Source organism: Anolis sagrei, chromosome 2 (assembly GCF_037176765.1).
Source record: "Anolis sagrei isolate rAnoSag1 chromosome 2, rAnoSag1.mat, whole genome shotgun sequence".
NCBI lineage: Eukaryota > Metazoa > Chordata > Lepidosauria > Squamata > Dactyloidae > Anolis > Anolis sagrei.
In genome coordinates this window covers 5,050,333-5,193,898 of record NC_090022.1, presented here as the reverse complement: position 1 = coordinate 5,193,898, position 143,566 = coordinate 5,050,333, and the positions used below count along the sequence as shown (strand labels likewise).

The following is a 143,566-nucleotide window of genomic DNA, read 5'->3' as shown; positions in this document are numbered from 1 at the left end:
TGGGGGCTCAGTGTGCCAATTTGGCCTTGATTGGTCATTGGATGAGGGTCGCAGTGGTTTCAGTAAATTGGTGAAGGTACTGCAAGTCCCATCATCCATGGTCCATCCCCCTTAGAACTGCATCAGAATGTAGAGTGGGTCATTAATCATTTCTCCTGATTGCCCAGTGGAAATGCATAGGTTCCTTTTTTTGGGCAGAGGCAAGAGTGCATTGGTGAGGAAGTAGCCATGCACAGTTACATAATTCAGTCTGTGCAATACTCAAAAGGGGAAATAAGACTCTCAGACCAGAAGTATTTCTCCTCTTCTTCTGTGACCCATGTTATCCCTATAGATGTGCTAAACTTTTTGGGAGAGACAATAATGAAGAAGCAAACATTCTAGCATTTGACTGGTACTCTTTATTCCTTGTGTAGGGGCAGTCAGAGAAATATAATATTAATTTTACAATGCAATTCAGAATTAGAATTAAAATATAAAGATTTAACATATCTGATTTCTCCTGAAAGTTTTCACAAAACGTTTTTATTGATTTCTCCCCTTGATACAAAAGCTGTGTTTAAACTGCTGGATCTAATTATATGGGTACATTTCCACATTCTTTTATTTTCTCCCATCAGAGGCTCGCCTGGTGAATGGCCCAAATCCCTGCTCTGGGCGGGTAGAGCTCTTGCACAACCAAGATTGGGGAACCGTGTGTGATACCAGCTGGGACATAAATGATGCTCAGGTTGTATGCAGAGAGCTGGGCTGTGGCAATGCCCTCAAAGCATTCAGAGGAGCTCATCATGGCCAAGGATCTGGTCCCATCTGGCTGGAGGGACTGAACTGTACGGGGAAAGAAGTATCCCTGAGGGAGTGTCCCCGAAGCCCATGGGGAGAGCACCACTGCAACCACAGCCAGGATGCCAGCGTGGAGTGCACAGGTAGGTTTCTGGCAAAGGAGGCAGGAGAAGAGGACATGAAAAGAGACAATGGCAGAGGCAGGGTGCCAAGGGGTTTTGCAGCACTTTGGATTGGCTAGAGCAGAGAAGGAGGAGCCAAGTCTAAGGGAGGGAAAAGTTTTCAGCTTCTGAGGAGAAGAGATTTAGGAGCTGGTGGGAGAAGAAGTGTTTTTGAAACTGGGATTTCAGAGAGAGAGCGCGTCTGTGTCAGGCAGGGCTGATTAGCTGACAGGAAAGGTTAGGCAGCAATGTGATTACTTGTGGGAGACAGCACAAGGCATTAGCTCTCTAGTCTAAGTTAGTTAGCTGAAAGAACTCTGGGAAGAGTTAGCTGATAACTCAGGGGACTGCCTAGGATAGGTTAGTCAGTAACTCATTACTATTTCACAGATGTAGAGTGAGGGATTTTTGTAACGAGCAGCTATATCTGTTTGATTAGCTCTGTTTGTAACTAAGTGAAGAAACTCTTTTCAAGCAACCATCAAGATATTGTGCTTTAGTAACAAGTCAAGTGTTTTGCGCCTCTCAGAAGAAGAAATTGGTTGTCTGTTTTTATAAATAAATCTTTTCTCTATTTAACTTTCAAGAAGTCTCTATCATTCCTCATTCTATCAGTAATCCTTGGGTATAATTCCAGTCAGTTCAACTTCCTGATATCACAGAAAGATCTCTTACCCAGACAATCATTTTTGGGAGTTAAGGGAGAGCAGTGTTGGCAGAAGGTGAAAGGTTTACTTCAGAAAGTCATTTTAAAAATCCTAAGTCAGCTTGGGTTGGTGGCAGCATTTATCCAAAAGAAGACTAAAAGACAAGCAGTATATATTCTATGATTACACATACTATCTAACATCATCTTGCTACATACTAGTGTCTAGTGGTGTGATATTACAAACAGTCCTTCACAGTGGTGTTCAGCTGTGGGATATATTATAGCAACTACTCTATACTGATGGGATGATATATTAAGATTCCTTTATACTGGTGGCAGCTGCAGGATGATATCGTAGATTTCTTTATAACATACAAGACAGATAGGGAGATGGGACTTTGGAAACCTAGATGCCAAATCTGCCCACTCAGGAAATGACATCATAGGACCTGATCACATCACCCACAATTTTGAAAGAGCTCTCATTTATAGAATCATAGAATCATAGAGTCGGAAGAGACCTTGTGGTCCATCCAGTACAAGCCCTTTCTGCCAAGAAGCAGGAAAATCACATTCAAAGCACCCCTGATAAATGGCCATGCAGCCTCTGCTTAAAAGACTCCAAAGAAGGAGCCTCCACCACTTGCCTTTTAATTCTACTGTAGAGTTCAGGGTTATTCTTAGTAATTCAGATATCTTCTCCATCAGGTAGGAAAGCATAGTTCTTTTTAATGTGCCAAATCAGTAAAAGAGTAAGACCTTCAAGTACAGAATACCTTCAAGTACAGAAAACACACGGCAACACCTGGCAAGAATACTTCAATACATGGTTGTTTACAAACATTTAAAGAACAATCCACTCAAAATGTTAATCTGTATAAATGATTCTTATCTTCAACCAGATATGAAGAATGATAATCCTCCATATTTTTATATCCAGGTACACATCAGGAACAATAAGTAAGTTTTTCTTCCTACAACTTTCAGGCATTCGGCAACTTTCTTCTACAAAGAAAGGGAACTACACAGCCTTTCTACAAAAGCTGCATAACTTTCCCAGAAAACCATCTAATTTTCTGTAAACCATTGCTCTTCAGAAAATCCTCACTGTTGTGATTCAGTCTGAGCCTGAATCTGTCTTCATAGGAGCTGTCTTCATAGACTTGTCAGCAGCCTATGATACTGTGAACCACCGCCTCCTCCTGAGAAAAATGTATAATATCACAAAGGACGACCACCTCACCCGCCTCATAGGAAACCTGCTACAAAACAGGAGCTTCTTTGCTGAGTTCCAGGGCCAGAGAAGCAGATGGCGGAAACAGAAGAACGGCCTGCCTCAGGGGAGCGTGCTTCCTCCATCCATGTTCAACATCTATACAAATGACCAGCCACTGCCAGAAGGGACAGAGAGTTTCATCTATGCTGATGATCGTGCCATTACCACTCAAGCAGGGAGCTTTGAGATGGTAGAATAGAAGCTCTCCGAAGCTCTAGGTGCTCTTACTGCCTATTACAGGGAAAACCAACTGATCCTTAATCCATCTAAAACACAGACATGTGCCTTTCACCTTAAGAACAGACAAGCATCCCGAGTTCTGAGGATTACCTGGGAAGGAATCCCACTGGAGCATTGCAACACACCCAAATACCTGGGAGTCACTTTGGACCGTGCTCTGACCTACAAGAAGCACTGCCTGAACATCAAGCAAAATGTGGGCGCTAGAAACAACATCATACGAAAGCTGACTGGCACAACTTGGGGATCACAACCAGACACAGTGAAGACATCTGCCCTTGTGCTATGCTACTCTGCTGCTGAGTATGCATGCCCAGTGTGGAACACATCTCACCACACTAAAACAGTAGATGTGGCTCTTAATGAGACATGTCGCATTAGCACAGGGTGTCTGCGCCCCACACCACTGGAAAAATTACACTGCTTAGCCGGTATTGCACCACCTGACATCCACCGGGAAGTAGCAGCCAATAGTGAAAGGACCGAGGCAGAGACATCTTCAGCTCGTCCCGTTTGGGTATCAGCCAGCATGTCAACAACTTAAATCAAGACATAGTTTTCTTAGATCTACAGAGACACTCGCTGGAACACCCCAGCAAGCGAGAGTCCAAAAGTGGCAGGCCCAAACCCAGCACCTCAATCCATGGCTGATACCAGATGAGATTCCCCCCTGGGCACACAGAAGACTGGGCGACTTGGAAGGCACTGAACAGACTGTGCTCTGGCACCACGAGATGCAGAGCCAATCTTAAGAAATGGGGCTACAGGGTGGAATCCTCGGCATGCGAGTGCGGAAAAGAACAAACCACTGACCACCTACTGCAATGCACTCTGAGCCCTGCCACATGCACAATGGAGGACCTTCTTGCGGCAACACCAGAGGCACTCAAAGTGGCCAGATACTGGTCAAAGGACATTTAACCTACTACCAAGTTTGCAAAATCTGTGTGTGTGTTTTTTTTTCTTTTTAATCAGTGTGTTTGTTTTGCTCTGTTAGAATTGTAATACAATGGTATGGTTGCTGATGACACGATAAATAAATAAATAAATAGCCTGAATCTGAGACTGAACTGTCTGGGCCATCTGGGCCTGAATAGTCTTCTGAGCCTGTCTTTCTGCAGGATGATGAGGAGGCTGATGTGTTACAGATTTCTGTACATGTTTCAGACGGGGCTGATAGTGTGGCTTCTGAAGGAGAAACAGCAAGCCTGTTCCCCGGAGAAAGGAATGTGCCTTTAGATAAAGATAGTGAAACAACTCCGCAAGTGCAGGTGGATCCTTTCGGTTCCCAGACTGATGAGGCCCAGATGGGCCAAGGTAATGAGTTGTTTAGCCTTGAAGATAATACTGAATTAATGACTAGACAGGATTGTTTACAATTAAGAGTTAGCAGAAGCTCATGCCTTGCCAGCAAGCGTGAAGCCAAAGGTCAACGCAATGCTTTCATGTCAGGGAAACTTATTTGATGAAGTAGCTGACAGGCATTTCCTGTCAGTCCAACGTTGCTCTTCCCATGTTAACTTCTGTGGATTTACCTTGGTTTCTGCAGCACGCTTTTGGCTTCTTGAGACCTGGATTTTGGTTCTGTTTTACCTGTCTACCATGGACTCTTGTTTGACCATTGCTAAGGGGTAATGCTTCATGGTTTTGCCTTTGGATCTTGGGAACTTTGTCTTTACATTTAAAACTCTGTTTTGCCTATAGAACTTTTGCATTTCTATTTCTCTGTTTTGATTTTGCTTTTTCTCAATAAACTACAAAACCTACAGCCTTGGTGTGTGGTGGTGTCTTGAGCAAGTTGAAAACTACCCTGAGTTGCAACACTCACTTCTAGCCTAGAAACATCTGCTACTTTCCCTGAGCTTTCCCAGTTGCCAGGTGAGCATCCGCACCCGAAAACACCCTGCCTATATTTTCTATTTTTTTTTGTTTATTTAGAGAATTTTTACCCCACTTTTCAACCACAAAGGCACTCATAGCAGCTTACCATCTACATAAGATAAATTAGATGTAATACATAAGACGTAGTCCTGCTTGTCTGCATTAGAGATGGGGAAAGGCAGGGGGAAGCCAGCTGAGGGAAGGAGGGAAAACCAGCTGAAAATGGATGATACATGATGCTTGAGAAGAACATTAGGGTGCCCTGGGAGGATGTTGATCTGCTAACTCTAGATTTCACTTTTCTTCTTCTTATTGCTGGAATGACTCCCTATTACTACATTTGCCCCTCAGCCTACCATATGCCACAACTTGTGTTTGGTGCATGTACTGCTGCTGTAGGGCTTTAGCAGGGGACACTACCCACTTCTCCTGAATGTCCCTGTGTGACAAATAGTTCTCTGGGAGGGGAAGAAATAATATTGGTTTTTCCCTTTTCAGGCTGGATCAGGTTGACCAACGGTTCAAGCCACTGTTCTGGGACAGTCGAGGTGCTCCACAAGCAGCAATGGAAAGCCATATGTGATAAAAACTGGGGTCCGTATGAAAACCAAGTTGTCTGCAGGGAAATGGGCTGTAGAGCGATCTCATGGGACCGAATAAGATATCCATTTAACAATCCAGACAGTAACAAGAGTCTGTCTATAGACTCCTGTAAATGGACAGCAAATGACCTTTCTGAATGTGGCCTGACAGATTTCAAAGAGGAAAACTGCAGTCATGGAGGAGCTGCTCCTGTTAGATGTTCAGGTAATGGTTGGTGAACTAGTTGGAGATTAAGACTAGGATGGGAGGGGACCAGGGTTCAAATACTTGCTTGGTGATCTTGCAGAAGGAAAATTCTTTAAGTCTTAAACGAAAGAAATGGCAAACTCCTTCTGAACAAATGTCGTGTAGAAAACACCTGGTCTGTATTTCTGTCTTCCAGTCACCTGTCAATTTATGGCCACCTCATGAATGTCATAGGTCTCTCTAAGGCAAAGAGGACAAATTGCCTATTTTTTCCTGTGAAATATATCTGGCAATTGTTGATAGTTTCCCATTCAAGTACCAACCAGGATGGACACTGCTGAGCCACAAAAAATTAAATGGTACTTTCTGCTTAGGTTTTGCTCAGCTGTGTTTATCAGTTCATAGAATCATAGAATCCTTGCGAGCCATCCACTCCAACCCTTGCCAAGAAGCAGGAAGCAGTTCAGTTCTATCTAGCTGGAGGGTTTTTTATTATGATTATTATCTTATATTCCAAGCTGGTTGTTATCATTGGAGAATCTTGCCTATGGAAATGGAAAGGAAGTTGAAGGAGAACAGAGATTCCTCTGCGATTCTCAATTCTAAAATCCAGTCCCACTCTAAACTGTAACTCAGTTTCCCTCAGTTCACTGAAAGACAAAAGACAGAACTCTACAAAAGGGAGGGAGAGGTCTCCAAATGAATATGTGGACTATTGGCTATGAATGGGGAGTGTCCAACAAAGGAGTATTCCTGGGAGATAGGAGTTCTGCTGCAGGCCTTTGCGACACTCTTGCATTGATATCACAATTGCCAGCTTTTCTCTCACTAAGAGAGGTCATATAACCAGAAAAGTATGCAAGAGAAATCATGTATTTGACCTTCAAAGCAATGAAAGCACCTTTTGTTCTTCCAAAACCAATAGGAACCAGATTGGTGAATGGCACAAACCGTTGCTCTGGCAGAGTTGAAGTGTTTTTCACTTTGAACTGGTGGTCAGTGTGTGATAGCATATGGGACCTGCGTGCTGCTCAAGTCGTGTGCAGAGAACTTGGCTGTGGAGCTGCCGTGTCAGCCCCAGGAGGATCTCTTTTTGGGACTGGAGAGTATGTCAGTAACTTCCCTTATAAACATAAATGTTTGGGAACAGAAGTTGCCTTTGACCAATGTATATTTGATTCAAGAAATATCTGTGCCTCAGATGAATCGGCTGGTGTTGTGTGCTCAGGTAACTGTTGAAAATTAAAGTAAAGATTGATTATTCACTCTGGACTTTTACATTTTACAGCAGAAGAGTCTAAAATTAACCAGTCTTAACATATTTATTGGGTACTTCCTGTGGGAGTGTAAGGTTGTCCTCACCTGAAATACAATTGTAGACAGCTTGGGATCATGTTTATACATAGGTGTTTTTAATTGCCCATGTTGTGATCACACTCAGTGTTGTCTCAAAGAGAGAATAATTTCACCCAATCTCCTTTTATGCCTGAGTTCTTGCTATGGCTTGGGCCATGAAATAACTGCTTTGAGCATCCCCGGAGCACATACATATCCCATGTTTTGACCTATGCATATCCCATGATATGCATAGGACAAAACCTGGGGACTTTTAGCTGCCATGCAGACATCCAGTCCAATGATTCCTTCTAGTACAAAGGATCCTGTAATAATAATCATACTAAATTCTATTTTACCAATTGGATCAAAAGTGGCAAGAACAATGGCAAGAATTCCTGCTAGTTTCTCCCAACTTATTTATTTATTTATTTATTTGCGGCGCTTATATGCCGCCCTTCTCACCCCGAAGGGGACTCAGAGCGGCTTACAATATATATTTTCATACAATATATTATATTATTAGCAAAGTACAATATCAGTATATATTACTATATTGCACTATACCATTATATTGTAATATTATTAGTAATATTACATGTAATTAAATATATAATTATAATTATAATATTGAATTATTATTACTAGTATTATATTGTATTACATTATAATATTATAAATATTATACGTATATACAATATACTATATTATATTATTAGTAAAGACAAGATGGCAGTGTCTTCTGCTCCCTTCTGTTTTCCCTCTGGCCAGAGCAGTCGTTGGTGCCAGAAGGGGGAGGGGCCTCTGAAGTGATGGTATAGGCAGAAGACAAGATGGCAGTGTCTTCTGCTCCTCTCTGTCTTCCCTCTGGCCAGAGCAGTCGTTGGTGCCAGAAGGGGGAGGGGCCTCTGAAGTGATGGTATAGGCAGAAGACAAGATGGCAGTGTCTTCTGCTCCTCTCTGTCTTCCCTCTGGCCAGAGCAGTCGTTGGTGCCAGAAGGGGGAGGGGCCTCTGAAGTGATGGTATAGGCAGAAGACAAGAAGACAACTTGAGTATCTCTCTCTCTCTCTCTCTCTCTAACTGTCTCTCTCTCTCTCTCTGTGTGTGTGTGTGTGTTAAATTAATTGCCATTAATCTTTTACTATATTTAATTTTTTTTAAAGATCTCCGTTTAAGGAATGACTCAAGTCCCTGCTCTGGGAGGGTTGAAGTCTTTCACAATGACACATGGGGGACCATTTGTGATGCTGGCTGGGATTTACAAGATGCCCAAGTAGTCTGCAGGCAGCTGGGCTCTGGCAATGCCTCCAAAGCATTGGGCGGAGCACACTATGGCCAAGGATCGGGCCCCATTTGGCTGGAGAGCATCAACTGTACAGGAGAAGAAGAATACCTGAAGGAGTGCCAAAAAGGAAGCTGGGGAGAGCACAGTTGCAGCCACAGCCAGGATGCCAGTGTGGAGTGTTCAGGTACATGTCTTTCACAAGTTGTACTTACTGAAGACTTACTAAAATTGTTTTTATTATTGTGATGGTACTAAAGGTGCTTGCTTTGAAGCCGCCCTGAGTCCCCCTTCGGGAGTGAGAAGGGCAGGGTACAAGTATATGAAATGAATGAATGAATAAATAAATTTTAGCTCCAGGGCCAGCAATGGAACATTGAAGCATGTATGTGAGTTAAGTGCTGAATAAGTAATGTCATGATAGTGTCGTTGAATTTAGAGCTAGGATCACAGGTAAGAGGATCCAAGCCTGGCGAGCTTTTAAGCTAAACTGAATGAACCAGGACAGAGTAACCACTCACCAGGATGAAGATAAGCTATAGTTATATTTTGACATGAATCCCATATACTATATACACACATAGGGATAGAAAGAATATTAAAAGGTACAAGGTAGATAGAAAGTTGAAATGAAATAATACATTTTATTAAAGAGTTGAAACAATATAGTCTGTGTGGGGAGTCGCTGCCATTGATCCATTCTTGGTATCCTTATTGACTGCAATTGTGAAAGTCCGGAAGAGAATCAGAAAAAGAAATAAAAATTATATTTTTATTCCGATGCCCTTGAAAAAACTGTAAATTGTTGGGGAATATTGTATTAAATAACAATAGGAATATACTATACTGTGTTAATTATCTGTGAAAAGGACAAGGGACGAAGCGGGCTGGAGATCGGGGGAAACAATAAGGCGGGGGAGGAGGAGAAAGGGAACGGAAGAACATGGCAAAGTAAGACTCCAACAAACCAAACAACCAACAATGAATGACAAATTAAGGTTATGGATTTGGAATGCGGCATGGAGGAGGGGAGGTGTTCCACTAGCCAAGGAGTCCCCATAGAAGTGGTGGTGGGGAAGGGGAGATGCGGGAAAAGGAGACCATTAATTCGGCCTAGGGATCGTATAACTACACTTGTAATTCCAAATCGGTCTCCTGATATGGTAAATTGGTGTAACCAGGATGGCGGTCCCTCTGGATTGAAGGTGGTGCTGTTGAATGCCAGATCTGTCAATGGAAAAACAACTTTCATCCAGGATTTAATCTTGGATGAACGGGCAGATCTGGCGTGCATCACGGAGACCTGGTTGGACGAAGCTGGAGGCGTGAATTTGACCCAGCTTTGCCCACCAGGTTATTCCGTGCAGCATCAGCCGAGATCCAGAGGGCGGGGAAGCGGGGTTGCAGTGGTCTATAGAGACTCTATCCCTCTGACCAAGGACCCCATCCTGCAGTCAACAAATTTTGAATGCGTCCACCTGAGGGTGGGTGACCGGGACAGAATAGGGATTCTGCTAGTGTACCATCCACCTCACTGCACTACAGTCTCCCTACCTGAGCTAGCGGGGGTGGTCTCGAGCCTGGCATTGGAGTCTCAACGGCTGCTTGTGCTGGGAGACTTCAATGTCCATGCCGAGGCGGCCCTCTCAGGAGCGGCTCAGGACTTCATGTCTGCCATGGCAACCATGAGGCTGTCCAACAAGTATCTGGCCCCACCCACTGTGCTGGACATACATTGGACTTGGTTTTCTGCCAGGGATGGGAGGAAGGTGGCGGTGTTGAGGAGCTGACCATCTCTCCGTTGCCATGGACCGACCACTTCCTGGTCAGATTTAGGCTCACTGCACCCCCCAACCTCTGCAGAGGTGGAGGACCCATTAAGTTGGTCCGCCCCAGGATACTTATGGATCCAGATGGATTCCTGACGGCTCTTGGGGAGTTTCCTGCCACCTCGGTTGGTGACCCTGTTGATGCCCTGGTCGCTCTCTGGAATGGGGAGATGACTAGGGCAATTGACACGATCGCTCCGGAACGTCCCCTCTCAAGTAGCCGACCTAAACCAGCCCCTTGGTTTACTGAGGAGCTGGCAGCGATGAAGCGAAGGAAGAGGGAACTAGAGAGCGTGTGGCGTTTGGATCAGAGCGAGCCAAATCAAACACGGTTTGTGTCCTTTTTAAGGGCATATGCCGCGGCAATAAAAGCCGCTAAGAAGGCTTCCTTTAACGCCACTATTGCGTCTGCAAAGAACCGTCTGGCTGAGTTGTTCCGGATTGTCAGAGGCCTTTTAAATCCCGTCACCCTAGGCGGGAACCCTGACAATTTGGCTTCTCGCTGTGAAGCATTTGCTCAGTTCTTTGCAGACAAAGTCGCTTTGATCCGTTCTGGCCTGGACACCATATTAAGGGCAGTCTCTGAGGATGTAACACGAGCACTTGCTTGTCCTATTTTGATGGATTCATTTCAATTGGTGAAACCCGAGGATGTGGACAAGTTACTTGGAGGAATGAGGCCTACCACGTCCATCCTAGACCCCTGCCCATCCTGGCTTCTAAAGGAGGCCAGAGGGGGATTGGCTGAGTGGGTTGAGGTGGTGGTTAATACCTCCCTTCAGGAAGGCAAGATTCCAGCGAGCTTAAAACAAGCTATAATAAAACCGCTGTTGAAAAAACCATCACTAGACCCCACTAAATTTGACAACTTCCGGCCAGTTTCCAATCTCCCCTTTTTGGGCAAAGTCCTGGAACGTGTGGTGGCTTCACAACTCCAGGTATTCTTGGGAGACACGGATTATCTGGATCTGGCACAGTCTGGTTTCAGACCGGGACATGGAACTGAGACAGTCTTGGTCACCTTAGTGAATGATCTGTGCCGGGAGCTCGACAGGGGGAGTGTGTCCCTGTTGGTGCTGCTGGACCTCTCAGTGGCCTTCAACACTGTCGACCACGGTATCCTTCTGGAACGCCTCGCAGGAATGGGTCTCGGGGGCACTGTTTTACAGTGGCTCCGGTCATTCCTGGAGGGCCGTTCCCAGAAGGTGTTATTGGGGGACTCCTGTTCAACCCCACAACCTTTGTCTTGTGGGGTTCCTCAGGGCTCAATACTGTCTCCCATGTTGTTTAACATCTACATGAAGCCGCTGGGAGAGATCATCCGGAGTTTCGGGGTACGGTGTCATCTGTACGCAGATGATGTCCAACTCAGTCACTCCTTTCCACCTGCTACTAAGGAGGCTGTCGAAGTCCTGAACCGGTGCCTGGCCGCTGTAACGGTCTGGATGAGGGCGAACAAATTGAAATTGAATCCAGACAAGACAGAGGTACTCCTGGTCAGTCGCAAGGCTGAACAGGGCATAGGGTTACAGCCTGTGCTGGATGGGGTCGCACTCCCCTTGAAGGCGCAGGTTCGCAGCTTGGGTGTGATCCTGGACTCGTCACTGAGCCTGGAGCCCCAGGTCTCGGCGGTGACCAGGGGAGCATTCGCACAGCTAAAACTCGTGCGCCAGCTGCGCCCGTACCTTGGGAAGTCTGACTTGGCCACGGTAGTCCACGCTCTGGTTACATCCCGTTTAGACTACTGCAATGCTCTCTACGTGGGGTTGCCTTTGAAGACGGCCCGGAAGCTTCAATTGGTTCAACGTGCGGCAGCCATGATACTAACAGGAGCGGGACGCAGGGAGCATACAACCGCCTTGCTGTACCAGCTCCACTGTCTGCCAATTTGCTACCGGGCTCAATTCAAGGTGCTGGCGTTGGCCTATAAAGCCCTATAACCTATAAAGCCCTAAACAGTTCCAGCCCAAGCCGACTGCATCTCAACCTACGAGCCCACCAGGACTTTGAGATCTTCCGGGGAGGCCCTGCTCTCGATCCCGCCTGCTTCACAAGCATGGCTGGCGGGGACGAGAGATAGGGCCTTCTCGGTGGTGGCTCCTCGGCTGTGGAACACCCTTCCCGTGGACATTAGACTGGCTCCTTCCCTGATGATATTCCGTAGAAAATTAAAGACTTGGTTGTTCAAGAAGGCGTTCGAACAAGAAGTGCAATGATTGGTAATGATGATAGGAAATGGAACTACGGAAAATGATACTGGATTGTGATTAGGAGGATGAGACGACCTTGAATGGTTTCGTAGTAATGACGATGTTTTGTATAATGCTGGACTGTGAATTGTATTTTATACTGTGTTTTGAATTGTTTTTTTTTTCTATGTTGTACACTGCTGTGAGTCGCCCCCGGGCTGAGAACAGCGGTATAGAAGCAAAGTAAATAAATAAATAAATAAATAAATAAATAAATAGCTTATGTATTAATGCCCTTAGACAATGAAATACTTTGACCAGAGTTTTCCAAACTGTGTGTCCTGACACATTCATTTGCCAGCTGCAGTATGTAGGTGTGGACTATTGGAATTTGAGGGAAGGCAGGTGAATTCAATGACAACTAATGAGTATTACTAAGAGATAGGATGAACTGCACAACAAAGCCTTGTTTCTATATTGATTCCACAATAGCCAGCTAACTTCCTACTTGTGCACACTTACTATGAATGTCCCCATGACTAGGAAGATATGATGGAGAAAATGAGGAAGTGAACTATAGATCAATAAAGCATTTTTCATTCTTCCAACATCAATAGAAACCAGATTGGTGAACGGTCCGAACCATTGCTCTGGGAGAGTCGAAGTGTTCCGCAATGGGACCTGGGGAACAGTGTGTGATGATGGATGGGACCTGAGAGATGCTCAAGTCGTGTGCAGAGAACTCGGCTGTGGGGAAGCTGTGTCCGCTCCTGAAGAAGCCCACTTTGGAAAAGGAAAAGATCCCATCTGGATAAATGAAGTTCAGTGCAATGGGACAGAGGTTTCCCTGTACAACTGCATTTACAAAATGCACACATTATACGAGTGTCGACATGAAGAAGATGCCAGTGTTGTGTGCTCAGGTAACTGATGCAAATAAAGACATGTTGATAATTCAAAAAATTTCCACACTTCCCCCAAAAGAATCAAAACCTGGGGAAGAAATGGTGGTGAAATGTGTAAGTGCTGTGGTGGTTTGCGAATGGTGTTTCCTTATAAAAATGTAAGACAGTGAAGAGGACAATGAGTTCCTATTTTATATTCCATTCTTCCAAATCCCCACTGATGTTTAAAATGCCAAGTCCTCAGCATTATTGCTATAACTTACTGTTAGACCCCAAAGGGTTATAACTAAGGGGGAAATACTGTTTCTACACTAATTTCAACTGAAATCAAAATATTTCTAGGAACCAGAAAATAAAAAGAAAGCAACACAAACATTGGATGTATCCAAATAAATTCTGTAGATGTGTATGACTCTTCTATATTAAATACTAGCTTGGGTACCCAGCATTGTCTTGGTTATTAGAAGAAGTCATTTTTTTAATTTTACAAAAAGCATAAGGTTGTGGGTCTACTGCAACTCACATCGTGCCAGGTTAACCCTCTGAAGCTCTGTCAATATTTAAAGTTTGTCACGTTGGGTAAATGTGCTCTAGATACATCATCAGTGAGGTTCAGTATGCTCTCCAGCTGCAGGATGAATTACAACTCCCACCATGGTGGGCCAGTCCCATCAAATCCCTCCAATACATTCAGTTGGTCATGGGGGTTCTGTGCGCCAAGTTAGGTCCAGGTCCATCATCGGTGGGGTTTGGAGTGCTCTTTGATTGCAGGTGAACTATAAATCCCAGTATCTACAGCTAATAAATGTCAAGACCAATTCCACCCCAAATCCAACATCATTCAACTTGGGGCATGTTGGACAAATGCCAAATTTGGTGCAGATCCATTTTTGTTTGCATTCGCAGTGCTCTCTGGATGTAGGGGAACTGTAATTCCTAGAAATCAAGGTGAATTTTCTCCAAAGCCCTCCTGCATTTTTTGTTGGTCATTGGGGTTCTGTTTGCAAAGTTAGGTGCAAGGCCATCATTGGTGGGGTTCAGAGTCTCTTTGATTGCAGGTGAACTATACATCCCAGTACCTACAATGGCTATAAATCAAGGTGAATCCCCCCCCCCCCCACAAACCTCTCCAGTATTTTTCTTTGGTCATGGGGTTCTGTGTGTACCAAATGTGGTCCAGGTCCATTGTCAATGGGGGTCGCAGTGCTCTGAGTTGATGCAGGGTGAACTACAACTTTGATCATGTAGAGTCAATCCTCCAAACTCTAGTATGCTTAGTTGCTGCTCAGTTCTGCTCTGTTTGTTATGCACACAGAGTTGAAAAGAGTAGAAAAATGTGTTTTTCTTATTGTATTTTTAATTGAATTTTATAATCATAACAATGATACTTCCTTTTCTTTAACATTTACCTTCCAACTCTTCCTATATTTTCCGCTCCCTTCCCCTCCCTCCCCCCTCAACCACAGTATATTTCTACTAATCTTGCAGATTCATCCACTGGGAAAGTCTTTGCATTTTTTTATGGGATCGTTGGCTCCTCCATTTTTCACCCAGTTGAAGTAGACCTCCCATCTATTTGTAATATCCTTTTGTTTGTTTGTTCTTGTTATTTGCTTAGTCATAATTCCTGTAATGTCTAACAACACTTGATCATACATATAATCATTCTAATTACTTAAAGTCAATTTTGATTTCTCTTTCCATCCTCTAGCGTTTCCTATAAAAAAAAACACATTGCAATGCGATTTCTTTGCTAATTGTACTATTCTTGACCACTTGAGCTTCAAAGCCATCCCGTTTGTATTTTAAAAGCACATTTTCAGCTTGTCACCCATTATCTTTGTTTATTTGTGTCTCCTCATTTGCTATTTTCCCTTCCCTCATAACTGTGGTTAAGGGTTAAGGAAGAGTCAGTGAGAAGGGTTAATGTAAATTCCACACCAATGGAGAAAGAAAGGAACCCTGCGATGGATACCTGTGGTGGAGAAAACACATAAAATCCAGGATGAAATTGTCCCTGAATGAAAGCATTCCTTGGGTGATGGGCCGTAGTATTTGGGGAAGACATTAGCAGGGTTGGGCTACATGTTCATTGCTCTCGCTATAACCTGAAATGTAATTGGATGGAGATCTTTTGGTGACTCCTCAGCACTGTGGGTTATAGCTATTTGTGGAAGTGGGAGCCTGTCTGTGGAAGTGGGCACCCCAGCCACATACACACATACACATTTTCACATTTAATATGTGTATAGACAGATTATCTTAGGTGTACCTGGCATTGCCTGTATATGCATTCTCAAATGCTGTTCATGAGGGAAAAAATCATGGTTAGCCTTATGGTTTTATTAATGGCTTCATTAGAAAATGTATAGCTGTATAATGGGACCTTTTAAAATGGTATATCTATTGGATTCCAATATCTATGAGCCCCAAACTGGTGAATCTGAAACTCACGTACGAGATAGAACTGGCTGGCAGAAAAAGCCACCAGGATCAGATCTAGCCAGGTGGAATTCCCATCATTCTTAGGTCTGGGTGGGTGCAAATCCCACCAATCTGAGATCTTTCTTTCTGGAAATCCCATCAGCCATATCTGTTTGGGTTGAAACCAGCATTGACACAGTTCTTTGGATTTAGGTGGACTCCAGCTTCCATCATCCTTTTTCTTGCCTCCCTCCCTTGCCAAATCCTATCATTATAGTAAATTGAATAACAAAGGGTCCTTGTACCAGGTTTGGTCTAGATGCACACATGGATTACAACTTCTATCATCCTTTATCAACCCCCTTAAACTCCACCGGTGTTTTAAGATGGTCTGATGAGGATGTTTACGAAGATTAGTTCGTAATTATTATGGGTGCCTAGGATTAACATGACACTCCAGATATGGGTGGGCCATAACCCTCAACATCCTCTGTCATTGTCCTTAAACCCTACAACTATTTTAAGTTGGTCATGATAGATAAGTGTACCAGGTTTGGTTGAGAGCAGACCTCAGTTCCAATTATCCCATTGAGTACAGTAGAAACAAGAAGCTAAGTTAGGGTGACAATGTCTGAGACCAAGGCGTTCTCATACTAAATTCTTTTATTTTACCAATTTGATTCAAAGTCATCAAAATGACTGGCATTCTGCTGGTTATTTCCAGCTAGAGTAGATCCATTCATTGGTTGAATGATGAATCAACATATAGGTAATTAATGGATTCAGTGTTTATTGTCTAATGAATTCTAACAACAAAACTTTTGCTTATAACTCTATCATCACCATTCATCTCATACTACGTTTTGCTCTTTTCTTCTAAAGATCTCCGTTTGAATGGCACAAGTCCCTGCTCTGGGCGGGTTGAAGTCTTTCACAATGACGCATGGGGGAGCGTTTGTGATGCTGGCTGGGATTTACAAGATGCCCAAGTGGTCTGCAGGCAGCTGGGCTGTGGCAATGCCTCCAAAGCATTGGGTGGAGCACACTATGGCCAAGGGTCGGGTCCCATTTGGCTGGAGAGCATCAACTGCACAGGAGAAGAAGCGTCCCTGAAGGAGTGCCAAAAAGGAAGCTGGGGAGAGCAGAGTTGTAATCACAGCCAGGATGCCAGCGTGGAGTGTTCAGGTACATGCCTTTCCCAGTTTTCCTTACTACAGCCTGCATTAGGTTCATCTCTCCTCAAATCTGGCATGATCAGGATGAGAGTCTTTCTTTTCTATCACCACCGGCAGTTCTGTTTAATAAAAAGTTTTGAGTGCAATCTAGATGACTGAATTTCTCTGGAAATATTTTAAAAGATTGTAATCCACTCTTAATGCCAGAATAAATATTATATGTATATACAATATATTATATTACATTACATTACATTATATTATTTTGCAGTTGTTGAATCCTCCCTTGAGATCAGCATTCACCTGGGCGTGGCTGCCTTGGTCTTCCTTGCCTTGGTGGGGATTGTGGCTGAGGCTGGATTCAGGAGAAGGAGGAAGACCATCAGGAGGAGGAGGAGAGAGCAGCAGCCTTGAGCAGTCCTCTTCACTGCCAGTTCCAGGGACCAAGGTTTGCCTGCCATTACGGTGGAGCCAGAGGCAGATGGAATGCCATGTGCAGTTAGAGCCCATGGAAATTTATTAGTATAAGAATATACAGCTAATACCGTATACCATTGTATATGCTACTTTTTCAAAATTGATACATGTCTTGTTTGTTACATATATTACTTTCTTAGGAATTTATAGAAGCTTCTGTCTTCAGAAATGTTAATCAATTAAATAAATCTTACATTTTTGTCTTTCTAAGCATATGGGTGATTGACGTGGTGGGAATGAACCGCCTTGTACTCTCATTCCACTGCCGTCAATTTCTTATTACTAATTAATATGCATTTGCCATTTATGGAGAAGTCAGAGTCAGATTTGTACAGTGGAAAAATGGAAGTGTTAGAGCTAGAATAAAGGGATAATTTCGAGCTCTGTATGGGATATATACTCTGATTGGCTACAATGGATTTTCTGACTTATTTCAAGATATGCTGGTGAGCTTTTTAATGTACTGTTTTGGGCTTAATTGATGCACTCTTCCGGCAGGCCTACCAAGTCAATTTAATATTACGAATGTTTAATGTAGATTCTACTAGTATTGTATTTTAATCCTTGTACTATGCTTTTTATTACATATTTATTTTATGATAATTTTTAAATATTTGTATTTTATGGGATGTATTTTATAATACAATGCTTTAATTGTGTTCTACACCACTGGAAGCCATGAGGGAAACAAATGAGGAGGAGGAGGAGGAGGAGGAGGAGGAGGAGGAGGAGGAGGAGGAGGAGGAGAAGGAGAGGACCATGACCAGGGCTCCATTTGGCCATGGACACCCACTGGGTGCTTCGGATGAATCCCCAATTCTCTGCCCCAGAAGGAAACTCCATGATGGGTTCACCTGACCCTAACCATAAATTAGAACTTTCTTAAAGGCACACAATGAAAACAACTCCTGTAATCACTGAAAATCACATAACTCTTATTTCTTTAATGTTGGGAAGCCTGACTTGGCCACGGTAGTCCACGCTCTGGTTACATCCCGTCTTGACTACTGCAACGCTTTCTACGTGGGGTTGCCTTTGAAGACGGCTCGGAAGCTCCAATTAGTCCAACGGGCGGCAGCCATGATTCTAACTGGAGCGGAGCGCAGGGAGCACACAACTCCTCTGCTGCACCAGCTCCACTGGCTGCCGATCTGCTACCGGGCCCAATTCAAGGTGCTGGCGTTGGCCTTTAAAGCCCTAAACGGTTCTGGCCCAACTTACCTATCCGAATGTATCTCGGCCTATCAGCCCACCAGGACCCTAAGATCTTCTGGGGAGGCTCTGCTCTCCATCCCGCCTGCTTCACAGGTGCGGCTTGCGGGAACGAGAGACAGGGCCTTTTCTGTGGTGGCCCCTCGGCTTTGGAACGCCCTCCCCATAGAGGTAAGATCAGCCCCCTCGCTGATGGTGTTTCGGAAAAGATTGAAGACATGGATGTTCAAACAAGCATTCGGTTAATCCGGTACAAGGAATTTGATGATTAAGGACTGGTAATCATGGACGATGAAATTGGACTTCGATTCTAGTTAAGAGATGCATTGGATTATTGGTGGCCCAATATTATGTATTGTATGTCTGTTTTTATGCTTTTTAAACTGAATATTGTTGATCGTTTGTAGAGTTGTAAACCGTGTTGAGTCGCCAATTTAGGCTGAGAAACGGCGGTATACAAGCGCAGTAATAAATAAATAAATAAATAATGTTCCTGAATTGAATATTTTATATCAATAAATCATTTACCGAATCTTAATTAGCTGTGTGGATCTGGGTTCTTTATTCCTACTTCTACATTTCCCACTCAGGAGCACTTTGAAAACCCTAATTAGTGAGCCCCATTAATCTAGTGACAGTTCATGTGTGAGTGTGTTATAAAAGTTGTCACAAATACACAGTTTGTGTCCTTTCTTTGTAGAAGAGGAGAAACTGGATAATCTGCACACTTGAGACTATATAGCTCTGGAGAATATACCAGTGACACCAGATCTGGGTTTAAACACTAAGCATGTGACTTTTATTCAGCATTTAAAATCATACATTTTCCTGGCACCAAGCGAACCCACACTCACACACATTCACTCACACTCACCAATCTTCTCACAAAGGACTGATCAGTTTCCTTTGCAGAAGTGATGGGACGCTGATGCAGTGCTTCATTTGACAACAACAGCCAGATCAGAAGAAGCTCTCCTTTTATATTATTTAGGAGCAAGTTTAGTCTATGACTTCTATGGCAATAAACATTGCGTTCCATTTCATGTAATCTAATCGTTCCTTCCATATCTTGGTTCTGGTATCAGAAGTTATTCCTCAACGTAGTCCATGTTTAACTCTTTGCACCACTGGGGGCTCCAGCGTAGTCCACAACTTACTTCTTAACTTAGTCTACACTTGATCAGTCATGTTGAAGGAAAAATCTCTCATGTCCTCCTCCCACTCAGTTCATGTTCAGTCCATCATGATGTTGCAGAATTTCATTTGGATGCGGGTGAAGAAAGCAGACTGACAGCACAAGTTGTCTTCAAGATAGTTTACTTTTGGCCAAGAGCAGGTGACAGTTAGCTAATGCCTGGAAAATGCACTGCCACACCTTTCCTGTAGTGGCTTTCCAATTAGAGAGTTTTACACAAGCATGCGCAGAGAGCTAACAATGGAACTTGGTGATTATTACAATCCTTTTGGACATCCGTAGTTGTCTTGTAAAGTTATATAAGTTATTATTCATAATGTCAGGTGAAGTGTCCATAGTTTGTTCCATGTATGCACTATCCTCAGGTGACATGTTCATAGTTCATCCCACGTACACATTATCCAGCAAGCCAATTCATTATTGCGGTTTGCATGACCTTATCTTGTGAGCAAATAGCACATGTCAGGCAGAACATGTCCTGTCAACACTTTCACAGAAAAACAAGATTTTGAGAAAGTGTCATATAGGTAAGGGATAAAAAAAATTACAAAATGCAGCCCCCTACAATGACAAAGGGCAATACTCCTTTGACTGTACCAGCCCTTGATGTTCTTCATTCAACAAGTTGGTAAAGTTCGGTTCATGGTTCAAATATTCCTGTCCTGAGTTGCCCTTCAAAAACAGCCTTTAGACAATATTGAAAGTAAAAGAAAAATGCTTTACTCAAGCAAACACAAAGGATTTGCAAAATGGAATTGAAAAGTGCAAAAGAAAACAAGGAAGTCTTAATCCAGACACAAATTCAAGTTTCTTACAAGGTCCTCAAAAGAAACACCAGTCTTCCATCAAACAACAGACAATGAACAAAGTTCTTAGCAGCAGACACAAAGCAGAATTCCACAGGAGTGAAAACAGCACTATCAGGGATGTTGTTACCAGCGGAAGCTGACTAAAACCTGCCTCTGATTTATAACCCTGAATTCCCCAAGCAAGGAGGTACTAGGGCATCTCCTAATTAGCTCAGCATCTTTTAGCAGCTATTCGGGCTGATCTGCGTCTGTGCTCTGTCTCCCTTCGTCTCTCTAAAAAAAGGAGGCACCTGCAATGCCTCATCATCTGACTCTTCCTCTCTCTCCAATTTCTGAGCAGGGGTGGCTCAACCATTACACAAAATAAGCATTTGCGGTATTGTTGGTTTCGCCTAGGGGCGCTCTTGAGGTGCTCTTGGGGGAAAATTGACCTTAGACAGGAAAGAGGGTGTATGGTATAGAGTAGTGTAATACTTCTCATATAGGTATTCTATTTATCCACTTTTCACATAAGTATACTCATAACATATTAAGTGGTATAACTCACATAATTTTACCCCAAAATTGCTAAGATTCTCAAGTATAACTAAGGCTTCAAATTAGGTTAATAATGCATACTTAACATAAAGCTGTACATATAGGTAACCCTTATTCTAACAGTACAATAGTAGTAGTATTGGTTCTGTAATACAAATAAAGTTCAAAAACAGTCTTATTGCCATCTTGAATATATTCTTAAGTCTTCATGGAGTCAACAAACAAATTAATGCACATAGCAAGTTTGGAGTAAAATTATGTGAGTTATACCACTTAATATGTTATGAGTATACTTATGTGAAAAGTGGATAAATAGAATACCTATATGAGAAGTTGAACTGTGATGTTGGAGGAAAGTTCTGAGAGTGCCTTGGACTGCAAGAAGATCCAACCAGTCCATCCTCCAGGAAATAAAGCCCAACTGCTCACTGGAGGGAAGGAGACTAGAGGGAAAGTGGAAGTCCTTTGAATGCCACATCATGAGGAGACAGCCAAACCTGGAGAAGACAATGATGCTGGAGAAAGTGGAAGGCAACAGGAAGAGGGGCCGACCAAGGGCAAGATGGATGGATGGCATCCTTGAAGTGACTGGACTGACCTTGAAGGAGCTGGGAGTGGTGACGGCCGACAGGGAGCTCTGGCATGGGCTGGTCCATGAGGTCACGAAGAGTCGGAGACGACTGAACGAATGAACAACAACAATATGAGAAGTATTACACTACTCTATACCATACCTAAAAGACGGCTTTACACATGGACCTCACCAGACGGTCAACACCGAAATCAGATTGACTACATCCTTTGCAGCCAAAGGTGGCGGACATCCATCCAGTCGGTGAAAACAAGACCTGGGGCTGACTGTAGCTCAGATCACGAACTTCTTATTGCCCAATTTAGAATAAAACTAAAGAGATCAGGGAAAATACACAGACCAGTTAGATATGATCTCACTAACATTCCTAGCAAATATACAGTGGAAGTGAAGAACAGATTTGAAGGACTAGATTTAGTAAACAGAGTCCCAGAAGAACTATGGACAGAAGTCCGCGACATTGTTCAGGAGGCGGCAACAAAGTACGTCCCAAAGAAAAAGAAAACCAAGAAGGCAAAATGGTTGTCTGCTGAGACACTGGAAGTAGCCCAAGAAAGGAGGAAAGCAAAAGGAAACAGGGATAAGGGGAGATATGCCCAGTTAAATGCGCAATTCCAGAGGTTAGCCAGAAGAGATAAGGAACTATTTTTAAATAAGCAATGCATGGAAGTGGAAGAAGACAACAGAATAGGAAGGACACGAGACCTCTTCCAGAAAATTAGAAACATTGGAGGTAAATTTCAGGCAAAAATTGGTATGATAAGAAACAAAGATGGCAGGGACCTAACAGAAGCTGAAGAGATCAAGAGAAGGTGGCGAGACTATACAGAAGATCTGTATAGGAAGGATAATAATATTGAGGATAGTTTTGACGGTGTGGTGAATGAATTAGAACCAGACATCCTGAGGGGTGAGGTTGAATGGGCCTTAAAAAGCATTGCTAACAACAAGGCAGCAGGAGACGACGGGATCCCAGCTGAACTGTTTAAAATCTTAAAAGATGATGCTGTCGAGGTGATGCATGCCATTTGCCAGCAAATATGGAAAACACAAGAATGGCCATCAGACTGGAAAAAATCAACTTATATCCCCATACCAAAAAAGGGAAATGCGAAAGACTGCTCCAACTTCCGTACAGTGGCCCTTATTTCTCATGCCAGTAAGGTAATGCTCAAGATCCTGCAAGGAAGACTCCAGCAATACATGGAGCGAGAGTTGCCAGATGTTCAAGCTGGGTTTAGAAAAGGCAGAGGAACGAGAGACCAGATTGCCAATATCCGCTGGATAATGGAGAAAGGCAGGGAGTTTCAGAAAAACATCTACTTCTGCTTCATTGACTATTCTAAAGCCTTTGACTGTGTGGATCATAATAAATTGTGGCAAGTTCTTACTGGGATGGGCATCCCAAGCCACCTTGTCTCTCTCCTGAGGAATCTGTACAAGGACCAAGTCGCAACAGTCAGAACTGACCACGGAACAACAGACTGGTTCAAGATTGGGAAAGGCGTACGGCAAGGCTGCATCCTCTCACCCAACCTTTTTAACTTGTATGCAGAACACATCATGCGATGTGCGGGGCTTGATGAATTCAAAGCTGGGGTGAAAATTGCTGGAAGAAACATTAACAACCTCAGATATGCAGATGACACCACTCTGATGGCCGAAAGCGAGGAAGAGCTGAGGAGCCTTCTAATCAAGGTGAAAGAAGAAAGCGCAAAAGCCGGGTTGCAGCTAAACGTCAAAAAAACCAAGATTATGGCAACAAGAATGATTGACAACTGGAAAATAGAGGGAGAAACCGTGGAGGCCGTGACAGACTTTGTATTTCTAGGTGCAAAGATTACTGCAGATGCAGACTGTAGCCAGGAAATCAGAAGACGCTTACTTCTTGGGAGGAGAGCAATGTCCAATCTCGATAAAATAGTAAAGAGTAGAGACATCAGACTGGCAACAAAGATCCGCCTAGTCAAAGCCATGGTATTCCCTGTAGTCACCTACGGATGTGAGAGCTGGACCTTAGGGAAGGCTGAGCGAAGGAAGATCGATGCTTTTGAGCTGTGGTGCTGGAGGAAAGTTCTGAGAGTGCCTTGGACTGAGAGAAGATCCAACCAGTCCATCCTCCAGGAAATAAAACCCGACAGCTCACTGGAGGGAAAGATACTAGAGACAAAGTTGAAGTACTTTGGCCACATTATGAGGAGACAGGAAAGCCTAGAGAAGACAATTATGCTGGGGAAAGTGGAAGGCAAAAGGAAGAGGGGCCGACCAAGGGCAAGATGGATGGATGGCATCCTTGAAGTGACTGGACTGACCTTGAGGGAGCTGGGGGTGGTAACGGCCGACAGGGAGCTCTGGCGTGGGCTGGTCCATGAGGTCACGAAGAGTCGGAGACGACTGAACGAATGAACAACAACATACCATACACCCTCTTTCCTGTCTACTGCATATTATAGACATCTCTGTGTTTAGTTAGTTGGAAAATAGACCTTGACATATGCGAGTGGTAGTTACTGGGATGTATAGTTCACCTACAATCAAAGAGCATTCTGAACTCCACCAATGATGGAATTGAACCAAATATGGCACACAGATCTCCCACAATGAACAGAAAATATATGTCAGTGATTGGTTGGGGGGGGGGGGGATACTGTTTGCTTACCATTGAACATTACCTAGGGCCACCTCTGTTTCTGAGCACTTCCCTGCTCCCCTTCCTCCTCCGAACATGAGGAATCCCTAACAATTCCTCACTTTTGGCTGCCAGAACCTGCATGCCATCATGCATTGAGGCTTTTCTCCATTTTGAACTCATTCTTCTGGTCTTCAGCTTCTTATTTTACCTCAAACACATTTGCTACAAAGACATTCTGGATCACTGTAGAAAGTTATTTTTCCAATTAAGACACTCATTCTCACAAAGTTATATTTTAGAAAATATTAAATCATCAGTACAGTTAAACTATTTAAAATTCACTTTAAAGGCAATATCAATCAACAAAATAGCACAGCACATTGTTAAACGGCCAAGCACAGTTGATTCATGAAAGCTCTGGTGGAATAGGAAAATGGGAACTTCCCAGGAGAGGGAGACCAAGAGAGGAGCCATCCCAGAATCTTAGAGAAGGGGTTCTCTACCTGGGAGCAGCCACCGAGCTTCAGGTAGTCCGTTGATCACTCCTCCAACAGCAAAGTAGCTCTTTCCTTTGCCCTTCCTTTTATTTACAGGAGAAGACCAGAAACAAGAGGTCAGATCAGACAATTAGACCTCAGTAAGTCAAGGGAAGCCTAACTGTCTTGGGTCAATGCTTACACAAGGCAGGACTATAGCAAGGATTTATTCTGCACAAAAATATATATGAAAAATTGTATGTTGTGTTGTCCAGTAACCTCTATCATTACTTAGCTACAAAATTACATAAACTTTTCTGCCTGAAATGTTCTCCCAGCTGAGAGCAATGTCCTCTACCCATGCTCCCTTGCCAGCAGCATGGACCTCTTTCTCTCCATGGGCTCCTGCCTCTTAAAGTAGATTGGAAGGGATTACAATTGTGTCACCGTTGTTACTAAGCAGAAGTCGTGACTATGGAACAGTTGTGGATGGATAAAACTAAGGATCCTAAACTAAGTAGCTGATAGAAAACTAGTTTTTGTTTTCTGCTTGATTGACAGAGGTGGCCCTAGGTAATTTTCAATGGTAAGCGAACAGTATTTTGGTGTCCCCCTTCCAACCAATCACTGATATATATTTTCTGTTCGTTGTGGGAGTTCTGTGTGCCCTATTTGGTTCAATTCCATCATTGGTGGAGTTCAGAATGCTTTTTGATTGTAGGTGAACTATACATCCCAGTAACTACAACTCGCATATGTCAAGGTCTATTTTCCCTCAAAAGCGCCTCAAGAGCACGCTGGGCAAAATCAACTATACTGCAAATGCTTACTTTGCGTAATGGGTTGAGCCGCCCCTGTTGATTGATACCAACTTTATTGACAATCCAATCCAATCCAATTTAAATAGAATTTGGGAAAAACCTTTGCATTATGATAATGATTCCAGGAACAGGAAGCCTAGACATCAGGATGTGATTGGTTTTAAAACAAGCCCCAAGTACTTGATACTTTAGGGGTTTCCAGCCACAACTTCTCAGTGTAGTACATATATCTACAAGTGGTGATAAACTGCAACAGCAAACTCACACCATGTCAATTACTGGGTACTCTTCTACCATGAAACATCTGTTGTATAATGTGTGACCATAATAAACAATTGCAGTGAACAGTGCTGCAAGGGCTATACCTTTTCTCCTTCTGTTAGCACAATATATCCCTTGCCCTTTGGTGAATATTCCACCCTTCCTGGGTAGCATGACTTACTCATGCCTATCTCATAATAGCGTGCTGATTGAAGATTCCTCAGAGCAGAGTCTGCAGAAGAAAGGATCTGGGCTGCTCAGCAGGAGGCACTGAGACATTTCATGAGATGTGAGAGATGTGGGAGATATGAGGACATGCAAGCTCATACCATGATCTTAAAAACCACAATGTGGATGAAACAAGGCAAGAGATTTATAGAATGAAACCATGAAACTATTCCACAGCTCACTTGACAGGCAGCAGGGACCAGGAATCTCTCTCACCACCAGTGAACCACCAGCAGTGATCATAGAATCCCACAGCCATGGAGCTATCTAGGAATACACAACTAAAGCACTCCTGAAAGACATCCACCCAACCACAGTTTAGAAACCTCTCAAGAAGTAGAATCCCCTAACCTTTAAGGCGGTTTATTCCACTCTTGAACATCATTTCCAGTAGAGAACTTCATCCTAATCTTTAGGCAAAATCTCTGATAAATTCTCAAGACTCTGCGTTTAGAAAACAAAAACACTCAAGAGCTAAGACTGATGTATTGTCGAAGGCTTTCGTGGCCGGAATCACTGGGTTGTTGTAGGTTTTTTTGGGCTATATGGCCATGGTCTAGAGGCATTCTCTTCTGACATTTCGCCTGCATATATGGCAAGCATCCTCAGAGGTAGTGAGGTAGACAATCATGAGGCACCTCACTATCTCTGAGGATGCTTGCCATAGATGCAGGCAAAACATCAGGAGAGAATGCTCCCGAAAAAACCTACAACAACCCAGCTAAGACTGATGTTTGTTATGTAGACACATATTAAGTAATGTGTCAGGGGGTTGGACTGGATGGGCCATGAGGTCTCTTCCAACTCTATGATTCTATCAAATGGGTTCCTGATTCTACACCAAAATAATGAATGGAGCCCACGGTGGTGCAGTGGGTTAAACCCCTGTGCAGGCAGGACTGAAGGTTCAAATCCGGGGAGAGGCGGATGAGCTCCCTCTATCAGCTCCAGCTCCTCATGCGGGGACATGAGAGAAGCCTCCCACAAGGATGATAAAAACATCAAATCATCCAGGCGTCCCTTGGGCAACGTCCTTGCAGACGGCCAATTCTCTCACACCAGAAGTGACTTGCAGTTTCTCAAGTCGCTCCTGACACGACAAAAAAAAAAAAACAAAAAACAAAAAAAACAAAATAGTATATACCCACAAGTACAACAATATGCACTGGGAAATGGTCACTAAACTGGTATAAAATATAAACTTATATTGAATGAAATACAATAAGTACAGAATTTACAATTGTTGATGCTCTATACGTCAAATCCATTGGTCCATACATAGGGTTGCCGCTTGTGAAATCAATCAATTGAACCGAAGAGCATGTAGAACACATGACCAGTTTCGACTCAGTCTTCCTCAGGTGAATTTATCTGAGAATATTATAATAAATTAATAGGAGCGTATAACAAATCCACATAAATACAGTCATGAATCTGGTATAAGCACTCACTGATGTACACTCTCATGAAAGCACTTTACATTCCTCTCTCAAGTTTGTATTCTTAGATCCTTTTCTAATGGTGGGTTCTAAACAAATGGAACAAACAGTGCCCATAACCCCATCAAAAGTCAGAGGACCAAGAGTTGAAACCGGTCGTGTGTTCTACATGCTCTTCGGTTCAACTGATTGATTTTACAAGTGGCAAAACTATACATAGAGCACGCATTGTTTAGTTATATATTCATTTTGATGTATGGAGCATCAACAATTGTAAATTCTGTACTCATCTATATATATATAAATGCTCTGTGCCTAATGAGTACCTTAAAAGCAAAAGAACCAAGGAACGAAATCACACCAAATTTGGCAACAAAACGTCTCACAACACAAGGAGTGACCATCACTCAAAAAATTATGATTTTGTCATTTGGGAGTTGTAGTTGCTGGGATTTATAGTTCACCTATAGTCAAAGAGCATTCTGAACTTCACCAACAATGGAATTGAACCAAACTTGGCACACGGGACTCCCCTGAACAACAGAAAACACTACAAGGGTTTGGTGGGCATTGACCTTGAGTTTTGGAGTTGTAGTTCACCTACATCTAGAGAGCACTATGGACTCAAACAATGATAGATCTGGCCAAACTTTCCAGGAATACTCAATATGCCCAAAGGTGAACACAGATGGAGTTTGGGGGAAATAGATCTTGACATTTGGGAGTTGTAGTTACTAGGATGTATAGTTCACTTACAATCAAAGAGCATTCTGAACCCCTCCAATGATGGAATTGGGCCAAACATCCCATACAGAACCCCCATGACCAACAGAAAATACGGTGTTTTCTGGTGGTCTTTGATGACCCTTCTGACAACCCCTGGTGACCCCCCCCCCCCCGGGCTCTTGACTTCCCAGGTTGAGAAATGCTGCCTTAAGACCATCCAGTCCAACTCCCTTCACCAGGGCAAGAAAACATAATCAAAGCCCTCCTGACAAAGGGCCATCCAGCCATTCACACACTTATATATGTATATGACAGATGCAGTATCAAAGATTTGAAAGGGACCCCTAAAGAAGGACAATGATATGTTGCATGTTCCAGAGTAGGCAAACCAGACAATCTCCACATCAACACTGGCAAAGAAACAGCAAGAAATACTGTTTACCCACAAGCATAAAGACATGACATATATTAGAAGCCAACACTTTCTCATTACTTTATTTTCCAGATCACCAGACTGAGCCACAGCAAAGCGTGGCAGGGGACTGCTAGTTCAATATAAGTTTGTATTTTATACCAGTTTATTGACCATTTACTTGTGGGTATATATTATTTTGGTGTTATGTAGACTAGACACCCCAACATTGAGAAGGCTTCAGACTGTATTGCTTTTTGTTTTACATTTTAAATGTTGAATTGTTTTTATAATTGTTTTAACTTTATTTTGATATTTGTTATGGCATCGAATCGCTATCGAGTGTGAACCATCTTGAGTCGCCTCTGGCGTTCCTCTAAGAATCATCAGCCCTTTCCAGAACAATTCTGACCTGGGGTTTTTTCCCCATTGCCTTCCTTCAGCTATTTCACTCTTCTCGTGAGACTGTTTTACTCTCTGGGCTTATTTCACAATAACGGCTTTTTTATAAGATCACAATCATCCTATCAGTGTGCATATTCTCCTATCTCCCACATCTCTGCCATTGCTTAGGAACTCTATCAGTGAGCCCACTTGCTTCCTGTCCACAGCTGAGATGATAACTTAGCATTTCCTTTACAAAAACATTTCTGAAGAAAGATTGGTACCTCCAAACTTAGGACGGACATGGCAGTGGCATCACAGGGAGGAGGGGGTCTCTGGACTGAGTGACATTCCCAAACATTGTTCAAAAGTAGCCTCAGATAGAGCATGTTTCAGTAATCCAAATGTCATTGCAGTTGAAAGATGAGCTGGAGACTTGTACCTCTAAAGATTAGACAATCGTGAGGCATATTCTACTTCAGTGTAGTATAAGGGATAGAGATTTGGACTCATTGAGGGAAAAACAAGTCTCACGCTCTTGTCACATCCCGCCTAGACTACTGCAACGCTCTCTACATGGGGCTGCCCTTGAAGACGGCCCGGAAGCTTCAATTGGTCCAACGTGCGGCAGCCATGATTCTAACAGGAGCGGAGCGCAGGGAGCACACAACCCCCCTGTTGCGCCACCTCCACTGGCTGCCAATTTGCTACTGGGCTCAATTCAAGGTGTTGGCATTGGTCTATAAAGCCCTAAACGGTTCCGGCCCAAGATACCTAGCCAACCGCATCTCGGCCTATGAACCCACCAGGACTTTGAGATATTCCGGGGAGGCCCTGCTCTTGATCCCGCCGACTTCCCAAGCACGGTTGGCGGGGACGAGAGATAGGGCCTTCTCGGTGGCATCATTAGACATTAGGATGGCATCATCTCTCATGGCATTCCGAAGAAAGTTGAAGACCTGGATGTTTGTGCAGGCGTTTGAGTAATCTAGTGCAATCTGGTAATTGAACATAGGAATGGAATAATGGACGACGAACCTGGACTTTGCTTGGATGATGAAACGATTGGGTACGGCTGTTTTTGTGATAATTGTGCATTGTAATTGCTTATTGGTTATTAGTGGATAATGTATTAAGTTAATTGTTATATGTTGTATGGAACCACTGCTGTTTCTACTGTTTTTACTGTTTGTGAACCGCTGTGAGTCGCCTTTGGGCTTGAGATACAGCGGTATATAAGCAAAGTAAATAAATAAATAAATAAATATTCTGCTCCTTTCCAATCCCATTGCGAATAACATTGTGTCCAATCCTGGGCCCCACAATTCAGGAAGGACATTGGGAAGTTGGAAGGTATCCAGAGAAGGGTGACCCAAATGGAAGAAAATGAGGAGGAAAAGCCCAATGAGGAGAGGCTGAAGGAGTTGGGTATGTTTAGCCTGAAGCAAAAGAGGCTGAAAGGAGACATAATATAGCTATGCCTAAATATTTAAAGAGGTGTCAGATTGAGCAGGGGACAAGCTGGCTTTCTGCTGCTTCAGAGACTAAGACAAAATGGAGCAATGCATTCAAACTGCAGGAAATGAGATTCCACCAGAACATTAGGAAGAAGTTCCTGATTGTAAGATGAACTGTTCAGCAATGGAACTCTCTGCCTCCGAGTCTGGTGGAAGCTTCTTCTTTGGAAGCTTTTAAACAGAGGGTGGATGGCCCTCTGTCAGGGGTACTTTGTGCTTTTCCTGCATGGCAGGGGGTTGGACTAGTTAGCCATGCAGTCTCTTCCAGATGTATGTGTCAGGACTCGGTTTCCTGGCCTTGGATGTTGGCGCAAAAAACCGGATTCCTGACATGGAGAACTGATAAGGATTTGCAGCTGGTGGCCTTGGGAGGGGCAGTTGGTGGTTTGGCGGGGAATATTGCGCGGGATCTTTGGTTGGCGGGAAGAGGGGATTCGAATGTGGGGGAGGGTATATAAGGGTTGACTTGCGTCTGTGCGCCAATCCTGGCTTTAGTTGTGTATGCATTTCCAGTAGTAAAAGTTCCTGATTGATTACGGATTGGCGTCCTGTGTCTTTTCTGGGAGCGGCTGCTGTGAGCTTACATTAAGCCAGGATTCTTCGGTGCCATCCCACGGCTGTGGTGAGGTACCCCTATGCAACGGGAGGAAGATCCAACGGAGGGGGGAGAACCAGCCTCCCCTTTCGAAAATGCAGAAGAGGAGCTGGAGAGAGTGAATGCCTTGGCTTCATCGACTGCATATGCCCAGCCCAACGGAGTCACACAGAGGCGAGTGAAGGGGGCAGGGGCAGCAACGAGAGAAAGCAGTGGGCTAGAGTTTCCCTCCCCGCAAAGGTTGGATTTCCTGGAGGAAAAGATGGCATCAATGGAGACCACCCTCGCAATGATGTCAAAGGTGATGGAGCGGCTGACCCCCCTGTTAGAGGAACCACCACCCCGAGGGGAATCGATGTGGAGCGCGGGGGAGAGGAGTGACCGGGGACCCGGGGCACGTCCTAAAACACAGACGAGCTGGAGGGCTGCTGCGGAGAGCGATGAGGAGGAGGAACGACCCCGGGGACTGGCGCCCCAGCAGACGTTCCTGGTGCCCCCGGCCGGAACCGGGCGCGGCACAGGGCGTCAGGAATTGCCCCCGGAGCGGCGAGGGCTCCAGGGAGGGCCACCGCGAGCGGAGAACCCGGAGAGGCAGCCCCTTCCCTACCAACCTAGAAGGGAGGAGCTGAGGATCGAATTCGGAGGAGAAGCCGGGAACCTCGCATACTTCTTGACTATGGTGAGGGGATATCTAGAAGATAACGCCCTTACCTTCGGGTCAGAGGCAAGCAGGGTGCGAGCAGTGGGCGCAGCACTGAGAGGGGGAGCAGCGGAGTGGTACGTCCAGCTCCACGCCAGGCACGACCCATGTTTGGGATCTACGAGGCGATTCCTGGCTGCGATGGAGGCACGCTTCAGGGATCCACTCGAGAGGGTCTGGGCGAGGGAAAAGCTGCAGACGATAACCCAAGGACATCGCTCCGTGTCCGAGTACGTGGAGGAATTCCGGTTGAGGGCGGAGAAGGTGCCAGAGTGGTCCAATACCACCAAGGTCCAGATATTCAAAGAGGGCCTGCGGAAAGAAATCTTGACCTGGGCACTTCATCGTGACGATCCAGAGGAGATAGGCGGATGGATTGAGCTGGCCGGCCGCATCGAGACAACCTTGGCACAGGTCAAGAGGCATCAAGGAGCGGTGCCGCAGCAGACGAGAGCGAAGGAGGAGAGTCGGAGGACGGAGAGAGGCACGGTCGGGAAAGCCCCAACCGGAGGGCCCAAGGAGCAGAGGGGTGGCTGTTATGTATGCGGTCGCCTTGGCCATCGGGCTGCCGAATGTCAACAAAGGAAAGGGGGAGAGTCCCATTTCCCAAAGTTCAAACCGGCTGCAGGGAAGAGAGCGGAGGAGAGCCCCCCTTCTAGGGCCCCAGTGGGAGATCTGGTGAGTCACAGCCCAGGAATGCTGGTGTTCCCGATCAGGCTAGAAGGGGAGGGGAAGTGGGCCAGCTGCAAAGCCCTCATGGATTGCGGCTGCTCAAGAAACATTATGACCCCAGAATTAGCGGACGAACTGAAATGTGAGAAAACCCCCTTGCAGAGCCCCATAGCATTCTCGCAGCTAGATGGATCAGTGGCGGCTGGAGCCCTGGCGCGATTTGAAGTGGGAGAAGTGAGATGTAAAGTGGGGAGCTGGGAAGGCAGCATAACCTTTGTAGTATCCCCTATGGCTACTTACAATGTAATACTGGGGATGCCATGGTTAAAAGAAGCTAACCCACAAATTAATTGGAGGGAAGGCAGCATAGCCTTCCAGAGCGAAGAAGGGGGGAAGTGTTGCAAGGGGGAGGAGGCCACGGCAGGCGGAGTGCAGGAAATTCCTCCTGAGTACAGAGACTTCGAGGATGTATTTGATGAAAAGGAAGCAGATCAGCTTCCCCCTCCTAGGAGGGTCGAAGTAAAGATCGAACTCAATGAGGATGCCAAGTTGCCTAGGAGTAAATTGTACCCCATGTCGGTCAAGGAGATGGAGGAACTGAGAAAATATATTGAAAAAAACTTGGCCCGAGGGTTTATAAGGCCATCCGAATCACCCTTGGGAGCCCCAGTGCTATTTAGGCACAAAAAAGACGGTTCGTTGAGACTGTGCGTGGACTATAGGGGGCTGAATGCAGTGAGCACCACCAACAACTACCCCATGCCACTAATCAAGGACTTGCTATCGAGATTGTCAGAAGCAAGGGTGTTCACAAAAATTGACTTGATCGAGGCCTATCACAAATTGCGCATAAGGCCTGAGGACAGGTGGAAAACGGCGTTCGTCTGTGCGCTCGGCCATTTTGAATATTTAATTTGCCCATTCGGGCTCAAAGGCTCTGGATCAGCATTTATGCAGATGATTAATGAGGTGTTACACCCATTATTGTATCGCGGGGTGTTTTGCTTTGTGGATGATGTAATTGTATTTACCCGGGATAGACGATCCCATGTCAAATTGGTGAGAGAGGTGCTCCAAAAATTGAGGGAGGCAAAATTGTTTGCAAAGCTACCAAAATGTGAGTTTAATAAGGAACAGATAGATTTCCTGGGATACCAGATCTCCAAGGGAGGGATAGCAATGGATCCGGCAAAGGTGGAGGATGTCAGGGGGTGGAGCCCTCCCCAAACGCGCAAACAGTTGCAATCATTCCTCGGATTTGCAAATTTCTACCGGGGGTTCATAGAGGACTTTGCGCAGATAACATTGCCCCTAACGGAACTACTCAAAACGAAGGGAAAGGGGGAAACGGTGAAGGTGCGGTCCCCGGGAGCAAAGCTAAATTGGTCAACAGAGTGCCAAAAAGCTTTTGAAGAACTGAAACGCAGATTCACTGAGGAACCAGTATTAATCCACCCCGATTTGACCAAACCATTCGTAATCCATTGTGACGCATCAGATTGGGCTTACGGGGCGGCTCTGATGCAAAGGGACCCAGAAGGGAGGTTGAAACCCTGCGGGTTCATCTCAAAAAAATTCAGCGAAACTGAGCGAAACTGGCCAGTGTGGGAGAAGGAGGCCCTGTCAGTGGTGAGGGCTCTAGAAACGTGGAGGCACCTATTAGAGGGGAGCGGCATCCCCTTTGAAGTGTGAACCGACCATAAAAACTTACAATACCTCACTTCACCCAGGCAATTGTCAGCAAAGCAAATAAGATGGGCCCAGTATTTCAGCAGATTTGATTTTAAGCTGCAGTTCCAAAAGGGGAAACAAAATGTAATCGCAGACACGTTGTCAAGAATGCCAGAGGATGAAGGGAGGGGGCAAGGCCCAAAGGGGAGCGTATTCTCAGAACGGCAGTGGGGCATGGCAGTGCAAACCCGAGCACAAACGGAGCGCAGCCAAAGGCTGGTGGGGGTTGAGAGCAAAGACGGGGGATGGGAGGAGGAGATAAGGCAGGCATGCAGGGAAGATGAGTGGCTGGAAAGAAATAAGGAAAAGGTGGAATGGAAGGATGGGTTGGGATTTGTACATAGGAAATTATACATCCCAGGCAGCCTGAGGGAAAAAATGATGGTCAGATGCCACGGCAACAAGGGAGCGGGACACTGGGGAGTAACGAAAACCCTGAAAATGTTGGCACGTCAGTGTTGGTGGCCCGGGATGAGGGGTGACACCAAAATGTATGTATCCCGATGCAATGCGTGTGCACAGAGTAAGGCAACCACACGAAAGCCAACGGGGTTATTGCAAAAGGTGGCAGAACCATCACAACCATGGAGGGTAATTGCTATGGACTTTGTGGGCGAACTCCCAATTAGCAGAGGGCAACATTACATATGGACGGTGATGGATCTGTTCTCAAAGCAAGCGCATTTCATAGCGCTGCCTAAATTACCATCTGCAGAGAAATTGGCTGAGCTGTTTATCAAACATATCTATCGGTTACATGGTTGTCCAGACCAGGTGATTAGTGACCGAGGGGTGCAATTCACGGCCCGGTTCTGGGAAGGATTCATGCAGTTGATGGGGGTGGAAAGGACCCTGAGTTCAGCATTCCATCCCATGACCAATGGGGGGGTCGAGCGCACACAACAGACATTGGGGCTGTTCCTAAGGACATACACAAACCAATGCCAAACCGATTGGGCCGATTTACTCCCGTTTGCAGAAATCGCGTACAATGGAGCCTGTCACGCATCCACAGGGAAATCCCCCTTTGAGGTAGTATACGGCATGGAAGTAACCCCTTTACCCAAATTACCGAGTTGGGGGGAAGAACTGGAGGGAAAGGAGGGATGGCCAGACAAAATGAAAGCGAACTGGGAGGGAGTGGCAAAATCGCTACGAGAGGCCCAACGAAAATATAAATTGTTTGCAGATCGGCAAAGGAGGGAAGGTGACAGATTGGAAGAAGGGGATTTAGTGTGGCTGAGTACAAAAAACCTCAAGCTAAATACCCCCTCTCGGAAATTGTCTCCCAAATACATTGGTCCCTTCAGGATTTCTGACAAAATAAATGAAGTGACGTATACTTTGAAACTACCTAAGGTGTTGGGGAAGGTACACCCAACATTCCATTGTAGTTTGTTAAAAAGGTACCAAGGCCCGCTAGACAAAGAAGGGACATGATGGTGACGTGTGTTTCCCTTCCAGGAAGAAGAGGAGGTGGAGGGGGACGTTATGTCAGGACTCGGTTTCCTGGCCTTGGATGTTGGCGCAAAAAACCGGATTCCTGACATGGAGAACTGATAAGGATTTGCAGCTGGTGGCCTTGGGAGGGGCAGTTGGTGGTTTGGCGGGGAATATTGCGCGGGATCTTTGGTCGGCGGGAAGAGGGGATTCGAATGTGGGGGAGGGTATATAAGGGTTGACTTGCGTCTGTGCGCCAATCCTGGCTTTCGTTGTGTATGCATTTCCAGTAGTAAAAGTTCCTGATTGATTACGGATTGGCGTCCTGTGTCTTTTCTGGGAGCGGCTGCTGTGAGCTTACAGTATGATTCCATGATTCTATACATGGACCATATAATACAGATTCAAACTGCAGTACATAGCATTGTACATCCAGACACTGCTGATATGTAGACCTCAGGCCCACAAAGTGAATGTTTACCAGTTGCAGCAAGCAATCTACGAAGCATTGCCAATTGTAGTAAACCGTTGCTCTCCTGGGTGAACTGGATATTAAGATACAATTTCTTCATCCTGACTAGAGGTGAGTCCTCCAAAACTGGCCTCCCACGTTGAGCTGAACCTGAAAATTGGAGACCTAGGTCTAGGCCTTGACATCTGGCAACGTTACATGGATGTGTTATGAGACAACTAACAATGCCTTCATAGTAGCACCAAAATTCAAGAATTATGAATGAGTGAGAAAGAACAAAAGGTTCAGGACAGTACAATGACAAAAAGTGATCTTTTGCAAAGGTGTTCTCTGCAGGTTTAGTCATAAGGCAAGTTGTAATTACTTCATCTGTTTGCCAAGATGGACAAGTATCCATCAGAATATAACTAGGACTCTAGAGAGGATCCCATACATTCTTCCCCAAAGGGACCAAACAAAACACTATCCCATTGGTTGTGTTTAGACTACAATAAAGGATGGCTCCTCAATTCAACACTAAAGAGGTCTTCCCAGGTTGAATCAATGCAGTGCTATAGATGAGGACTTGGGCATCTGGTCAATTCATCTAGTTTGCTTTTTGGCTCCAGATTAAAACGGGATGTGGTCTATAGGGTGACACATGATGTGTCCTTTCTCAAAGCAAAGAGAACTGATAAAGGATAGGAGGGTGGAGGAGTGTTCCTGAGCAGCACTGCATTTCCGAAGCTGCAGCCTCCGCTGAGAGCTCCACTTGCGGAGACATAAAGCTTGGACTGCTGAGCAAAGAGCTGAGTGGCCTTTCAGCATGTGGCTCTCTCTCGGCATCGCCTTCCTTGGTGAGTAGCACAGGTTGAAATGGAGTGGGACCAGTGGTGGTGTAATGACAGGGTGGAAAGAGGAGACATGAGATGTCCAAGGGCTGAGAAAAGTGGTATACAAATATAGTAAATAATAATAAATAAACAAACATGTATTTCCCCCCTTGCATTCTCAGGAACTTTCTCATGGGACTAACTGAATTGGCTTCTTTTCTTAGTCTTTCTCCTCTTTCTAAGGTTGGATCTACACTGACGTATAACGCAGTTTCTGAATCCAAATAACCTGTCTTTACTGGATTGTATGAGCCTTGGCTGCCATATAATCCAGCTCAAAACCGATAACTGGGATTCAGAAACTGGATTATATGTTAGTGTAGAGGGGCCTAAAATGGAGCTTTCTGATTGAAGCCCTGAAGATGATTTTCCTAAGAATATGACTAATAATAAATGACATAGTTAGTCTGATGATAATTCTGACCATTTGGATTAGGGATGTTATCCTTATTCAAAAAGGGTTTACTTTTTATATATAAATTATTTGTATTAAGCTATATTTTTCACAAAAAAAGATTTTTTTATGATGTGATTTAATGTGAAGCATTGGTCTATGGTGCTATATTGATTTCGGACCCCAGCCTGTCCTTCATATATGAATTGTAGCCAGTCTGTCAGTTTGTATAGCAGGTATTGAACATATAGCTTTGAGGTGATGAAAGTAGGCTGATTGGGCAGTAGTTTTGTGGGTTGTTTCTCTCACCTTTCTTATAGATTGGAACTATAATGCTCATTTTCCACCCACATGGCATTAGTGCTGTGCTGATTATGCAGGTCAAGAGGTTAGCAAGGAAGGGGCTTTGCCATTCAACATTTCTGGAGGAAGCATATCTTCTCCAGGTGCTTTCTTGGGTTTCAAGGATGCAATTAAAGATTTTACTTCTTTGCTAGAGACTGCTTCCCACTCAGGTGAAGTAGAGAAGTCATTGTCTTTGTCCTGCCCTGTGATTTGCAATGTACTTGTCTTGGAGCAAAAGATACTTAATCCATGTAGATGCAGCGATTGAGGCTTTTGATGTGTATCTTATTCCTTGTGTTCCTCTGGTGAAGAGTTTCCAAAATTGATCTTCCTTCCGTTCCGTGAGTGCCTGGTCCAGGTCTTGCCACTTGGATTTTGTGTGTTTGCCTTTCTTATCTTTGAGAAGACTTATATTTTGTCCTACATTCGGTTGCGTTCTCCATATTTTTTCCAGATGGATATTTATGAGATTCTCTTATTTTATGAGATTCTCTCCCGGTGGCTGGGAGAGTTTTTGCACAATTAAAACTTGTGCACCAGTTGCGCCCGTACCTTGGGACGCCTGACCTGGCCACAGTGGTCCACGCTCTTGTTACATCCTGAATAGATTACTGCAACGCACTCTATGTGGGGTTGCCCTTGAAGACTGTTCGGAAACTTCAACTGGTCCAGCGAGCGGCAGTCATACAGGGAGCACACCACCCCCCCCCCCACCCTCCGTTGTGTCAGCTCCACTGGCTGCCGGTTCAGTTCCGAGCACAACTCAAGGTGCTGGTTTTGACCTACAAAAACCTATACGGTTCTGGTCCAGCGTATCTGTCTGAACGCATCTCCTTCTACGTCCCACCTCAGAGCTTGAGATCATCTAGGGAGGCCCTGCTCTTGACCCCACCGCTATCACAAGTGAGGTTGGTGGGGACGAGGAGCAGGGCCTTCTCAGTGGTGGCCCCTCACCTATGGAACTCACTCCCGGGGGAAATTAGGTCATCGACATCCCTCCTCTCCTTCAGGAGGAAATTAAAAACGTGGTTGTGGGACCAGGCCTTCGGGCAATCTGACAACTAGATAAGGACAATCAGACGATTAGGACTGACAGGACTGACAAAGTGGAATTAGAATTTGGACTATGAGATGGCGAACGCTGAGCATTAATTAGGTGAAATTGGTTTTATTGGTTTTATTGTTGCAGTGCAGAAACTGATTGTTAATTGTTTAATTGCTGCTATATTGTTTTTATTCAATTGTTATGTTGATGATGGCATCGAATTGTGCCTTTGTAAGCCGCCCTGAGTCCCCCTCTGGGGTGAGAAGGGCGGGGTAGAAGTAACCATGGATGCAGGCGAAACGTCAGGAAAAATGCCTCTAGAACATGGCCATATAGCCCGAAAAAAAACACCACAAGAACCTAATAAATAAATAATAAATATTTGCCAAATCTCTTTTGGCTGCCCTGCACTGAGTGTCAAATCAACCATATATTGTGGATTGAAAGTTTTTATATGTAGAAGTTGTTATGCATGGTCTAAGCTTGTTTACAGTTTGCTGGTAAATATCTAGAGGGTTTGCTGGCTTGTTGCAAAGTTGTTGACGTATGCTCATCAAAAAGTTGCTGTGTAATTTCTCTTTGATAGTACTACTTAGACCAATTGACCACTTCTGCCTCCTTATCCCAGCAATTCTCCTGTTAAATTTTTTGTTCTGGCTAATTTTGCCTGTTCAAGAAGTGGACCCAAGGACACTACTAATGAGAAATGGTCGCTTTCTGTGCATTCCAGAATATCATAGGTAACCACCCTATCCTTTAATCAGGTTTGCATAGTGGCCCCCTCCTCTCCCCCAAAATTGAGTCTGTTTTTGCTTTTGATGCTTGTTTATGGGATGACCCCCTCCTCAAGGCTGGGGGGGGGGGGGTGAATGCTAATCCTGCCCCCAGGTGTGTGTGAGGCATCATTGCCTCACGGTCTTGTCTTCATTATTATATGTTCTTTGTGGGTTGGAGTTTAAAGAGGTTTTCATAAGCTGTTTTGAAACTTTGAATTGTTTGGAGGTACTGTTTTGCTTGTTGAGATCCAGCAACTGCAATTTCGAGCAAACCAATATTTCTGCCATTTTTAAAAGCAATTTTGATTATTATCTATTTTACATGATTAATCAGATTAAAGCACCAGATAGGGAAGACTGAGGTCAAAGGAAAGGCAAGTGGAGTGAGTGATAGAATTTTTTTTAAAGTCCATTAAATGTCCTTGATTCAAATATATAAAAGGATAGAGGGGAGAAGGAAGGGGGGAAAAGCAGACCAAAAAGCAGAAAAAAGGTATGTTGACTTCCAATCATTTTCCTTCTGTTATAGTTTTCTTCTTCTTTTTCTTTATTTTTCCTTGCTCCCACTCTCACCTCTGTACCTTTTTCAGTACAAAACTATTTTGTGAGTTCAAATTAACATTTTCATTTAAATAGAGTCCAGTTTGTTTTCTTTTTTGGGGCACCTTGGTAGTTCTTCAGAGGATATGTGCAGTTGCCCATGTTCATAATATCTGAAATCTTTAGTAACCACTAGGCCTGGGCGATTTCGTTCGTTAATTTTGTAATTCGTTAAATATTCGTTAATTTTAGCAATTACAAAACGATTACAAAACTTATTTTTAAACCCGGAAGTGTTTTTGAATATCAAAACGCATGCGCCAAAAAATTTTGTATTTCCGTCCATTTCGGAAATACGTAAGATGGCTTGGCTAGATGCTTGCTGGGAGCTCTCCTCTCTCTCCTCTCCTTAGCCAGTCAGAGCCTGAAAGAGGAGGAGGAGGAGGAGGAGGAGAGGGCGGGGAAGGCACCGGCTGAGCAAGCGAGCGAGCGAGAGGGCGAGCGACCCTCAGCGGGAAGGCGGCCCGTCCCTCCTTCCTCACCTTTGCGGTGGGTGTGCTTCGTTCTCCCGAGGAGGAGAGGGCGGGGAAGGCTCCGGCTGAGCAAGCGAGCGAGAGGGCGAGCGATCCTCAGCGGGAAGGCGGCCTGTCCCTCCTTCCTCACCTTTGCGGTGGGTGTGCTTCGTTCTCCCGAGGAGGAGAGGGCGGGGAAGGCTCCGGCTGAGCAAGCGAGCGAGAGGGCGAGCGATCCTCAGTGGGAAGGCGGCCTGTCCCTCCTTCCTCACCTTTGCGGTGGGTGTGCTTCGTTCTCCCAATTCCTTAGCGGAGGGCTGGGCTAGATGGCCTTTGGGGAGCCCTTCTCCCAATTTCACATTGCTTCGGAGGAGCCGGCGGCAGCGCTTGAGGGCCCGCCAGAGTGAGTGAGTGCCTGCCTTCCCTCCTTAATAATAATTTCTCCTCCCTATTCTACTAAATTAATAATTAAATTAAAAAATATTGAAAAAAATATTGAAAAAATATTGAAAAAAAAGGGCGCCATCTTTACAAAATGTTTTGTAAATATTAACGAAATTTCGTAAATACCGAACTTTTTTAAGGGAAAATTTTGTAATTATTTTAAATATCGAAACAAAAAAAAACCCAAATACAAATCGATTTTAGAAACAAATTTTTGCGTTGTTACCCAGGCCTAGTAACCACCATTCTTCTGTTGTTGGGATTTCTTTGGCCTTCCATTTTTTGCATACGTTATTCTTCTTGCAGAAGCAAAGTAATTAAATAAAATGTCTTCATTTTTATCCCATTTATGTCTGTTATTCCCAATAAAAAATACTCTGGTTTCACCTGGAGTCTTGTCTTCAATATTTTCTGTGTTATCTCATATACATTCTTCCAATATTTGTTTGCTTTTCTACAAGACCATCACATGTGACAAAATGTGCCTGTCTGTGTTTCTAACAAGATACCTAACTGACCGCCTCTCGGCCTATGAGCCCACGAGGACTTTGAGATCTTCCGGGGAGGCCCTGCTCTCGATCCCGCCTGCGTCACAGGCATGGCTGGCGGGGACGAGAGATAGGGCCTTCTCGGTGGTGGTTCCTCGGCTGTGGAACACCCTTCCCGTGGACATCAGGCTAGCCCCCTCGCTGTTGATATTCCGCAGGAAGTTGAAGACCTGGCTATTTAAGAAGGCATTTGACCAAGAAGTGCAATGACTGGTAATTTGACCATAGGAATGGAAAAACGGAAATGATATCGGATTGTGGGTTGACGATGAGACGATTCGGAATGTAGTAGAAATTTTGTAGTAATGTTGATGTTTTGATAAGATGTTTTTCTGATAATGATGTGGATTATTTTGCACTATGTTTTGTAAATTGCACTTGTTTTTTCATGTTGTATACCACAATGAGTCGCCCTTAAAGGGCTGAGAATTGCGGTATATAAGCGCAGTAAATAAATAAATAACTTTTAAAAGGATAACCCAGGGAAGAAATTGTTCTGATGCCATCTCCTTAAGCATTTTTGCCATTCTGTTTCCTCTATGTGTAGTAATGAGCTCAAGTATTGCAGAGTCAGACCACATGGAGATCAGGCTGGAGGGAGGTCCAAATCTCTGCAGTGGAAGGGTTGAAGTCTTCCTTTCTGGTCAGTGGACATCTCTTTGTGACGACAGTTGGGGCATTGAGGAGGCCATGGTTGTCTGCCGCCAGCTGGGCTGTGGATCTGCAGTCTCTGCCACACATGAAGCACAGTTTGGAAATGGATGGGTCCCCATTGGTCTCAATGATGTCAAATGTGGAGGAATGGAATCCACCCTCAGTGAGTGCCCAGCAAGTCCATGGGGAGAACACGACTGCAGCCATGAAGAAACCGCTGGGGTTATATGCTCAGGTGGGTTGATTGACTTCATCAGCTTCACAGGCTCCAGATTCCCTCTGGGAGATACATATACATATGTTCCTTGGTTACATTTAATCTCTTGAGTCTATATATCAAGAGCAAGGTAGGGATAAAAATAAAAAATCTAGCTAGCATGTTCAATGACCAGGAATTCTGGGAGTTGGAGGCCAAAACAGTTGCAGGGCTGCAGGTTGTACAGGTAATAAATTGGTCTTGACACCAAGAGGACTAAATTGCAAGTATCACATTTTTTACATATCCTGGACCAGTGTGACTCATTGGAAAATATGGCAATATTTGGTAGTAAATTGCAGAGTAGTGAAGGGTCCAAATTTAATTGCTTAATTGTGTTGGTCTTCATTATACCTTTATTGTATCTTCTTCTGCCTTCCCACACTGTCTCCTGGTCTTCTTTTCCAATTCTTCGTCAATGGAAATTAAACTGAATTTTCAAGCAGATTATTTCACATTTAAACTTTTCTTGAATTATTTATTATTAATGTCTACAAAGACGTTTGTACAATTTTCATTTAGATTGTATTTTTATCATTTCATCATGATCCTGCTGTCTCTCTTTCTGTAGTTACATCAAATATATTTCCCATCTATAACTCTTGGGGTCATCTATAACTCTTGACCCCAGATCTTCATCTTTCTCTCTCTATTTTTTTCCAAGAAGCAAATTCACTCTTTCTATATTCTGGTTGGGCTTTCATAGACCTATGCCTGGCTTAGAGACTTCAAAACCTTGCGTCCTCACAACTTTGATCGCTGTCTACCTCAAGTAGCCCCAACTGGGCAATCTCTGCACCAAGCCATTAATACCCTCATGTTTGTTCTGTATCCGTTGCTCTAAATGACAGTTCCCTTGAAGAAAGAATGCCCACTTCTCCATTCTCCTGGCACATATTACCTTTTCAAAAGGCTAGTGGTGGCCAACAACAAAACTGAGCATGTTTCTACAATAATTGATGGTTTTCAAGCAGGGCCACCTAATCTGGCATGCTCTTTTCAGTCCTTCCCTCAGCAAAGACTGCGATCGAGGGTTACTGTTTCAAGGGACTTTCTTCTTAAAGGAAAAGTGTTCCTGGTGAGGAAGTTTCCCAGATGGGCGTACAGCTGAATTTGGTGGCTACAGTTTTTAGTGTGAGAAGCAAGGCCAGTCAAACTGCATAGACCTCACATGCAAATGTACTTTAGCCAAGGAAATAGATATGTTCCTGGCCATGATATCTTTTAAAGATCATAATCTTCCTATCAGCGTGAATGTTCTCACATCTTCCATTGGTTAGGAACTGTATCAGTGAGCTCACTTGCTTCCTCTTCACAGCTCAGATGATAAGTGATCACTTCTTTCTCAATCTTTTCTGAAGAAATATTTGTACATCCAAACCCTGGAAGGGCGTTGCAGTGGTAGAAAAGGGAGGAGGTGGTGTCTGGGTCGGGTGACATTCCAGTAGAAACGTTGGCTTCCAAAAGGACTCCGTGGCTGGATAAATTTGGGAACCCTTGGGACAGAGAAAGAAGTAAGAAAGGGTATACTGGATTGGCATGAAACAGAGTTTGTGCAAGGATTTTCTTTATCATAAGCATTGTTAGCTTTGTCAAATGAAGCCACCATGCCAAAGGAATTATGGCAGATTTAAAGAAAATAATATTGCCTGAGTCAGCCAGATCATTCACATTTGCTTTTGCTCTTGTCCATTGTTATTCAGGTTTTGAAATGGTAGTGTTGAAGTCGATGGGAACTTTGGGAGGGTCCAGGAGGAGAGAACCCTAGGATCCACCAAAGAGGAATCACTACTTTGGCGAGCCAGAGAAGCCTGATTTTCAGCAATTTTATTTAGCTTAAGAATTCAGAATAAATCTCCCCAAAGCGAAGAAGCGGCACCGAGGTGTTTTTATTAGCGATTCAGCTGAAAAGGATGCAATGTAGCAATCATTCGCCTACAGAGCATGTGATTGGCTGGCAGGATAACAGCTGGGAGGAGGCTCGGCCACCCTCCCCTCACCAGAGCCCATCACAGAGCTCCTGCGGTATGCAGGAGCCTATCAGGAAGGTCCTGCTGCCTCGGCGCTCTAGCGAATCAGAAGGAAGGAGGCAGGACGGAAAAAAAACAATGCGTTCTTGATAGGATTATAGATTTCCAATGTCCTGGGTTTCTTGAGTCCAGGGGATCGGCCTGCTAAAGAAACTATATTGTTCTGCGATGGGTCTGTGATTAGTAATGATTACTTAATCCGGGTTTTCCTGTTACAGTCAGATAAGGCACAAAGGAGAGGCTGAGGTGAAAGTTTACTGTGAGGAATGCTGAATAAAAAACAGAGTTGAGGGAAAGAGACTTTCCGAGAGTCGTCTCACCCCCATTGTGATGTGATCAAAAATTTTTCCAAGTGAAACCCCGAATTGATGGCCTGACTCCAAAATCAATAAGGGATTTCCAGTTCTTTTGTCCATGCACAAGTTTCAAGATCAGGGTTCTTTTGTGATTGCTGATTGCCTTTTCAGAGCCAAAGGGCAGCTTCCTTGTTGACTTCCCCCATGGAGAGGGGAAGCGGGCAAAAGGTTCAGGATTGGGTCAGAAATGTGAAGGGAAAAAAAAAGAAATGTGAAGGAAAATACATGGGGAAATATAGGAATCATAAGAAATTCATATCAGCCACCCCAACCCTATCCCACCCACCAGAGAAATTGAATAAAGAAATAATTTCTGAAAAACATGAGTCCATAGTTCATTTAAGGGAAATTCATAGGTGCAAAGGGTGTCTGTGTGAGTCCAAATCACTCGGTAGAAAATTCAAAGCCACAAAAAGAGTCTGTTGATTTCCACTGAGCCAAAGGATGGAGTCCTGCAGCACTGAGATCGAAGCTGGTCCTTGGGAAACTACAACTTTCACGAAGGGCAGAAGCCCCACAGTCCAGCTGTTCCCCGAAAGCCTCTTGGGGTAGCCACACCAAGTCTCCAGGGCAGGGGCTTCTGCTATGTTCATTGGAGAAGCAATGAACATAGGAGCAGCACGGCAGCAGCGAAGCTTGGATTTTGACAATCAGCTGTTTCCTTAAAATTATATTCTTAAAATAAAAAAGGTTAAACCAGCTTGAAGGCAGGGGTCTGGGCTGCCCTCGATGACAGTGTTTGTGTATGCCTGCAAGTCGCATGTAAATTAATGCCAATCCCATGAGTTTCCTAGGGCTTTGTTATGCAAGGAATAGAAAAGGAGAAAAGCCACATACTTTGTCTCTTTACTCTTTCTCTCATATGCTTTACATAGGGCAGCTCTTGGACTCTGATCCCATGCACCAAACAGAGATGCGACTGGTGGAAGGCCTAAATAATTGCAGCGGAAGAGTAGAGTTGTTCCATCATGGTGAATGGGGCATGATTTGTGGAGATGGATGGGGCATTGAGGAAACCACAGTGGTATGCCAAGAGATGGGATGTGGAAGTGCCAGGATGGATCAAAGCAGAACATGGAATGGGAGTGGAACCGGCCCCATTTGGTTGGATGACGTCCATTGCAGAGGGACAGAAACTGCTCTGCATCAGTGCTTGGCAAGTCCTTTGGGGAGATATGACTGTAATAGTGGGGAAACGGCTTCTGTTGTGTGTTCAGGTAAGTTTATCAACCATGATTAGCTTGAATACATTTTGTTTTCAGTAACTGAGGTTTCCAACTGGCCCCTTCCAGATGCTGTTGAACTGCAGCTGTGTTCCAAACAGAAGGGATTAGGGAAATTTAACAGAAAGAAGTATGCCATGGTGGTTTGAGTCTTGGACCAAGACTCTGGGAGACCCGGGTCCCAGCCATGGTGGGAAATTTAATAAACTAATTGGATTATTTTAAAATTTGTGCCCATTTATTCATCCTCCCAGGAGAGAAGTGCGAACCGAAAGGAATGTATTGGGGCAAGGGATAATGGACTGATATGGGTTTTTGGTATTTCAGCTCCAGTTAATACAATGAGCACCAGCCAGGTAAACATATATGAGCCAATATTCCCATAAATACATCAGGTCATAACAAGAAAACACCCAGACGCTCTTTCGAAAGCCACCAATGTATGTCCCAGGTGTCTTCCAGGGCTTCGTGAGGGGATTATGTTAAATAAGGTGTCGTCATCCCCTGAGGTGTGAATCCATAGCCAATTCTGCATGAGAACCACTGCCAGAACTCCAGGGAAAGCCCGAATCCAGGTGTGGTGTTTGGGTTTTGCTGAGTGATTTATCCAGGATACAACCATATAAACAGCTTTTCTCAAATTGAGTTGGATCAGCCTGCACGGATAGTATAGCTGCCATCTACTTAACCCTTCAGTAGGTGTGTGATTACATGTCTATTAGACCTGTATTTGCACACCAGGTTTTACACAATGGGATTGCAATCAATGCATTCCCATCTAAGTGCATAATCTATCTAAAAGAAACAGCAGTATTATGAGCTTGTGCAGTGATTTTATAGGCAGTTGTTTTCATATTTATAAAACCCTGATGCATTTAAGTTAGACTGTTCTAAATCAGCTGTTGGACTTGAAAACACAAATGAAGGCCTATCTCTTCCAGCCTGTCTACCCAGTCAATTTTAACTATGACTTTTAAATCACATTCGATGTTCACTGTGTTTTGACTTTTGAGTCAGATGTTTTAATATGTGTATGTTTTAATATATGTTTTTATGATTGCATTTTAACTATGTTTTAATTTATGATTTTAAAGAAGTATTTCACTGTGTTTTGCCCTGCCTTGAGCTGAAAGGAGAGGTGAATAATAAATATTAATATTATTTTATCTCTCCCTAATCAGAGGTAAAGTTGGTCAATGGTCCGACTCCATGCTCTGGTCGAGTGGAGGTGTTCCTTAACAAGACTTGGGGAACCGTGTGTGACAATGGCTGGGATTTAGAGGATGCCCGTGTGGTGTGCCAGGAAGTAGGCTGTGGAGAACCTCTAGGAGCAACCACTGGAGCGAGATTTGGCCAAGGGTCTGGTCCCATTTGGATGGATCATGTGAACTGCACAGGGGAAGAGAAAGTTTTGAAGGAATGTCCCCAAGAGAAGAGCCTCAATCTCACCTGTGACCACAGGAATGATGCCGGTGTGGAATGTGCAGGTAATCATCATGAAAGAGTAACCATAGAAAGGTCAGGTGAAGACACATACTATTCCATTCTCCCTCTCAAATGCACCTTTAAAAAGACTTTTTTTAAAATGCTCTTCTCTGTCTGAATCTTGTGTTGCATTGTTTGAAGCGAACTTTGGTTTGATCTTAGAAGAAACGCAGGGTATCAATTCAATCAACAAATGATTTAATGAATAGCTAAATTAAGTCCAGTGTAGACTATCCACCTCATCAGATGAGCCTATTTGCCCTCCATATGCTGCTTTCCCTCCACTTTCAGTATGGAGCCCATTAGACGACACGCGGGCATTTCCGGTCAGGTTTCGTGCTGAAAGAAGAGAGGAAGTAGTGCACACTGTCTTAGCGGCAACACGGGAGTCTTCCTGTGTTGCCTTCCCAGCAATGAGGGGGAGTTGGATGGCAACGCTTCCCCCCATGGAGTGAGGGGTAAGCGAATTTGCGTGATGCGATGCATGGAGTGACTGCTTCTCCACACATCTCTCCGGCAGCCCATAGATTCACCAAAATGCAAATCTTTATGATGAGGTCATATGTAATGTGAAAATGCCAATGTGGGAATGGCCAGTTAAAGTATTCCCAAGAGGAGGCCATTGAAAAACCTCCTCATAGATACCAGGATGTCCGTATTCTTTTCCGCTCCTTCTATTCCCCCCACCTTCTATTTTAGCCTAAATTCTGTAAACCCACTTTCTGTTGCACCTGGAAACGCCTATGACCACAGCACCACACAAGAGTACAAAGTACAAGAGAACAGTTTATTATAAAAACAGATAAAATATATGAAAAACCAGGAATAAAGATATAAGTTGTATAATCCAAGAAAAGGTCAGCAATTGGTGATAACCAGGCAGTAATCCAAATGTCTCATGTGAATCCCAAGGTAATATAGTCCAGGAATAGCCAGAAAGTCACAAGTATAGCACAAGTCCACAAGCAAAGGTACATTTAGTAAACCTTGAGGAAGAATAGAAAACAAGAACATAGAAAGCTTCCAGGATACTTGAATGTATAACCAAGCCTTGACTTGAAACAAGAACCAGAGAACTCAGGCCTATCTTCCCTCTTGTACACTAGGTTGCCTGAAGTAACTCTTAGGAAAAACAACTTGCTAATTAACAAGCAGCCATGAAATCATTTCATTTCCCACAAATTCTCTCTTCAACTTTCCCATTTAGACGCTCTGACTGGAGCTGTCTATTTTCTGCTCTAATCTGTAAACAAAGGCTTTTGTTGACCTCCATAGTTCCAGGTGTTTTTCCCAGGAGCCTTCCGTATCACTTAATTTTTCACCCAACTCCTTATCTAATGTTGCAGTTTTTGTCTCCTCTGTCTGACCTTGGAGCCTTGTACTTTCTCTGTCAGATGTGCTCCAGAGAAAACCATCATTTCCCTTACTTGAACTTTCATAAGTTTGTGCCCCAGGAAATCTCACAGGAAATCCCACAATTCTCTCTAAACCATCAGTGAACCCATCAGCCTCAGATTCAGGCAGTACTACAACACTTCCTGTGTTCTAAGCCAAGTAGAAACACCCTTCTCCCCGAGTAGTAAATTATTCTGAATTAGAATAACCCCCTAAATTACCATTTTCCAGTCACATGCATCAGCTAGATCATGAGTAGGCCTGGGTAACAACGGAAAAATTTGTTTCTAAAATCGATTTGTATTTGGGGTTTTTTTTTGTTTCGATATTTAAAATAATTACAAAATTTTCCTTTTAAAAAGTTCGATATTTACGAAATTTCGTAAATGGTAAAAAATTAACGAATTGATTTCCGAAACAATAACGAATCGATTCGTTAATGGTGGACGCGACCGCGAAATACACTAAAAAACCTCCAAAACCTTCTGAAGCTTCCCTCTCCCTCTGTTGTTGACTGTTGGTGTGATATTATATTTTTTTTCACTAATTATACCATAAAACTGGCCCAGACATGCGGAAATAATAACAAAACGACCTCAAAACAATAACGAAACGAATACAATATCGAAATACGAAGCATTTACAAAAGGTTTTTGAAAATTCGTTTTTTTTAATAATTGCTCCAGAATGGTTCGTTATCATTTTGTAATTGAAAAAATTAACGAATTATTAACGAATTACGAATTAACGAAACGAAACCGCCCAGCCCTAATCATGAGCTTTCAGGGAGGGGGAGGCGGTAGCAGAGACTCAGAGGCTGAAGAGGAAGCCGGAGGTGATCTGTGCTTGGGAAAAACCTGACCTTTTGAAGTGTGCTAGAGAACCGAGTGGTTATTTCTTGTTTGTAAGGTAGATAGATTTTTTTAAGGCTTTCTGGTTGTTTTGGTGGCTGAGGTATCAGTGTGTTGGCACCTCTGCTTGAGGCCTTTTGAGGTTGTGTGTTTGGAGGGTGGGGGTGCCTTGGCCAATTTCAACAGAAAGGAAGAAAATATGAAAATGAACAAAATTTGGCTACCAGTATTAAAAAAATTAAATTATGACAGCAAATAGAGAATAACACTCAAACATAGGGGAACTCCAGACAGGAAACAGTAAGGGACAGCTAATCAACCCTCAACATAATCAACCCTCAACAATGGATTCCCCCAGGCAGTAACAAGCCACACCTAAAAACGGTCAGGCCATCAAATGCTAATCAAGGTGACCAGTTGAAACATTTCCACCTAGTTCCAACAGACAAGAGTTCTTTCTCCCACCCTGGACATTCCACAGATATATAAACCCAATTTTCCTAGTTTCTAACAAACCTCACAACCTCTGAGGATGTTTGCTTGTAAATGTGTATAATTGTTAACCTGTACTGTATGTACATTTTGGTTTGCCAGTTTTACTGTACCCAGGGGCAGCTCAACCCATTACGCAAAGTAAGCATTTGCAGTATAGTTGATTTTGCCCAGGGGTGCTCTTGAGGCGCTCTTGGTCGAAAATAGACCTTGACATATGCAAGTTGTAGTTACTGGGATGTATAGTTCACCTACAATCAAAGAGCATTCCGAACTCCACCAATGATGGAATTGAACCAAATATGGCACAGAGAACTCCCACGATGAACTGAAAATATATATCAGTGATTGGTTTTGGGGGGGCAAAATACTGTTTGCTTACCATTGAAAATTACCTAGGGCCACCTCTGACTGTACCTCTTTGGTTTGGGAGGGGCTTCAGACACAGGACTCCATGTTTGTTATACAGTATCCCCTTAAGACCTCATGGAGGTGGATGCTGTTTGTCTCTTTTCAAACTTCAGTGAGCACAGTTATACAGTTTGGATTATATCTATATGCTAAAGACATTGGACTATGGACTAGTATGCTGAATATATACAAAAAGTCGTTAGTAAAAAAAAAACAAAAAACAAAAAAAAAGTCGTTAGTAAACCTGAGATGTTATTTTTAAAGAAGACTATTTTGTTTTGTCTCTTGAGTGCATATTTTTACTAAGTGTATACCTTTCGGACAATTGCAAATTCTACTTCAGAAAAGCAACCAAATATGCTAACCAAATATGGCATGTATTTATCCTTGGCAGTTTAAAGACGTGGTTTTTTTAGTTTAACAGCTGAGTTACCTATGTGCCATTACAAGAATGCTTAGGAATATCACTTGTTCAAAGGGTTTGACTTCTAACAAGGTCATGCTTTTCTTGGCTAGTGATTTTCAAAAGGTGGTCTCCACATGTTCATGGAGATTCATATTTGCCAAACGGATGTGACATCATTTTTACCTTTTCAATAAGGTTATGGTTCAGTTATGGTGCAGTTATTTCCAATAGGTTAAGGAACTTCTAATAGTTTATCAGAGTTCAGGGCCAGAGAAGCACAGCCAAAATGTTGAACATCTGGAAGCCAAGCCCTATGAGGAGCCACTGAAGGAGCTGGGTATGTTTAGCCTGGAGAAGAGTAGGCAAAGAGATGGCATGATAGCCCTGTTCACATTTTGGAAAGGTGCCTTTCCTGACCATCCATGATGAGGTTGATTTGTAGCCTTCTCCCCCATCACCCTTGTCCGAGCAAAACTCAGAACAAAGTATGTTAATTGAAGGTGAAAGGGTGCATTTTGAGAAGATACTAATGAGAGAATATAGCTTTGAATCACAGAATGATAAAGTCGGAGCAGACCACATGGGCCATTTAGTCCAAGCTCCTGCCATGCAGGAAAAGCACAAAGTAGTCCTGAAGGAGGTCCATCCAGCCTCTGATCAAAGGCCTCTAAAGAAGGGGCTTCCCCCACACTCTGTGGCATCTTCTATGGATAAACCTTTTTACTCACTTCTTTCTTGAGCTGAAGTTAATAAGTGGAGGAACATAATAGATTTTCCTTCTCTGACTGTTTTGCAAGAGATGCTGGGTGGCCATCTGTCAAGTGAACTTTAATCCAAAGATTATTCACAGCTCAGAACTTGTTCTCCATAAATGTACACCTAACATTGTTCTCAGAAAATATTGTTTCTGTACAGAAATCTGCCTTTTCCATAGAAAATAGTATTTTTGCACTGAAAATTCTGTCAGGATAGTCAACAAACATGGTTTTTAATCATTTTGGAATGGTTGTAAATATTTTTTTGTTACTATTCACACTTGAAAACCTGATAATGACTGTTGTTCTGCATCCTTCTCAGTGTTGAGATTAGCTGATGGCCATAATCGCTGTGCTGGGAGAGTAGAGCTCCTCCACAAAGGCCAATGGAGAATGGTAGATTCCAGAGGCTTGCGTGATAAAGAAGCCAGGGTGGTGTGCAGGTACCTTGGCTGTGGAACTGCCCTGCGTGCCCCACGCTATCCAATTTATGGAGAAATAACTGCTCCCTTCTGGCTGGATGGTTTTCGCTGTGATGGGTCAGAGACCTCCCTCAGTGAATGTGAAAGAAGACCAAGGGAGGAGTATTATTTCGATATATATCATGTATTTTATATGGCCGGTGTCATATGCACAGGTAAGTCATTGTCATGAAAATTTGTATCTGAAACCAGGAGCAGGAAAGATGTTTGTTATTCATCTCTTCTGTACTACTAAAGTAAAATAACAGAATAGAAATGGATTAGAGTCCAAAAGCTAAATTGCTTCTGCCTGTCCATCTGGGTCATTCATTTCCATCCTGAGGAAGGCATGGTTTCCTCGCTCCATTCTCTTACTCAAGGACTGAAGGTGCCTTAACTTATGCTGCCCAATCTTTAATTAGGTACAGTTCCTACAGTTTATCCATTTCATATTTTCTAATTGTTGGCTTTCATCCCTGGACTGCACAAATCTTTATGCCATCAAGTTTCCAGTCCTCAATGAGTAGGGCCAAGCTCAGGGAATCCTTTCCCCCCGCATTCCTCTGCATGTCTCCTAAAGGGCTTTGTCTTTTGTCTTCACTGCTAGGCACTGTCTCCTCCCCTTTGATGATGTAGCCATTCAATTCTGTGAGGGAACTTCCTTCTAAGTTTGAATGGCCCTGGGAAGGCCATGCGGTCTCCACCATTGTTACTTCTGTTTTTCTTTCTCCCTGTGAGGATGCAGTTTGCCTCTCTGTAGGCAAAATGTAGCTGCATGGACTTTTTTTTACCTTTTATCTTCTTTAGAAGATGAGATTTAGCAAGTTAGTGAACTCCAAGACTTTTCCATCAAGAATGTATTGCTTTTTATTTTAATAAATCCTTGAACCTTAAGCTTGATTCTGCAATCCTCGGCCATCCTGATGATTAGTCAGCACCTGGAGTTTCAGCAGGTCGCAGGTTCGAATCCGGGGAGAGGCGAATGAGCTCTCTCTATCAGCTCCAGCTCCTCATGCGGGGACATGAGAGAAGCTTCCCACAAGGATGATAAAAACATCAAATCATCCTGGCGTCCTCTGGGCAACGTCCTTGCAGACGGCCAATTCTCTCACACCAGAAGCGACTTGAAGTTTCTCAAGTTGCTCCTGACATGACCAAAAAAAAGCCATCCTGATGATTAGAAGTCTATCCCTTCTAAGTTTCTGCTGGTTATGGAGTTTACTCATAGTACTCTGCTATATTTTGGTGGAATTACCCTATTTTTTATTTTCTAGTTATTTTTTAGCCTAGCAGCTCAGATTCCCCAACACTAACAGACAGATCACCTTTCACATTTTGCATTCTGCGTTGTCAGGAAATTTATCTCAGGCCCCACCTACATTGCCATAGAATGAAACTGCATTTTAGACTCAATATCCAATTTAAACGCATTGAACTGCATTATGTACCAGTCAGTTTTAAGCATGAGTTTTAAACATGTGTCCTTTCCCCCCTGTTTTTTGTATTTTAATATGTATTTTATGGAAATACATTTTAATATGTGTATTTGTGGTATTTTTGCAATGTTTATGTGTTTAAACTATTCTGTAACCCAACTCGAGCCACAAGGAGAGGCGGGTAAGAAATAAAAATATTATTACTATTATTATTATTATTATTATTATTATTATTATTATTAAAAAGATGATGGATTTCCCATGTGTTTTGAATTTGAATTTAACTCGTCTTTTGCATTACCCATGCTACTTCTCCATACAGCCCACTGGTGTCGTACATGTCTGTATATCTGATTTTCCCCCTCCTACTCCTCATAAATACCTTCACAGCATTCCCATTCTTTATTGTGAGATCCCCAGGAAATTCCCTAAGACTGAAAAATTAGTGTGATGCTGTAACTCTTCTGTTTCATCAGAGCTTCGCCTTGTGAATGGCTCCAGTAACTGTTCTGGAAGGGTCGAGGTGTTTCACAATGAAACGTGGGGGACTATTTGTGATGCTGGCTGGGATCTACAGGATGCCCAAGTTGTGTGCAGGGAACTGGGCTGTGGAGAGGCCTTGAGGGCATCTGGTGGATCACGTTTTGGAAGAGGGACTGGTCCCATCTCGCTGGAGGGAATGAACTGCACTGGGAAAGAAGGATCTTTAAGGCAATGCCCCAAAGGACAGTGGGGAGAACACGGCTGTGACCACAGCAGAGACGCAAGTGTGGAATGTGCAGGTAGGACTGTATCACTATAAGATATTAAATCGGTATAGAGGCAAGTTGCCAAGTTGTTGCTATTCTTGTTATTTGCAGTCATGTTGTTTTTGACTTATGACAACCTCATGAATGAGAGACCTCCAAGACCTTGGGACATTAATTGTCCTGCTCCTTTCTCGCCAATTCATGTCTACAATTTCCTTGATTTGAATAAGGCCGTCTGTCATGGTCTCCTTCTTTTTCTACTTTCTTCCATTTTACTAAACAGTATCATATTTTTAATTGAGTCACATAAATTACAGAAATGTTTGGTTTTGCTGGTTTTGGGGGTATAGTTTTTCCAGTTACTCACTCTCCATTCAGGACGGCAAATATTGTCCCTGTTTTCAAGAAGGGAAGAAAAAGGACACAAACAATTACCATCCAGTTAGCTTGACATCAATACCAGGAAAAGTGAGTGTTGGGATGCCGCAGGGTTCTGTCCTAGGCCCAGGGCTATTCAACACATTCAAAATCCAATTTTCATGGGGACAGAAAGTGAGGTAAAATCTTCTGAATCTTCTGAACAGGGGCAGAGACACCAAAACAAACATCACAACATGTGTTAACCCTTCCCCTATGCTATCTGAAGAGAAACATACACAAACACATGCACACACACACACCCACATCCACACACACACACACACCTGGAGCTAGACTTAAATATGTAGCTATTCTGACTTGAATACAAATTCAGCTTAAAAACAAACCTACAGAACCAATCCTGTTCATAACTTAGGCACTGCCTGTTGTCATTATGTGTTCAGTTCTGGTCACCCCAGTTTGAGAGAGATATTGCCAAGCTGGAACATGTCCAGAGGAGGTTAATAAAGTGATTAAAGGTCTGGAGTGAGAGGAGACAGGAGATATGTGAAAGGATGCCATAAGGAAGAGGGAACAGGTTTGTTTTCTGCTACCCTGTAGATGAAGTCTAGGAGCAATGGGTTCAAATTACAGGAAAGGAGATTCCACCTGACCACCAGGAAAAACTTCCTGACCTTACGAGTTGGGCCCCTTCCACAAAGCTGAATAAAATCCTACATTATCAGCTTTGAACTGGAATATATGGCAGTGTGGACTCAGATAACCAGTTCAAAGCAGAAATTGTGGGATTTTCTGCCCCGACATGCTGGGTTGTATGACTGTGTGGAAGGACCCTTGTTCAACAGTGGAACTCACTGCTTTGGAGTGTAGTGCAAGCTCCCCCTCTGGAAGCTTTTAAACAGAGTCTGGGTGGCCATCTGATTTTCCTTTTCCTGTATGGCAGGGGGTAGGACTAGATGTCCCATGCAATATCTTCCAACTCTATGAGTTTATGATTCTGTATCTCAGGATCTTCCTGCTCATTGAAGGTATTTAAAGCCCAACGTTGGGAGGTGGAAAGCAATGAAACTTCCCCAGGATTAAGCCAATGAGGAGACAGTCAAAACATGCAAGTAAAAGTTTTGTCAGTAAGCACATATATTGTAATTTCAGATCCATCCAAAGAGTGACTCTATAGCAGGCATGGGAAAACTTTGGCCCTCCAGATGTTTTGTACTTCACTCCCAGAAATCCCCGTCAGCTTTCCTGCTTTTAGGAATGATGGGAGTTGAAATCCAAAGTTTGCCTCCTATAGAGTCACACATCCCGACAATATTCCTAAACTGCACTACCCATGTGATCATCCATGTTGTATCTTTGGTGAAGAAATGGTGAGAAGAAGTAACAAGAGTTATGCCTATTTCAGATCCAAGAAAGTTCAGATTGGTGAATGGATTCAGTCGATGTTCTGGGGAAATTGAAGTATTCTACAACCAGGAGTGGGGTACCCTGTGTGGCTTTCGATGGGGTCTGAATCAAGCTCAGCTTTTGTGCAAGGAACTTGAGTGTGGAGATGTCATATCAGTTCCTCAGGGAAATTACTTTGGAAGAACAAACAGTCCTGTCTGGCCACTCTCTTTCAGTTGTAAAGGAACAGAAGATGTTCTCAGTGACTGTGGCTACATTGATGAGGAATACTGCTACAATAGAAAAAGCGAAGCAGTTGTGTGCTCAGGTAATGTATGAGAATATATATTCAATAATACCACATATTCCCTTCAACTGCAGGCAGTCTTGGATGACACACCTTTCCTCAACCCATTTCAATCTGGCTTCAGAGCAGGATACAGAGTTGACACTGCTATGGCCATCTTAGTGAATGATCTCCATTTTGCCACTGACAAGGGGTGTGTGCCGTTATTGGTGCTTCTAGATCTCTGAATGGCATTTGATATCGACAATGGTATCTTTCTGAAACACCTGGGGGATATAAGAATCGAAGGCAGTGTTTTGCAGTGGTTCCTATTGTCCCTCACAGGCAGGATCCAGATGGTGGTGCCTGGGGATAGCTGCTTCTCTGAGATGTGATATGGCATCCCACAAGAGATTATTAACATGAAAGTACTGGGAGAAATCATCCAGAAGTATTTAGTGGGGTGCTGATGCACACTGATGACACCCAAATCTATTTCTCCATGCCTTCAAAAACGGTTTTAGCAAAGGGTAGTATATCTCCTCTAAATGAATGGCTAGAGTTGATCATAAGCTGGATGAAGAAAAACAAATTGAAACCGAACCCAACTAACACAAAAGTGCACGAAGGGTCCTAACCTAGGATTGCAGATGTTTCACCCAGTTCTGGATGGAGCCCCACTCCCACTGAAAGACTGTGTTCACAGCTTGGGAGTGCTCCGGGATCATCTCTCCAAGGGCAGCCCAAGGAGATGCAATGGTCACGAGTGCTGCTTACTACCAGCTCCATCTGATTTGCCCGCTAGATCCCTTCCTAGACCTTAAGATAGTTGCATCCTTCCATCCTTATGAGGTACGCAGTGGCAGTTCGTTTGGGAGTGGGGCATAGTTGGTCAGGGAATGGATTCCCAGGGTAGTCCACTGAGGCTCCCATCTCCCACAAACTTGTACTTGGGAATCATAAACTGAGAGCAATGCCTTTGGTGTTGTTGGCCCTCCTTGGCCATCTTGCTGCTGCATCGAGTAATATGTTTACTGAAATGCATGGACAGAAGGAATTTCTTAGGCAGAGAAACAGAGTTAAAGTTAGGAGGTTTTCCAAAGAAGGGTAAAGTAGATTGACTGCGACTGTACTGGGCCTGCTGATTGGCTTGTAGCCTTATGAGGTGTGCCCACTAGTGGAACTGGTAAAGCAATTAGTTTGGGGGATATACCAATGTAATGATCTGGCTTATTGCTACCCAATTAACTAGCTTCAAACACTTTCTTTTCTCTAAGTTTTATTTACATTTTAGTCATTACAATGACACTTACTTGTTTTTATGATCACGATGAAAGAGAACAGAACAAATGGCGACTGACTCATTTATACAAAATTGTTATCAGCTCATTGATTCAGATTCAAGCCTCTGGTTGTTATACCATCTAACTACCTTCTCTGTACACACGCTCTACATTCCATTGGTTTAACTCATGCACTGCTGGCAGCATGGGTTTTTCACTTAACTCGGATGATCATATTCCTGGGTTGAGGCACTTTGAAAAACAAGTCCTAGAAACAATACCAAAAAAGCCCACTCTGTGGTTCCAATTTGTGGATGACACCTTCACCATTTGTAGCCATGGATAGGAAGAACTAAACAAGCTCCTGGACCACATCAACAGCATCCACCTCCCTTGCCTTTCCAATATACCTCATAACCTCGAGGATGCCTGCCATAGATGTGGGCAAAATGTCAGGACAGAATGCTTCTGGAACATGGCCACTCAGCCCAGAAAACTCACGGGAACCCAGTGATTCCAGCCATGAAATCCTTCAACAACACATTGATCATATTCCTTTTGCATGTTGTGCCGTCGTGCCTGGGGGCTATTTTTCTTAATGAAGGGGGCATGGACGTGGCACCTCTCCCCAGGGGATTGCTTCTTGCCCTCCTATAGGAAACTGGAACTCTTAAAAACTCAAAACGCTGTAAATAACTCAAAATAAGTTTTATTGATCACAAAGAGTTATTTCTTTAAAGCAATGAGTTGGAAACTTCAGAGGGGTGAAGGAAAATATACGTTACAGTCTCAGTTAGTCCTGGGTCCAAGGGGTTTGAAGCTGAGAAGCCTTTCCAAGTTTCCTCTTTCCTCAATGGCTGTGAATGCCGGAGCAAACCGGTTTGAAGGCGCTTGAGACTTCCAACATCATTCAGGTTGGTCTAAACATGAAGCACAAGTCTCAAGAGGAAAAAACCTCAGAACTGGTGCTGAGAGGTAATTTAAATCAGGGTCTTTTAGAGTCAAGTCTCTTACTCACATCCATCTGGTACAAACTCTGATGGCAGAATGAAAAGAAAGGAAGCACTCCCCTCCTGCAGGAAGAGGTGGAGCCAAACAGTACTGATTGGCAGCTATAAGTAATAGGGCTGGTCAATTCGTTTCGTTAATTCGTAATTCGTTAAAAAATTCGTTAATTTTTGAATTACGAAACGATTACAAAACCTTTTTTTTAACCTGGAAGTGTTTTTAAATATCGAAACGGCAGGCGCCAAAGAATTTTGTATTTCCGTCCATTTCGGAAATACGTAAGATGGCCGCCTGCCGATGCTTGCTGAGAGGGCGAGCTTTTACTTTTCCTTGGAAGGGAGAGGGGTGAGCGAGCGGCGAGCGAGAGGGGCGAGCGAGCGGCGAGTGAGAGGGGCCGCCAGAGTGAGTGCCTGCCTTCCCTCCTTAATAATAATTTTAATTTCTCCTCCCTATTCTACTAAATTAATAATTAAATTTAAAAAATATTTAAAAAATATTTAAAAAATATTGAAAAAAAAAGGCGCCATCTTTACAAAATGTTTTGTAAATATTTACGAAATTTCGTAAATACCGAACTTTTTTTTTGGAAAATTTTGTAATTATTTTAAATATCGAAACAAAAAAAACCCCGAATTACAAATCAATTTTAGAAACAAATTTTTGCGTTGTTACCCAGGCCTAATAAGTAACCAATCCATACAACTACACATAAGCAGGGTAAAAGGGGCAGGATTAAGCATGATACAACAGTTTAAATCTTGCAACTAACAGTTCTATACATAGGTGGCGCCACTCGCGCCATCACACATGTTAATGTTAATGCCACTGGAATATCCAATGCTGCTTGTAAACTACTATTTCTAAACCTTTCAAAACTTAATCTGTACATTACAATGCAGTTTGACATTTCAATTGTTTTTTCCTTCTTCTTGAACTCTCCCCCTCCCAATTTCTCATGAACGAAACTAGAAGACAAGACCGGTGTTTGGCAGGCGCTTACCACTTGAGACCTTGTGTCTACTCCAGTTGTTCACTTTGCTTTCTACTGTGAGCCAATAAAGATGCAATAAGTGAAAGTGGGCAAATAGTGAAAAAGGCAGACTTTATAAGCAACTCGATCTGCAGATTGAAAGGCTACAACCCCAGAGAGGAGACATGACGGTCCTTTGAGCTTGAACTAAACTATCCGCCATTTGCAGGCTGACAAATAAATACTTCTTCATTAAGAGTCAACTCCTCCGTGTTGTCTCGTCGCCATCCTTTTAGAGAGGATTTCTCGATTTACATAGATTTCCCCTTCAGAATGGAGTTCCATATGACAAGACCGGTGTTTTGTCTCTTTATCATGTGGCCTTTGCTCCTGGAAGCGCAGAAACAGGGTTTTCCAGGTAAACAAAGAAGGGTCTTCAGAAAGTCCATGGAGGGGGCTGCAGTGGGGCAGTTGAGAGCTATTGTCTATCTTTTGTTATATCCTTTGCCGGAGGCTGAGAAGCATTCTTGAGTGATGGCCCTTGAGCCAAGAAGTAAAATAGAGCATGTTTCATAAATGTATAGAAATAAAAGTGGAATAAAATATAGTTTATGGTTAGGAGAATAGAGGGGGCAAGATAAGGGTCTGGGGGTGATGGGGCTACATGCCAAAGAGAGGACACCAGTCTATCACATTCTGGCTTGTTGCCCTTGGAAAACTATACATTCCTAACTATAAATCACTTTTTATTAGGGGTTGGGGTAGTCGTGTTTGATAACATAACCATGAAAAGACTATGACGAGACAGTTCAAAATGAATTTTACAACTTATTGCACAATTAACTCATTTGTCCCATCAGAGCTCCGCCTAGTAAATGGTCCCGATCGCTGCTCTGGGCATCTTGAGGTGTTACACAACCAGCAGTGGGGGACTGTGTGTGAAAGTGGCTGGGATGCCCGTGATGCTCAGGTTGTGTGCCGGGAACTGAATTGTGGAGATGCCTCAACAGCATTTGGGGGAGTTCGCTATGGCCAAGGGTCTGGTCTGATTTGGCTGGAGAATGTGAACTGTACGGGAGAAGAAACATCTCTGGCTGCCTGTCCCAAAAGCCCTTGGGGAAAGCACAGCTGCAACCACAGCCAGGATGTGAGTGTAAAGTGCTCAGGTGAGTCTCTAGAATAGCAGGTAGGTAGAACAGGTGGGGCCAAAGCAAAATTCAGAGCATCAGGCTTTATAGTTAGTACACTGGACACTTTCTCACAAAGAAAGGAAAATGTTGATGCACAGTATCCCCAAATGAATGAAATGTATTAAGATCAACAGATTAGACAATCCATATGCCTTAATATCTCTAGTCCTTTTTATTTCCCAATTCAGAGACTAGAAACGGAGGAGACGGAAATTCTAGAGTTTAACTAAGCGTTGATCCTTACTTTCAAGACAAGACAAGACGTACAATAAAAGTGCCATGTTTGATTGTCTTTATGGGATCATGGGTTTTATAGTATCAAATTTACACAAACATGAACATGTGCGCCCAAGAAATCAAGTAGCAATCAGGATTAGGCAAGGGAAGACCTTCCCCATTATCCGCCCTGAAAACCTGTTGTCTCGGTCTGTCTTTTCACTCTATTCTCATTGATGACATAGACTGATGTGTTTCAGGTTGCATGCCTTTTGTGTTCAGCCACAAAGACCTCACAGTCAGTGTGTTATTTGTGTGAGAGAGCTGAATATGTGCCTTTTTGTAAGCCGCCCTGAGTCCCCCCTTGGGGGTTGAGAAGGGCGGGGTAGAAGTATACGAAATAAAATAAAAATAAATGAATACAGAATGTAGTTTTGATTCTTTCCTTTTGGTTTAAATTTAGACGGAAATAGAGATTAAATCAAGTTTCTATTTTGACAGTCTAGACCAGGGGTCTTCAAACTATGGCCCGGGGACTGGATCCGGCCCCCTGGGGGCATTTATCCGGCCCTTGAAGGGGCGGTTGAACCAATAGCAGTCTGGCTGCTGCTGCTCTCCTGCTCGGGGGCTGGTGATATCGAGCTGCTTTTAGTAGGGTCTCCCGGCGGAGGAGATCCCTGAGGACCGCTCAAAAGGGCCCTGGAACCTTGGTGAGGCCAGCAAAAGCCAATCCAAAGAGTAAAAATATTACAAATAATAATGCCTCATCAAGGTGGAAGAAGTTTCCAGCAATCGAGGTTTATTCGTGATTCAGCTGAGATCAGATGCATTGCAGGAATCATTCCGCTGCAAGCATACCAGTACAAAGAATACAGGCAGATTTATAGCATGCAGACAAAGGGAAACAGTTTCAAAATTCCCGCCCGCCCTCTGCCAGCCGGCTTCGTGCTGATTGGCTGGCCGCGGAACAGCTGGGAGGAGGCTTGGCGGCACGCCTCGCCCCCGGACCAATCAGCGGTCTCCGCCGCCTCTGGGGGGCCAATCAGTGCCTTCCTAGCACTTCTGAAGATGGGCCAATCAACAGCTAGGAGGCGGGACGAAGCTTGACAATGGCTGAGGAAATGATGAGCTTAGGGGCATCCGCCAGCTGGAATGTGAGGCTTTTGTCCTCACTGGCAGTGTGTGAGATAAGGGAATAATGGGTTTCCTGGTCTGTGATGGGATTTGAAGGAAATATGAAAAGGCTTTTTCAATATCGGACCTCAGGGGGGATCAACGATATCTTGATGATTTAATCAATCTTTTCTTTCCGAGTTTCTGTTGACCCCCCTCCCCTCGCTGGTCTTGCTCCGAGGGCCAGGGTTGGGGATCAACAGTATTGTCCATGCTGGTGAATTAATCAAGGGTGATTGAGGGAGAGGCTGGAGCCCTCCCTCAGGCAGTTCCTGGTCACAGCAGTTTTTGTGGGGCAAGGGTCAAGGGGACAAGGGTACAGAGGAAATTCATAAGGTTACATACATATATCAAAATCATAGGCAATAGGCATCACTGATACAGAGTTAGTTCATAAGAGGAACCCCCATCCCACCCCATAAAGTTTATTTCAATATTTGATCTTTATTAAGGTCCAAACTGGAAATCCCATGCTCTTAGGAAGGGCGTGTGAAAGCAGAGGTTGCTAGCAGTTCAAGTCAAGCATTGATAGAAAGTTCATGGCCAGGGTTGTGGCAAACAGTCCAGTCCACTCAGCAGAGAGTCATGGATTCAGGCTGGAATCAGCAGATGGGCGCTGAGTTGATCAATAACAGAATCCATCGTTCAGCCCTTGGGGAACTACAACTCTCACAAAAGGGCAGAAATCCCAAGATCCAGCCATTTCCCAAAAAGCCTCGTGGGGTCCTTGTTGTTGTCAGTGCCTTGGCAATGTGGCCAAGACTTAACCCTTGTTGTGTAGTCTGGTGACCTTGCCCTTTGCAGAACTATAAGTCCTTATCCCTTAATTCTGAGGGGGGGTGCCTGACATCACTGGGAAGGAAGAGGGAGGTGGAGGTGGAGGTGCGGACGCTGTGTGTGCTGGATCTGAATGGAGGGAGCAAGAAGGCAGCCAAGCAGATCGGGGCCTTCCTGTCCGCCCCCGCCCCCCAGCCCCCGGATGCTCCATCTCGCCTGTAGAGGTCCAGAGTTTTCGAGGCGGGGTGTGCCATGGATGGGGCTGCAGGGCTGGCAGGCAGCAGGAGGCGCATCTGTCCCTCTTCACCATGCTCCTAGCCTTCGGCCACTCTCCTCTTGCTGCTCCTGTTGCCCCCGGACGGGAGACCAACAGCAGTAGCCAGGCCAGTAGCAGGGCAGCAAGAGGAGAGCAACCGAAGGCTAGGAGCATGGTGAAGAGACACATGTGCCTCCTGCTGCCTGTCAGCCCTGCGACCCCAGCCATGGCGCACCCTGCCTCGAACACCCTGGAGCTCTACAGGCGGAGATGGAGCACCCGGAGGCTGGGGGAGGGGGGGGGGCAGGAAGGCCCCAATCTGCTTGGCTGCCTACCTTTCATCCTTCCTTCCCTCCTTTTGCCTTTCTTTCACCCTTCCTTCCTTCCTTCCTTCTTTCTGCCTTGATCTCTTCCCTCCCTTCGCTTTTCCTGGCTTTTCCATTTCTTCCTTCTTTCCTTCGGCACGTGACCGCTCCCTCCCTCCATTCAGATTAAGCTCCGCCTCCTCATCCTCGCCCTCCACAGACACCCGTAGCAGCAGCAGCAGCAGGGCCAAGGGGCCACACAAAGGCCAGTACTCCATTTTCAGCATATCAGGTTTTTGTGGCAAATTTGGTAAAGACCCATCATTGTTTGAGTTCACAGTGCTCTCTGGATGTAGGTAAACCACAACTCCAAAACTCAAGTCCAAAGCCCTTCAATTTACTTCAGGAGACTGTTGTTGTTGTTGTTCTTGTTCTTGTTATTATTGCTCCTGCAGTAATTCTATTTTCCTGCCTGGCAGAAGGAAGGGGCTGGACTAGATGACCTTTGGGGTTCCCTTCCAATTGTATGTCTAACAATAATAATCATAATAATAATAATAATGATAATAATCTAATTCCCATGCCTGTTTTAAAGAATAGCAATGATGTTTAATTCTATTGTAATGTTTCATATATTTGTAGATTTAAAATTGTATTTAAATGTAAGCTGCTTTGGCCCCTTCCACACAGCTGTATAAAATCCACACTTAACTGGCTTACATGGCAGTGTGGACTCTGGTAATGTAGTTCAAAGCAGATATTGTGGATTATCTGTCTTGATATTCTGGGTTATATGGCTGTTTGGAAGGGCCCTTTCAGACAAGTCCTATATCCCAGGATCGGATCCTAGGTTTTCTGTTTATCCCAGATTATCTGGTAGTGCAGACTCATATAATCCAGTTTAAAGCAGAAAACCTGGGATCAGATCCTGGGATATAGGGTGTCTGGAAGGGCCCACAGTCTCCTTGTGGAGACAAAAAGTGATGTATAAATAAACATAATAATAAAATTGTAGAACAGAAATCTGTTCCTGGTTTGAAAGTGTTATTTTCTGTTTAATTGTGCGGCCCTTACTTTGAAAGTAGTACTTCTCATCCACAGAGCCGGCTCATCCATTACGCGAAGTAAGCGGTCGCAGAACACTCTTTTTTTGCCAGGGGCACAGAGGCGCCTCTGTAAATGCCCCTCGACCGCCACTTGAGGAGCGCCCCCTCAGCTCACAACAGCCCTAGCAGTCCAGGGGGAGCCTCGGCTTTCTTGCCTCGCTGCCGGGCGATCCTCTTCCCAAAGGGGCCAGGCCCTTGAGCCTCGCCTAGCCCCTTTCGTTCCTGCTCCACCTGGCCACCGGGCGCTCAATCGTTCTCCGCGTTCGATCCCTTCCCCATGGCCAGCTCTCTTTCCCGATCCCCCAGAGCTCCACCCGCCTCCTCTCCTCTCCCCAATCCATGATTGGGCCAAGGGGCGGCGCCGCCGCGTCTGGCCTGCTTCGGATCCGGAGGCGTGTCTGAAGACCCCAGCGAGCGCACTAAAAGTTGCCTCTTCTCCTGACTTTCTCTTCAGCCATTGGGACCAAGAGAGAGAGAGAGAGAGCCCCTCCGGCTGGAGGTATCTCCCACCTCCACTCCCTCCTTTGTTTTTGCACCTACCTTCAGGAAAGGTGGGCATCTCCACCTCTGTCTCTCTCTCTCTCTCTCTCTCGGTCCCAATGGCTGAGGAGAAAGTCAGGAGAAGAGGTGACTTTTGGTGCACACGCTGGGGTCTTCAGGCACACCTCTGGACCCAAAGCGGGCCAGGCAAGGGAACAAGTGAGGCAAGTGTAGTTACTAGGATGTATAGTTCACCTACAATCAAAGAGCATTCTGAACTCCACCAATGATGGAATTGAATCAAATATGGCACACAGAACTCCCACGACGAACAGAAAATATATATCAATGATTGGTTGGGGGGGGGGGGGAGCATGCCAAAATACTGTTTGCTTACCTTTGAAAATTACCTAGGGTCGCCTCTGCTCATCCAGAAACTTTGTGTGGCTGCCACAAACTGTCAGCCAAACTCCCATGACAAGAGGTTATGGGAGTTTGGCCGATAGGCTAATCAGTAAACATATTCATGGATTCCTGCTGCTATAGTAAACCTGTTACCCATGCCACGACATGCTTGAAGTCAAAATTTCATTTATTTGTAATTACAAATAAATGTTTTACAATATATAAAACAAATGTTTCACAATATTCCCGTATAAACTATAGTTCGGCCCTCCAACAGTCTGAGGGACAGTGAACTGGCCCCCTGTTCAAAGAGTTTGAGGACCCCTGGTCTAGACCCCATTTTTTCCTATCTATAAAATGTAGTTTTTTTATGTTGCAATAAACTTTTTTCACACTTCAAGGTAAGCTCTGCTGCTCATTGGTTTTAAGCTCAGGATTTCTCCAGTCACACTGTTTCCTTTTGCTGTGCGTGAGTAAGCTATCCTGCTGTGCTGTGCTTTATCTTTCAAATGCTTCCTATTGGGAGGGGGGTGCTTTCCATTACATTAATATCTCAAAGTAAAGGAACAAGAATATATGGGGTGTCTCTATGTTCTTTAAATGACCATTCAAACGCTTGGGGCAGCCTCAGTGTGAAAAGCCTTCTCCTACGGAGAGTGAATGAAGTTGGAAAATAACAAGCTTTCTTTTCCATCATTTCAGGTCAGATAAGATTGGTCAACGGTTCAAATCCATGTTCTGGGAGACTGGAAGTGTTCAGGGAGCAGCAGTGGAATGCCATTTGTGATGATGATTACTGGAATCTAGAGATGGCTGAATTTTTTTGTAGGACATTAAACTGTGGACCAGCCTTATCAACCGCGAGAGGATTCCACTTTGGAAGAAAATATAATCCAGTCAAATTAACCTATAATTCTTGCATCATGAAAGGGGATTCTATTATACTCTGTGATGTAAGGGATTGGGGACCCTGTGAATCTGGAGAAGCTGCTGGTGTGATTTGCTCAGGTAATGAGTCAGGGGGCCCTGTGATCAGGAAAGTTCACACACACTTACTACTGTAGCAACATAATGTCCTGTGGATTTTAAACTTTTCCTTTTATAATTTCCCTTTATTGAGGACTGATTTCAGGCACTGCACAGGAAAGCTGCAAACTGACTAGAGGGTCTTCATCCACGTGACTTCTCTGGGCTCCGTTTGGCCTCAGAATTCTTTTTAGAAATAGTGAAAAGAGAGAGGGCCGGGGTGAAGTGTCCACAAAGAAACAGGAAGGGCGAGATTGGATTGTAAGAATGTAAGAGGTGTGTGTGTGTGCGTGTGTGTGCGTGTGTGTGTGCGTGCACGTGTGCGCGCATAAGATAAGGTATAGGGGCTTTGTATGACCTGAAAGAGCAAAAGAAAGGAAAAGCAGTGGAGCAGGTGGACCTTGTACATTTGGAGTGTCAGGCAAACGATAGTTTGGACGTGATCTTTGTGAGGAATGATCTGGAGATGGTTAGGAAAATTCCCCAAAAGAGCAGAGCATTCAAAAACATAAACAGGATACTCCACTGAGCAGTCAGCTCACATCAAGCAGAACGTTAAGTGTTGTGGCTGTAAAAGAATGCTGAGCTTAGGAGGCAAAGATAATAAGAATAAGACTTTATATATATTCCGCCCTATCTCCCTGAGGGGACTGAAGATGCAGAGTTCAATCTTTAAAGTTTCAAAAAGGTTTATTTAAAAATATAAGAACTACATTTCTTGATAGAAAAGAACTGGGTCTGAGCTTCTCTCGAACTCCATCTCTTCAGAGACTTAAACAAGAGGAAGACCCTCCAAACACTACATCTCTTCAAACACACAAAGCAGAGAGAGGTCCGCTTGCAAAGGCAAAAAACACAGAGGTTTAAAACAAAGGCATACAACCTGGAAAGTATTTGTTTTACATCACTAATCAGGATGAGAGCACAAAGAGAGAGAGAGAGTAAATAGAATGTCCAACTGACATTCAGGAGTCGTGGGGGGGGGGGGGCATTCCCTCAGCCTCTTCTAAAGCTAACTGTTCCTTATTGAGGACTGTAGACTTTGACAGTGTGGAGTTGAATTCCAACAGAAATGTAGGCATCTAGATATGTTTATGTTGGATAACAGATGACTAAGGGATAGGGTTAGGGTTAGAGAACAAGCAGGGTCACACTCCCCCTGTCCAGTTCCCAGCAGTGGTCATCCACCAAGGTGACCAAAGTCGTCTCAGTACTGTGTCCAGGCCTGAAGCCAGACTGCAAACAATTCGGGAATTCATTGTCATTGAAGAATCCCTGATGCTGCAAGGCAACCACCCACTCCAGAACCTTGCCCAGAAAAGGAAGGTTGGAAATTGGTCTGTAGTTGTTACATATAGTCGGGTCCAGGGAAGTCTTCTTTAATAGAGGTCTTACCACTGCCTGCTTGAGGCAGGATGGGAATTTCCCCTGGACCAGTGAAGCATTTATTATTGCAACAAACCTTTCCAACAACCTGACTGCCATTCCAATCTGACTGCCATATTTTGAAGTAACTGGAGTTTCCGAACTTGGCACAGAGGGAGCCCAGTGTGCAATGCCTTGAAGAAGCCCAATCTTAAACTTATCAGTAATAGCCATCTTAGGGTCTTTCAAGATGATAACTTGCTGCCTTTTAACACTCAAATATATTCCCTCAGAGAGTTCGACTGTAGCACTTTAAACAATGTATGCAAATAAATACGTATACTTATTTGAAATATTGTAGAAAAATGTTTTTTGAGTATCAATCTGATACTAAGAATTTGGGCAGATTTCGTTGGCACAAATTTCACATGTGGTAGAAAACAGCATTTTCTGTGCAGAAATTACTAAATTTATGCAGAAATACTCATTTGTGTATGGAGAAACAGCCTGGAGTTGAGACCTGATCACATGTCTCAGTAGATGTCTATGGACCAGAAGTCCCTCATTCTGATTTCCTCCTCATGAAGAAGTGAGAATTAACCTTTTCTCCTGATTGCCAGGTGGAAATGCATAGGTGCCTTTTTGGGCAGAGGCAAGAGTGCATTGGTGAGGAAGAAGCCATGCACAGTTCCATAATTCAGTCTGTGAAATACTCAAAAGTGGAAATAAGACTCTCAGACCAGAAGTATTTCTCCTCTGTTATCCCTATAGATGTGCTAAACTTTTTGGGAGAGACAATAATGAAGAAGCAGACATTCTGGCATTTGACTGGTGCTCTTTATTCCTTGTGTAGGGGCAGTCAGAGAAATATAACATTAATTTTACAATGCAATTCAGAATTAGAATTAAAATATAAAGATTTAACATATCTGATTTCTCCTGAAAGCAGAACAAGCTGTCTCCCCCCGGAAAGTTTCCACAGAACATTTTTATTGATTTCTCCGCTTGGTACAAAAGCTGTGTTTAAACTGCTGAATCTAATTATATGGGCACATTTCAACATAATTTTATTTTCTCCCATCAGAGGCTCGCCTGGTGAATGGCCCAAATCCCTGCTCTGGGCGGGTAGAGCTCTTACACAACCAAGAGTGGGGAACCGTGTGTGATACCAGCTGGGACATACATGATGCTCAGGTTGTATGCAGAGAACTGGGCTGTGGCAATGCCCTCAAAGCATTCAGAGGAGCTCATCATGGCCCAGGATCCGGTCCCATCTGGCTGGAGGGACTGAACTGTACGGGGAAAGAGGCATCCCTGAGGGAGTGTCCCCGAAGCCCATGGGGAGAGCACCACTGCAACCACAGCCAGGATGCCAGTGTGGAGTGCACAGGTAGGTTTCTATCAAAGGATGCAGGAGAAGAGGGCATGAAAAGAGACAACGGCAGAGGCAGAGTGCCAAGGGTTTTGCAGCACTTTGGAAATGTATTGTAAGAAAGAAGTAGGTGTCAGAAGCTTGTGTAGACTAAGGTCTACTTCCTCAGATACCTGAAGTTAAGTGTCTAGAAACGGATCTTGGTAGCTATGAATAAGCACTGGCCACATTTCCAGACCCACATGCCTCCAGTCTCCACCCTAAGCAAACAACCAAATCCTTCATTTATAAACATGCTTTCTGATACAATCACATATGTTCAGTTCCAGAAGACAGGAATGCCAAACTAATAGAATTATAACTACTAATCCACTACAGTACTCATGTTTTGGTTTTTTAAAAAACGTATCAACAAAACAAGATTTGGGACTAATCTATTGCAAAATTGCAGAACTGCACTGATGGGACCACTTTGATAATCAATCCTTCCCCATTTGGGACAATACTACTATTTTCTAAAGGGCTCTTAGTGGCAGAGATTTACACGCTTCAATCACCTTCCCAATCTGAAATGTTTTCTTAACTACTGAGAGGACACAAAACACAGAGAGGGAGATGGGACCTTGCCAACCTAGATGCCAAATCTGCCCACTCAGGAAATGACATCATAGGACCTGATCACATCACCCACAATTTTGGAGGTGCTATCACTTATTGAATCATAGAATCATAGAGTCGGAAGAGACCTTGTGGGCCATCCAGTACAAGCCCTTTCTGCCAAGAAGCAGGAAAATCACATTCAAAGCACCCCTGAGAGATGGCCATGCAGCCTCTGCTTAAAAGCCTCCAAAGAAGGAGCCTCCGCCACTTGCCTTTTAATTCTACTGTAGAGTTCAGGGTTATTCTTAGTAATTTAGAGATCTTCTCCATCAGATAGGAAAGCATAGTTCTTTTTCATGTGCCATATCAGTAAAAGAGTAAGACCTCCTGTAATACCTTCAGGTACACAAAACACACGGCAACAACTGGCATGACTACTTCAATACATGGTTGTTTACAAACATTTAAAGACCAAGCCACTCAAAATGTTAATCTGTACAAATGATTCTTGTCTTCGACCAGATATGAAGAATGATAAACCTCCATATTTTTATAACCAGGTGGATATCAGGAACAATAAGGAACAATATGGGTACTACACAGCCTTTCCAGAAAAGCTGCACAACTTTCCCAGAAAACCATCTAATTTTCTGTAAACCATTGCTGTTCAGAAAATGCTCACTTCTAGCCTCAAAACAACTGCTACTTTCCATGAGCTTTCCCAGTTGCCAGTTGAGCATCCTCACCTGAAAATGACCTGTCTAAATTTTCTAATTTTTTTGTTTATTTAGAGAGTTTTTACCCTGCTTTTCAACCGCAAAGGCGCTCATAGCAGCTTACCATCTACATAAGATAAATTATTTATTTATCGTGTCAGGAGCAAACCAAACAGTTCTATTGCATTTTTTAACAAACAAAACACAAAGTTTGCAAGCTTGGTAGTTGATTAGATGTCCTTTGAGAGCAGTTGTTCTTTGGTAGCTGACATGCCTTCAATGTTGATTGAGATTATTGTCATGGTTGGTCCTGAAAAGGTCTGTTGATCGTTTTGCTTGCTTGTTTGCATGCTGCAAGTCGCTTCTGGTCACTTCTGGAGTGAGAGAATGAGCCCTCTATGAAGACATTGCCCAGGGGACACCCAGATGTCTTGCAATCCTGCAGGGAGGCTTCTCTCATGTCTCCCATAAGATAAATTAGATGTAATACATAAGACGGAGTCCTGCTTGTCTGCATTAGAGATGGGGAAAGGCAGGGGGAAGCCAGCTGAGGTAAGGAGTGAAAACCAGCGGAGAATGGATGATACATGATACTTGAGAAGAACATTGGGGTGCCCTGGGAGGATGCTGATCTGCTAACTCTAGATATCACTTTTCTTCTTCTTATTGCTGAAATGACTCCCTGTTACTACATTTGCCCCTCAGCCTATCATATGCCACAGCTTGTATTGATCCATGTACTGCTGCTTTAGGGCTTTAGCAAGGGACACTACCCACTAGGGCTGGGCGGTTTCGTTTCATTAATTCGTAATTCGTTAATAATTCATTAATTTTTTCAATTACAAAACGATAACGAACCATTCTGGAGCAATTTTTTAAAAAAACGAATTTTTAAACATGTTTTGTAAATGCTTCGTATTTCGTTATTGTATTCGTTTCGTTATTGTTCTGAGGTCGTTTCGTTATTATTTCCGCATGTCTGGGGCAAGTTTTTTGTTTAATTAGTGAAAAAAAATTATAATATCACACCAACAGTCAACAACAGAGGGAGAGGGAAGCTTCAGAAGTTTTTGGAGGTTTTTTAGCGTATTTCGCGGTCGCGTCCGCCATTAACGAATCGATTCGTTATTGTTTCGGAAATCGATTCGTTAATGTTTTGTAATTATTTTTCACATTTACGAAATTTCGTAAATATTGAACTTTTTAAAAGGAAAATTTTGTAATTATTTTAAATAACGAAACGCAAAAACCCCCAAAAAACAAATCGATTTTAGAAACAATTTTTTCCATTGTTACCCAGGCCTACTACCCACTTCTCCTGAATGTCCCTGTGTGACAAATAATTCTCTGCCTGAAAAGGAAGCGGACATCAGAGAGAAACAGGGAATGGAAGAAATAATATTGGCTTTTCCCTTTTCAGGTTGGATCAGGCTGGCCAACGGTTCAAGCCGCTGTTCTGGGACAGTCGAGGTGCTTCACAAGCAGCAATGGAAAGCCATATCCATATGTGATCAAAACTGGGATGAGTATCAAAACCATGTTGTCTGCAAGGAAATGGGCTGTGGAGTGATCTCATGGGGCCCAACAATGCGTTCATTTTACAGTCCATACCATGACAAGATGCCATCTATAGACTCCTGTAAATGGACAGCAAGTGACCTCGCTGAATGTTACTTGACAGATTTCGAACAGGAAAGCTGCAGTCATGGAAGAGCTGTTGCTGTTAAGTGTTCAGGTAATGGTTGGTGAACTGGTTGAAGAGTCAGACTAGGACGGGAGGGGAACAGGGTTCAAGTACGCGCTTGGTGACCTTGCGGAAGGAAAATTCTTTCAGTCTTGAAGGAAAGAAATGACAAACTCCTTCTGAATAAATGTCTTCCAGTCGCCTCTCAATTTATGGCCACCTCATGAATTTCATAGACAATATGCCTATTTTTTCCTGTGAAATATATCTGGCAATTGTTGATAGTCTCCCATTCAAGTACTAACCAGGATGGACATTGCTGAGCTACAAAAAATCAAATGGTATCTTTAGGCTATTTAGGTCTAATGTTAGGGCTGCCATAAAAATGTAAAGGTTCCCAATAAGTCATCATAGGGGAAGGGAGGGGGGCAAAGCCATTCAGAGAAATAAAGATGTCACCACCAAAGGACTTTTCATCACTTGGTGACCTTTTCTGAAACATCAAACCTCCTTGAACAGGATTCAGCCAGGTATTTTCAGAGAAGAAAAGATATGCAGAGGAGCAAAAAGAAGGTGTTTGAGTAAACAATTAGTTTGCTTTTTGAATTAATAATATTATGATGGAAACAGGAAAAGAGAAGAACTGTTTATTTAATTTAGGGCAAGACCTCCTGCTTATTCTTCCCTTCTAAGGTGACATCCCCACTCTTAAGACATTCGTGAAAGGCCATGTTGACCACAAACCACCTATTGGACAATGCTACTGTTTACAATTGCAAGGGAAGTCCATATGGAATAGTTGCCCCCTCCCATTGATTTCAGTGGTCCAGAGGGGAGATTATTGTGGAAGGGAAGATCCCTTATGCACATGCACACTGAGGAAAAGAAAAAAAAATGGAGAGTTTTAAAAGGAACCATTCCTTCCAAGCAAAAAATTGGCATTGGCATGGAAAGGTCTCTCTTAAAGGAAGGCAATGCTGTTCTGATATAGTTAGGAGTACTCACAAAGCTAAAAAAAACCTGAATCATTGGGTTGCTGTGAATTTTCTGGGCTGTATGGCCATGTTCCAGAAGTATTCTCTCCTGACGTTTCACCTCCATCTATGGCAGGAACCCTCAGAGGTTGGGAGGTCTGTCATAAACTAGGCAAATGGGATTTCTTTCTTTCTATGGAATGTGTTACAGGATATGGATTTGTATATTAAGTTTTGACAAGAATCATCTCCTATGTGGGTGTGTGTTGAGGAAGAACACTTGGACACTGAAGCAATTAAGTGTGAGCCACTCCCTGATTAGTGTATATCAGGTGAAGTCTTTCTTGATGTATTCTGTGAGTGAGATGGTGTGAAAAAGAGAGGAAGTCTGATCAGATGATCAGAGACCAGATGGGACTACACTACAAGAATTGCTGACTATTTACCAAGAAAGAAGCAGATAATGCATGTATTTAATGCACTGATTTTGTAAGTTTTTTTTTTTGCAATGGACAATGTATATTTCCAAGGCTGGTGTGTTTTTTTTTGTTTTTTTTTTTTTTGTAAAGCTGCATATTTGACTACTCAAGAGTAAAAGTTATTTTTTCCTTCTACTCTGTGTGATTCAACTTAAGAGCTGGAGCTGGGAAGACTGCTGGGTATCTTCTTCTATATAGGCTAATAAACCGCAACAGAATGTCTAGGGTGGGAGAAAGAACTCTTGTCTGTTTGAGGCAGATGGGAATGTAGTAATTGGCCACCTTGATTAACATTTATTGGCCTTGCAGCTTCGAGGTCTGGCTGCTTGCTGCCTGGGGGAATCCTTCATTGGAAGATGATTAGCTAGCCCTGATAGCTTCCTGTCTGGAATTCCCCTGTTTTGCGTGTTGTTCTTTACTGTTATTTACTGAATCATGTCGACCCAACAGTCCCTGGCTACTCATGGCTCCAGCACTTCCTGGGGGTCTGGGTTGTTCTTGGGAGTTGGGAGCCTGGGCCTTCTGCCTTCCCAGCCTAGGACCCCCTCCCATTCCCACATACCTTGTGCTCCTCTCTCTAAGCACATGGGCCCCTGAGGCTTATATAGTAAGTTCTCCCTAAAAGCACCTGGAAGTTTTGGCCAATGGGCGATTTCCCTCTGGCTCTTCCCTAAGGCTGATTTCCCCATTAAATCCAACCATAAACTCAAGATCTTAACTCTGGATGGCCATCTGTCAGGGGTGCTTTGAATACAATTTTCCTGTTTCTTGGCAGAATGGGGTTGGACTGGATGGCCCATGAGGTCTCTTCCAACTCTATGATTCGATGATTCTTCTATGATTCTTTCTACTTAGGTTTTGCTCAGCTGTGTTTATCAGTTCATAGAATCCTTGCAAGCCATCCACTCCAACTCCGGCCAAGAAGCAGGAAGCAGATCAGCTCTATCTAGCTGGAGGGTTTTTTATTATTATAATTATCACCTTATATTCCAAGCTGGTTGTTATAATTGGAGAATCTTGCCTATGGAAATGGAAAGGAAGTTGAAGGAGAGCAGGGATTCCTCTGCGATCCTCAATTCTAGAATCCAGTCCCACTCTAAGTTGTAACTCAATTTTCCTCAGTTCACTGAAAGACAAAAGACAGAACTCTACAAATAGGAGGGAGAGATCTTCAAATGAACTTGTGGACTATTGGTTATGAATGGGGTTAGGGAGTGTCCCATAGCAACAAATGAGTGTTCCTGGGAGATAGGAGTTCTGCTGCAGGCCTTTGCAACACTCTTGCATTGATTTCACAATTGCCAGCTTTTCTCTCTCACAATTGCCAGCTTTTCTCTCACTAAGAGAGGTCCTATAACCAGGAAAGTATGCAAGAGAAATCATTTATTTGACCTTCAAAGCAATGAAAGCACCTTTTGTTCTTCCAAAACCAACAGGAACCAGATTGGTGAATGGTACAAACCGTTGCTCTGGCAGAGTTGAAGTGTTCTACAATACGATCTGGTGGTCAGTGTGTGATAGCATATGGGACCTGCGTGCTGCTCAAGTCGTGTGCAGAGAACTTGGCTGTGGAGTTGCCGTGTCAGCCCCAGGAGGATCTTTCTTTGGGAGTGGAGAGAATTTCGGAAACTTCCCTTATGAACATAAATGTTTGGGAACAGAAGTTGCCTTTGACCAATGTATGTTTGATACAAGAAATGGTTGTAGCACAAGTGAATCAGCTGGTGTTGTGTGTTCAGGTAATTGTTGAAAATTAAAGTAAGATTGATTATTCACTCTGGACTTTTACATTTTACAGCAGAAGAGTCTAAAATTAACCAGTCTTAAAAACTGGATATTCAGAAAAGAAACCCCAGTACAGATTTCTAGTGCTAGGAAAGACTACATATGGTGCTTGCTTTGCGAACACTGTAAGGTAGAAAAGGGGGGAATGCCTTCCCACTTGACCTTATAGGCCTTTCTCCCACATCTCCACTCCTTCAATACAGCATATACCCAACCTTTAGCATTACTGTAATAAAGCCTTATAAAACATAACAAAAAGGAGTTTATAGCTAAGAGAAAAAAAAAAAACAGTTTACACACTACTAATAACCAAGATCTGGAAATGGACCTTAGCCTTAGCTATACATTATCTACCATGCAGAGTCTCAACCAAGATTTTCTTATGTTTGTACTATTAATGTAATTTAAAATTAATAATTTATTCTGCAGTTTTTAATCTAAACCTGCACTTATTTGTTTATTGGTTGCTCTACTCTTATGGCTTTAAGTAAGTCATAGCATTGAGTAAGTAAGTCTAGATACACATGCAGAACATGTCTTCACAAATGTATTGATTGCATCCAAATAAATTAGGTAGAGGTGATTTACATGTCCATTTTCATTTTCTTAACATATTTATTGGGTACTTCCTGTGGGAGTGCAAGGTTGTCCTCACCTGAAATACAACTGTAGACAGTAGGCCTGGGTAACAACGGAAAAATTTGTTTCTAAAATCGATTCGTTTTTTGGGGGTTTTTGCGTTTCGTTATTTAAAATAATTACAAAATTTTCCTTTTAAAAAGTTCAATATTTACAAAATTTCGTAAATGGTAAAAAATTAACGAATCGATTTCCGAAACAATAACGAATCGATTCGTTAATGGCGGACGCAACCGCGAAATACGCTAAAAAACCTCCAAAAACTTCTGAAGCTTCCCTCTCCCTCTGTTGTTGACTGTTGGTGTGATATTATAAATTTTTTTTCACTAATTAAACCATAAAACTGGGCCAGACATGCGGAAATAATAACGAAACTACCTCAGAACAATAACGAAACGAATACAATAACGAAATACGAAGCATTTACAAAACGTATTTAAAAATTCGTTTTTTTTAAATAATTGCTCCAGAATGGTTCGTTATCGTTTTGTAATAGAAAAAATTAACGAATTATTAACGAATTACGAATTAACGAAACGAAACCGCCCAGGCCTAGTAGACAGCTTGGGATCATATTTACACATAGGTGTTTTTAATTGCCTGTGTTGTGATCACACTCAATGATGAGAAAGTTGTCAGAAAGAGATAATAATTCCACTCAATCTCCTTTTATGCCTGAGTTCTTGCTATGGCTTGGGCCATGAAATAACTGCTTTGAGCATGCCTGGAGCACATGCATATCTCATGTTTTGTCCTATGCATATCCCATGATATGCATAGGACAAAACCTGGGACTTTTAGCTACCATGCAGACATCCAGTCCAATGATTCCTTCTAGTACAGAGGATCCAGTAATAATAATAATACTAAATTCTATTTTACCAATTGGATCAAAAGTGGCAAAAACAATGGCAAGAATTCCTGCTAGTTTCTCCCAATAGGAGTATATCTAGATTCTGTGTGTGTGTGTGTGTGTGTGTGTGTGTGTAGTCAAGGCTAAGAACAGAATTTTTGTACATAAATTAATTGCCATTAATCTTTTACTATATTTAATATTTTTTAAAGATCTCCGTTTAAGGAATGACTCAAGTCCCTGCTCAGGGAGGGTTGAAGTCTTTCACAATGACACATGGGGGACCATTTGTGATGCTGGCTGGGATTTACAAGATGCCCAAGTGGTCTGCAGGCAGCTGGGCTGTGGCAATGCCTCCAAAGCATTGGGCGGAGCACACTATGGCCAAGGATCAGGCCCCATTTGGCTGGAGAGCATCAACTGTACAGGAGAAGAAGAATTCCTGAGGGAGTGCCAAAAAGGAAGCTGGGGAGAGCACAGTTGCAGCCACAGCCAGGATGCCAGTGTGAAGTGTTCAGGTACATGCCTTTCCCAGTTTTCCAAGTTGTACTTACTGAAGACTTATTGTGATGGTACTAAAGGTGCTTGCTGTGAAGCCACCCTGAGTCCCCCTTTGGGGGTGAGAAAGGCAGGGTACAAGTATATGAAATAAATAAATAAATAAATAAATAAATAAATAAATTTTAGCTCCCGAGCCAGCAATGGAACATTGAAGGATGTATGTGACTTAAGTGCTGAATAAGTAATGTCATGATAATGTAGTTAATTTAGAACTAGGATCACAGGTAAGAGGATCCACGCCTGGTGAGCTTTTAAGCTAAACTGAATGAACCAGGACAGAGTAACCTCTCACCAGGATGAAGATAAGCTATAGTTATATTTTGACATGAGTCCCATATACTATACACACACATGGGGATATAAATAACATTAAAATGTACAAGGTAGATAGAAAGTTGAAATGAAAGAATACATTTTATTAAAGAGTTGAAACAATATAGTCTTTGTGGGGAGTCGCTGCCACTGGTCCATTCTTGGTAACTTTATTCACTGCAATTGTGAAAGTCCGGAAAAGAATCAGAAAAAGAAATAAAAATTTTATTCTGATGCCCTTAAAAAAACTAAAAATTGTTGGGGAGCATTGTATTAAATAACAATAGGAATATACTTATGTATTAATGCCCTTTGACAGTGAAATACTTTGACCAGAGTTTTCCAAACTGTGTGTCCTGACACATTCATTTGCCAGCTGCAGTGTGTAGGTGTGTACTATTGGAATTTGAGGGAAGGCAGGTGAAGTCAATGACAACTATTTATTTATTTATTTATTTATTTACTTACTTCATTTGTATACCGCCATTCTCAGCCCTAAGGCGACTCATAGCGGTTTACAACAATCAAGCAAAAACAAGGCGAACAATCAAGGCAAAAATTCAATGCGGCATCAACAAGGTACTTAAAAACAGTTAACACAGAAACAAATTAAACAATTTAACAGTAATAAACATTCAGTGGCGTCTCATTACTAGAATCATGATCCAAACTCGTCAGTCGTAGTTCCATTTCCTGAAATTCATTGCACTGCTTATTCAAACGCCTGTTCAAATAACCAGCTTTTCACTTTTCTCCGGAATACCATCAATGAAGGAGCCAATCTGATGTCCGTGGGAAGGGCGTTTCACAGCTGAGGGGCCACCACCGAGAAGGCCCTGTCTCTCGTCCCCGCCAACCGCGCCTGTGTTGCAGGCGGGATCGAGAGCAGGGCCTCCCCAGAAGATCTCAAAGTCCTAGTGGGTTCGTAGGTGGAGATGCGATCGGATAGGTAACTTGGGCCATAACCGTTTAGGGCTTTATAGGCCAAAGCCAGCACTTTGAATTGGGCCCGGGAGCAAATTGGTAGCCAATGAAGCTGGCGCAACAGAGGGGTTGTATGCTCCCTGTGTGCCGCCCCTGTTAGTATCATGGCTGCCACACGCTGGACCAATTGAAGCTTCCGAGCCGTCTTCAATGGCAACCCCACGTAGAGAGCGTTGCAGTAGTCTAAACAGGATGTAACAAGAGCGTGGACTACCGTGGCCAAGTCAGACTTCCCAAGGTACGGGCACAGCTGGCGAACAAGCTTTAACTGTGCGAATGCTCCCCTGGTCACCGCTGAAACCTGGGGTTCTAGGCTCATTGGTGAATCCAAGATCACACCCAAGCTGCGAACCTGCGCCTTAAGGGGGAGTGCGACCCCATCCAGCACTGGTTGTAACCCTATACCCTGTTCGGCCTTGCGACTGACCAGGAGTACCTCTCCCTTGTCTGGATTCAGTTTCAATTTGTTCGCCCTCATCCAGACCATCACAGCAGCAAGACACCGGTTAAGGACCTCGACAGCCTCCTTAGTAGCAGGTGGAAAGGAGTGACAGAGTTGTACATCATCCGCGTACAGATGACACCGTACTCCGAAACTCCGGATGATCTCTCCCAGCGGCTTCATGTTGATGTTAAACAGCATGGGAGACAGTATTGAACCCTGAGGAACCCCACAAGACAAAGGTTGTAGGGTTGTAGGTGTCTCCCAATAATACCTTCTGAGACCGACCCTCCAGGAATGACCAGAGCCACTGCAAAACAGTAGAATCATAGAATCATAGAATACTAGAATCCTAGAGTTGGAAGAGACCTCCTGGGCCATCCAGTCCAACCCCATTCTGCCAAGAAGCAGGAATATTGCATTCAAATCACACCTGACAAATGGCCATCCAGCCTCTGCTTAAAAGCTTCCAAAGAAGGAGCCTCCACCACACTCTGGGGCAGAGAGTTCCACTGCTGAACGGCTCTCACAGTCAGGAAGTTCTTCCTAATGTTCAGATGGAATCTCCTCTCTTGTAGTTTGAAGCCATTGTTCCGCGTCCTAGTCTCCAAGGAAGCAGAAAACAAGCTTGCTCCCTCCTCCCTGTGGCTTCCTCTCACATATTTATACGTGGCTATCATATCTCCTCTCAGCCTTCTCTTCTTCAGGCTAAACATGCCCAGTTCCCTAAGCCGCTCCTCATAGGGCTTGTTCTCCAGACCCTTGATCATTTTAGTCGCCCTCCTCTGGACACATTCCAGCTTGTCAATATCTCTCTTGAATTGTGGTGCCCAGAATTGGACACAATATTCCAGATGTGGTATAACCAAAGCAGAATAGAGGGGTAGCATTACTTCCTTAGATCTAGACACTATGCTCCTATCGATGCAGGCCAAAATCCCATTGGCTTTTTTTGCCGCCACATCACATTGTTGGCTCATGTTTAACTTGTTGTCCACGAGGACTCCAAGATCTTTTTCACACGTACTGCTCTCGAGCCAGGCATTGTCCCCCATTCTGTATCTTTGCATTTCATTTTTTCTGCCAAAGTGGAGTATTTTACATTTGTCACTGTAGAACTTCATTTTGTTAGTTTTGGCCCATCTCTCTAATCTGTCAAGATCGTTTTGAATTCTGCTCCTGTCCTCTGGACTATTGGCTATCCCTCCCAATTTGGTGTCGTCTGCAAACTTGATGATCCTGCCTTCTAGCCCTTCATCTAAGTCATTAATAAAGATGTTGAACAGGACCGGGCCCAGGACGGAACCCTGCGGCACTCCACTTGTCACTTCTTTCCAAGATGAAGAGGAAGCATTGGTGAGCACTCTCTGTGTTCGTCCACTTAACCAATTACAGATCCAACTCACCGTAGTTTTGCCTAGCCCACATTGGACTAGTTTCCTTGCCAGAAGGTCATGGGGGACCTTGTCGAAGGCCTTACTGAAATCCAGGTACGCTACATCCACAGCATTCCCCGCATCTACCCAGCTTGTAGCTCTATCGAAGAAAGAGATCAGATTAGTCTGGCATGACTTGTTTTTGATAAATCCATGTTGACTATTAGCAATGACTGCATTTGTTTCTAAGTGTTTGCAGACCGCTTCCTTAACAATCTTTTCCAGATTCTTGCCCGGTATCGACGTGAGGCTGACCGGACGGTAGTTGTTTGGGTCATCCTTTTTTCCCTTCTTGAAGATTGGGACCACATTGGCCCTCCTCCAATCTGCTGGAACTTCTCCCGTTCTCCAAGAACTCTCAAAGATGGTTGCCAATGGTTCCGAAATGACTTCCGCTAGTTCCTTCAATACTCTGGGGTGTAGTTGATCTGGCCCTGGGGACTTGAACTCATTAAGAGCGGCCAGGTATTCCTGGACGACTTCTTTCCCAAGTTGGGGTTGGATGTCCTCCAATCCCTCATCCACTCCATCTTGCTGAGGTTGAAGACTCTCTTTTTGTGAGAAGACCGAGGCAAAGAAGGCATTAAGTAGTTCTGCCTTTTCCCTATCCCCTGTCAGCATTGCCCCATCTTCTCCTCAAAGAGGTCCTATCGCCTCCTTGTTTTTCCTTTTTCTATTGACATAAGAATAGAAGCCCTTTTTATTGTTTTTAATGTCCCTGGCAAGTCTGAGCTCGTTTTTTGCTTTAGCCTTGCGGACCTTTTCCCTACAGGTGTTGGCTATTTGTTTGAATTCTTCTTTGGTGATTTCTCCCTTTTTCCACTTCTTGTGCATGTCTCTTTTGTGTCTTAGAACAGTTAGAAGTTCTTTGGACATCCATTCTGGCTTCTTTGCACTTGTCCTATTTTTTCTCTTGGTTGGCACGGTTTGCAATTGCGCCTTGAGTATTTCACTCTTGAGAAATTCCCATCCATCCGTAACTCCCTTGTCTTTTAGTATCTGTGTCCACGGAATGCTGCTCAGCGTTTCCTTCATTTTTTGGAAATCAGCTCTCCTAAAGTCCAAAATGCGGGTTTGACTTGTCTTAGTTTCGGCCTTCCTTTGTACCTCACATTGCAGGAGCACATGGTCACTTGCCCCTAAGGATCCTACCACTACGACCGCATCGATCAGGTCCTCCGCATTTGTTAGGATGAGATCAAGAGTAGCCAATCCCCTTGTTGCCTCTTCTACCTTCTGGACCATGAAATTGTCTGCAAGGCAAGCGAGGAATTTGTTGGACCTTGTACTCTTGGCCGAGTTTGTTTTCCAGCAAATATCGGGATAGTTGAAATCGCCCATGACTACTACATCTCTTATCTGTGCCTGTTTGGTCAACTGTTGGCAGAAGACTTCATCAAGTTCTTCCTCCTGGCTTGGGGGTCTGTAGTAGACGCCTACAACGACATCTTTTTGAGTCCCAGTTCCCTTGATTCTTATCCAGATGATTTCAAGCTGGTTTCCCAGATTGCTGTCTTGAATCTCTTCTGCAGCATAACAGTTTTTGACATATAAGGCTACTCCGCCTCCTCTCCCCTTTGTTCGGTTTCTGTGAAAGAGGTTATACCCCTCGATATCTACATTCCAGTGATAGGAGTCATCCCACCAGGTTTCAGTGATGGCTATGATATCATATTTGTGGTGTTGTGCTAAAAGTTGGAGTTCGTCTTGTTTATTTCCCATGCTCTGTGCATTAGTGTAAAGACATGTGAGCCCCTGAGATCTTCCCTTGAGCTGTTTAATTGGGATTATTGTGCTTTTGGTACTTGGTCCTTGTTGTGTTTGTGCAGCCCTCCGTTTAGCCTTCTGGCGATTCCCAGACATTATGGGTAAAGTAGTGTTCGCAAGGCTGTTGTCCCCCTCCCCCGGTGGACCTAGTTTAAAGTGCGTCTAATGAGGTTTGCGAGTCTGTGAGCAAAAAGGTGTTTTCCTACTTGTGTGAGATGCACCCCATCCCTTGCCAGTAGGCCATCCTCCTGGAAAAGCAGGCCATGGTCGAGGAAGCCAAAGCGTTCCTCCTGACACCATTTTCTAAGCCAGTCATTGACCTGTACTATTTTTCTGGCTCTTGTGTCTTACAACAGGGAGGAGGGATGAAAAGACCACCTGTACATTACATTCTTTTAGCTTTGCTCCTAGAGCTCGAAAATCATTTGTGATCTTTTGAAACGTATGCCTTGCAGTATCATTGGTTCCTACATGAATCAACATGAGGGGAGGACGGTGATAGGGCTTGAGGAGCCTGGTGAGCCTCTGAGTGATATGATGTATTTTTGCCCCCGGTAGGCAGCATATTTCTCGAGCCATCCCATCTGGTCTGGAAATGACAGCTTCTGTTCCTCTAAGGAGGGAGTCGCCTACTACCAAGACCTATTTAATTTCGGGAATGACAGGGCCCCTTTTGTGCAATGTAGTGTGTAGGTCTCCAGAAAAGTGATCCTGTTGGTGTGAATTGTGTAGGTGAAAAGTCAGTACCTCCAAGACCCATCCCCGAGAGGCGTCCCAGAAGGATACCGTGGTCGACGGTATCGAAGGCCACTGAGAGGTCCAGCAGCACCAACAGGGACACACTCCCCCTGTTGAGCTCCCGGCGCAGATCATTCACTAAGGTGACCAAGACTGTCTCAGTTCCATGCCCCAGCCTGAAACCAGACTGTGCCGAATCCAGATAATCCGTGTCGTCCGAGAATACCTGGAGTTGTGAGGCCACCACACGTTCCAGGACTTTGCCCAAAAAGGGGAGATTGGAAACTGGCCGATAGTTGTCGAATTTAGTGGGGTCCAGTGATGGTTTTCTCAACAGCGATTTTATTATAGCTTGTTTTAAGCTCGCTGGAATCTTGCCTTCCCGAAGGGAGGCATTAACCACCACCGTAATCCACTCAGCCAATCCCCCTCTGGCCTCTTTTAGAAGCCAGGATGGGCAGGGGTCTAGGATGCATGTGGTAGGCCTCATTCCTCCAAGTATCTTGTCCACATCCTCAGGCTTCACCAATTGAAATGAATCCATCAAAACTGGACAAGCAGGTGCTCGTGTTACATCCTCAGAGACTGCCTTTAACATGGTATCCAGACCAGAACGGATCAAAGCGACTTTGTCTGCAAAGAACCAAGCAAAAGCTTCACAGCGAGTAGCCGAATTGTCAGGGCTCCCACTCTGGGTAGTGGGATTCAAAAGGCCTCTGACAACTCGAAACAGCTCAGCTGGACGGTTCTTTGCAGACGCAATAGTGGTCGCAAAGAAAGATTTCTTTGTGGCTTTTATTGCCGCGGCATATGCCCTTAAAAAGGACACAATCCATGTTCGATTTGGCTCGCTCGGATCCAAACGCCACACGCTCTCTAGTTCCCCCTTCCTTCGCTTCATCGCTGCCAGCTCCTCAGTAAACCGAGGGGCTGGTTTAGCTCGGCTACTTGAGAGGGGACGTTCTGAAGCGATCGTGTCTATCACCCTAGTCATTTCCCTGTTCCAGAGAGCGACTAGGGCGTTGACAGGATCACCTACCGAGGGGGTGGGAAACTCCCCAAGAGCCGTCAGGAATCCATCCAGACCCATAAGCCTCCTGGGGCGGACCAACTTAATGGGTCCTCCACCTCTGCAGAGGTTAGGGGTTGCAGTAAGCCTAAATCTGACCAGGTAGTGGTCGGTCCATGGCAACGGAGAGATGGTCAACTCCTCAATATCGCCACCTTCCTCCTATCCCTGACAGAAAACCAAGTCCAATGTGTGTCCTGCACTGTGGGTGGGGCCAGATACCTGTTGGGACAGCCCCATGGTTGCCATGGCAGACATGAAGTCCTGAGCCGCACCCGATAGGGCAGTCTCAGCATGGACCTTGAAGTCCCCCAGCACAAGGAGCCGCTGGGACTCCAATGCCAAACCCGAGACTACCCCCGCTAGCTCAGGTAGGGAGACTGTAGTGCAGCGAGGTGGTCGGTACACTAACAGAATCCCTATTCTGTCCCGGTCTCCCACCCTCATGTGGACGCATTCAAAATTTGTTGACTGTGGGATGGGGCCCCTGGTCAGAGGGATGGAATCTCTATAGACCACTGCAACTCCACCTCCCCGCCCTCCGGATCTCGGCTGGTGCTGCACGGAAAAACCTGGGTCAGATTCACGCCTCCAGCTTCGTCCAACCAGGTCTCCGTAATGCACGCCAGATCTGCCCGTTCATCCAGGATTAGATCCTGGATGAAGGTTGTTTTTCCATTGACAGATCTGGCATTCAGCAGCACCACCTTCAATCCCGAGGGCCCGCCCTCCTGGTTACACCAGTTTACCATATCAGGAGACCGATTTGGAATTACTAATGTTGTTACACTAATGAGTATTACTAAGAGATAGGATGACCTGCACAACAAAGCCTTGTTTCTATATTGATTCCGCAATAGCTAGCTAACTTCCTACTTGTACACACTTACTATGAATGGCCCCATGACTAGGAAGATATGATGGAGAAAACAAAGAAGTGAACTATAGATCAATAAAGCGTTTTTCATTCTTCCAACATCAATAGAAACTAGATTGGTGAATGGTCCAAACCGTTGCTCCGGGAGAGTCGAAGTGTTCCGCAATGGGACCTGGGGAACAGTGTGTGATGATGGATGGGACCTGAGAGATGCTCAAGTCGTGTGCAGAGAACTCGGCTGCAGAGAAGCTGTGTCAGCTCCTGTAGAAGCCCACTTTGGAAAAGGAAAAGATCCCATCTGGATAAATGAAGTCCAATGCAATGGGACAGAGGTTTCCCTGTACAACTGCATTCACAGAATGCACACATTATATGAGTGTCGTCATGAAGAAGATGCCAGTGTTGTGTGCTCAGGTAACCGATGCAAACTAAAAACATGTTGATAATTCAGGAAATTTCCACATTTCCCTCAAAAGAGTCAAAACATGGGGAAGAAATTGTGGTGAAAAGTGCAAGTGCTGTGGTGGTTTGCGAATGGTGCTTCCTTATAAAAATGTACGGCAGTGAAGAGGATGAGTTCCTACTTTATATTCCATTCTTCCAAATCCCCACTGATGTTTCAAATGCCAAGTCCTCAGCATTATTGCTATAACTTACTGTTAGTCTCCAAAGGGTTATAAGTAAGGGGGAAATACTGTTTCTACACTAATTTCAACTGAAATCAAAATATTTCTAGGAACCAGAAAATAAAAAGAAAGCAACACAAACATTGGATGAATCCAAATAAATTCTGTAGATGTGTATGACTCTTCTATATTAAATACTTGCTTGGGTACCCAGCATTGCCTGGGTTATTAGAAGAAGTCATTTTTTAATTTTACAAAATACATAAGGTTGTGGGTCTACTGCAACTCACATCATGCCAGGTTAACCTTCTGAAACTCTACCAATATTTAAAGTTTTTCATGTTGGGCAAATGTGCTCTAGACACATCATCAGTGGGGTTCAGTATGCTCTCCAGCTGCAGGATGAATTACTACTCCCACCATGGTGGGCCAGTCCCATCAAATCCCCCCAATACATTCAGTTGGTCATGGGGGTTCTGTGCGCCAAGTTAGGTCCAGGTCCATCATCAGTGGGGTTTGGCATGCTCTTTGATTGCAGGTGAACTATAAATCCCAGTATCTACAACTAATTAATGTCCACCCCAAATCCAACATTATTCAAATTGGGGCATATTGGACGCACGCCAAATTTGGTGCAGATCCATTTTTGTTTGCATTCACAGCGCTCTCTGGATGTAGGGGAACTGTAATTCCTAGAAATCAAGGTGAATTTTCTCCAAAGCCCTCCTGCATTTTTTTTTAGTCATTGGGGTTCTGTGTGCAAAGTTAGGTCCAAGGCCATTGTTGGTGGGGTTCAGAGTCTCTTTGATTGCAGGTGAACTATACATCCCAGTACCTACAACGGCTATTAATCAAGGTGAATCCCCCCGCCAAACCTCTCCAGTATTTTTCTTTTGACGTGGGGTTCTGTGTGTGCCAAATGTGGTCCAGGTCCATTGTCAATGGGGGTCGCAGTGCTCTGACATGATGCAGGGTGAACTACAACTTCGATCATGTGGAGTCAATCCTCCAAACTCTAGTATATTTAGTTGCTGCTCAGTTCTGCTCTGTTTGTTATGCACACAGAGTTGAAAAGAGTAGGAAAGGGTTTTTTCCATTGTATTTTAATTGAATTTTATAAGCATAACAATACTTCCTTTTCTTTAACATTTACCTTCCAACACTTCCTATATTTTTCCCCTCCCTCCCTCTCCCTCCCTTCTCAACCACAGTATATTTCTACTAATTTTGCAGATTCATCCACTGAGAAAGTCTTTGTATTTTTTTTCTTTGATGTGAAAAACACAGCAGAAGAGACTTAAGAAGCCAAAAAATTAAAAAAAATACATTACAACACATGCACAAAACCACACACACACACACACACATACGCAAATATATACACATACCAAAAACCCATATAGATAGACTGGGCCACAGCAACCCATGGCAGGAAATGGCCATGCGTTCCCTCTATGCCCATAGTTTTTGCCATTTTTGCCAACAATCGTACGCTATCTTTCTCAGTCCTGTTAGTTTTGCTTTTATTTCTTTAATATCACTAGTATATAGCCCTCATTTTCCTCAGTTTCTGCATTTTATAAAGCCATATTGATTATAAAGCTATATTGATTTTAGTTATAATCCCTTATATTCTGTTTACTAATATTTTCGTGGATATTTTATAATCCTGATTTAGGAGGCTAATGGGTCTATATGAATTAGGATCTACTGGATCTTTCCCACTATTATTATCTCTGATTCTCTCCATGAATCTGGGGGTTATCCTCCTTTCATTATGCTATTAAATAAATTCTTCAATTCTGGCATTACTATTTCTTTTGTTTCTTTGTAAAACTTTGCAGTGTAACCATCACATCCTGGGGATTTTGCATTTTTCAGTGTATCAATCACCTGCTCTATTTCTTTTTATTCCTAGTTTCCTATTGTCTTCTCTATCTAATATCTTCTGGATATTTTCATTAAAACTTCCTCCATGTATTTGTTTTTTTTATATAAGTCCTGGTAAAAAATTACAAATACCTTTCTTATTTTCTTGCTCAAATTTACCTTTTTATTATATTTATTCTTTAACTGTATGACGCTACCTTTCTCTTTCACATTTTTCAGATAATAAGCCAGTTTTTTTCATTGTATTTGTATTTTGTCTTTGGAAATTATTTTAATAAACATCGCTTTCTTCCAGAAGTCCAAATTATTCATTTCTTCTTATTGTTTCTTTAATTTTTCCAACTTTACTTTCACCTGCGTTTGATGTTTACTTTGTAATAGTTTTTGTGTTTCCTTTATTTCTCTAAGCATTCTTTCCCTTTTTTATCTTGCTATTTCTTTACTGCAACTTCTTTTGCTATGCAATAACCCCTAATAACCACTTTATGTAGTAGTACATAACCAGTTGTTATGTAGTAGTAGAATGTTGTTGCTGTCTTGACCTACTGTAAACTGTCTTTTCTATGTTTTTGTACACCGCCGCGAGTCGCCCTAGGGCTGAGAGCGGCGGTTAATAAGTGCAAGTAATAAATAAATAAATAAATAAATTATCCCAGACTGTTTCTACACTTGCTGATCTCCTCTTTTTTTCTCTCTTCTAATAGTTCTTTATTACGTTTTCTGTCTTGATTATCAAATTTTTATGTCTCACAAGTTTTTTTGCCTCCGTTTCATCTGGTTCTTCTATGTTTAACTCCACTATAATAGACGCATCATCTGAAATCCAGATTGGTTGTATTTCTGTATTTAAAATTCTAGACCTATTGGTGTTTTTTTTTAATATGCAATCTATCCATCTAAAACATTTATGACTATGTGAGAAGTATGTTGGTTTTTGATTTACAGAATTTGCTTCAAATATGTCCTCCAATTTCCTTTCTTTTAAAAGATTTTTTATTATTTCTAAGATCCATATTAAAGTCCCCTCCAACTATTAGCTCCCTTTGATAAATTCTTTGTATTTTCCTAAACCACTTTCTAAAGTATTTGGGCCATATATATTTCCTATTGTATATCTCCTGCCATTTATTTTTCATATTATTACTATATATCTACCTTCCTTAACTATTGTTGTTTCTAGTATTTCCAATTTTAATGAGTTTCCCGTTGCTATCACTGCCCTTCTTGATTTATTCATACCACCCTTAATAAATCTGGTATATTTATTAATTGTTTATTATCTTTCTAATATTTGTGGGTTTCCTATAAACAAAGCACATTGCAATGCGATTTCTTTGCTAATTGTACTATCTTGTACTATTCTTGACCGCTTCAGATTTGAAGCCATCCCGTTTGTATTTTAAAAGCACATTTTCAGCTTATCTTTGTTTATTTGTGTCTCCTCATCTGCTATTTTTCCTTCCCTTATAACTGTGGTTATGGGTTAAGGAAGAGGCAGTGAATGGGATCATGTAAATTCCACACCAATGGAGAAAGAAAGGAACTCTGTGATGCCTGCCTGTGGTGGAGAAAACACATAAAATCTTGGATGAAATTGTCCCTGAATGAAAGCATTCCTTGGGTGATGGGCCATAGTATTTGGGGAAGACATTGGCAGGGTTGGTCTACATGTTCATGACTCTCACTATAACCTGAAATGTCATTGGAGGGAGTTCTTTTGGTGACTTCTCAGCACTGTAGGTTATAGCTATTTGTGGAAGTGGGAGCCTGTTTGTGGAAGTGGACACCCCAGCCACATACACACATATATTTTCACTTTTAATATGTGTATCGACAGATTAGCTTAGGTGTACCTGGCATTGCCAGCATATGCATTCTCCAATGCTATTTATGAGGAAAAAAATCATGGTTGGCTTTATGGTTTTATTAATGGCCTCATTAGAAAATGTATAGCTGTATAATGGGACCTTTTAAAAAGGGTATATCTGATGCGTTCCAATTTCTATGAGCCCCAAACCTGGTGAATCTGAAACTCACATAAGAGATAGAACTGGCTGGCTGAAAATGCCACCAGGATCAGATCTGGCCAGGTGGAAATCCCATCATCCTTAGGTCTGGGTGGGTGCAAATCCCACCAATCTGAGACCTTTCTTTCTGGAAATCCCATCCGCCAGATCTGTTTGTGTTGGAACCAGCATTGATGCAGTTCTCTAGATTTAGGTGAACTCCAGCTTCCATCATCCTCTTTCTTGCCTCCCCCCACCTTGCCAAATCCTGTCATTATTGTAAATGGAATAACAAAGGGGCCTTGTACCAGGTTTGGTCTAGATTCACACATGGATTACAACTTCCATCATCCTTTATCAACTCCCTTAAGCCCCACCAGTGTTTTAAGATGGTCATGATGAGGATGTTTACCAAGATTAGTTCAGATCCATTATGGGTGTCTGGGATTAACATGCCACTCCAGATGTGGGTGGGCCATAACCCTCATCATCATCATCCTCTGTCATTGTTCTCAACTATTTTAAGTTGGTCATGATAGATATGTGTACCAGGTTTGGTTGAGAGCAGACCTCAGTTCCAATTATACCACTGAGTACAAAAGAAACAAGAAGCTAAGCTAGGGTGGCAATGTCTGAGACCAAGGCATCCTCATACTAAATTATTTTATTTTACCAGTTTGATTCAAAGTCATCACAATGACTGACATCCTGCTGGTTATTCCCAGCTAGAGTAGATCCATTCATTGGTTGAATGATGAATCAACATATAGGTAAAATTAATGGATCCAGTGTTTATTGTCTAGTGAATTCTAACAACACAACATTTGCTTATAACTGTATCATCACAATTCATTTTGTACTAAGTATATCTTTTTTCTGCTACAGATCTCCGTTTGAATGGCACAAGTCCCTGCTCTGGGCGGGTTGAAGTCTTTCACAATGACGCATGGGGGACCGTTTGTGATGCTGGCTGGGATTTACAAGATGCCCAAGTGGTCTGCAGGGAGCTGGGCTGTGGCAATGCCTCCAAAGCATTGGGTGGAGCACACTATGGCCAAGGATCGGGCCCCATTTGGCTGGAGAGCATCAACTGTACAGGAGAAGAAGCGTCCCTGAAGGAGTGCCAAAAAAGAAGCTGGGGAGAGCAGAGTTGCAGCCACAGCCAGGATGCCAGCGTGGAGTGTTCAGGTACATGCCTTTCCTAGTTTGCTTTAGCAAAGCCTGCATCGGGTTCCTCTCTTCTCAAAACCAGCGTGATCAGGATGAGAGTCTTTCTTTTGTATTACCATCAGCTGTTCTGATTAATAAAAAGTTTGGAGTGCAGTCTGGATGGCTGAATTTCTCTGGAAATATTCAGAAAGATTGTAATACACTCTTAATGTCGGAACTATTCAATAGCTTCTTCAACAGACCATCAAAATCTTTTTCGGGCTACATGACCATGTTCTAGAGGCATTCTCTCCTGATGTTTCGCCTGCATCTATGGCAAGCATCCTTGGAGGTTGTGAGGTCTGTTGGAACTAGGAGAATTGGGTTTATATCTGTGGAATGACCAGGGTGGGACAAAGAACTCTTGTCTGTTGGAGCTGTGTGTGAATGTTTCAACTGACCACCTTGATTAGCATTTGATGGCCTGGCAGTGCCTGGGGCAATCTTTTGTTGAGAGGTGATTAGATGTCCCTGATTGTTTCCTCTCCATTGTTTTGCTGTTGTAATTTTAGAATTTAATTTTAATTTTCAATGGCTTCTCTGTGTAGTCTGACATGGTGGTTGTGAGAGTAGTCCAGCATTTCTGTGTTCTCAGATAATATGCTGTGTCCACAGAGAAGCCATTGAAATGGCTTCTAGAACATGGCCATATAGCCTGAAAAAGCCTACAACAACCCAGTGATTCCGGCCATAAAAGCCTTCGACAATACAAAATCTTTGTTATTAGTATTTTTTTGCCAAAGGTGATAATCCATTCAAACCTGCTCCTAATGATTGCCATTCTAGTCAGCCAACTGCAAAAGCTTTATACATTCAAAATGTGGAATCTATTTCCTTTATCTTTGAAAAAAAAAACATGGAGAGAGAGAGAAGGCAACCACCTTCAAAGACCCTGAAAGGCTATTTATTTATTTATCGTGTCATCAGCAACCATACCATTGTATTACAATTCTAACAGAGCAAAACAAACACACAGATTAAAAAGAAAAAGAAAAAAACCACACAGATTTTGCAAATTTGGTAGTTGGTTAAATGTCCTTTGACCAGTATCTGGCCACTTGGAGTGCCTCTGGTGTTGCCGCAAGAAGGTCCTCCATGGTGCATGTGGCAGGGCTATGCTATGAAAGGCTATGCTAGTAATGCTATATCTATTTGGTCCTAATCGATATACCCTCTTGAAATAAGAGGACCATCCTATACCTCATAGCACCAGAATGTCTACCAGGCTACTGATAGCAAGAGCTTCCATCCTTCTTGAGATAGTCCTGAAGAAGTATCTTGATAGCCAGGCTCATTGATCTTACAATAAGCTCTGCTTGGTACCAGTCATGATATTTGCCGGATGCCTGAGACATTCCAATATGTGTATCAGGTATTTTCATCATGGCTTCATCACTCTCAGCTTTTTTCTAAGCATGATAAATTTGCCGGACTGTAACATATTTATGTAACTATTAGTAGTAAGCAGAGGAAGGGTAGCATTTGTCCCGAGAATCTCTTTCTGGGGTTTTCTTAAAGCTGGCAATAGACTACGTCATGTACAATATTCTTGCTCTTCAACTAGAGCAGAACTCCTTGTCTTGGTACTTACTTTGAGGCACTCAGTAGCATCTCCTTAACTAAGCTGTTGATGTAGAGTTCCAGCTATTACTATTATAGAGCCAAGTGAGTGTCTACAGTCTTCTTCTTGCAATGCTAGATCCAATGAAAGACCACAGATGGAAAAAAAATGCTTCCCAAACTCCTGTGTGGGCCTAGAGAGAAGAGCAAAATACTGTGCTATTGGAATTAAATCTAACTGGGTTTATATATCTTTATCCAGCTAAAAAAGATCACTTGTAATAAGTCAGTTAAATGTCCCACAGCTTTGTACATCATTTCCATTTCAGCAGTTGATTCCATCAGTTTATTTTGGCTAGGAGTAGCAGTTGAATCAAGGACACTGGGATCAGTTAATAACAATTTCATGTTGCAACCAACACCTGAATTGTCCTTCCATCTTTGTTGTCATTGTAGTTATTACAGCTGTTGATTCCTCCCTTGAGATCAGCATTCACCTGGGAGTGGCTGCCTTGGTCTTCCTTGCCTTGGTGGGGATTGTGGCTGAGGCTGGATGCAGGAGAAGGAGGAAGACCATCCAGAGGAGGAGGAGGAAGAGGAGGAGAGAGCAGCAGCTTTAAGCTCCTAACTGGCCAGTTCCAGGGATCAAGGTCTGTCCACGAGGTCCGTGGAGAGATTCAGAAGGAATTTTATGCGGAATCAGAGCCCAATGAATTGGATCGATTCTGAATCTGGTTTCAAAACATAAATCTATCCTATCATAACAATATAGGTATATTGTTAAGGTATATCCTTTTATACCTTTATGCTACTTTTTTAAAAAAAATGCTAAATGTCTTTTTTGCTGCATATTTACTTCTGTAAGAATTTAGGAATGTTTTCTTGTTCCAAAATTTTAAATAAATGCATCTTATATTTTATCTGAGTGTATTGATGATTGGCATGGTAAGAACGAAACTGTTTTTGGGGATGAAAGAGAAGACAAGTAAAACACACACAACCCCTGCAAGGTAGGCACTTGAATTCTTTCTCTGGCTGCCTCCTCTAGCTGTCCAATGAGAAGGACTGTCTCCAAAGCAAGCAGTTAATTCCAATCCCCAAAACACTGCAGAGCCCTGGTCACAGCAGAGATTTTATATCACAGTCTCTGACCTTGTATACAACAACAATATTTATTACAGTCCACAGAATCATCAGTGAACAAACAGCTATTAATAAACTCTCCCATCTAGTTGTCCAAAATTAATATACATGGTTTCAAGTAATATCCCTATCTGAGGTTAGTTTCTTTCTCAACCTTGTTGCCACTGTGAGGAATTTTGCCATTATGAGGGTGACTCTGTGGAACTTGTCCTCTAAAAGATATCTAACAATCCCCTGTCAGGAATGGCTAGTCATGTGGAACAAAATTGGATCTAAAAGTTGGCTACATTACACTGTGTAATAACGGCGCTTCAATAACATGTGTTTCTACTTCATTTCCTTCGCAGGGGCATAGTCATAGAATCATAGAATCAAAGAGTTGGAAGAGACCTCATGGGCCATCCAGTCCAACCCCATTCTGCCAAGAAGCAGGAATATTGCATTCAAATCACCCCTGACAAATGGCCATCCAGCCTCTGCTTAAAAGCTTCCAAAGAAGGAGCCTCCACCACACTCCGGGGCAGAGAGTTCCACCGCTGAACGGCTCTCACAGTCAGGAAGTTCCTCCTAATGTTCAGATGGAATCTCCTCTCTTGTAGTTTGAAGCCATTGTTCCGCGTCCTAGTCTCCAAGGAAGCAGAAAACAAGCTTGCTCCCTCCTCCCTGTGGCTTCCTCTCACATATTTATACATGGCTATCATATCTCCTCTCAGCCTTCTCTTCTTCAGGCTAAACATGCCCAATTCCCTAAGCCGCTCCTCATAGGGCTTGTTCTCCAGACCCTTGATCATTTTAGTCGCCCTCCTCTGGACACATTCCAGCTTGTCAATATCTTTCTTGAATTGTGGTGCCCAGAATTGGACACAATATTCCAGATGTGGTCTAACCAAAGCAGAATAGAGGGGTAGCATGACTTCCTTAGATCTAGACACTATGCTCCTATTGATGCAGGCCAAAATCCCATTGGCTTTTTTTGCCGCCACATCACATTGTTGGCTCATGTTTAACTTGTTGTCCACGAGGACTCCAAGATCTTTTTCACACGTACTGCTCTCGAGCCAGGCGTCCCCCATTCTGTATTTTTGCATTTCATTTTTTCTGCCAAAGTGGAGTATCTTGCATTTGTCACTGTTGAACTTCATTTTGTTAGTTTTGGCCCATCTCTCTAATCTGTCAAGATCGTTTTGAATTCTGCTCCTGTCCTCTGGACTATTGGCTATCCCTCCCAATTTGGTGTCGTCTGCAAACTTGATGATCATGCCTTCTAGCCCTTCATCTTTGGAAGTAAGAAGTTCCAGACAATCTGCCTCTTAGCAGCTCTGAAGGAATTATGTTTAGCCTTGCCTTTGTAAAGAATATATAAAGATAGTAGCTTTATAAAGATAATAGCACACCAGCTTGAATAAGCACACTTGAGCTCTGGCTTTCATCCAAACTCTTTTGGAGGTTTATTCTTCAGTCGTTGATACATATAATTATTTACAGGTCTTCTCTTAGTATACAAAGATATTCACAACCATAGTAGGACACTCACACAAGGAGAATGGCGATGGATTACAAATGCAGAGAGTCATGGCAAAATTATTAAGATGGCAGAGAGAAAGCACATGGCAGAGAAGAAGTTCACATGCAAGCCACTCCCATTATTCCCTCCAGAGAACAGGAAATGATTCATCTAGGATCACATCTCTACTCTAGTAACACTTTCAGTGGACTGTACAGTGTTCCCCCGCTACTTCGCGGTTTGCTTTTCGCAGACTCGCTGTTTCGATTTTTTTCTCTCTAAAAATATGAATTTAAGTAGTGAGGGAACACTATAAACAAATCCTGCACCTTAAGTTGAGGTGGTGGTGGACCGATATTTCTACTATCATTAAGAGATTGAAGCCAACTTAGACTTTAGGGGGGTCAACTCCAAGGAGAGATGACCCTTAGTTCCCACCAAAGAGGGAACGCTACCTTGGCAAGCCTTCAGGGAAGCCTGATTCCAGCAATTTTATTGATATTAATAATTGAAGTGAGACTCTTGCCAAGGCGAAGAAGTGGCACCGAGGTTTCTTTATTAGCGATTCAGCTGAGATCGGATGCATTGTAGGAATAGTTCCACTACAAGCATAGCAATACGGAATTTACTGGCATTTTTATAGAGAAAACACAGCAAAATCTTTTGAATTTCCCGCCTGCCCCTCTCTGCCCGGCTTTGAACTGATTGGTTGACAGTCCGAACAGCTGGGAGGAGGCTTGGCGGCCTGCCTTGCTCTGGGCCAATCAGCAAGTTCCTCCGCCTCTGGAGGGCCAATTGGCACGCTTCTCTTGCTTCTGAGGATGGACGAATCAGAAGAGAGTGAGGCGGGACGACCGCGGACAATGGGGGTAAATGATGGGATTATAGATAGCCAGCCAGCTGGAATGTGAGGCTTTGTTCAGGCTGGCAAGGTGTGATCTTCATAAGAAAGGTTTTCCTGTCCTTGATGAATTTTGGTGAAGGAAGACAAACAGGATCGGGCAGGGGACCTCGGGGGGGGGGGGGGGTCAACCCTGCCCTTTGTAAATCAATTATAATGTCCATGTTCACATAGACTTCCTCATCTCGCCAGACCGTCTCAGAAAGCGAGAAAAAAAAGGAAGTCTTAAATGGCTATTGTCCATGCTGATGAGTTAATCAAAAACAAGTTTCGAGGGAGGCAGGGGTCCTGCCTCAGGCATTTCAACAGTCCCATCTGGGTCACATTTTTCTAGGGCAAAAGGCAAAGGGGAAAGGCAATATTTCATAGCAAGATACATACATTCAAATCATAAGCATTTCATAGCAACAAAACCCCATCTTTGTCCCACATTCCAAGTATATTTAATAAGAGAATTAATTTTCATGAAAAAGCCTGAAGTCCAATGTTTTAAAAGGTCTTTGAGGAAAGTTCATGAGGGAGATAGTATGTACTGAAGTCCAAGACATGAAGGCAGAGAGTCCATGATCATTGGGAAGGCTGGCAGATGAAACCCCAGCTGTGCTGCAACTGATTCATGCTTTTGTTCCTTGGGAAACTACAACTCTCACAAAGGGCAGAAGTCCCAAGATCCAGCCATTTCCCAAAAGCCTCGTGGGGTCCTAGTTGTGTAGTCTGGTGCCCTTGCCCTTTGCAGAACTATAAGTCACTATCCCTTACTTTGGGGGGGGGGGGTGCTCGACATCAAGATCAAGCAGAAAGGCCCCACCACCTCCTCCTCCTCGCCCTCTTTACTTTCCCCTTCCTCCTCCTCGTCACTGCTTGGGGCTCTTGCCACTGCTTGGGCCCTGCAATTGAGGAGGCAGCGGAGGTGGCGCTGCTCCAGAAGGTAAAGAGGGCGAGGAGGGAAGGGGAGGGGTCCCTACTTCACAGAATTTCACTTATCACAGGTGTCTGTGGAACATAACACCCGCAATAAGTGAGGGACCACTGTACTGTGAACACATGTGCATTTGAACGGTAGTTTTCCACACATTGGATTCTTATCTAATGTAGCATTTTTCTACCTGACAGAAACACCATGTAGTCTTGTTGCACTGCCATTGATTTGTTGTTATTAATTTATATGAAATTGTCATTTATGGAAAATTATAGAACGACAGAATCATAGAGTGGGAAGAAACCACAAGGGCCATCCAGTCCAACCCACTTCCATGCAGAATTCAGGGTTAGATTTGTACAGTAGAAAAGAAGAAGAGTTGGAATCACAATTGGAGTCAAGTTTTGGCATATTGATCCCACAGCCTTCCTATCCATGAGGCACCCCAAATTCCACAATAATGATTTTCTCTGGGATTGCAGTTTTCCTCATTTTATTTGTCTTGATCCAGATGATTAGTCGTTTCTGTAATGTGATGGCATTTTTTGCTCCCAGGTTTGGAATGAAACGTTTCCCCAAACTGTGGAGGGAACCAAAAATACCCTTGTTAGGGAAAGCATTACCTTTTGCTCAATGAGTTTTTTTTTATTTTGCTAGCCTTTCCGGGTCCTTTTTTTCCTTCCCTTTCCTTCCTTCCGTGATATGTCTGTACCTCGGGTTGCATGGCAAAGCTGGGAGACAAGGATTATTATTATTATTATTATTATTATTATTATTATTATTATTATTATGCCATGTCTCCATGCTGTGCAGTCCTGGGAGTCATCGTTTCCCAAGGTCCACACCCTTCTCTTGCTACGTTTACAGTATGGAATGAATGCCCTTGCACCTCATTTTAAATGCCATGGCTCAATGTGACGGAGTCCTCCTAGGAGTTATAGTTTCCCAAGGTCCATACCCTTCTCTGGGTGCATCAACACTGGAGAAGAAATGCAACCGGGACCCATTTTAAATGCTATTATTATTATTATTATTATTATTATTATTATTATTATTATCCTTATCCGATGCCTCCATGCTGTGCAGTCCTGGGAGTCATAGATTCCCAAGGTCCATACCCTTCTCTTGGTGCATTTACACTATGGAATGAATGCCCTTGCATCCCAGTTAAATGCCTTGGCTCCATGCAATGAAGTCCTCCTGGGAGTTAGAGTTTCCCAAGGCCCATACCCTTCTCTGGGTGCATCTGCACTGTGGAATGAATGCAGCTGGACCTCACTTTAAATGTCATGTCTACATGAGATGGTCTTGGGAATTGCAGTTTCCAAAGGTCCATGGACCTTTTCTGGGTGCATCTACATTGTGAAATAAATGCAGCTGGACCTTACTTTAAATACCACAGCTCCATACTGTGCAGTCCTGAGAGTTATAGTTTTCCAAGGTCCTCACCATTCTCTGTGGGGCAAGAAAGAGAGAGAGAGCATTGCCACTTTCCCTCCTTCCCTGCTTCCTTGGGAAACTGGGATTTCAAAGACAGGGGTTTTTTTTTCAACAAAGAATGGAGTGGGGTGGGGGGCAAATCTCTATAATGTGATGACAAATAAACTCAAAGAATGTGGAGTACTACTGAGTTGCATGGATACATTTAACAGTATGATGATGGCAGGGAAATCATGTGGGCAATTTCAACAGAAAGAAGAAAACCATGAAAATGAACAAAATTTGGCTCCCAGTATTAAAAACTCTAAAATCAGGACTGTAAATAAAAAAACAACACTCTGAAAACAGGGGAATTCCAGACATGAAACAATCAGGGCCAGCTAACACATCCCAACAAAGGATTCCACTGGCAGGAAGCAGCCAGGCTTTGAAGCTGCAAGGCCATTCAATGCTAATCAAGGTGGCCAACTGCAACAGTCACACTTGCCTCCAACAGGCAAGAGTTCTTTCTCCCACCCTGGACATTATTCCACAGGTATATAAAACCCAATTTTCCTGGTTTCCAATAGACCTCACAACCTCTGAGGATGCCTGCCATAGATGCAGGCGAAACATCAGGAGAGAATGCTTCCACAGGTATATAAACCCAAATTTCCTAGTTTCCAACAGGCCACACAGCTTCTGAGGATGCCTGCCACAGATGCAGGTGAACAGTCAGGAGACTGAAGCCACAGGTCCTCAGTTTGGGAGTCCTCTTGGATTCATCGCTTACGCTTGAGGCTCAGGCGTCAGTGGTGTCTGGGAGGGCTTTCGCACAACTGAGACTCATGCGCCAACTACGACCGTACCTCGCGAAGGTGGATCTGGCCGGAGTGGTCCATGCCTTGGTCACCTCCAGACTGGACTACTGCAATGCGCTTTACGTGGGGCTGCCCTTGAAGACGGCTCGGACACTCCAACTGGTCCAACGATCAGCAGCCAGGATGCTAACTGGGGCCCCTTACAGAGAGAGGTCAACCCTCCTGTTCAAGGAGCTCCACTGGCTGTCGTTTATATTCCGAGCCCAATTTAAGGCGCAGATGCTTACCTACAAAGCCCTGAACGGTTTGGGACCAGCCTACCTGCGTGACCGCATTTCCATCTACGAACCCACACATTCACTTCGTTCATCTGGAGAGGCCCTGCTCGTGATTCTGCCTGTGTCGCAGGCGCACTTGGTGGGGACGCGGGACAGGGCCTTTTCCGTGGTGGCCCCCGACTCTGGAACACCCTCCCCAAAGAGCTTAGACAGGCCCCTACACTGGCTGTCTTCAGAAAGAACTTGAAGACCTGGCTTTTCCGATGCGCCTTCCCAGATTAGGAACTCTCCAATACCAAGTCCTATAAGCACGTTATTAGAACCAATGATTGCTGCACATTGCACTTGCCCTAGAAGTCCTATATACATCTCCTTTCACATCAGCACTTTTAATCTTTGTACCCATTCTCTGGCCCGGCCCAGTTTTATTGTGTTTTAGTGTATTGTGCCTGTTGTTTATTTTGCTTTATTCTGTTTTTAATTGTTTGATTTGCTTAGATTGTACTGTTGTGTTGTGTGTTGAGGCCTCGGCCTGTTGTAAGCCGCATCGAATCCTTCGGGAGATGCTAGCGGGGTACAAATAAAGTTTAATAATAATAATAATAATAATATGCTTCTGGAACATGGACAGACACATGCAACTCACAGCAACCCAATGAGACTCTAGCCTGTTCTCTTCTGCTGAGCAAGGGCAGCGATGGAAGGGTTAAGAAACCCAGTGGGCGGATCTTCAGCTTTCCAGGAAGAAGGTGGAAGCTGCGGCTGAGGAAGAGCCTCCTGGTTAGGATTGCAATTCCCAGTGTCCCCCAAGGGCTTTGGAAGGGCTGGGCTTGCAAGGTTAGTAGCAAAAGAGGCTTGCAAGGGCTGGGAATGCTGCAGGAAGCAAGGCAGGGGGAAAGGAAAGAGGAAGAGGAGGAGCAAAGGGGTCTTCTTGGGAAGGAACCAAGTAGATCCCATTGCCAACCTTTGCACTACCTCCCTTTCCAAAAAAAACTGATCAAAAAGCATGCAAATGCATCTGGGTTGAACAACCGGGGAGAAGGAAACCCTTTGGTAAAGGATTGAGATTGGAAGTTTGGGGAAAGAGGTGAGAGAGGCCTTGCTGGTTTGTTTGGTTGGTTGGTTGGTTGGGAGGAGGGCATTTGGAGCATGTCCAAGAACCCACACCGGAAGTGGCCAAAGTTCACTCCTAGTTTAGAACAAAGCATGTTATTTTCCCTGCTTGATATCACACATTATTGAGGAGCTGGCTTCCAACTACAAGAAAGGAGATTCCATCTGAACATGAGGAAGATCTTCCTGACTGTGAGAGCTGTTCAGCAGTGGAACCCTCTGCCCTGGAGTGTGGTGGAGGCTCCTTCTTTGGAGGCTTTTCAGCAGAGGCTGGATGGCCATCTGTCGGGGGTGATTTGAAGGCAATTTTCCTGCTTCTTGTCAGAATGAGGTTGGACTGGATAGCCCACTAGTTCTCCTCCAACTCTAGGATTCTATGATTCTACTAGCCACCCTCAGCCACGCATTGCTGTGGCCCACTCTGGTGGTCATGGGGGTTCTGTGTGGGAGGTTTGGCCCAATTCTATCGTTGGTGGGGTTCAGAATGCTCTCTGTAGGTGAACTACAAATCCCTGCAATTACAACTCCCAACTGTCAAGATTCTATTTCCCTCAAACTCCACCAGTGTTCACATTTGGGCATATTGAGTATTCGTGTATAGTTTGGTCCAGATCCATCATTGTTTGAGTCCACAGTGATCTCTGGATGTAGGTGAACTACAACTACAAAACCAAAGGATGCTGCCCACTAAACCCTTCCAGTATTTTCTGTTGGTCATGGGAGATCTGTTTACCAAGTCTGGTTCGATCCCATCATTGGTGGGATTCAGAATCCTCTTTGATTATAGGTGAACTATAAATCCCAGCAACTCCAACTCCCAAATGTCAAGATTCTATATCCCCCAAACTCCACCAGTGTTCACATTTGGGCATATTGAGTATTCGTGTAGAGTTTGGTCCAGATCCATCATTGTTTGAGTCCACAGTGATGTCTGGATGTAGGTGAACTACAACTCCAAAACCAAAGGATGCTGCCCACCAAACCCTTCCAGTATTTTCTGTTGGTCATGGGAGATCTGGTTCGATTCCATCATTGGTGGGGTTCAGAATGCTCTTTGATTGTAGGTGAACTATAAATCCCAGCAACTCCAACTCCCAAATGACAAAATCAAAAAATTTTGAGTGAAGGATATAACATACATTGGGTTGTTAGGTGTCTTGTGTCCAAATTTGGTGTCAATTCCCCCAGTGGTTTTTGAGTTCTGTTAATCCCACAAATGAACATTACATCTTTATTTATATATATGAGCTTCCTTTTTGAAGCTAACCCTCCTTTGCTTTGCTTTGGGTGCATCTACACTGCAGAATGGACGCAGTTTGACACCACTTTGGACTGCCAGGGAATCCTGGGATGTGTGGTTTGGTGACGTGTCAGCACTCTTGGACAGCCTGAGGATTTTCATAACACTGAGCCATGGCACTTACAGGGTTGTCGTGCTGCATTAATGTGTGTGTTTACGTCTGCGATCAATGTATCCAAGATTTATTATCAAAGGGAAGGAAGGAAGGCCATGAAAAAATAACCCTGCCTTCCTCTGAAGCTGAAACAGTGTAAGTCACTCGAGAAAACAATGTATCAAAAGGTTGCAAAAGGTTGCAAGTTGACCCTGGCCCTCCAGCCTTGGAGGGAGTTGCGTGTTTGCTGGCATTTTTCTCCCAGCAATGCAATGATATCCTTCTGATCTTTCTTACGTTCTGCAAACCACAATTTTTTGCGAGGAAAGTTGGTATCACTGCCATGTAGCGGAAAGCCAGTGGAAGCGAATGAGCAGTGCCAGTCGTCAGTAGAATTATGGAATCCTGTTGGAAGAGACCTGGTGGTCCATCCAGTCCAACTCCATTCTGCCAAGAAGCAGGAAAATCACATTCAAATCACTCCCGAAAGATGGTCACCCAGTCTCTGCTTAAAAGCCTCCAAAGAAGGAGCCTCCACCAGACTCCAGGACAGGGAGAGAGTTTCATTGCTGAATAGTTAGGAAGTTCTTCCTCGTGTTCAGGTGGAATCTCCTTTCTTGTAGTTTGAAGCCATTGCTCCATTGCGTCCTAGTCTCCAGGGCAGCAGAAAGGAAGCTTGTTCCCTAATCCCGATGACTTCCCCTCCCATCTTGATCCCTGGCCCTCATCATGTCTCCTCTCAGCCTTCTCTTCTGCAGGCTAAACATGCCCAGCTCTTGAAGCCGCTCTGTCCTTATAAAGCCTGTTCTCCAGAACCTTGATCATTTTAGTTGCCATCCTCTGGACACATTCCAGCTTAGAGTCAACATCTCCCTTCAATTGCAGTGTCCAGAATTGGACACAGTGTGATTCCAGGTGTGATCTGAGCAATGCAAAATAGAGGGGGAGCATAACTTCCCTGGATCTAGATACTATACTTCTATTTATACAGGCCAAAATCCCATTGGCGGTGGCGCAGTGGGTTAAACTGCTGAGCTGCTGAACTTGCTGACTGAAAGGTCACAGGTTCGAATCTGGGGAGTAACGTGAGCTGTTGTTAGCCCCGGTTTCTGTCAATCTAGTAGTTCAAAAACATGCAAATATGAGTAGATTAATAGGTACCACTCCAGTGGGAAGGTAACGGTGATCCATGCAGTCATGCTGGCCACATGACTTTGAAGGTGTCTATGGACAATGCCAGCTCTTCAGCTTAGAAATGGAAATGAGCACCACCCCCCAGAGTTGGACACGACTGAACTTAATGTCAGGGGGAAACCTTTATCTTTACCTAGGTGGGTGTGGAGAAACTGTTTCCTCTTGCCCTTGAACTCATTCCCTGTCTTCAGTGTATAATACCTGGCTCAAAATACAATTTCCTTTGTTTTGTAGGACTTTGCAACCTCCAGGCTGAAATTGTGAGAAGAAACAAAACATTTCTCCATCACTCATAAAGACCAGAACCGTAATGGGCAAGCAGATTTCCTTCTGCCCAGCAACCGAAGGAGACCCTCAAGTCAATGGCAACCCAGAGGCACAGCGCCAGCGCTTCAGGGAATTTTGCTACAAAGATGCCCAAAGCCCTCGAGAACTTCGCAACCAGCTCCACCACCTTTGCCAACAGTGGCTGGAACCAGAAAGGAACACAAAGACTCAAGTACTGGATCTGGTGGTCCTGGAGCAGTTCTTGACCATCTTGCCTCCAGAGATGGCGAGCTGGGTCAGGGAATGTGGGGCAGAGACCAGCTCCCAGGCGGTGGCCGTAGCTGAAGGATTCCTCCTGAGTCAAATGGAGGATAAGAAGAAGCAGGTGAGAAGATGTTTTCCAAAGGTGCATCTACATACATCAGGCTGGTTATTCATGTATCTTTTGCAGTGTTCTTAATGTAGAGTGTAGTTTACTTAACATTTTAACACTCATTTATGATCAAGATGGATTTTTAACCTTTGTTGTGAGGCCCAAAATGGGAGAGAGGCTAGGTATAAATTTAAGTTAATGCATGGTTCTGGCCCAAGTTACCTATCCGAACGTATCTCTGCCTATGAACCCACCAGGACTCTAAGATCTTCTGGGGAGGCCCTGCTCTCGATCCCGCCTGCATCACAGGCACGGCTGGCGGGGACGAGGGACAGGGCCTTCTCTGTGGTGGCCCCTCGGCTGTGGAACGCCCTTCCCATGGACATTAGATCAGCCCCTTCGCTAATGGTGTTTCGAAGAAAACTAAAAACCTGGCTGTTTGAACAGGCGTTCGGATAAATAGTGCAATGAACACGATGAATATAGGAAACGGAATTATGGATGACGAATTGGATCACGATTTTAGTTACGAGACGTTAATGTGTTGTTATTGAGATATCATTAGTTTGGATTTTATACTGTTAATGGTTTTAATATTGTATGTTGGATTGTCTTTTGCTCTTGTTGTGAACCGCGTTGAGTTGCCTACGGGCTGAGAAACTGTGGTATACAAGCAAAGTAAATAAATAAATAAATAAATAAATTTTAATGCATTCTCAGGGGGAAGGACAAATGAAGTTGGCGAGAGTTTTTCACAAGAGAGTGATGACAGTGATGGATTCCACGCAGGAGCCATTGTTCACGGAGAACCAGCATAAGAAGGATGGAACAGCCGCCACATCAAGTAGGGAATAATGGTCACTTTTTCCAGTTTTTATCTCATTCTTTTGCATTCTTCAGATCTCTGGGTAAAACCTTCATCCATCTCTCCTATCGTTCTGGCATAAAGTATTGCAGATATTTTAAGGATTTATAGAAGTTGGGTTGTTGTAGGTTTTTTCAGGCTATATGGCCATGATCTAGAGGCATTCTCTCCTGACATTTCACCTGCATCTATGGCAAGCATCCTCAGAGGTAGTGAGGTCTGTTGGAACTAGGAAAAAGGGTTTATATATCTGTGGAATAACCAGGGTGAGACAAAGGACTCTTGTCTGCTGGAGCTAGGTGTGAATGTTTCAACTGATCACCTTGATTAGCATTTGATTGCCTGGCAGTGCCTGGAGCAAACTTTTGTTGAGAGGTGATTAGATGTCCTTGTTTGTTTCCTCTCTGTTGTTGTGCTGTTGTTTATAGAAGTTGTTCTCAACCACTTAGTCATTGTGATGCATTAAAACAGCAGTAGGCTTTCTCAACAAAGTTAGGGTCAAATTCTTTTGCCCCCAAAGATCTCAAATGCTTTCAGTGAGTTATGGGGAGTTAAGAATTATGGGGAACATTTTTGGCATGTTTTGGAGATCCTCTATATCTCCAAAGGGCTTCAAGGAGCTGGGAGTCCTAAAACATGGAAGGCCATAAATTTGACACCTCTGCTTTAGATCCTTCAGTGGAACACTCTATTGACTTCCTCTCAAAATGGACCAGAGTCACACAAGAGCAGTGGTTCTCAGCCTGAGGTCCCCAGATGTTTTTGGCCTACAACTCCCAGAAATCCCAGCCAGTTTACCAGCTGTTAGGATTTCTGGGAGTTGAAGGCCAAAAACATCTGGGGAGGCCAGGTTGAGAACCACTGCACTAGAGGATCTAGATCAGGGGTTGTCAAACTAAGGCCCGAGGGCCAGATACAGCCCTCCAAGGTCATTTACCTGGCCCTCGCTCAAGGTCAACCTAAGTCCGAAATGACTTGAAAGAACACAACAACAACAACAACAACAATCCTATCTCATCAGCCAAAAGCAGGTCCACACTTCCCATTGAAATACTTATAAGCTTATATTTGTTAAAATTGTTCTTCTTTTTAATTATTGTATTGTTTTAAAGTGTTCTTTGCACTACAAATAAGATATGTGCAGTGCATAGGAATTCATTCATTTTTTTTTTCAAATTATAATCCGGCCCTCCAACAGTTTGAGGGACTGTGACCTGGCCCTCAGTTTAAAAAGCTTGTGGACCCCTGATCTAGAGCAATAGTTCTCAACCTGTGAGTCCCCAGATGTTTTTGGCCTTCAACTCCCAGAAATCCTAATCGCTGGTAAACTGGCTGAGATTTCTGAGAGTTGTAGGCCAAAACATCTGGGGACCCAGTGGTTGAGAACCACTGATCTAGAGAGTCCTAGAGATAACACCACTCAGAATATCTAGGTCACCTTGGATAATTCTATGCTCAGAATACCCCGCAGAACGTGGAGCAAAGTTCCTCAATGCTTCCTAGGTTTGCCAAGCAGGTAGCTAGGGGACGCACTAGATCAGGGGTTCCCTAACTAAGGCTTGTGGGCCAGATGTGACCGTACAAGATCATTTACACTGCGCTAAACCTTAGATTTAGGGTCACCCTAGGTCTGAAATAGCTTGAAGGCCCACAACAACAACCCTCTGAATGAACTTGAATCTCATCAGCCACACTTCCCATTGAAATACTGGTAAGTTTATGTTGGTAAAAGTGTTCTTCCTTGTAAATATTATATTGTTCTTCCGTGATTGTTTATTTTAGGCACAAAAAACCAGGAAGTAAATGGAATCAATTTCCAATCTAAAATGACTAAAATAATCAAAGTCTGGAGAACAAAGTCTGGCGCCCTCCCTTATGGCCTTTCGTAAGGGCCTGAAAACATGGCTTTTCGAGATGGCCTTCAACTGAGTGCTATGGTACTGGAAATGACGACCGGAATGGATTACGACTATGAGATTGATTATGATCCCACGATAAGACGAAGCGGATTTTTAGTATAATTAGATGTTATGTATTAGTAATATGTTGTTTTGTTGTCTTGACTTATTGTAAAGTGTGTTTTTTTCTCTATGTTCTGTACACCGCCACGAGTCGCCCTAGGGCTGAGAGCGGCGGTTAATAAGTGCAAGTAATAAATAAATAAATAAATAAATAAATAAATAAATAAATAATAAACAAGCCCTTTGAAAAGCAGCTTCAATAGCTGGGCTTGTTTAGCCCACAGAAGAGAAGGCTGCAAGGAGACATGATGAGGGGTAGGTATCAATATGTGTGGGGAAGTCATAGGGGGAGGGAGCAAGCTTGCTTTCTGCTGCCCTGGAGACTAGGACACGAACAATGGCTTCAAACTACAGGAGATTCCCCCTGAACATGAACTTCCTAACTGTGAGAGCTGTTCAGCAGTGGAACTCTCTGCCCTGAGTGTGGTGGAGGCTACTTCTTTGGAGGCTTTTAAAAAGAGGCTGAATGGCCATCTGTCGGGGGTGCTTTGAAGACGATTTGCCTGCTTCTTGTCAGAGGGTTGGACTGGATAGCCCACAAGGCCTCTTCCAACTCTATGATTTGATAATTTAGAAAGACCTCTCCTGAATATGCGTTGCTGACTTGTTTTGAGGGGATAGGGTCCATCGTCTTGGGTAGCTTTGAACTCTAGATTAAAGCCTAAAGCAGATTCATGAGAGCCCATTAATACAACTGTTCATTTTAAGTAAGCAATATATGTTCTCCTTTTTCTGTGATCTTTGTTTTAGGTGGAGAGATGACCCACACAATTCCCATCAGGCCCCCTCCTCTTCATGCTGGAATGCAATCGCTTGCTGTGTGGCTCTCGAATCAGGTGAGAGTAGCCTTTCAATGAAGCCAGCTTGGAATCCTGCAGAAAGATATTATCTAGACATTTCAAATGTCCAGTTGGCTCTCCACATTTGTGGGTTTGGGTTTTGTGGATTTGATTGAAATGTTCTCTCTAGGAACCTCTATGTCCGTGGTGTCAAACTCATGGCTCTTCAGCAATTTTGGACTTCAACTCCCAGAATTTCTGATCATCGGACAAACTAGTTAGGGCTTCAAGGAGCTGGGAGTCCCAAAACATGAAGGGCCATAAATTTGACACCTTTGCTTTAGGTTCTCCAGTGGAACTCTCGATTGACTTCCTCTTGAAATTGACCAGAGTCACACTGGAGGATTTAGAACAGTGGTTCTCAACCTGTGGGTTCCCAGATGTTTTGGCCTTCAACTCCCAGAAATCCAAATAGCTGGTAAACTGGCTGGGATTTCTGGGAGTTTTGAGCCAAAACACCTGGGGACCCAAAGGTTGAGAGCCACTGATCTAGAGAGTCCTAGAGATATCACTCAGAATATCTAGGTCACCTAAGATAATTCTATGGTCAGAATACCCCACAGAAAGTGGAGCAAAGTTTGTCAGTGGATCTGTATGGCATCGATTTGTGCCTTTATGTCTGCCGCTCTTGAGTCCTCTTTGGAGTGAGAAGGGCAGGACATAAATATGGAAAATAAGTAAATTAATACGTAAGATGTTGGTCTGTGTTCCATTGCTATGCAATGCTATGCGTATAAAATTCAAATTACTTTTATTTCTCTGAGATAAACTTTTTATTTTTTCCCTGGCTCCCCACCTAATTGTTCTTGTCTTCTCTTTTCAGGATCTAGTGTCCTTTGAAGAGGTGGCTGTGCGCTTCACAGAGGAGGAATGGGCTCTTCTGTCTCCTGACCAGAAGACTTTGCACAGAGAAGTGATGGAGGAAAATTCAAAGAACCTGATCTCTCTAGGTAAGGCTTTGTCTTTCCTCTCACTGATTAGTGTTGTTGACTTTATTTGCCATCCATTTGGCTTTGACTTAAAGATTCATAGGGCTAATGTAGCACAGCAGGTTAAACCACTAGCTGCAGAAGACTTACTGACCGGAAGGTTGTCAGTTTGAACCTAGCAGTTCAAAAACAAATGTGAGTAGATCAATAGGTAACACATTGGCAGGGAGGTAAAAGGCACCCATGCAAAACATGCTGGCAACACGATCAGGATGGCATCTACAGACAACAAGCTCCTCGGCATGGAAAATGGAACAAGTGCACCTCCCCATGGCCAGAGTTGAGCACAGCCTCCAGACACTGGAGATGAAAAGGGGGAAGACTTTACCTCTATCTGTGTACTGTATGTCTTTGTTATTAACTGTATAATGGCATTGAGTGTTTGCCATATATCTGCTCTGACTCCCCTTGGAGAGATAGAGTGGAATATAAATAAAGTGTATTATTATTATTACTATTACTATTATTATTATTTGAAACACAACAAGATTAGTACAGAGCAAACAACATCACTATGCTGGTTGTTGTATTGGATCACACGTTGGACACCTCCCAAGTGTCCAACGTGTGATACCATGTGATGTATCAGGGAATAATGTGTGTGGATCCCAGTAGGGTGGTCTTTTACCACTAACAGATGGTAATTTTGTCAGTGCTGATTGTGTTTATTTATTTATTTATTTACAGTACTTATATTCCACCCTTCTCATCCTGCAAGGGACTCGGGGTGGATTACAGTGTAAATATACATGGCAAAAATTCAATGCCATAGACACACAACACATATAGACAGATAGTCAGAGGCTATTTAACATTCCAACTTTTTCTGGCCACCAGGGGAACTGTCACTTCACCATCCATTTGCAACACTGATGAAGTACTTCCTCATTCCCCGCATGCGTGCTGGAGATTTTTTTTAATGGCCTCGTAAATTAGTTAAATTAGCCTCCCCACATAAGTGGTACCTAATTTTCCTACTTGACAGATGCAACTGTCTTTCGGGCTGCAAAGGTCGACAACAAGCTACACAAATTGGTCGGAAGCTCACTCTGACCTGGGCTGGCTTCAAACTCATAACCAGCCAGCTGCATCACAGTCCTGGTGCTAAGTGCTTAAGTGCTTAAGTGCCAATAAATAATATCATTTTAATATATTATTATTATTATTATTATTATTATTATTATTATTATTATGCATGAGAGACCATCGAGTCACCTTGGTATTGACAGCCCTTCCCAGGTCTTGGAACCTCAGGGTATATGCTGCCATTCTCTTTCTCACGTATATAATGCTTTTCTCTGCCATCAGGTCTTTCTCTTTCTCTCTCTCTTCCAATAGGAGATTGGAGAAACAATGAGAAAACCAATGAGGAAAGAAAGAAAACAGAAGCAAAACAGAAGAGGAGAAAAGCATCAATTGCATCTGAAGGGGTTGAACTTAATAATTGCACAGTGCTGGGAGAGCCTCTGAGTGCTAAACCTGGAGATAAAAGGAACATCTTCCTTCAGTATCCAAACACTACCAGAGCGATTCTTAGTACACACCCTAGAATCCAGAGGGGAGAGAAACCATATAAATGCTTAGAATGTGGGTTGCGTTTCAGGTGCACCACTCAGCTCATATCCCACAAAATAATCCACACAGAAGACAATCCGTTTAAATGTTTGGAATGTGGCAAGCCTTTCACTTGCAGTTCAAAACTCAGCTTGCATAAAAGAATCCACACAGGAGAGAAACCGTATCAGTGCCTGGAATGTGGAAAAAGATTCACGTATGGGTCAACAGTTAGAAAACATATGCGGGTCCACACAGGGGAGAAACCATACACATGCCCAGATTGTGGAAGAAGTTTCAGCGAGAGCACCAATCTGACACGGCATCGCAGAATCCATAGGAGAGAGAAACCATTTTCCTGTTCTGAGTGCGGAAGGGGTTTCAGGTGCAGTTCAGAGCTGCGCTCCCATCAAAGGACTCACACTGGAGAAAAGCCGTATAAATGCTCTCAGTGTGAGAAGACCTTCACTCACTACACTGGCCTTGCTTCTCATCAAAGGATCCACACTGGAAAGAAGCTGTATAAGTGTTCCGAGTGTACCAAGAGCTTCAGTTGTAGTTCAGCACTTAGTTTGCATCAAAAAATCCACACAGGAGAGATGCCTTACAGATGCTCCGAGTGTGGCACAAGTTTCAGGTGCAATGCTCAGCTGAACTCTCACAAGAGAATCCACGTAAATGAGAATCCGTACAAATGCTTGGAATGTGGAAAGCCCTTCACCTGCAATTCAAAACTCCTTTTACATCAAAGAACTCACACAGGGGAGAAACCATTTCAGTGCACCGAGTGTGGGAAGAGTTTCAGTGACGGCTCGGCTCTTACGAAGCACAATCGAATCCACACGGGAGAGAAACCCTATAAATGCTCTGAGTGTGGAAGGGGCTTCTCTGACAGCCGAAACCTTGCAAGACATTGTCGAATCCACACCCAAGAGAAACCATATAGCTGTCTGGAGTGTGGGAAGAGTTTCAGAAACAGTTCAGAGCTTTACTCCCATGAGAGAATTCACACCGGTGAGAAGCCATATCAATGCTCTGAGTGTGGAAAGCGATTCGGTCACAGCATGAGCCTTAATTCTCACAAAAGAATCCACGCAGAGAAGAACCCGTATAAATGTTTTCAATGTGGAAAGCCCTTCCCCTGCAATTCAAAACTTCTTTTACATCAACGAACTCACACAGGGGAGAAACCATTTCAGTGCACAGAGTGTGGGAAGAGTTTCAGTGACAGCTGGGCCCTTACGAAGCACAATCGAATCCACACAGGAGAGAAACCTTATTCATGCCCCGAGTGCGGAAGGAGCTTTGCTGACAGTCGAAACCTTGCAAGGCATTGCAGAATCCACACAGAGGAGAAACCGTTCAGATGTTTTGAGTGTGGAAAGAGATTCAGAAGCAGTTCAGACCTTTACTCGCACGAAATAGTTCACACTAGTGAGAAGCCGTATAAATGCTTTGATTGTGGGAAGAGATTCAGCCGCAGAATGAGCCTTAATTCTCACCAAAGAATCCACACCGGGGAGAAACCATACAAATGCTTCAAGTGTGGAAACAGTTTCCGATGCAGTTCTCAACTTTCCTTGCATAAGAAGAAGTCACACTGGAATGAAACTGCATGAGGGGTCACTACAAAAAGATCTTCTGCACAAGGGAGGGACTTATGATAGAATCATAGAGTTGGAAGAGACCACATGAACCATCTTGACCAACCCCTACCATCCATACCTCAGTTGTTTTGTTAGGACGGCACAGATTGTAAGATGCATATTAATTTCAGTAGCACCAACTGATAAACATTTTTAATATAAAAAGCACCCAAAAAGCACACACCTGTTTTTATAGGTGTTTCTAAGGGGCAAATATGCACCTTTGGATTGAAGAAATACAGTATATGTGCTTAGCTTCTGGTAGGTGATTTAGTTACAGTTCACACTTCTGCTTACATCAAAAAAATTAACCTAGAATTGACCCATTTAAAAATTTAGATCAAGGTTAAACTTCAAAATTGCAATCAGACCTTACCCTGTTTTCTCGAAAATAAGACATTCTCCAAAAATAAGACCTAGTAGAGGTTTTGCTGAATTGCTGAATATACAGTGTTCCTTCACTTATCGTATTCCAAGACATTCCAGGACCACCCACGATAAGTGAAAATCTGCGAAGTAGAAATGGTATATAGTATATGTACAGTATACATACGTATTAGGCCTGTGCGGTTTCGTTCGTTATTTCGTTATTTCGTTATTAATTCGTTATTTTTACCATATCCGACGCGATATCAAAACACTTTTTTAAACCCGGAAGGGTTTAAAAATATCGAAACAGCAGCCCCATATATTTTACGAGCTTCAGCTCGTGTCGTTAATGGGATGGAGGCTGCTGACTGTGCTGCTGGTGCCTGGGAGCCAATCCGGCGCTCCCAAGCACCCCAGCAGTAAATGGGGCGGGCGGGGCGAAGGGGCGGCGCGAGCGCACACCCAGTGAGCCAAGCACCGCCCCTGCCTGTTGGGCGCCCGGCCCGCGCGCGCTCACCCTTACACCCGGCCTCCGCACGCCATCCAATCGGCTCCGGCTCCTGCGCCCTCGCCCTCCTCCTCCTCCTCCTCCTCCTCCTCCTCCCAGCTGTGTTGCAGCCAGGAAGTGCCAGGAGGAGGAGGAGGAGGAGGAGGGCGCAGGAGCTGGAGCCGATTGGATGGCGCGCGGAGGCCGGGTGTAAGGGTGAGCGCGCGCGCGCCATCCAATCGGCTCCGGCTCCTGCGCCCTCCTCCTCCTCCTCCTCCTCCCAGCTGTGTTGCAGCCAGGAAGTGCCAGGAGGAGGAGGAGGAGGAGGGCGCAGGAGCCGGAGCCGATTGGATGGCGCGCGCGCGCGCTCACCCTTACACCCGGCCTCCGCGCGCCATCCAATTGGCTCCGGCTCCTGCGCCCTCCTCCTCCTCCTCCTCCTCCTGGCACTTCCTGGCTGCAACACAGCTGGGAGGAGGAGGAGGAGGAGGAGGGCGCAGGAGCCGGAGCCGATTGGATGGCGCGCGGAGGCCGGGTGTAAGGGTGAGCGCTCGCGCGCGCCATCCAATCGGCTCCGGCTCCTGCGCCCTCCTCCTCCTCCTCCTCCTGGCACTTCCTGGATGCGGTGGGATAATGTTTTGGGACACAGGTCTGCATCATTTGATTTTAGAAATAAATAACTTAATAAGGTAGCTACTTTTAATTACGTTTGAGAAACAGTTAACTTTTCTAAATAATAACAATGTTCGTAATTTATCTTTGGAGCTTTGATTCTATAACTATTTAATTTTTGAAATTAACTTTTTAGGCTTTGTGGGGGACTTCCCTTTTAGTAGTACATTCACATCATGTTTAATTCAGAGGTCTGTTGGAAACTAGGCAAATGGAGTTTATCTATGGAATGTCCAGGGTGGGAGAAATGAAAGCCATTCAATGCTAATCAAGGTGACCATTACTGCAACATTCACACTTACAAAATGTTTTGTAAATATTTACGAAATTTCGTAAATAACAAAACATTTTTTGGAAAGTTTTGTAAATATTTTAAATATCGAAACAAAAAAATACCCCAATTACAAATCGATTTTAGAAACAATTTTTTTCTTGATCAAACAGGCCTAATACGTATACGTGTGTCCCCCATCCACTCTCCCTCTGGAAGATGCCCCTCCCTCTCTCAATCAATCTCTGTCTTCAGGGAACCCACCCACTGTTCCTTCCAGGGGAAAAGAGAGGATAGAGATTTCTCCCCGGCCAGCACCGATCTTGAGCTGGGATTGGCGCTGTCTGGGCACTGCTTTCCCTCTGTCTCGAGCTTGCATCCAGCCTGGGATCCATGGCGCATGCGCGGCAATGCCGAAGAGAAGGAGGAGGAGCCTATGCCGCCACTGCCTCCGGCGGCCCCACCTTTCTGCTCGGGCTGGATCCAAGCCACACTGAGGAGGAGGAGGAGGAGGAGGAAGAGGAGAAGGAGGAGGAGGAGGGGGAGAAAGGTAAAGTGGGCGGGGAGGCTGAGCCTACATGGGGATCCATCCATCCGCCCTCCTTCCTCCTCCAGTGTTCCCTTGCTACTTGTATACAGAACTGTATTTAAAATTCATTTTTACAGAAAACCCGCAAAACAGCGAGTCCGCAAAAAGCGAACCGCAAAGTAGTGAGGGAACACTGTAAGGCCTCCCCTGAAAGTAAGACCTAGCAAAGTTTTTGTTTGCTCCCCCTGGTGGCTGGAAGCTGTAATACCATCCTTGCTGTATAAGTGGTCCAGGAACTGCTGTGGGAGATTGGTACAGTCTCAAGACAGTGTCAAGCATGTCACTTGACACTTGAAACTGTCTTGAGATTTTAACAGATGACTGGCTTGACTTTGAAGGAGCTGGGGGAGGTGACAGCCGACAGGGAGCTCTGGCGGGGGATGGTCCATGCGGTCACAAAGAGTCGGAAGCGACTGAACGAATGAACAACAACAACAAGACAGTGTGTGGGAGCCAGGTACTTTACAGCCCTTATTATTTGTGGCCTTGTGTGTGTCAGGCAACCAGTGTGACCAGACAACTACTGTACAGTATATAATAAATGTTCATTATTATTTTTTTGTTCAACAATAAATGTGATTTTTTCTTAATCTATAAACAAGACATCCCCTGAAAATAAGACCTAGCTCATCTTTGGGAGCCAAAATTAATATAAGACATTGTCTTATTTTTGGGGAAACAGGGTATCTTTACTTCACTTATGTAGGATGTGTAGACACATCTCTTCAAAGTGGCCCTTTTAAACTGTTGTGCAGATAGAGCCAACTCTATCTCAAAATTTGAAATCTACATAATTTTTTGCTACCAGTTTTCCATTTATATGAAACTCACACTGGGGAGGGCTGTGCTGAGCCCCTTTCTATGCATCAGAAGCAGGTGAAAACAAAGGTGAGGCCAACACACCAAAGAGGAGGAGGAAGAAGAGGAGCCTGAGACCTGCTTCTTTGGCTCTCCACTTTCTGGACTTCCCTATCACTACTACAATATGCAAAGATGTTGGGACAAAATTTGGAGCTGGATGAGGAGAAGAAAGAAGAAGCTACCAGTGCCAAAGAGGAGTAGGAGAAGTTGAGAGGTCTCCATTTTGTTATTGCCACATCTGCTATTGAAACTTCAAACCTTGAGAAGAGCTGCTGCCACTGCCTTTGTTTCTGCTCTGGGGAGTTGACTGTGGTCTTCAGAAACCAGGCATAGTACTAGGTTGGTCTGGGTATCCTCTCTGCCTCCAGCCACCCAAGGGAAATTCTCAGGCATCAGGAGGAATGGGGTTGGTGTATGCCCTCCTCTACGCATTCTCCTTGTGCTCTTGTCATCCCCATTTTCTCCTCATTCCTGCCCCCACACCTACTTACTTCTTTTAATAATTTCAGTCCTGCCCTTCACTTCTGCTGGTTCGTTCCAAGGTCACCAAAGACCTCCTATACAGTACTCTATCTTATGTACAGTAGAGTCTCGCTTATCCAACATAAACAGGCTGGCAGGACATTGGATAAGTGAAAATGTTGGTTCATAAGGAGGGATTAAGTAAAAGCCTATTAAACATCAAATTATGTTATGATTTTACAAATTAAGCACCAAGACATCATGTTTTACGACAAATTGACAGAATAAGCAGTTCAATACATGGTAAATTTATGTAGTAATTACTGTATTTACGAATTCAGCACCAAAACATCACAATGTATTGAAACAGCTGTGGCTGTGAAGTCTGCCTCCGGGCAGAACATTGGATGAGCGAAGAAGGATAAGCGAGACTCTACTGTATATGCAAATACAAGTATTCTAAAATCGGGGGGGGGGGGGGGATGAAATCCAAAACCCTTCTGATGTCAAGTATGTTGGATAAGGGATACTCAACCTGTACTCTTTATTGACTAACATGATGATGCTTTGATTTGGTTTTGACAATGATTTTTGTAATTTTTTATGTAATCTGTATGAAATGAATGGATTTTTAATGTGGGAGAAGATGTATTAAGATGAATAAATTGACATGATCTTTCACCATTGTGTTGACTACAGTTGATGGGCATTGCAGTACAGCATGGGTGGGGAAAATGCAGCCATAGGCTCTGTGCAAGGGATCTGGGACTAGGCCACAAACTGAACATGAGTCAACAATGTAATGCAGCAGCTAAAAAGCCAATGTCATCTAGGTTGGATCAATAGGTGCATCATGTCTACATCGAGAGAAGAATGGTCCCACACTATCCTCTTTGATCAGATCTCACCGGGAATACCATGTCCAGTTCTGGGTCCCACAAATCAAGAAGTATATTAAGAAAGTAGAACATGTGCAGAGAAAGACAGCTAAAATGATCAAAGGTCTGGAAACCATGCCCTATGTGGAATGGCTTAGGAAACTAGTTATGGAGAAGAGAAGGTTAGGAGATGACATAACAGCTTTGCTCACATACTTGAAAGGAGGTTGTATTGAGGAGGGAGTGAACATTTCTGTTACTCTGTAGACTGACATGGATCAATGGCTTCAAATATCTATATCTGTCTATCTATATATATAAAAAGCTAATGGTCGTCGTTAGTAGCCTCAAAAACAAAAAAACTATGGGGCCAACTGACATCAAATTTGGCCTCCAAACTTCTCATACCACAAGGTATGACCAACAATTTAAAAAAACCCGAAAGGTCACAGGTTTGAATCCGGGGAGCAGTGTGAGCTTCTGCTATCATCCCCAGCTTCTTTCAACCTAGCAGTTTGAAAACATACAAATGTGAGTAGATCAATAGGTGCCACTCTGACAGGAAGATAACGGCGCTCCATGCAGTCGAAATGGAGATGAGCACACACACCCCCTTTAGAATTGGACATGACTGGACTTAATGTCAGGGGAAAACCTTTACCTTTACTTAAGAGCTGTTTGACAGTGTGTGATGCAATCTCCTTCTCTGAAGATTTTAAAGCAGAGGCTAGATGGCCATCTGACTGCTCATTGGAGGGAAGAATAGTAGAGGCCAAGATGAAGTACTCTGGAAATATCATGAGAAGAAAGGAAAGCTTAGAGAAGAGTATGATGCCGGGGAAAATGGAAGGAAAAAGGACGAGGGCCGACCAAGGGAAAGATGGATGGATGGTATCTTTGATGTGACTGGATTGACCTTGAAGGAGCTGGGGGTGGTGACAACCGACAGGGAGGTCTGGCATGGACTGGTCCATGAAGTCACAAAGAGTTGGAAGCGACTGAATGAACAACAACAACAAAGATGGCCATCTGTCAAGAATGCTTTGACTGTGTGCTTCTGCATGGCAGTGACTTGGAATGAATGGCAACTGTGGTCTCTTCCAACTCTATGAATCTATTATTCATATTGGAATGGTCAATGACATTTGGATGACTGCAACATGCTGTACGTATATGGGTCTGCTTTTGCAGAGTGTTTGAGAATGTCAACTGGCACACAGATCGCCTCCTCCCTCCCTGTGATGCCATTGCCAAGCATTTTCGACATTTTCAGAAAGTAATATTTCTTCAGAAATATCTGCAGAGGAAATCATGGGTTATCATCAGGGCTGTTGGTCAGGATACAAGTGAGCTCGCCGATACGGTTCCTAAGCAATGGCAGAGATGGAGGAGATATGGGGACATTCACACTGAGGAAGATTGTGATCTTGAAAAACATCATTATTTTGAAATAAGGCAGGAAAGGGACAGCATGAAGGTCTCACTAGATTGACTTGAAAATAGTTTGGATGTCTGGAAAAGAGGATACAGGAGAAGCAACTTAACTGGTTCTACAGAAGGGAAAGGTATGGAGGAAAAATCGTGGGAAGTGCAACAGAAAAATGTAGTTCAGGATGATGAAAATTATATAAATAAAAATGTAATGTTTGTTGTGTTTGTGTGTATGTGTCTGAATGACAATTTGTGAGTAAAAGTGATTGGAATCAGAGGCAGCCCTAGGTAATTTTCAACAGTAAGCAAACAGTATCTTGGCGCCCCCCCCCCCCCCAACCAATCACTGATATATATTTTCCGTTTGTCGTGGGAGTTCTGTGTGCCATATTTGGTTCAATTCCATCATTGGTGGAGTTCAGAATGCTCTTTGATTGTAGGTGAACTATACATCCCAGTAACTCCAACTCGCATATGTCGAGGTCTATTTTCCCCCAAGAGCGCCTCAAGAGCACCCCTGGGCAAAATCAACTATACTGCAAATGCTTACTTTGTGTAATGGGTTGAGCCACTCCTGCTTGGGATTTAATGAATTATGTTTAATAGTATCATTAAAAATCCTCCCTGTCTTGGAAACTTCAAGGTCTGAGATGATTCTGAACTGGCAACCCTACATCCATGTTACCTGTATATGGTGACTGTGTCCCTCACCTCCACACCTCCAAATCTGAGCAGCTTTGAAGACACACTAAGATCTCTCACACACACATCTTTCACGTGACCTCTGTCATCGAACATCACACTGTGAAGCTCACCTGGATGACCATGACCCAAAATCAAGCAAGACCCATAGGGCAACGTAAGAGTGGTGAGAATCCAAGGTTGTGGGTTGTGGGGCCAATCTGCATAAGCCTTTCTCACAGGGTTACTTGGATGCTTTCCCTTGCTTACTTCTCTCTCCACCCCAGCGGTTGGTCTCAACCTCCCATGGCATCACCTGGCGTGGTCTGTATCCTTCACACATCTGTCATGGTTCCACTGGAAAGCCCTTCTTACTTTTGTAGGTTCCAGTATTTCCCTAAGAACAAAATTTGCAGAGGAAATGATCAGATGTCATCTGGGTCATTGGGCAGGATGCAAGTTAGCTTACTGATATGGTTTCTAAACAATGGCAGAGATGTGAAGGTACTGCCTTGCAGTGTCTCCAGTCCTTCCTCAAGGGTTGTTCTCAGAAGGTGTTGTTAGGGGATTCCTGCTCGGCTCCACGGCCATTGTACTGGGGGTCCCACAGGGCTCAGTACTGTCCTCTATGTTATTCAACATATACATGAAGCCATTGGGGGAGATCATCCAGAGTTTCGGGGTGCTGTGTCATCTGTACGCAGATGATGTCCAATTCTGTTACTCCTTCCCACCTGCTACTAAGGAGGCTGTTCTTGTCTTAAACCGGTGCTTAGCCGCTGTAACGGACTGGATGAGGGCGAACAAATTGAAACTTAATCCAGACAAGACAGAGGTCCTACTGGTCAGTCACAAGGCCAAACAGGACATAGGGTTACAGCCTGTGCTTGACGGGGTTACACTCCCACTGAAGGTGCAGGTTCGCAGCTTGGGAGTGATCCTGGACTCATCGCTGAGCCTGGAACCCCAGGTCTCGGTGGTGGCCGGGAGAGCTTTTGCACAGTTAAAGCTTGTGCACCAGCTGCGCCTGTACCTTGGGAAGTTGGACTTGGCCAAGGTGGTCCACGCTCTGGTTACATCCCGTATAGATTACTGCAACGCTCTCTACGTGGGGTTGCGTATGAAGACTGCCCAGAAGCGGCAATTAGTCCTTCTCTCTCACACACAAACACACACACACACACGGGGGGGGGGGGGGGGGGAGGCTCAGGGCAGCTTCACAACAAGCACTCATTCCACTGCTAACAACAGTTATATATTTAAAAACAGTTCAATTAAAATATTAAGAAACATTTTATTAAGACCACACTGATTTAAAAATCAGTGCCTGGGACAGACAATTGTCATACATATCACATTGAGTCTTATTCCCAATTGCTGCTGCTACTGTTCAAATGCTTGGTCCCATAACAGGTTTGGAGTTTTTTCTAAAGGAAAGGAGGTAGGTAGCCAATCTGATGTCACCGGGGTTCCTCAGGCGAGGGGCCACCACTGAGAAGGCCCTGTCTCTTATCCCCACCAGTCACGTTTGCGATGGTTGTTGTTATTATTATTATTATTATTATTATATTAACTTTATTTGTACCCCGCTAGCATCTCCCGAAGGACTCGATGCGGCTTACACAGGCCGAAGCCTCAAAACACAATACAATAGGAAAACATAACACAACAATAGCAAAGCAAATCAAACAATAAGCAAAATAACGACAATGGCAGTACATCAAGACATTATTAAAACTGGTTCGGCTGGCGCACTGGGGTATAAGGGTTAAAAGTGCTGAAATGGCAGGAGGCACGTAGGATTAAAAGTGCGGTGTGCAGCAACGATTAGTTATGCTAAGGTGCTACTAGGACTTGGGGTGGGGATTCCTAGTCTGAGAAGGCACAACGGAACAGTCAAGTTTTTAAATTCCTTCTGAAAACAGCTAGAGTAGGGGCCTGTCGGAGATCTTTTGGAAGGGCGTTCCAAAGTCGGGGGGCCGCCACAGAGAAGGCCCTGTCCCGTGTCCCCACCAAGCGCGCTTGCGATGTGGGTGGGATCACGAGCAGGGCCTCCCCAGATGACCGGAGCGAGCGTGTGGGTTCGTAAATGGAGATGCGGTCACGCAGGTAGGGTGGTCCCAAACCGTTTAGAGCTTTGTAGGTGAGCACCTGCACCTTGAATTGGGCTCGGAAAATAAATGGCAGCCAGTGGAGCTCCTTAAACAGAGGGGTAGACCTCTCTTGATAATGAGCCCCGGTTAGCATCCTGGCTGCTGCCCGCTGGACCAATTGAAGTTTCCGAGCCGTCTTCAAGGGCAGCCCCACGTAGAGCGCATTGCAGTAGTCCATTCTAGAGGTGACCAAGGCTTGGACCACCCCGGCCAGATCAGCCTTCGCGAGGTATGGTTGCAGTTGGCGCACAAGTCTCAGTTGCGCAAAGGCCCTCCCGGATACCGCCGACACCTGAGCCTCAAGTGTAAGCGAAGAATCCAAGAGGACACCCAAACTGCGGACCTGTGGCTTTAGGGGGAGTGTAACCCCGTCCAACACAGGTGACCACCCTATACCCCGATCCGGTTTACGATCGACCAGGAGGACCTCTGTCTTATCGGGATTGATCTTCAGCTTGTTCTTCCTCATCCAGATCGACACAGCGGCCAGGCACTCGTCTAGCACCTGAGAAGCCTCCTTGGAATTAGGTGGAAAGGAGTAGTAGAGTTGTGTGTCATCCGCGTAGAGATGGCACCCAACTCCAAAACTCCGGATGACCTCTCCCAGCGGTTTCATGTAGATGTTAAAAAGCATGGGCGACAAAATAGAGCCTTGCGGGACCCCACAGGTCAAAGGCCAGGGGTCAGAGCAGGCGTCTCCCAGCTTCACCATCTGAGTTCGTCCCTCCAGGAAGGACTGGAGCCACGACAAAACCGTGCCCCCAAGGCCCATCCCGGAGAGACGACCCAGAAGGATACCATGATCGATGGTATCGAAAGCCGCTGAGATGTCCAAGAGAACCAGCAGAGTCACACTCCCCCTGTCCAGCTCTCTGCGGAGGTCATCCACCAAGGCGACCAAGGCTGTCTCGGTGCCATGACCAGGCCTGAAACCAGACTGTGACTGATCTAGGTAGTTGGTGTCATCCAGGAAACTCTGGAGCTGGGAGGCGACCACCCGCTCCAGCACCTTACCCAGAAAGGGGAGGTTGGAGATCGGTCTGTAGTTACTCAGCACCGTGGAGTCAAGGGAAGCTTTTTTGAGGAGTGGGCGAACCACAGCCTGCTTCAAGTTAGATGGAAAAATTCCTTGCTCCAACGATGCATTAATAATCGGTACAAACCAGTCAAGCAACCCCCCTCTGGATGATTTAATGAGCCAAGATGGGCATGGGTCCAGAGATGAGGTGGTCGCCCTCACAGCCCCAAGAATCTCCTCTACGGTTTCAGGAAGAACAAGCCTAAAAGAATCCCACAAGGTTGGACAAGCAGGTGCCTCCGTCACCTCTTCTGGCACTGCGATGGAATTGGAGTCGAGCTCAAGACGTATCTGGGCGACTTTACCTGCAAAATGGTGTGCGAAATCGCGACACCGAGCTGCAGGGTCATCAGCGACCTCCTCCGCCACAGGTGGGTGGAGGAGTTCCCCCACGACCCGGAACAGCTCCGATGATCTATTTGCTGCAGATGCTATACGGGCGGTCGTGAATGATTTCCTGGCCACCTGTATAGCCACGGAGTATGCCTTAAGAGAGGCTTTAGCCCGTGCTCGATCAGATACAACTCGAGATTTCCTCCATTTGCACTCTAGCCCCCTTCTCGTATGCTTCATCACAGCCAGCTCCTCGGTGAACCAAGGAGATGGCCTGTCACGGCGCAACGAGATGGGGCGTTCAGGTGCGATCGTATCTAACGCCCTGGACATCTCCCCATTATAGAGAGCCACCAAGGTGTCGATAGAATCGCCAGGCTCCATGGCAGGAAGAACCCTAAGATTCCTCAGGAATCCATCCGGATCCATCAGTCTCCTAGGGCGGACCATCTTAATTTGTCCTCCACCCCTGCTGAGGTTTAGGGTCGCAGCAAGTCTAAAAGTGATCAGATGATGGTCAGACCATGACACTGGAAGGATGTTTTGATCTTCCACTCTGATCATTTCATTGTCCGCCACAAAGACAAGGTCGAGAGTATGTCCAGCTTGATGAGTGGGGCCAGATATTATCTGTGACAGTCCTATGGTCGCCATGGTGGCCATAAAGTCCTGAGCTGCGCCAGATAAAGTGGTCTCAGCGTGGATGTTAAAGTCTCCCAGCACCACCAGGCGCTGGGAGACCAAGGCCGAATTAGAGACCACCTCCGCTAGCTCAGACAGGGAAGCTGCTGGGTCACGGGGTGGGTGGTACACCAGCAGGAGCCCCACACTGTCACGGCTCCCCACCTTCAAGTGGACACATTCGAACCCAGAAGCCTGCGGAACAACGCATCTGGTCACGGCGATGGATTGCCGAAAGACTACTGTGACCCCTCCTCCCCGCCCCCCTTGTCTGGCCTGTTGATGCACTCCAAAACCTGGTGGGCACAGCTGAGAAAGGTTTACACCCCCAGCTCGTCCAGCCAGGTCTCGGTAATGCATGCCAGATCCGCCCTCTCATCCAGGATCAGGTCCTGGATGGCCGCGGTCTTACCATTAACGGATCTGGCATTGATCAAGAGGACCTTGAGACCAAGGGGGCTGCCAAGGAGCCTACCACTACCCACCTTTTCCAGGGTCGCAAAGACTCTGTTGCGCTTCTCCCTGGGATGTTTGTGACCCGCAAATCTCCTCCCCCACACGACTTGGATAGCACCCCCTTCCTCCGGAACCCTCCCCCCCCCCCCCCCCACATGGCCAGGATCTAGTCAGCTCTCAGAGGAGAAAGTCGGGCTGGGGAATAATCTCCCTTGGGCGTTTGGTAGGGATGATTCTGATGTTGAGGTAGATAAAGAGACATCAAGGGAGCTGAGTGGGCTGAATAAAGGGAGCGTTCTCGAGCGGAGAAGTGTGGCTGGCTGAGTGGGGGCGACCGGGGCAGATGGGGTCTCAAAGTGATACGAGCCAGGAGGGGTGGCCCTAACTGGAGAGCTAGTTGTGGAGTTCGCCCGGGGGCCAGGTGGAACATAGCGAGATGAAACCCCGGAGTCAAACAAGGGGCGTATGTGAGGGTCCACAACTACCCTTCTAATGGTGATGCCCCATTTCTTTAGGCCAGGTTGTTTAGCCATTAGATCACCAAGCCAAGTGCTGTCTTCTGGTGAGATTTGAAGACGGGTGGAGCGGTCAGAAGATTGGTAATTTATTTATTTATTTATTTATTTATTTATTATTTGCACTTGTTAACCGCCACTCTCAGCCTGTAATCCCTCCACAACCACACTATGGCTTTTAGTCTTATATCCTGTGATCTTTTACCCAGGATTTGGGCCAAGGAATTACAGACTGCCCTCTTGGAGGTCCATCTGCCTCTGTTTACCATTAGATCGGCAATGTCCACCGCAAAATTGTCCGTAGAAAGATGTTGATTCTGAGCACAGGGTGCGGTGGGCCGATCCATAAGGCCAGATGTTGTGTTGTTGGCCGTCCTCTGAGTAGCCAGCACAGTCCGCTGCCACTCCCAGATGTTTTCATTCCTATATACGCCCAGAGGTTCTCCCTTTCCCTCAGATGACTCATCATTAATCCCTCCCTCCCTCCCTCCTTCCACCCTATGTTCCGTATGATCTAAAGTGCTTTCCTCCCCATTTCGGCACAAGTCCTTAGCTAAGTCTGCACAGAGAGGGTTGTCAGTCTTTGGAGGATTGGGTTGCACAGAGATTCCTGAGAGAGAGGCAAAGCCTCTAAGGAGATGGTCCATTTTCTCGTTCAAAAACCTGAGTTGGAACAACACATGGTTGAACGAGTCCCTCAGGAGGTCGTAAAAGTGCAAAATGTCATTCTTCGCATAAGTGTCCGCTGCAGCCATTCCTATGTCAAATAATTCTCTCTCTCACCACTAGAACCAGCCGCTCTTATCAGTGCTCACTCACCTCCAACTTACAACACAATCAGTCATTCCTCCAGGCATTCCACAACTCCCATACTCTCCTCATCCTCCTACACTTCTCTCAGCCAACTAAAAACCAAACTTATACGCTCTCTCACACACAGCTACCATCCACACCTTCCTATATATTCGCTACTATCACGGGCAATCTCATGCGCTCTCCTGGGCCTCTTCACTCACACCAATTCAGGCAATCCTATCCTCTCCTATCAGTGATCCTATTGCTCCTCGCACCCCCTAACACAATCAGCAGTTAAAACATATAACATACAGCTAACTATGACTATAACTAAATAACTGAAACAACAACTAGCCAAAGGAGAAAGTAGGAAGAAAAAATAAAAACAATAAGAAAAAGAGTCAGATGGTGGCAGCAAATTCCTGCTTTCAGGCAAAGCCTGATGAGTTCTTCAGCTCCTTTCCAGTGCAAGGCTCGAACAGGCAGCTTCCCGGGGGCTTTCGGCCCTTCCCCAACGCCGATTCTTTCCACCCTCCCGGATGGCAAGGGAGGGGGGCAATGGTGGCGCGGTCCTGCGCTCTTCCACAGCCCTTCTCGATGATCGGAGGGGCCGGATAGGTCGCGATCTTGTAGATCTTCTTCCTCTTCCCCCTCTCAGATGGAAGAGAGGGGGGCGGCAGCGGCAACAGTGCGGCCTGGCGCTTCTTCTTCCCCCTCCCAGATGAAAAGGAGGGGGGCGGCAGCAGCTCCAGGGAGGCCTGGCGCTCCTTCTTCCCCCTCCAGATGGAAGGGAGGGGGACGGCAGCGGCTCCGACGCGGCCTGGCCCTTCTTCTTCCCCCTCCAGATGGAAGGGAGGGGGCGGCAGCAGCAACGGCACGGCCTGGCGCCCCTTCTTCCCCCTCCCAGGTGGAAGGGAGGGGGGCGGCAGCGGTAACGGCGCGGCCTGGCGCTCTTTATTCCCCTCCCAGATGGAAGGGAGGGGGCGGCTGCAGCACCGGCGCAGCCTAGCGCTCCTGGCAGCGGCACCGGCGCGGCCTGGCGCTTCTCCGCGGCCCCTCCTGGTGGTCTGAGGGGCCGGGTGGGCCGCAATTTGTCGGGTCTTCTTACCCCCTCCCAGATGGAAGGGAGGGGGCGGCAGCGGCACTGGCGCGGCCCCTCCTGGTGATCTGAGGGGCCAGATGGGCCACGGCTTCTCTTCGCCCCCTCCCAGATGGCAGTGGAGGAGGGCGGTGGCGGCGCGGCCTAGTGCTCTTCCGCGGGCCTTCCTGGTGGTCGGAGGCCTACCCGCTAATCTGGTGCCAACGGCGGTAGTGGTAAGTTGATCTTCCCAGTGTCCAAATTGTTCGATGCCCTGATAAATCAGGGAGATTTTCTCATCAAATTTGCAACAGGATAGGAGCTGGGAGCTGAGGATTCCAGCAGATTATAGTTTAGCCCCGCTGATGTTAACAGGGTCGCTGTTGCTTCATCGCCATCTTTGAAAGCCGGGGGACCACCACCAAGAAGTCCCTCTTGGTGGTGTCCCCACAAACCACTCTTGTGATGGTGTATGTGTAAGACTGTAGGAGCTATATAGCAATATTAAATGACCACTCACAAGTCGGTTTTGCTTTGAAATGGATATATTGCATGCATCTCTGCAGCAAAGAAAGACACTACTGACTTTTTCCCACCACCACTTCCTTTTATACATCCTTCCTGCCCAACTCCCCACTCTTCTCAGTTTCCTTATTAGAGCTTGTTGCTTCACAAGTTCCAATACAAGGTTTCCAGCACCCTCTGCTGGCTTCAAAATGTCACAGAGCAAGAATTGAGGCAGCCAGGATGATTCAGTCAGAATGTCATGGAGGAAATTTGTGATGTCTTCATGCCGTCAGAAATTGACTCCTGACAGTATGTCACAATATATATTTATGTACTGTATATGAGGCCCCTAGAACCATAAGGAATGCATGTGCTCCACGTTGGGAATCAGGACCCGTATGAGCCTTAAAAGAATGGAAATCAGATGCAAGGTCAGTTGAATTTCTCTGAATGACCCTGTGGTTAGGCAATTTCAGAATACTCAATATCAGAAAAAGATGTATTATTTTGTGTGCATCCACCTGCTGAGCCATGCCAGCATGCCAGGGGGTTGTGGAGAAGGTTCCTCACCTTATCATTATCTATATTGTGGTAATTCAGGTATTCCCCCTCTTCCCAAAGCTCCAGGGCTCACTCTGGAAAGATCAACTCTGATCAATAACATGAACCTTGCAATCAAGAAGAACATGCTATTACTTCTTGTATCAGAAATGAACAGGGACATAAATAACACTCCTGCAAATGATAATTTGCGTCAAAACACAAAGCGGAACAAGAGCAAAGACAACATCGGTGTGGAAGCCACAGCTAAAATCCATCTATGAGTGAAGTCCCTGCAGACGTGGTCTGCCAAGAAGGCTTTGACGTGCCTCCTGTTTTCCCTGCTGGTAGTCATGTCATGGAGAGGAGTCTCAAAGGAAGTGAGAGCAGAAGATGCATCCAGCTCATAATGCTGCTGCTTCTCCTCTGTGTTGACTGTGGGAGGCCCATGACCAATTGTTCCGTGTGTTTAAGAAGCAGTCGGGTGGCCACACATACATTTAATTATTACAGATCAGGAGACTACCTCATTAGTGGGATTATGTCAGCCAAATATGCCCGACTCAGAGCACATCCTTTCAAAGAGGCTCCCTCGACTTGGTTTGTCCCGTAAGTAGTTCCATATTTTGCAGATTTATTGTCATTCCCATTTATTCTTCTTCCATCTATTTCTGTTGTCCCCATTTACTGAGTTCAAATCCTTTCAGAAGTCTAGGGTGTCAGAGTGAAAACTGGAGAGGGATTTGTGATGTTCTGAAAATGTGTTTTGAAAATTGTTGTGTTTATTGGAGAAATAAAAGTAAAGTAAAGTATGTTGTAGTGGTTTAAGGAGTCGGAAATGACTGAACGAATAAACAACAAAAACAACTCTGGAGACCCGGGTTCAAATCACCACTCAGACATGAAAATCCACTATGTGATCCTGGGCAAGTCATGCACTCTCCAACCCCAGAAAAGTGGTGACCTTAGGGTCACCATAAGTTAGTAATGGCTTGGAGGCACACAATAGCATCAATGCATATGGATATGTATAAATTATCTATCAATGTATGGAATATTGGTGGTGATTGGCAGTTGGCTGAAAGCTTGAAAGGGATTTTTATAGGCTGATGTGTTGAACAGTTGGAGAGTTGGGAATATGAGTGAGAGAAGTGAGGAGAGATTGTGAAGGTCCAAAGCAGATGAGTTAGGATGTATCCAAATGTGCAACAAATATGGGGCTGGTCCAAAGCATTGCTGCTTTAGATCAGTCCTGGATTCTGCTTGGTATTCACATCACTATGCTCCTGAACCATGTCAACAGTGGGAGCAGAGTCCTCATTGTTCAGTTAGGCCAAACCCAGTTCAGTCTCACTCAATAGATACTTTTATCTGTTATTGTTTATCACCATAGTAGCCATCATGGAATACCAAAGAGCTTGTGGCCATTGCTCAACACCTTTGCCAATTGCAAGCAAAGGTGCCCATATGACTCAGAGAAGGAAGACAATTGCCCCTCTCCTTCCATCCATCCCCTCTGAAGTCAAAGGAGAGATTTTGCTTAAATCAGCAAAGGTGACAACTACAAGCTCTCTGGAGCTCTGTGGCCACTTCTATGGTAATGAACAATGACACCGGTAAGTATCATTTTCCCTACACCACAAATCAGAGCAAGATGGTGACATTGTCCCCTGTGAACAGCAGGACCAGATCCAAAACAGAACCAGCCCCACTGTTCATACACACCAAGGTGCTGGGTTCATCCTCACATTCCCTAATGCACACTAAGTTCTGCTTTGCATTCAGGGCATGATGACTCCATGCCTCATGAACACACCACAAAATCAATTTTCAACCACTTTGGAGTATAATGCCCATGTAGATGTGCCCTTAGACTCATTGAGTTAGAAGTAAGAGTAAGAGAAGAGAGTAATAGTGAGAGATGTGAGTTGGCTTATTAGGGTAATGTAGAAATCTATATAAATAAAATGTAATGTTCGTTTGTGGGATTAACAGAACTCAAAAACCACTGGATGAATTGACACCAAATTTGGACACAAGACACCTAACAACCCAATCTATGTCCTTCACTCAAAAAAATGATTTTGCCATTTGGGAGTTGTAGTTGCTGGGATTTATAGTTCACCTACAATCAAAGAGCATTCTGAACTCTACCAGTGATGGAATTGAATCAAACTTGGCATACAGAACTTCCATGCCCAACAGAAGACACTAGAAGGGTTTGGTGGGCATTGACCTTACATTTGGGAGTTGTAGTTTGCCTACATCCAGAGAGCACTGTGGACTCAAACAATGATGGATCTGGGCCAAACTTGGCATAGATACTCAATATGCCCAAATGTGAACACTGGTGGAGTTTGGGGAAAATAGAATCTTGATATTTGGGAGTTGCAGTTGCTGGGATTTGTAGTTCACCTACAATCACAGAGCATTCTGAACCCCATCAACGATAGAATTGGTCCAAACCTCCCACACAGAACCCCCATGACCACCAGAGTGGGCCACAGCAACGCGTGGCAGGGGACAGCTAGTGTTCAATAAGTTGGTTGGATTTCAGTATCAACTAATTAATTACATTATTTAAGTACTAGCCATCCCCTGTCACACATTGCTGTGGCCCAGTCTGTGTATATGTGCTTTGTGTGTGTATACATGTGTGTGTACATATTTGTGTATATGTTATATTTATGATTTTGCGCATGTGTTATAATGTATTTTTTCTTTTTAAGTCTCTTCCACTGTGGTTTTCAGTGTTTTATGAGTGATGGTCACTGATTGGCCTGATAGGTGTAGTGTGTTCAAATTTGGTGTCAATACACCCAGTGGTTTTTGAGCTATGTTAATTCCACAAACGATCATTACATTTTTATTTATATAGAAGTTACCTCTCCTAGCCCAGCCCAGCCCCACCAAACCTGATGGAAATATCATTGACCAATGCTATGACCGCAGGCAGAACAGACCTTCTCCTCCCATTGCAGTTGATGTTCAATAATGTAGGTAGAGGGGTAGTTATGATTGCAACACTAATATCTCGATCATAGGTAAGTATAGAAAAGTAATTCCAGCTGCCAATGTGGTGTGGTAATTTGAGTCAGTTGATAGTTAGCCAACTGGAATTTACTACATTAAATAGAAGATACTCATGTGGTTGCTATTCCCTATCTTTCATTGCAGAACAGGAGACAAGAAGTCACAGCAGGACATCTTGCTCTTGAAGTTTGCCATTCATAGGGTCAACCAAAATCCCAGGCTTTTACCAAACATCACCCTGGGCTACAACATCTATGAGAGTTATTTCAGTGCCAGAATAACCACCAATGTCTTATTAGATTTGCTCTATACCGGGCAGCCAAAGCTTCCAAACTACAGCTGTGGAAAACAGGATGACCTCCTGGCCATCTTTGAAGGAACTGACCCTCAGAACTCCATCCAGATCTCAACCTTGTTGAGTATCTACAAAGTCCCACAGGTAGGAATGGGTGGGAGGGAGAGATGGGTTATTTATTTATTACTGTTATATTCCATATTTGATCCATGGCAGTGTCTGATTTCCTCTTCATTTTATTCTCACAATGCTCCACCAGATTTCAACCACTAGGAGCACAGCTTTCAAAGATTTCATCATCAGCTTGAATAGGGAAAATTCGTGCCTGTCAATTGATGTCTTGGTGTGTGGAAGCAATACATCTGGGTTGCTGTCAGTTTTCCGGAATGTATGACCATGTTCCAGAGGCATTGTCTCCTGATGTCATTGTTCCCCCATTGTTCCACGTTATAGCTGCCATGGAGACTAGGATGCAATAGAACAATGGCTTCAAACTATAGGAAAGAAGATTCCACCTAAACATGAAGAAGAACTTCCTGTGAGAAAGAGCTGTTCAACCGTGGAACTCTCTCTCTGCCCCGGAGTGTGGTGGAGGCTCCTTCTTTGGAGGCTTTTAAGCAGAGGCTGAATGGCCATCTGTCAGGGGTGCTTTGAATGCAATTTTCCTGCTTCTTGGCAGAATGGGGTTGGACCATGAGGTCTCTTCCAACTCAATGATTCTATGATGTTTTGCCCATAACTATGGCAGGCATCCTCGGAGTTTGTGAGGTCTCACAACTTCACAGACCTCACAAACTCTGAGGATGCCTGCCATAGATGTGGATGAAATGTCAGGAGAGAGTGCCTCTGGAACATGGCCATACAGCCAGAAAAACGCACAGCAACCCAGTGATTCTGGCCATGAAAGCATTCAACAAAAGCCTTCCTTTGGGGTCAAAACCATCTCTGTAATTTCCTTTAATTATATGTGCAGTGGTTGAAGTCTTGTATGTTAATACATATAGTGTACTAGGAAATAATTGTCTCTCTTGCACCTTTGCTGGTAGACACTTTGATTGTTTCTCTTCCTAGGATTGTTTGAACCCATATTGTGAATGCATGCTTGGTTTTCTTCATGACACACTGGTTTTATGTTTACTTTAAAGCAATTTTGGCCCAGTTTAGACTAAGTAGAAAATAGTTTGGATTTGCTTGAAATTCTAGAGTTTTGGGTGCAGTCTGGATAGTTGGATCGGGTCTGATTTAGTCAAGTCCAGAGACATATTTTGTCTGATTTGGGCAAGTAAAGGAGATAAGTCATCCCTGTGTTGCTGCCACCACTTCTAGTCGGCCACAGAAATTCATCCAAGTTGCCTGTCGCCTGTCACATCTGCGATACCAAAGGAGGACGTTCACACAACAGGAGAAGACCAAGAATGTGGATGTAGCCACCTAGGAGTGGCAGCAGTAGCATGAAGTGTCATCCCAGCTATCTCCATGTGGCTGATATGGACAATTGTCTAATTCAGCACACTGGATTAATCTGCCCATTGCAGACAAGCCCTAGTCTTCCTTTGAATATTTTCTTCAACAATCTAAGAATTTTCAATCCAGATTAAGTGGCCTCCATAGATGTGCCCATGATTGTCTGGGGAATGATGACTGTGGCAACAGGATCACAGTTGGGACTAAGTAGCTGTCAATAATAATAATAATAATAATAATAATAATAATAATAATACCTTTAAACATGCTAGTGAAACCAGGGAGGGGTGCAACTTAAAGTTGCCTGTCAATTTATGGCAATTTCATAGGATTTTCTTAGCCAATAACCATACTTAGAGCTGGTTTTGCTATTCCCATCCTCTGAAATATTGGTCGCAGCACATGGTGTTTATTGACTGTCTCCTATCCAAGTACTATCTAGGAGTTACCCTGCTTATCTTCCAAGGTCATATAGGATTTGGTACCTTTAGGGTACCAGGGTTGAAATAGGGCTATATTTCTGGCTGAGAAAGGCGGTATACAAATGTGGCAAATAAATAATAAATATAGGGCCTATATATCCTACACATACTCTCGCCAGAACTATAGTTATGCATCCATAACTATCCCATATTAATGACTAACTGTACCCGGCCACACACTGCTGTGGCCAAGTGTGGTTTGATGGTAATTAAAGAAAAGAGAATGAGCTGGGTTCTGATAATTGTAATTTTTCCTTCCTTCCTTCTCTACATTTTTCCTTCCTTCTTTCGTCTTTGGTTCCATCCATCCATCCTTCCCTCCCTCTTTCCTTCCTTCCTTCCCTCCCACTTTCTCTCCTTCCTTCCTTCTCCACCTCTTTCCTGCCTTCTCCTTTTTCTTTTCCTCCTTCCTTCTTTTCCTTCATAACTTGTCTGTTTGGGGATTTTTCCCCTCGTGAAGGAAGGGTGGGGCCAGAGGAGTCATTTTCACGCATGCACTGTACCATCTTTTAGCATTTATTTTCTGCTGTGTTTTTTTGTGTATGTTTTTCTGAGTGATGGTCATTCGTTGGTCTGTTGGAGGTGTAGTGTCCAAATTTGGTGCCAATTTGTCCAGTGGTTTTTGAGTTATGTTAATCCCACAAACGAACATTACATTTTTATTTCTATAGATAGCTACATAGTACGTAATCACACTAGAGTATCTATCCACTTTAAATCCTGTGGATGCGTGCTGGTACGGCTGTACCAAAAGCTCCAACTTCCTTTTCTTTCTATTGAGTGTTTGCATGTATTCCAAAGTTCCATGCATTTTGCAATAAGGTGGCTTCCCTTGGTTTGCAATTATAGGGCCAATGACCCATCAATCATTGTTAAGTTTTGGTTCCGCCCCTTTCCCCAGGGCTCTGGGAGGAGAGGGAACCATTTTAGGTCAGTCTTGCATTGGAAAGCTTAGCTACAGGACGTGGATTAGCTCCACCTGTAGAGAAGCTTCGTTTCTCACAGCATCCAGGGGGAAACAGTTGCAAAGGACTCCAGCTGGAGAATCTACAAAGCCTTGACTGGTAGGTCTACTCGGGATCCAAGAAGCAGTTTGGAGCCCGGAGTAGAGCCCACAACAGCAAAGTTTAGAAGGTAGATTGCCCAAGGAGGGGTTAAAAATGGTTTTCCTATTAACGAAAAGAAACAGTTCACAAAGCCAGTTGCCTGTCCCTTGTGGACAAGATAAAGAAAGCCACCAGTTGATTCAAAGCCTTGAAGCATTTGTTTAATTTGTTGACGATCTAAGAAGTATTTGATTATTTGTTGAACACTTGGACTCACCGCCACGAGTCGCCTCAGGGCTGAGAGTGGCGGTCAATAAATGCAAGAAATAAATAAATAATAAATAATAAGCAATAATAAAGGACTTTGTTAAACCTTTCAAGCTTCTACAGACTCTGTATAGGAAAATCCTTAGGGCCTCTCATTTGAGGCACCCCGGCTTCCTGCTGGGCACAAAGAGCACGTCCTGTTCAAAAGCCAACTGCTATAGGCCCAGCGCGTGACAGCACAGGATGCCTCCTTCCGAATTCTGGGGTTTGTAGTTTAGGGAGGGGTGTTTAAACTGCTCAGCCAGACAGGTCCTGGACCTCTCTAAACTACAAACCCCAGAATTCTTCAGGAGGTAGAAACTGTATTTAAAGTGGATCCATGCTCAGTGTGATGAGGCTGTAATGGTGATACTACAGTCATGATCATAACTTCAGACTCATTCTGAAATGTACCTACTTTTTTCTCCTTCCCCGACTAGGTCAGTTATGATTTTGCTTCTTCTGCTCTTATCAAGGAAGCTCGGTTCCCCTTGACCTATAGGTTGGTTCCAAGAACAGAAACGATCTATCTGGGCATAGCAAAATTACTCCAGCATTTCAGATGGATGTGGATCGGGCTTATTGCTTTAGACAATGACAATGGAGAGAAATTTGTGAGGACCGTGACACCAGTGTTGAACAGGAATGGTATTTGCATTGCATTCACACAAAAAATCCAGGTAGTGTTCCAGATCATGACTTGGTACCCTACGGTTTCATTTATGAGGCAATTTCTTAAGCAGAAACAAGTCGCAGTTGTCATTTTTTCTGGGGATTCGGAATCCTTATTTGTCCTGGCGCAACTCTTCAATCGTGCTGTGAAGTTCAATGACGAACTTGTGGGGAAAATTTGGATCACAACCGCTTTACAGAATATCGACCAAGAAGTGTTCTTCAGAATATCAGAATTCCGAGAGGTCCATGCCGCTTTCGCCTTCTTAAAAGAGGCCAAAAACGAGATGAGAGACATACATTTTCAGCGAGAGGTTGAGGTGAAAGCCTTTCGGTGTTTGCTTCCAAAGTGCGGACTGTATGTAAACAACTGGATGAGATGCACTGAGAAAGAGAATACCTTGTCTCAGGATGTGGCTGAAAGAGACCCTTTTGAGGATACCTACAATTTTTACAATCTCATTCAGGCTGTGGCACAGGCTCTAAATGCTGCATACTTATCCAGATCCAAATGGATGACGATGGTGGCTAGAAAAAACATGGGCTTCCAAAGGATTCCATCATGGCAGGTATTCTCAGAACAAGAGAGGGAGGGGAAAAGGGGGAGATGGGGCCCAAAATACTTCAACCCTTTTATGGGTAGCAGAACTGCCAACCAAACAAGCAATTTAATATTCAACTCAATATGTATCTTTAGGGCTGGGATGTAGCACATCTGGTAAATCACCAGCAGCAATAGATCACTGATGACCAAAAGGTTGCCAGTTCGAAGCCCGGGTCAGGATAAGCGCCCGACTGTCAGTCCAACTTACTGTACACCTAAGCAGTGTTGCTACTAAGGGTTTGCAACGTACTTTTCCTAAGTTTTGGAAAGGATCGGGGCTGTTTCTGTTGCAGCTGACACAGTTAATTGATGGGATAATTGGGTGTATTGTTATTTCATGTATATAGTAAGCCACTGTGTGTTTTTACTTTGAGCATTGCGTTCTATGCTTTGCTTGAGGGCATGTTCTGAGCTGAAAAACCTTTGTTTGGTGCCGGGAGCAGTTCTGCAAGCATCCTGAAAATAAAGTTTTGTTGATGGCAAGACAAGGTCACTCTACGGACAACTGAGTAACAGAGATTGTATATTGTTTTTGTTACAAGTCTGCATATTGCTGTTGAATAAAGAGGGCTCACCTAAGATATTGTTTTATGTTATGTTTTTGGTGAGAGCAATTGTTTTGTATGCAGTGAATACAGCTTTATTTCTTTTCTACTTAAAGTGAAAGACTCATGTGTTTTCTTTTATGGGTTACTTTATCACACTTAGAGTTACAAGGGCTAGAGTCAGTCTGCGGGCTACTAACTCTAACACTGACAAGCAGTTCAAAAACTCCTTGAGAGCTGTAAGTAGAGAAATTAGGTACTGCTTAAAGTGAGGGAAGGTATTTTATGGCACCATAAAAAGGAATACCAGGAATGCCAGCAACCAAAAGGAAGGAGGAAATTTGTGGTCAAAGCTCTTCATCATAGAAGATGGAGCACCAGCACCCCCTTGTGGCTAGAATTGAGCAAAACCTCCAGGGTGCCAAAGTTGGATGCTGACACAACATACCTCTGTCTGTCTGTTTGTCCTGTCTGTTTCAATGGCATTGAATGTTTGCAGTGTATGTATTCTGTGATCTTCCCTGAGTCTCCTTGGGGAGATAGGGCAGAATATAAATAAGGTATATTATTATATTATATTATATTATATTATATTATATTATATTATTAGAACTATAGCATTGAAAAACACCCCATCACCACCAAGGTCCACCAGTCCAAACCCCATCAAAGCACTCCCAGCAGATGGTCATCCAGCCTCTCTTTGCAAACCTCCAAAGAAGGTTTATGAGACCGAGGTTGGAAAAAGTCCCATTTCGGGGATCTTCTTTATCAAACCGACGGCGTAACGCAATATCGCCTTATGGTAGCTGCAACGCCATAGTTGAGTGCTATGCCACTCGTTTGCTCGTTCGCTCTCCCCTGAAATGACACTTTGGTGACACTTTGGATTAAAGTCCCCAGGCCAGTACTTGGCCCTTGATTTAATGAGACAGTTATTGTATTGTATGCCTTGTAGACAGCATACTCTTCTTCCTGACAACTCTTACCATCTTGAATTTTTTCTTAATATTGAGGTGGAATCTCTTTACCTCCAGTTTAAATCTGTTGCTGGGTACCTAGTCTGTAGAGTAGCAGAAAGCAAGCCTGTGCCCTCCTCAAAAGGTTTAAAAGGTTTAAAATTATGTATATTAGTGTCAAAATGAATAAATGAAGTTCAAAGACCTTAATAAACAGACGGGTTTTCACATGGCACTTAATTTCATGGGCAAGAAATAAAAAGTAGCAGCAACAGCAATAGTAGCAGTTGCTGTTGTGCATTCAAGTCATATCCAGCTTATGGCATCTCTATGACTAACATTTCATGGGTTTTTTTCCCAGGGTAGTGCAGTGGATTCTGTGCAGCATGGTATCTCTTGTTTTCCCAATGATTCTCTCTTTTCCATCCTTCTAGCTCCATCCTTTCCTGAGAAACTCCCTACTTTATAACACTTCAGTGGATGGGATGGACCTGGATCAGAACGGGAACCTGGTGACATCTCACTTTGACATTGTGCACTTGCTGGCATTTCCCAATCAGTCTCTTGCTACCAGGAAAATTGGGCACATAGAGGGGCAGACATCGCAAGATCTAATGTTCACGATAGACCAGGAGGCCCTTGTGTGGACCAAGTGGCCTAACCAGGTGAGGAGGGCACTATTTATTTGTTTCACTCTCTTTTCTCACTCGGAAAGTCTAAGGTACAATAGACAGAAATGAAAACCAGGATGTTGAAGTAGCAAAAATATTTTTACAAGGGATAAGGGAAGGATATGACCCTCCAAGATCTCCTGGAAATGGTAATGCAGCTCCCAACCTCCAACAGTTTCCCACTTTTGAGCTAGTAAGTTAGACATCCATAGGCTTCACTTTGTGTCATATATTGAACTGGGCCAAGTGAGACCTTTGACTAGTTATCAATTTTCTGTGAGGCTTTCCAAAACAAATTCCTGGTCTGAAATGGGACCAGAAATCAAATTAAATTAAAAAAGGTAAACCCATTCTGGATTTTACCCAACATATAAGGAAGCCATCAAAACCTATGTCAAAAATGTAGGCTCAGCACCATAGACAGCTCCTTTGAATCTTTATACAAAGCCATTTTATCCATTGGCAGGGGAGACACCAGCTACCACTTCCTGTGTTCCTTTTTTTTAATGAACAGGTTCCACCTCATTCAAGATGTACTGAAAGTTGTCACCGTGGATATGCCAAGGTGATTCAGGAAGGAAGGCCCTCCTGTTGCTACAGCTGTATGGAGTGTGCACCGGGAACAGTCTCCATTCAGGAAGGTAAAAATAACTTTTAAGAAATACAGTAAAAATTCACATTCATCCCCATAGGAATGGGTGGATGCTGCATTATGTGACTTAATATTCCTATATCAGTGGTTCTTAACCTGTGGGCTGCGGACCACCAGTGGGCTACGAGGAAAATCTGGTCTGTGAGCCTCTTTCCTCAGACCTCACTACCTCTGAGGATGCTTGCCATAGATGCAGGTGAAACGTCAGGAGAAAATGCCTCTAGAACATGGCCATATAGCCCGAAAAAACCTACAACAACCCAATGATTCCGGCCATGAAAGTCTTCGTCAATACATAGAACAAACATCTCTTCTGATGCCTGAGGTGGAGGAAATGCTCTGAAGGTGTCATGAATATTCATAATCAGGACAGGTTACTTCTTCATGGACCTCCTGAGGTCCTACTTATTTGGTGACTACTACCAGAGGATATTCTGATACTGCTTATTATTTTTGTCATGTTAGAGATTACAGATAATGATAGATGCAATACTGATTTCCATGTTCTTCTTGTTAGATGCCGATTATTGCACCAGGTGTCCTGAAGCACATCATCCAAACAAGGATCGGGATCAATGTGTCCCCAAAGTCATAATCTTCCTGTCCTATGGAGAACCTTTGGGAGTCATCTTGGTTTCCTTTTCCATTTTTTTGTTCTTAATCTCTGGTGTTGTGTTGGGAATCTTCATTAAATTCCAAGAAACTCCACTTGTCAAAGCCAACAATAGAGACCTCTCCTACATTCTCCTCATCTCTCTCCTGCTTTCCTTCTTGTCCTCCTTCCTCTTCATTGGCCAGCCAAAAAAAGCAACTTGCCTTCTCCAACAAACTTCCTTCAATGTTATCTTCTCAGTTGCCGTCTCCTCTGTACTAGCAAAAACAACCACTGTAGTCATGGCTTTTCTGGCCACAAGGCCAGGCAACACGTTGAGGAATTGGTTGGGAAAAGATCTGGCAAACACTATTGTCATTTCTTGTTCCACTGTGCAGCTTTTCATCTGTATCCTCTGGTTGGGACTCTTTCCACCATTCCCAGATTCGGACATGCATTCTCAGCCTGGCATGATCCTACAGCAATGCAATGAAGGCTCCGTGGCCATGTTCTATTGTGCTCTTGGCTACATGGGATTCTTGGCTATCATCTGCTTCATCGTGGCTTTCCTGGCTAGGAACCTGCCTGGGACTTTCAATGAAACCAAGATGATCACCTTCAGTATGCTGGTCTTTTGCAGTGTCTGGGTGACTTTTGTTCCCACCTACCTAAGCACTAAGGGAAAGTACATGGTGGTCGTGCAGATCTTCTCCATGTTGGTATCAAGTGCTGCACTACTGACCTGCATTTTCCTTCCTAAATGCTATATTATTGTACTCCGACCAAATCTGAATACCAAGGTTCATGTTGTGGTGAAAAAGAAATCCAGTATTCCTGGTCCCAAGTACTAGGAATGGGCAAGAATGTCCATTGGTACCACTGTTGGCTTCATTATAGGGCAGCGGTTCTCAACCTGGGGGTCGCAACCCCCAAGGGGGTCGTTTGGCCATTTCAGAGGGGTCGCAAGGCCACCTCCTTTGGCCCCACCCCCCCAAGGCTTTGCACAAGGCCAGGCCTCACGCAAAGCCACCCTTGCCTGCCTTGTGCTCTCGCCGGCCAGCAAGGGCGAGAGCCAGGCGAGTGCTCCTTCATATGAGGCCTGGCCTCATGCAAAGCCTCCCTTGCCTGCCTCGCACTCTCAAAAATAATTGTATGGTGGGGGTAACCTCAACATGAGGAACCATATTTAGGAGTCACGGTGTTAGAAAGGTTGAGAACCACTGTTATAGAGCGAAATTGAAAAGTGGGGCAAAGCATGAAAAGTGGAAAAAATGAAACATTAACTTGATGCCTTAAAAAAGGAAGCAGGTGTACATTATAACCCTCATATTCACAGGATGGTGCCCTGGGTTTCATTTTTCGATATCCAGCAATGTACATCCTCTCTAGGTATTTGCTAAATCCAGCATGAATCTATGTTATTCTTGGGCCAAACATCCTTCATTTCAATAGAGTTCACTATTATCCATTTTTTCATTACAGTGCCAAGTTAAATATGTGCTTTTTAAAAAACCAATAAAGGCTTTCATATCTAATGTCTTCATCAGATTTGTGCATGAACATGTCTTTAACCGTTTGGACAGTGTTTATAATTTGTTAACTAGTTTCATGGTGCTTTTAGACTGCACACTCATCATATTCGACTGACATTTTAATTAGCAAACCAATTAATGTGAAATAAATAGAAAGACCATCAGATGAATCTATTCTGATTGGAAAGCCATGTGGTAGCCACTCAACTCCAGGGATTATTGGATGAAACCAATTATCTTGACCCATCACATTCTGGTTTTAGGCCTAGCTATGGAACAGAGGGGCCCCGATGGCTCAGTGGGTTAAAGCACTGAGCTGCTGAGCTTGCTGATCGAAAGGTCACAGGTTCGATTCCGGGGAGTGGCGTGAGCTTCCGCTGTCAGCCCTAGCTTCTGCCAACCTAGCAGTTCGAAAACATGCAAATGTGAGTAGATCAATAGGTACCGCTCTGGCAGGAAGGTAACGGCGCTCCATGCAGTCATGCTGGCCACATGACCTTGGAGGTGTCTACGGACAATGCTGGCTCTTCGGCTTAGAAATGGAGATGAGCACCACACCCCAGAGTCAGACATGACTGGACTTAATGTCAGGGGACTACCTTTACCTTTACCTATGGAACAGAGACAGCCTTGGCGGGTGACCTCTGCAAAGAGCTAGACAGAGGGAGTGTGTCCCTGTTGGTTCTCTTGGATCTCATAGTGGCTTTTGATACCATCATCCATGGTATCCTTCTGGGCTGGCTCTCTGGGATGGGCCTTGGAGGCACTGCAGTAACTCCGCTCGTTCCTGGAGGGCTGAACCCAGAAGGTGGTGCTGGGGGACACCCATTCGGACCCCTGGTCACTGGCCTGTGGTGTCCCACAAGGCTCTTTTCTGTCCCCCATACTATTTAACATCTACATGAAACTGCTGGGTGAGGTCATCCAGAGTTTTGGACTTCATTGTCATAATTGTCAGATAACACACAACTCTATTACTCATTTCCACTCCAATCCAAGGAAGCTCCCCAAGTCCTGAACCAGTGTCCGACAGCTGTGATGGGCTAGATAGAGGCTAACAAACTGAAACTTGATCCAGACAAAGCAGAGGTCCCCCTGGTCAGGCTCAAGGCCGATCAGGGTATGGGTGGCAAGCTGTGCTGGACAAGGTTACACTCCCCCTAAGGACACAAGGCCGCAGTCTGGGGGTCCTCCTGGACTCAGCGCTGACACTTGAAGCTCAATCTTGCTGTCACCTGGGATTGCAACATCAACGATCCATACTTTGTTTTTTAACACGATCGCGAGGTCTGGAGTATTGTGCTCCAAAACTCTGCCTATCTGAATTCAGAAATCCCCGAGGAGTTTGACGTGTTCATTCTCTGTAACTTTTTCAGGCTTGTGATCCCACCAGTTCTTTGTTGCAGGCAAATGGTATTTGTGGCACACGTTCCAATGGATCATCTGAGTAACAGTGTTGTGCCTCTGCTTGTAGTCTGTCTCCGCGATCTTCTTTCACAACCTAGAACAGTGCTTCTCAACCTGGGGGGTGGGACCCCTGGGGGGGGGGGTGTGAGGGTGATGTCAGAGGGGTCGCCGAAGACCATCAGAAAACAGAAGTTTGGTCGCATTCAATCCTTGGTGGGGTTCAGAATGCACTTTGATTGTAGTTGAACTATAAATCCCAACAACTATAACTATCAAATGTTATTTGTCGTTAGCTCAATTCCAGCTTGTATTCCCATTATCATTTTTTCTCTTTTTCTTTTCTCAGTCTGTATGCTAACCATTTTCCTACTTTGTTGACTAATCCATTTTTTCTGTTTTGTATAACTCATTTTTCCCATCTAACTCAAAAGCATAGACAATTGTGTTTGTATCAATATTCATTATTGGCAGGGTGGAGCCCCCAGTGGTGCAGTCCTGTGCTGGCAGGACTAAGACTGACAGGTCGCAGGTTCAAACCTGGGGAGAGGCAGATGAGCTCCCTCTGTCAGCTCCAGCTCCTCATGCGGGGACATGAGAGAAGCCTCCCACAAGGATGATAAAACGTCAAATCATCTGGGCATCCCCTGGGCAATGTCCTTGCAGACGACCAATTCTCTCACACCAGGAGCGACTTGCAGTTTCTCAAGTCGCCCCTGACACAAAAAAATAAGTAAATTGGCAGGGTATAACTTTTGTTCTTGTTTTTTTCCTCCTAATTTTTTCCAGAATCAAATTAATTTTCCCTTGGTTCTTCTGTTTTTGTATAAACAAACTACTAACAAACGCGTTGCTTGCATCCCATACAGTTCTCCTTTCTGTTTCTCTGTCCATGTTATCCTCAACGAAGTATTTTTGTCACCTTACTATTTTGTGTATAATTGATCTATTTTTTAAAAAATAAACTCATTCAGTTTTCATCTAAAAGTTGGTTTTCCTTTTTTTTCTCATTCTTAACACTCTGGTCTTATTGGATTATCTGCCTTGTTGACTCTGGTCTGTACCTTAACTTCTGTGTTGTGGATTTTGCCTTCAACCTTGGACTGAAGGCAAAACCCAAATCTTGCCATTTGATTAGACAATTTCCTGGAAAACTGGCCTTAACTATAATCCTACGTCTTGTCCTTGCACCTTACTACTTTTCTGTCCAAAGTCTTAATCATCTAGTTGTAATTGCTCTTATCCTTTTGCTGCTTTATCACCGATGAACTTTACTCATTGGACCTACCTTTAAATTGTTGTGCACCAAACCGTCCTCCTACAATGAGACTTCAATTATACTACTGATGGTTGTTCCTGATGCTTGCTTTATTGTTGTTATAATGCTGCTTGTTTTTATATTGATTATTGCATTACATACATGGTATGTTTTAACTGTTGACTGTGTTACGCAGAGACGTGTTTTGCCCAGCATCCCAGCACCCAAAGCCCAAATGCAAAAGACTCACAGACCAGAGTAAAAGTGAACAGAAAAATCTTTACTCAGCAGAGAGAAAATATAAATTGGTAATGTTACATACAAAACATCAAGTAGTGCAACAATCTTACACAGTCTTGTAAAAAAACAGAAAATAAGCAATCTTCATTTTACAGCAAATGAAAGATTAAAATAAACCTTGAGTAAATGCTCTTTCAGCATAGCCTCCTTCAGAGTACCTTCTCCAAACTGCTCCTCAGAGCAAAGCCTTTGTCCATAGGTCTCCTCAGAGAAAAGGCTCTCCAGAAGCTCTCCTTCAGGAACTCCATGCTGGTACTCCAGAAGAAAACTCAAACAGATATAGCCCCTTGGGTGTGGTCCAAGATTGCTGGTTGACCTACATTGTGTCACGTTGCCAGGGCACTGCTGTTATTTCCAGCAGAGCTGAATCAAACAAAAACCCAGTTTGATATAAAACAGTTTAATTAAAACAGCACTTACTTTCTGGCTGTTTTAATAGACCATAGACTAAATTCGGACCATTTATCCACATTAACAATTCCAAATCGGTCTCCTAAGGTAAATTGGTGTAACCAGGTGAGCGGACCCTCTGGACTGAAGGTGGTGCTGTTGAACGCCAGATCTGTCAACGGAAAAACGACCTGGATCCAGGACCTAATCCTGGACGAGCGGGCAGATCTGGCGTGCATCACGGAGACCTGGCTGGACGAAGCTGGAGGAGTAAATCTGACCCAGCTTTGTCCTCCAGGCTTCTCCGTGCAGCACCAACCAAGATCCGGAGGGCGGGGAGGCGGGGTCGCAGTGGTCTATAGAGATTCCATCCATCTGACCAGGTGTCCCATCCCGCAGACCACAAATT

General features: G+C 44.2%; 5 protein-coding genes across 6 annotated transcripts; all 5 read left to right on the top strand.

Moving 5' to 3' along the window:
* The first annotated feature begins 6,649 nt into the window (after positions 1–6,649).
* On the top strand, positions 6,650–18,254 carry LOC137096446 (deleted in malignant brain tumors 1 protein-like). The gene is made up of 5 exons (XM_067465591.1): positions 6,650–7,007; positions 8,279–8,584; positions 13,033–13,338; positions 16,627–16,929; positions 18,073–18,254. The coding sequence occupies exons 1-5, from the start codon at positions 6,650–6,652 to the stop codon at positions 18,252–18,254; spliced, it is 1,455 nt and encodes a 484-aa protein (XP_067321692.1).
* Positions 18,255–36,944: 18,690 nt separating this feature from the next.
* On the top strand, positions 36,945–72,739 carry LOC132765868 (deleted in malignant brain tumors 1 protein-like). Its single transcript, XM_067465006.1, has 11 exons — positions 36,945–37,083; positions 42,271–42,612; positions 45,895–46,236; positions 47,424–47,729; positions 52,360–52,674; positions 54,411–54,716; positions 56,470–56,778; positions 60,858–61,163; positions 66,608–66,913; positions 69,381–69,686; positions 72,405–72,739. Exons 1-11 carry the CDS (start codon positions 37,053–37,055, stop codon positions 72,731–72,733), a joined length of 3,198 nt encoding a protein of 1,065 aa, XP_067321107.1. The 5' UTR covers positions 36,945–37,052; the 3' UTR covers positions 72,734–72,739.
* A 2,855-nt stretch (positions 72,740–75,594) lies between these two features.
* Positions 75,595–93,626, top strand: LOC137096246 (scavenger receptor cysteine-rich type 1 protein M130-like). Its single transcript, XM_067465063.1, has 5 exons — positions 75,595–75,860; positions 77,611–77,916; positions 85,693–85,998; positions 90,992–91,294; positions 93,332–93,626. Exons 1-5 carry the CDS (start codon positions 75,803–75,805, stop codon positions 93,493–93,495), a joined length of 1,137 nt encoding a protein of 378 aa, XP_067321164.1. The 5' UTR covers positions 75,595–75,802; the 3' UTR covers positions 93,496–93,626.
* Positions 93,627–100,592: 6,966 nt separating this feature from the next.
* LOC132766189 (zinc finger protein 420-like) lies at positions 100,593–112,990 on the top strand. 2 transcript variants are annotated; one of them, XM_067465021.1, is made up of 6 exons: positions 100,593–100,697; positions 103,796–104,213; positions 104,922–105,045; positions 107,838–107,923; positions 108,750–108,876; positions 110,254–112,990. In XM_067465021.1, exons 2-6 carry the CDS (start codon positions 103,872–103,874, stop codon positions 112,086–112,088), a joined length of 2,514 nt encoding a protein of 837 aa, XP_067321122.1. In that variant the 5' UTR covers positions 100,593–100,697; positions 103,796–103,871; the 3' UTR covers positions 112,089–112,990. The 2 variants fall into 2 exon arrangements, with proteins under 2 accessions (XP_067321122.1, XP_067321123.1); XM_067465022.1 differs by lacking the exon at positions 100,593–100,697 and adding an exon at positions 102,975–103,698.
* Positions 112,991–127,493: 14,503 nt separating this feature from the next.
* LOC137095983 (vomeronasal type-2 receptor 26-like) lies at positions 127,494–139,201 on the top strand. The gene is made up of 5 exons (XM_067463254.1): positions 127,494–127,561; positions 130,130–130,424; positions 136,793–137,023; positions 137,544–137,670; positions 138,199–139,201. Exons 1-5 carry the CDS (start codon positions 127,494–127,496, stop codon positions 139,122–139,124), a joined length of 1,647 nt encoding a protein of 548 aa, XP_067319355.1. The 3' UTR covers positions 139,125–139,201.
* The last annotated feature ends 4,365 nt before the right edge of the window (positions 139,202–143,566 follow it).

What these genes read in the sequence shown, in the direction of transcription:
- LOC137096446 (XM_067465591.1), top strand. Translation starts at nt 6,650, where the DNA reads ATGTATTTGACCTTCAAAGCAATGAAAGCACCTTTTGTTCTTCCAAAA. An exon ending in TGCCAGTGTGGAGTGTTCAG is followed by an intron (nt 8,585 to 13,032) that starts GTACATGTCTTT and finishes CAACATCAATAG; the next exon opens with AAACCAGATTGGTGAACGGT. An exon ending in TGCCAGCGTGGAGTGTTCAG is followed by an intron (nt 16,930 to 18,072) that starts GTACATGCCTTT and finishes CACCACTGGAAG; the next exon opens with CCATGAGGGAAACAAATGAG.
- LOC132765868 (XM_067465006.1), top strand. Translation starts at nt 37,053, where the DNA reads ATGTGGCTCTCTCTCGGCATCGCCTTCCTTG. An exon ending in GGCCGGTGTCATATGCACAG is followed by an intron (nt 52,675 to 54,410) that starts GTAAGTCATTGT and finishes CTGTTTCATCAG; the next exon opens with AGCTTCGCCTTGTGAATGGC. An exon ending in TGTGAGTGTAAAGTGCTCAG is followed by an intron (nt 61,164 to 66,607) that starts GTGAGTCTCTAG and finishes CCATCATTTCAG; the next exon opens with GTCAGATAAGATTGGTCAAC.
- LOC137096246 (XM_067465063.1), top strand. Translation starts at nt 75,803, where the DNA reads ATGTTTGATACAAGAAATGGTTGTAGCACAAGTGAATCAGCTGGTGTT. An exon ending in TGCCAGTGTGAAGTGTTCAG is followed by an intron (nt 77,917 to 85,692) that starts GTACATGCCTTT and finishes CAACATCAATAG; the next exon opens with AAACTAGATTGGTGAATGGT. An exon ending in TGCCAGCGTGGAGTGTTCAG is followed by an intron (nt 91,295 to 93,331) that starts GTACATGCCTTT and finishes TTGTCATTGTAG; the next exon opens with TTATTACAGCTGTTGATTCC.
- LOC132766189 (XM_067465021.1), top strand. Translation starts at nt 103,872, where the DNA reads ATGGGCAAGCAGATTTCCTTCTGCCCAGCAACCGAAGGAGACCCTCAA. An exon ending in TGGAGGATAAGAAGAAGCAG is followed by an intron (nt 104,214 to 104,921) that starts GTGAGAAGATGT and finishes ATGCATTCTCAG; the next exon opens with GGGGAAGGACAAATGAAGTT. An exon ending in TGGAACAGCCGCCACATCAA is followed by an intron (nt 105,046 to 107,837) that starts GTAGGGAATAAT and finishes TCTTTGTTTTAG; the next exon opens with GTGGAGAGATGACCCACACA.
- LOC137095983 (XM_067463254.1), top strand. Translation starts at nt 127,494, where the DNA reads ATGTCAGCCAAATATGCCCGACTCAGAGCACATCCTTTCAAAGAGGCT. An exon ending in CCCTCGACTTGGTTTGTCCC is followed by an intron (nt 127,562 to 130,129) that starts GTAAGTAGTTCC and finishes CTTTCATTGCAG; the next exon opens with AACAGGAGACAAGAAGTCAC. An exon ending in GTATCTACAAAGTCCCACAG is followed by an intron (nt 130,425 to 136,792) that starts GTAGGAATGGGT and finishes CCATCCTTCTAG; the next exon opens with CTCCATCCTTTCCTGAGAAA.